The following is a 144,179-nucleotide window of genomic DNA, read 5'->3' on the forward strand; positions in this document are numbered from 1 at the left end:
AGTTTGAGTAATTGATGAATATCATATGCTAATATTCTGAAGATCAATACTCTTGACATCGTATGCGATATTAATGATGAAAAACTTCTCAGATATTACCAATGGTGTAATATTTGTCTTGTGTTTATCCTCCCTTGCTAAGAGGGAGTGTTAATGTTTGGTAGCTTATGTTGGATAACTTTATGGTTATTCATATAATTATATATGAGATATAATATTATGTGAGATATAAGCTTATTATTTTATATATATATATATATATATATATATATAACATAATTAAGTTTTTATTATTAATTATTTGTTTATTGAATAGACATGTCTATTCATTCACCCATTCTCAATATAAATGAGAGGATGTTGCATATGGAAAACATATACCTTATTACAAGGCAATGTCATTACATTTACAGCAAATCCTTCAAACTTAACAATATTAAGGACATCATACATTGTGTCTCAACCCTAGATGCAAAGTTCAAAACCATTTGATTTTATTAAGCTAATTACGTACAATCAAGTCATGATGACCCTAAGTCCATTAAGGTCACACCTATATATATGACATAACTTTCAAACTCTCAAACCCTAACAAATGCTAATATTAAAGGTCATTAGAATTTGGTTTTCTTCCACCCCCCTTGTGGATGTTGTATCATTGATTTGTCTCTTTTGATTCATGATGACGACTAGAATTGAACATTCAACCCACATGTTAGGGATTATTTCAATTAGTATGTTGCAACCTTATAAACCTAATTGTGGGGTATCTGAAAACCCTAGTCATTCATTAACCAAGTCAACAATGTATAGTTCCTAATGTGAGATCCTAAAGGTGACCTTCAAAAAAAAATTTAGTTGTATTTTTGCCCTATAATTTTTGTGCATGACACTACATACTTGGTTCTTGCCTTTTTCATTTTCAAACCCTTTAGGTTTCTCAATATACACTTCTTCTAGAATTTCATTCAGGAATGGAGACTTCACAATCATCTAATACATTTTGAAATTCTTGTAATCTGCAAATACTAGGAGTATCATGACTCCTTCCAATCTAGCCACTAGTGCAAAGGTTTCTCCATAGTCTATGCCTTCCTCTTGTGCATAGCCTTTGCAAACAAGTTTGGCCTTGTTTCTAACTACCTCTCCATCTTCATTCATCTTGTTTCAAAACACCCATTTTGTACCAATAGCATTCTTGTCATATGCTTAGGCGACCACGGTCAAGTATCATTCTTCACTATTTGATCAGTGTCTTCATCCATGGCTTTTCTCTAGTCTTCATCTTTCAGAGCCTCTCTTGTTTCCTCAATCTCCATGTGTGAGAGTGGACACGTCTCTTTCATCTTTCTCCTTATTATCGCTCTAGCATCCTTGTCACCAATGACTTGGCTTGTTGAGTAGTGTCTCCTCACATAATTTGCTAGCACCAATTCCCCATCAAGTGCTTCTACTCTTTGTTCTCCATGTAGAGCTTCCTCTACTTAAGCCAGTACAACTTCTTGTATAGGTTCCACCTCTACTGGTACTCTCTACTACATTACTTAGTGGGATGTACTCAAACTTCTTGTAATCTTCCAATTCTTTCGTGTTGACTTCCTCATTCTTCTTTGAGAATTCATCCACTCTCACATTGGAAGATTCCATAATCTTATTTGTGTAGAGATTCAGACATTGGTATTCTCTTCTCTTGGTAAATTATCCCAGAAAGATACCCTCTTCACTTTTAGGTTCAAAATTTCCTTGGTATTCATCTCTCTTGACGTAGCATTTTCTTCTGAATACCTTGAAGTAACTAACGGATGGTGTGTGACCAAACCACAGTTCACAGGGAGTCTTCTTTGTCTCCTTCGCTTGTACCCTATTCAAGGTGTACATAGTTGTGCTTACAACCTCTCTCCAGTAGATCTGCATAACATTATTTTGGATCATCAATGTTCTAGTACAAGTTGTGATGGTTTTATTTCTTCTCTCTGCAACATCATTCTGCTAAGGTATCCTATGAGCTCACATTTTTCTTTGGATTCCATGCTCCTCACAATAGCTTTCAAATTCTTGTGAGGTTATCTCACCTCCTCGATCTGATATCAAGCATTTCAATGCTCTTCTAGTCTCCCTTTCCACTTTTTCTTTGTAGGCTTTTAACATGTGGAAGGCTTCTAACTTTTCTTTCAAATAAACACTCCACATCATTCTAGAAAAATTAGCAATAAACAATATAAAGTATTTGTCACCAAATACACTCTCCGTCCTCATGAACCACACAACTCAGTATGAACTAGATCTAGTACATGTTTAGAAGTAAGTGACTTGCTAGAGAAACTTGAACTTGCCAAATTTCCTAGTTGATAATCTTTACACGTAACATTGTCAAGTTTAGTAATAGGGGGTAAACCCCTTACACATTTCTTCCTTCCTACTTTGACAATGCTTTCAAAATTTACGACATAACCTCATATGCCATAACCAACTATTATCAGTTTTAGCTACCTTACAAGTATTACCAAAAACGTTGAGGTAGAAAACATTGACTCTTCTTTGTTCTCAAGTAGCTAAGAGTTTGCGTGTCTTGTCAAATATTTTGTAAGACCCTTTGTTAAACTCAAACTTATAACCTTTGTTCATCAGTTGATCCACACTCAATAGGTTACATTTTAATCCTTCCACTAGATATACATCTTCACAAGTAGAGGATTCATTTAGGGATACAATACACTTACCTATCACTATGCATGGTGATTTTTTGTCAAAATTTATCATCCCTCCATTGTAGGTCGACCTCATGGAACTTGTTCCTATCACCAGACATGTGGTGTGAGAAATTGTTAGCTATTGTCTAGCTCTTGTCGATACTAGTACTGGTTATTAGGGCTCTCTTCACCTTTTCTTATGTGATAGAAACAAAAGACACATAATCCTCATCCCTATCATCATCACTGGTTGACTCTTCATAAGTTACACCTTTCTCAGCAATATGGTATCACCTCTTCTCCTTTGGTTTGGAATTTGAGCACTTCTTAATGGTTTCCTTCTAGTTTTTGTTCTCCTTCCTTACAGGTTTTGGACATCTAGCAATATAATTTCTACCTTCTTCTAGTTAAACATTTGAAAGGAAGCTTACATCTGTTCTTCCCTTTTCCTCTAACCATTCTTTTTGTAAACAAAGCCTCTAGCTCTTCTTGTTCAGCTTCTTCAGCATATAGGCTTTCCAATTATCTCCTATATCTGGATGTGCTTTCCTCTCCTCTTTCTCTTTGTGTTGCATTTGGTGCAATAGAGGCTTTGAATGCAGTTTCAACCTTGGGTGGTTGACTCTTGTCAAATTTGTTAAGCTCAAATGCAATGAGCTTTCCTATCAAGGCATCAAGTGATACCTCCATCTTGTCTATTGTTCTCAACTCTTGAATGGATAACACCTTTATGGAATATTTGGGTAGCAGGGTTCTCAATACCATACTTGCACACTCTTCTTCTTGTATCACTCCTCTCCATGCTCTAATGGATGGCATGACATCCTTCACCCACTAGCCATAGGCTTCAATCTCTTTGACTTCATGCATCCTCTTGTCGTCAAACTTTCCTCTCAAGATTTTAGCTTTAGCCCTCATGACATGCTTGTTACCACCATAGATGGCTTTCAACTTCTCCCACATCTCATATGCTATCTCCAATTCCTCCACATCTTTGTACTCAAAGTAGGATAGGGTGCTTGCTAGAGCATCCATTGTGGTTGTGTGTATCTCCTTCTCCTTCAACTGGTCTAGATTGAGTTGACCAGTTGGTTTGACATATTTGACCTCTACATGGGTCCAATAAGCATCGCCAAGAGTATTTAGATGTAAACGAATCTTCCTACACCATGAGTTGTAGTTTTCCCTAGAAAACTTTGGTGCATCTCTTTTAAGCATCTTGATCTTTTCCTCAAGTTGTTAAACTTGTCTTCTGAGGACCTAGGCTCTAATACCAATTGTTGGTCCTACCACAGGTCAGTATACTAAGAGGGGGGGTGAATCAATATACTCACTAGTTTCAACTTTTTACTCTAAATCACACTTCACGCTTCTCTATGGGTTTGTACTGGCTATAACTTCACTAGTTAGGATTATTAAAAAATAAAGAACTTTTTAATAAAAACACATAACATAGTATTTATCTAATGTAAACTCATCTAGGGTAAAAACAACAATGTGTGTCAATCCTCACAAAGCTTGCACTCTTCTAGAATATGCTCGGTCAAGAGCTTATCCATGTTAGAAGATTACAAAGAAAGTGTTAGGTGTCACTCAGTTAAGGGATTTTAATAAGACCTATTAAAGTCTTTCCCTTTTAGGAGTAGCCTGGTTAAAGGACTTTAGAACACAAGTTAAAGTGTCACCCTATTAGGGGATTTTTACAAAGAACCTATTAGGGTTCACCCTCAATGGGATTTATTGTTGCAAAGATTAATAAATAGCAAGGAATGGATCCTTCTTCAGCTCTCTTGACCTGTTTGGAACTATGCTCTTCCTTCTCTTAGCTCTGCAACTTCAGACCTTGATCACTTGTGTGCTTGGCTCTCCTTTCTCTTCCACACGATATCCTTGTGATGTTCAAGATTACTCGCTTCTCCTCAACACGACAACTCTTTGAATGTGACTTCACTCTTGTCACTCTCCTCCACACCTTGAGATTCCTCTTACCTTAGCTTTTCTAGCTCTTTGGCTAATCACTTAGCAATCTACCCTTTGCTCTTTCAACTCTACCTCCTTTTATACTTTCTTCCAATGTCACTTGGAAGCTCTAATCTATGAATTCAAAATTTGAATTCTCACCCCTAATACTAGCTCATCTTCTCATTGCAGTAGTGCACCACTCTTGTTAGATGTAGTGTGTTCATACAGAAGTCACAGATGTCATGTGTCCTTGATGTCTTGCTCTGGTTGGAAAGAATTCAAATTTAAATTATTTTGACTGCTCCTCGATCTATTCTCTCATCACCATTAAATGTGACGTTGAGTGCACTCCTACCCTCTACATGACTAGGTAGTCACATGTATCTTGCTCCACACCTTGTTGACATGGCTAAACCAACTCACTGGTCTATCTTCTTTCCCTTCTACTTGGCATCCTTCTGCATACATAGACTTCATTTAGCATGCTTTGTCTAAGTGGATCACCTTTATCATCAAGACCGTTGGGCCCACACTTCTTCTTTTCTCTAATCACCCTTGTGAACTAGAGTCACGCATAAATGTGTTTTGTAATTTTTTCCTCTCTACTGGTCTTGGTTTCTTTGTATGTGTTGACATCAATGACAACATCTTTGATAACTAAGTTTATTGGTCTATCTATCGATTAGTATTCAAGACACTTATGCAAACACCTTTACGAGGTAAAATTTTATCTAATCTTTCCATAAAATTTAGTTTGATTGATCAAACATGGGGATATTCAATTTGTGAACCATCAAACCTGCCTCAAGACATTAATCTCAACATTGAGGAACCAAGGTTGAATGCCAATTGTTGAATAGGTCAAATAAATGAGTGATGAATGAGCTATTGCCACACATTTATAAAACTTTTGATCTAGTAATCAATACTTAACAATACACAACCATCACTTGAGATCTATCAGTTAATACTTAACAATCTACAACAATCACTTAAGATTTTCCAGTTATAGTATAGTAAAATATCATAGAAAAGATGAGCATGAAAGAACAGAGACATCACCATGATCAACACCAAGATTTATGTGGAAAACCCAAAAACTAATTCTCGTGAAATGAAAAACACATGTTAGTGTGACACCGGTTATAATGACTTTGTATAAAAAAGGATAAATTTCTAAAACGATTGTTGCAATAAGAAGGGTGTATTATCAGTAGGCTTCACTACCAAAGTAGCTACATCCCATAAATGCAATAAGGATTTTGTTGATGAGGAAAGGCCCACTACCAACAGGCTTATAGCCGGTATATGATTGATAAAGTAGAAACCACCACATAATATACAATTAGTGTACTATTGTCTACAGCTCCTCAAATCAACTAAGTTCACACTTGCATCACATATAGCTCACATCACATAAACCTTTAATAAGAATTGGGTCCAAAATTAGCACTGGAAATCTAATGTCATGCTTAAAAGGCTACTCCATAATGCTAGACAAAAATTGTTTATGACATTTGTTGTAACTTAATGATAGTCATCAATGTGCCATGTCATATGGGATCAATAATTTTTAATAAAATAATTTCAAAGATTTTATAAATATTCAAATGCCCCTGCTAAGTAGGCCATAGTAAAATATCAATTGAACTTAATATTTATCTTCCCAAAGATTGTAAATTGAAGTACAACTATATAAATATTAAATAAATCATATTTCCCAATGTGTCCCATTACCTTAGACTTATTATTTCTAGATAGTGATAATATTTTTTGGAAAATTGAATGGCAACTAGTAGGAAAATATTGTCCTTGAATGCATCCATAAAAAAAAAAATACTAGACGGTAATTCTTGACACTTCAAAAAAGCATTTGCAATGACAAGAATAATAAAGCAATCGAGCATAAATTTAGGATGTCCCAACTCCTGATTATGGTTCATAAACAAACAAGGGAATGTATTGTGTGCAACTCTTATTGAAAAGCCAAGCCTCCTCATTTAATGTTAGCATTTGAACTCTCTATCTATTATACTAGAAAAATATCCACTCTAAATAGGTATTATTCTAGTATTGACAACAAAGAATTTTTACCTCTTCTAGAATAAGATCAAGATAAATACTTTAAGTAATCATGTGCTTGCCACTATTATAATTGAAATTGCAAAATCTTCCCTATAACATCAAGTGCTTTTAGAGTTGCCATAGAATGTGGATCAATGCAACACTCCATTGGAGTGCATGAAGATACCTTGATATCATTTTGATGATCAACACAAATATTTAGACATTGAACAAGCATAGCACAACAAGTTTCCATCCCATCCTTCATTCGTCATTTGGAAACCAATATACTCTTCAAATGTCTAGAGGAAATGCAAGCCTCAAATGCATCATGTGTGTAAGTCATTAAAACAAACAATTTGAGACAATAACACAATAGTGATAGTATTGGTAGTAGGAAATTAGCATACAATGATGTGATGATTGTAACTTTTGCATCCATTGCAACTATATTAATAAATTAAAATTAAGAAACTATTTACCATTATAGTTAAAGCTCTCAAACATGATTACCTGTACACTTTACCAACATTGTATTTTGATAGCTTCTAAAACTATCTACCATTATAGTTAAATCTCTCAAACATGATTACAACCCCATTTAGATGTCATTATCTCCTTTGTGTTAGTTATAAAAAAGATAATAAAGAGATTTTCAAATGTAGAAGTGTGGCTATGAAGTACACAATACTACAAAAATGTATGTCATGACTAAGAATTTACATAAATTATTCAAATTGTACTTAGAAATCTTTTGCTTGCAACAATTGCTCCATATGCTACATCAAATAAGTTTCCTATTAAGATGAAATCTTAAACATAAAATTTTATGGCATACCTGTAACACTAACATGACATTAGCATGGAGAGATATATGTTCATTGATGAATAGTTCTTGAAGCGATTACTGAAAACACTTTGAATCATTAAGATAAAAGCATGTCATATAGTGAATATCAAAAGAGGTTTTATAAAAAAGAGGTTTCTTACATTTCTCATAGATCTTCTAATCAAATTTTTACACAAATATGTACATTCTCCTTATAGAAGAGTGGCTATTTTCATTTCAATTAGACGATTGCCACTTGTCAACTTTTTTACAATGAGAGATGTTATGCAATCAGCAATTCTAAAAGTATTTTTTGGATCCAATCTTCCCAGTCAGCATCAATTAGTTACCTAAGAAAGAATAAGCTTAAGGACACAGCCTAGAAAAAGGCGATATTCATCATTATTTTCATTAACACCAAAGCAAATTTGAATCTTGAATAACGAGGTAAACTAAAAGGACAAAACTTACACTTTACCAACATTGCTAACAAGAAATGTATTGAAGTTGTTTCTATAGTACTATCAATGTAAAGAGATGAGAAGTTGCATTGAATTGGAATCTATCTTTTATACTTTGAGGATGTATTAATTTAGATCACCTCCCCATTCAACTCATTCATCTTCATGATATAAAATGAATTTTTCTAGTACCTCTGAGTGAGGTTTGAAAGCTTCACATGCCCAGACCATAATTATGATCACTTATAACCAAACATGTTGCTATAGAAAAGAATCAAATCATTCACACCATCATATAAAGTATTATTTCATACTAGTAACATTTGCACCCCTTATAAACTTAAATATTACCATGCATAAATCACAAATAACTCTAATACCCTTCCATTGTATGCCACTAGTAATTCTTCTAAGGAAATTCATCAAAAGAAATGATGTATTTTGAATGAACAAGTTTCTTCTCCTTATATAGGATGAGCACTTAGTCATTAACTTAATGACTACCTACTTAACAATAGAACTCATTTCTAAATATTAGAAGTGACATCAAACTATATTGTTCCCCTCCCATGTGATATCGCAGTTTATTAGTACTCAAATGTATCCCAATATTCCTATCAATCCTTGCCAATGTATAAACTACTCGAATATATCCCTATGTTCTTGACATGTACCAATGTTTTCACTTGTACGATTATCCATTTCTACAATGACTATATTGATAAAAACTCATTTCTAAATATTAGATATGCCATCAAACTATATTGTTCCCCTCTCATGTGATATCGTAGTTTATTAGTACTCAAATGTATCCCAATATTCCTATCAATCCTCGCCAACGCATAAACTACTCAAATATATCCCAATGTTCTTGACATGTATCAATGTTTTCACTTGTACGATTATCCATTTCTACAATGCTATATTGGTAGGTTTATAGTTTACTCATTCTATAGGACTTATTTGTCAGTCAAAATATATTTGTCATTAATTGAAAGTAATAACATTCTGTGAAGACAAATTTAATTAAAATAGCTCATCATTTGATACAAATCATAAAAATAATACTAAAAATAGTTTGTATTTTCATATATATTTCTTTACTCATTCTTCATAATTTTCCTTCACGAGCCATACCTAGCATCTTCCTCCACCCTTACATCTTTCACAAAACTACCCCCTATTTAAGAACTTCATAAAATTCCATGTTACAAAAAGAGGAATCAACCTTACTCTTCAAGGAAAGTTTAATAAAACATGAAAATATTGAGTTGACCTGACTTTTCCAAATCCAAAGGTGGCAACTGTCCTTTGAGATGGTGCAAGAATTTGATGATCCTGTTGCTCAGGATCGAGCTCCTTGTTGAGCTCTCCTTGTTGTATTCCTTTCTGTCTTAATAAATTTTTACCCCTCTTTTTGCAAATCCAAAGGTGCTTATTTTATAATTTGAATCTAATAGAGAGGATACACTCGGAAATTTCATTTTCTATATGAAGATTTATTATGCAGCTCATTTAATAGAGACATTAGGCCTCAAAAAAATTAAAGAAATCCAAATAGGGTTATCTAGTTCATATTGGAGGCTCCTAGAAATTAATTTTACAATTAGGATCCTTGAAAACTATTTATTATGCACCTTTGACTAACCAAGTCTTCTATCTATATTCTGGGATTCCCATTCATCTTTGTCAACCCTTGACAATTTTAAACTCTCTTTGAAACATGTTATTTATTTTTAAATATCAACCTTTGTATATCATAAATGTCTCTTTGGATTGATTTCCAAGACCACTAAAGCTGCTCTTCTAATTCATTAGTCTTTCGAAAATGCATCTTCATTTTTTGGAATATCAGGAACCCACAAATTAAAACCTGACTTTTTCTAAAGGTGGTTATTTCCCTTCTAAACTCATTCACAAGCTTTGCATTTTCTTCCTATTTCTAAAGGTGGTTATTTCCCTTCTAAACTCATTCACAAGCTTTGCATTTTCTTCCTATAACTTCAGTCGACATGGTTGTGTTGATAAAAGAGTGGCTAGTTTTTCAATATAGATGTCTTCTACCGCTCTTATAATCAATTATCCTCCTAGCTCCAAGCTCCAACGTGTTTTGATATACTTTAGGCTTGCTATTCTTAAGAATAATATCCGTATTTTATGGTTTCAAACTTTGGATGAGAACTGAAACAAAAACGGCTTGCTTTGCACTGTCAAATATACTCCAAAATTTAGTGCCCTACTTAGTGTGTGAAGGGATATAGTACATGCAATATACTACGTAGGCAGTAAAAGATAACCTCTATCATGTAATATGCCTACCTTCATTTTATCAAACCGCCAAATCAAGTTCCTTTACCATACTTTGGGCGTCACTTAGTTCCTTCGCAGGGAGATTAAATGTTTCTGCTTGTTTCTCAATTACCTTAGCAGGGAGATTAAATGTTTCTGCTTGTTTCTCAATTACATATAAATGAAAGATTTTAATGATGTCTGCAAGGCCAAAGCAGCCTATGGGACCCCTAAAGTGGGAGTCACATGTAAAATCATCATGCTATGGGGAGCAAGGCTTTTGTCTTGATGGGGCCTTGTCAATGGGAAGAATAGGTGCAATGCAATAAGTAGATTCTGCATGTTTGAAACTACGCTGAGATATGGCAGGACCAGCAAGTTCATAATAAGGCATACTGAACACTCTTGACTAAGCCATGTGCACATGTTTTTAACCACAGGCAAAGGGGTCAGAAACCTGACCAATGACGTACCGACATTGTATCACAAATAGGAAATAATCAGGCATGGACATATCAGTAGTGCACCAATGACAAGTGGGATAGTCATCAACTAATGGGACTCACTGATTCAAAGAAGCACTGTAATGGGGCCAAATAACCAGAGGCGATGAACACATGAAGTGGGCACTTTAAGAGTTAGAGATTTGGAACAAGTAAAAATACATGAGCATAATACAACATAAGGGTTTAGCCAGTGAGGTCGACACCACAAATTATTTAGGTTTATACCATAGCTTTGCTGCTGGGAAAATGTTTCTGTCAATATCCAAGTATTACTGCTAAATCAGTTCAATCCTCAGCTCAAGGATGCAAAGCAGAAATTGTCACATGCAAGAGAAATAAATCTTGGCCAAAGGTTAACTGACAGTAGAAATAAACATGTGTAACAATAATAGTTCACAACTATAAACTGATTCAGATGCAAAACCTCCAACAGCATGGAAAGCGACTCAAACCAACCCATACTAACATCTGTCTATCATCACATCATACAGAGTCAGGGTACAGGGTCAAATCTATGTTCCATGGTATTTCCAGGACAAGGATCGTGAGATGGCAGGGGATGCATTTTGGGGATAGAATGTCTGAGAAAATATTTTGATGACGACAGGGATGGCAATATCGAGAGAGAGAGAGAGAGAGAGAGAGAGAGAGAGAGAGAGAGAGAGAGAGAGAGAGATTTCTACAAGTTATACAGCAGCAACATAACATGACAATGTTAGACTGATGTCGGATAATGTCTGCAGAAGCCTGGATGCCAAAAGGAAGTTGTTTATTCAGTTGTTTATTCATTCTTGTCAACTATCCCACACTGCACCAGACCATGGCAAATGCACCTTTACTGTCTTTAGCAACTGACAATAATAACCAACTCTAATACCATATGAATAATTTTGAAGTTTGAGATTCTTTTGAACAATTAAATTAGATATCCAAATTATTAATGTACTGCTAACAATCAACTGTTATATAACTTATATGCTATAAATCTGAGTCATGATAAATTTATTGCTGTCACACAACAGTTGTTGCTGTCACTACTTTCATCATTAAGTTAATTGTGGTTATACAACTAATTAATTTTTCTGGATTTGACTGCAGATCTTTCATGCCAATATTTCAGGTCAAACTCTATGATCCATCATTAGGGAATGAAAGCATGAGAAGAGAGAAACTGTGATATGTTAATTGCTTCTGTTATAATGTAGTCAGAAACCGTGATATGTTAATTGCTTCTGTTATAATGTAGTCATCATATATTAAGAGTTTTTTTAATGTTTCAAGTGAAATTTTTGAAACATAATGAAAAATTGTTCTTTTGCAAGAATTGCCTGGCCATCCCCTGGACAGTTGAGGGACATCTGAGGCATCCCAGCTGCCTCCCAGCTACCTTAGGGACAGCTAGGCATCCTCTATGCATTTCCTGCCATCCCCAATTTTAGGGACGTATTTTTGGGGACATTTATGCAATTTCTAAACTTTGGGGTGGGGGAGGGGGGTTGGGGGGCTAGGGGACATCCTCTAACGTCCCTTAGTCCCAGAAACACCTCAGCGGTCAGGAATGAGGATTTAAGGGAGTTGGGATGCATTCCTGTGTACAACAGCAAAATCCATGTGGATGTTACAAAAATGGTGAGCTCCATATAAAAACACAATTGCAGCCAACTCGGACACATCATTTATGAAATAAAGGATTAAGCATACTTGCAATTCATGTTTTTTCTTCAAGAGGAACTTCAATCGTTCTTGAGGTACAGAGGAAATTAATTGTTTTTCATTCATTTCCCCCTTTTGACTTGAATTTTATAACAGATGCCCTTGCAATCCAGATTCATCTGTATTTTGAAATGTAAAAGTGAACAATACATTATTAGAAATATATATATAGGTCGCTCATGCAAAAATCATGAACCACTGAAAGTCATTAACTGATCACAGGAGTCTGCTTGTTTTCCTGCATCAATTGTACAAACTCGAAAAATGCTGTAAAAACATACAAAGAATTAGTTTCAACTGTGAAAAGGCATCAAACAAAATAAAACTGCTTTTTATCTACCCTTGTCAGATAAGCTAACAATATTCAAACCATATTGATATTCATAAGATAATGAAAGCATCTCTTACAAGGATCAGAGTCATGAGGACCAGGAGATGATTCCGGGTGGTACTGGAGAGACATTGCTTTCAATGCAGGGAATGCTAGACCAGCACAAGTTCCATCATTTAGATTAATGTGTGTCACTTCTACACCTTCTGGAAGTGTAGCAGGATCAACTGCATAGTTGTGATTCTGCCAGAAGAACAGTGATATTCTGTCAGTCACTATAGCCGGGTATCATGTTTAGACTTGAGTAAGATGTTATATCTCATAAGCCATAAGTGAAAGAATTCACCAGTTAATTTTATTTTACATGTCAAGAGATTTTCTTCATATAAGCTAGTGATTGATGTGTTTAAAGGGTTACTTGAGCACTGATAACAACACTTTCACTCCGCAGATCTCGCACGGGATGATTGCCTCCATGATGGCCAAATTTCATCTTGAAAGTTTTACCCCCTAATGCTTGGCCAAGAAGCTGATGTCCCATGCAAATTCCAAATACTGGAACTTTACCGAGCACATTTTTAACATTTTCTACGGCATAAGGTACTGCAGAAGGGTCGCCTGGACCATTACTGAACAATACACCATCAGGCTTCAGCTTCAGGACTTCTGAAGATGGCCATTTACAAGGCACAACAGTGATCTTGCAACCATATGAAGCTAACCGTCTAAGGATATTATGTTTTATCCCAAAGTCATATGCAACAACCTGGGTAAAAGGACATAAACATCCCATCAAGACACAATAACTATAAGAATAAAATATGGAATAATTATGTCAATTTGAAGTGGTAACACTCACATGCAATTTGTCAGAAACCTTTCCATCTGTGTTAAAATTCCATTCTTCACCTGTTGTATCTTTCCACTCATATGGCTGTGTACATGTGACATCTTGAATCAAATCCTTGCCTGCACATCATAGCATTTAAGTTCAACAGATATGGACAACTAGTTTCTACCCTCAATAGCATAGAAAATACATACAGAACAAAAAAGTAGTAAAATATAATTTTCTTTCCATACCTATAATGTCCCATTGGTGAGCCATTATCAAAAGTTCATCGTCAGATTTTGAAGAATCAGTGCTCAGAACTCCTATAAGACTTCCTACCTCCCTTAATCTTCGAGTGATTGCACGAGTGTCCACGTCATCTAATAAATCACATTTAATTTAAGAATGAAATAGGATCAACCATTGTTGCATGTGACTGTTAGAAAAAAACCTCTGAAAATTCAAAACAGCAAATGCTGCCGTAACATACATATGCCCATGACATTCCTCTTTGTTAAATACTCTGGCAGGGACTCTGTTGATCTCCAGTTTGAGACACTGGAAATACACATATAGGGATTGTATAATATATATCAGAAAAGGTATAATGCACTAAAATACATTTATTGAGTTTCATGTATCATTTATAAAACTACCACTTAGATAAACAGTATATGCATTAATAAATACAACAATTCTTTATAATGGGATAAGATGATGTACTTGGGTTTTGCTTCTTGAATGAGATGCATAAATTAAAGTTCATGCAATATCACTTACCAATTGCTCAGGTTACGAATCACCAATCCAGCTAGAAAACATTCCTGTGATTCTTCATCAGCTGCATTTCAGACATCATTTAACAGTATAATATAAATACACAAGTTCACGCAGTAAATTCCTGATTTTAAGATATCATATAAACATGGTGCAAGGCTTTGTATAAGATAGCTAACATACCTATATTGACACCTGTGTTGCCAATATGTGGATTAGTCATCAGCACAAATTGGCCAGCATAGCTTGGATCTGTGAGTATCTCTTGATATCTACAATCACAAATGTCATGTAAATTTTCATTTCATCAAATAAATGAACGATTCTTCAATAAAATGACAAGTTTAAATGCTACACATGCTAAAGCTAGCACTTTCACAAGATCACTCGACTTCTGCATCGTAGTTCCCAATCACTGTATACCTAGTTAGTGTTCCAAAATATTGACAAACAAGACAACAATCATTTAAAATGTTAAAAGATGAATAAACATGTCCTTGGAATTAAAGTCCATGGGCAGTTGAAATTCTCAAATAATAACGTATGTTATATACATTTTCTTTGAATTTACAACACTTCTCGTTGAGCAAGTTCTGAGTAGCAAGAAACTAGCTCCAATAGCTCAGCTGTAAATGCCAAGGTATGAGGTATAACAAGAACCTTCCAGTCTGAATACCATATTATAATGTTGATACAGTGTGTGTCTATATATATATATATATATATATATATATATATATATATATATATATATATATATATATATATATATATATATATATATATATATAAGCATTTTTACTGACTGGAGAAATTCCAGTAAAAGCAGTGAGAATCTGAAAATCAACAATTGACTTCCTGTGTTTAGTGACAAGGAATTGAGCAGAAAAGGGCCATAAGTTGCACTATTCTACTTCCTGTTTTTTTTTATGACTGATATGTTTCTCTGGAATAGAATACAACAGTATCGGTTTATCTATCCGCTGGGTTTAAGTTCATATAGGTGGTTTATTTCCAGCAATAATCAAATACACTAAAGTTAAAATTAAGGAATCAAATTTACTATCAGATGAAAAAAGTCTTGTGTCATTCTCTGTCATAACAGTTGTTCAATGCTTTGAATGAATTAAGGAAATCGGGATTTATTAAAGGATCCATTGTATTTTTTTTACAAACCATTGATCAGATAAAAAAGGGAGTAACTTCTTGCAGTGCATAGCAACTGTTTGTCATTGTCTAACATTGAATTGTGATAAGAGAGTGCAATTGTATATCTGTTATGCTGTCCTTTTTGCATGTAAGTCATATTTCTGCTTGTACATTCAAGCATCAAAATATATATATATCAGTTGCAAAACTGATACACTGTTACAATTCACAGCAAGCAAACTGATTGACAGAATGTCAGGAAGTTGAATTGGTGAAACAATAAGTGCAGAAATTCCAGTGGCAAACAGGGGTTGCTTTAGTTATGAGTGAGAGTCCTACTGGAAATCCTCCACATTACTGCTGGGAGTAAAATGTTGATTCTGATGTGGAAATAGTTTGTTACAATGCTTCTTAGGGTTGTTGATCTCAATGTTGTAACATGCAATGGAAGAGTCAAACATTGAAATCTAAAAACTAATCCTATCAGGGATTGTCTTTCATTACATGGTAACACTTAAGTTGGGAAACAAATTTTCCAGAAAGAATAAAAATCAGTACAGGGATGCCCACTACGGTGTTAGCCTGTTTGGGAAATTCGAAGCATAATTATCAGATTTTAAAATGACATCAGTTTGACAACTTGGCATCTTTACTTTGTGAGCTATGCAACAAACTTAATCTGGAATCACAATCAAGGAAGAAGATCTCATCACTTTAAACCATTTGGAGGGATGTTTAAGAATTGTAGAAAAATAATCTCTTGTTCTGTTGAAGATTGCATTTGCTCCAATAGTGACTTCTTATGTAATACCACTTACCAATAGTGACTTGTTCTATATATATGTGTATAGTTGCAATGTGTATATGTAAAATCTGCTTAAGCATAAAGATGTGAAAGAGATTAACAGCAACCTTGCTTTGATCTCAAAAGTGTAATGCATATGATTCTCATTTATAGAGGTAACGAGATATTTTCTTGTGATACATCAAAGCAACTTATTGTGCTTTATGGATGGTGGAATAAAGAACAAGCTGAAAGATCAGAAATAATATTGTCCAATGCATTCAATGAGGTTCTTGTGTTCCCTGTTGAAGCGAAAATAAGTCTGCATAGTGCCTTGCATATAGATGAGCAGGAACCTCACATGTTGCAACATATTTCATATGGGGTGTTTACCTCTCCAGTTCAGCATTATATCGGTGACAGTGTTGACCTTCCTGATGCTGACTAGAGTTATGACAATGACATCTTGAGGCATGATGAGTTGGTATCCTTGCATAGGGGCAGTGCATTGGGTATCTATTTGTTCAGTCGGCTGATTCAGGAGGTTGGAGGTTCATCGATCATTAATTGCTACACCCAAGATCGTATTGATAGGTTGGTTCGGGATCCAAGTGTTAAGAAGATATATGCCTTGCATCTTGTGGATTATGTTGTGATGTTACAGAGTCAGAGATTTATGATCAGAATTGTGCAGCCTACAGACACATCGGAGTTTCAGATATTGATTTGGGATCCTAGTATCGATTGCTTGAGGACAAGCAATCTGGAGGGAGGACTTTTAATGTCCCCTTTTTGGGGCATTAGGAATTCCCAAGTTAAATTCATATAATACTAAATTTGACTTCTGAGAGTTTAAAACACATTTATAAAATAGGTCAGTTTAATATTATAGAGGGAGTCAAAAGAGGACAAAGAAGGAAAAACAGGAAAGACACTTGGGGAGTTGAAGAGTCACTGTTTGAGCAATAAAAGAGGAAGTCTCATTCATTTTCGGTATGCTTGAATTTGAGATTCATTTTCTGGTTTCTCTTTAGAGAACATTAGGAAGCTTCAACTTCTATTCAAGATCTAAGGACACAAACCCTCAGGTTTTTCTTTGGTGGATTGGACGTAGCCCCAATTCATCATCTACGGTGGATTCACATCTGAGATTAAACATGCATTTATAGTTTCTCTCCAATCTGACTGTGTAGCTGTATTGAAGATTGGATTTTGATATCTGGTTATTGGGTTGCTGATGTATAATGCAATAATGTACTTGGGGTATTTTAATGAACATTTATTGGTTTATTTGCTGGTTTATATTACTGGTGTGTTTTGCATGAGTTATCTATTATGTGTTGAAATCTGTTTATGAGAAAAATCGGTAGAATAGCAATTCAAGATAGTACAGATATAATGGCAGATCCTAAGCTGAAACAACAACCTGAGGTAGGTTTTCCATCAACAACACTGTCAGCCCAATCTGTAGTTGAAATATCCATGTAGACATATATCTACATGATCATATTTTAATCCTAGTCCAATAGTTCCACATAGATACCTTATGATATGTTTTGCTACTACAAGATGTATTTTCCTGGGTTCACACATGAACTGACTGAGACTTGTAGCATAACAATGTCTAGCTTCATATTCACCAAATACATCAAGGATCAAATTATATGCCGATAGAGAGTAGGATCGGCTAATTCTGACTTAGAGGTTGTATCTTTTAGTTTATGTAGATTTGTTGTCCATTACTCCAAATCTGTTTAGAATATCAATAGTGTATTTACCTTGATTTAGAATGATACAATTTTCTTCTTGCCATACTTCTAGTCCCAAAAAGTAATATAGGAGACCCAGGTCCTTCATATCAAATTTAGAAGCACGATCTTGTTTGCATTTCATGATGAGATGATATTCACCGGTGATTAGTAAATCGTCATCATAAATAACAAGGATCAACGTATCACCATTTGTTACCTTAAAGTAGAGGTTAGGATCTGCTTCGTTTTTGGAGAACCCTAACTTGGTCAAGTAACTATTGATTCTTTCATACCAAGCTCTAGGGGCATGTTTGAGGCCATAGAGAGCCTTCTTCAACCTGCAAACATGAGAAGTACTCTTATGAGTAATAAACCTTCAGGTTGCTCTTGGTATACTTCCTCTTCAATGATGCCATTCCTAAATGCATTCTTTACATCCATCTTGTGTATTTTCCATCCTTTTGAGGTGGCGATAGCAATTATGGTCCTTACTAAAGTGTATTGAGCAATCAGGGAAAATGTTTCTTCGTAATCAATTCCTACCTTTCGAAGAAACCTCTAGCAACATCTCTAGCTTTGTGTTTTTCAATAGTTTCGTTTGTTGTATGTTTGATTTTAAATTGCCATCTAGATGAGACATCTGATTTTCCTTTAGGTCTAGGTATAATGTCCCAAACATTGATCTTCAAAATGGATTGATACTCTTCAATCATGGCATCCTTCCAAACTTGATGTTTTAGTGCTTCCTCAACGTGTGAAGGCTCAGACTTAATGAGTTCACTCATAAAGGCGACATAATTTGAGTAACCTCTTGGTTTCTTGCTTTCTCTAAATGTGTGCAGCATAATTTCTTGCTTCTTCAATTATTTTCCTTGCCCACAGTGGTCTTATTTTATTATTAGCAGGTTCAAGATATTCAAGAGTAGTATTCATAGGTTCATTGTTCTACAAGTATCTCACTCTAAAGTTCAATACCAAGTTCGGCTTCCATGTCTTGAGGAGACTCATCATCTATCTCATTAATGTTTTTAGATGTTTTGAACGTGATGTCTTCTTCAAAAGTTACATATTTGCTAAATCCAATTATTTTCTGACTGGGAACATATATTCTGTAGGCATTAGATGATTCACTATACCCAACAAATATCCCTATCTTTCTCGATGGCTCTACTTTGGATCTGTTCTCCTTAGGAATGTTAATATAGACTGGGCACCCAAACATTCTTAAGTGACTTAAGTCAGGCTTGTTTCCAATAAAAGCTTCTTCAGGAGTTAAATTGTCAAGACTAAAGTGAGGACATATGGTTTGTATATAAACTATCGTATTAGAGGCCTCTTCCCAAAATGAGGTATGAAGGTTCCGATCATGCATCATAGCTTTAGCAACTTCTGTTATGGTCATGTTCTTCCTTTTTTCTATCACATTTTGTTGAGGGTTATACAGAACATTATACTCCTTAATCCCAATAGTATTACAAAATTCTTTAAAGTTTTCATACATATACTCTCCCCATTATTTAACCTTAGAGTTTTGATTCTCTTCCCAATCATGTTTTCAACTAAGGCTTTAAATTCTTTGAATTTTCGTAGTACTTCATTTGATTCTTTAAGTTTTGGAAAATAAATCTAGGTTTTCTTGAAGTAGTCATCAATAAAATAATATAGTACAAGAATCTCCCTAAGGAGGGTATTGTCATTGGTCCACATAAATCAATGTCAAATTTGTCAATAAGTTCAAGTAAATTTTTGGATTCATGCTCACTACAATGAAAAGTCCCTTTGGAGTTCTTACCTAAGGCACAACCTTTACATATTCCATCATGTTCTGGGTTTAATTTGGGTAATCCTATAACAAATTTCTTTTCTCTATGGAAGGTAGGGCACAGAAGTGAAGATGTCCTAACCTTCTATGTCATATTTCCTTTGTAATGGAAACATCATCGGTAAAGGCTTGGGTTTGAACACTACAAAGTTTGTACAAACATCCATCATGAACTCCTATTGTATATGCATTCTTGATGTTTGAGATCTTAGGCCAGGAAAGAACTTTCCCATCCAAGAAGGTGATTCGACACCCTTTGTCTTCTAGAGATGAGATGAATACTAGATTTCTTTTGATGTCTAGTACAAATAGCACTCCAATTAGTTGTAGGGAGACTCTGGATTTTAATTAAATTGTGCAGTGCCCAATTCTTTTCACAAGATCGGTGGAGTTACCTCCAATAGTGACTTCTTCATTTGAATTCTCTTCGAGACTATTCAATTGTTCTTTGAATCCAGTTATATGATAGGATGCTCCACCATCAATGACCCAAATATTTCTACTAGTTATTAATTCACTTGATAATGCTTAATGGAATACCATTCTTTTTGTATCCTTGACTTCTACTAGTGAGGTTGGATTCTTGAGTCTTTATGGGCACTTACGACAAGATGTCCATACTTGTCACATCTATAGCACTACACCTTAGACATGTCCTTTCTTTTGAATGAGTGTTTATTGTTGTCTTTTCCCTTCCTTCGTTTAAAGTTTCCTTTCTTCCCTTTCTTGTGTGAATTTGTATTCAATACTTGAATCTCTCCACCAGATTATTTATTCTGATCTTCCTGATGATTAGTCTTGATTCTTCTTGAATTAGTCAATTGAATTTTTGAAGTTTGGATCAGGCACTTATCCCTTGTATGAACGATTCCCAAGATGTGGGAATTCTGTTGAGAGCCCACATTGTTAATTCTTCGTTGTCAATTATATGTTCAGGTGTAGATAATTGGTCCCTCAGCTATTCTTATAAAATATGATGTAATGCATTCATCCTTGTTCATTTTTACATGGTGCAGTTGTTTTTGTGCGAGAGCTCAACTGGTATTGTTTATCTCATACATGTTTCCTAAGAAGGTAAATATGGCATGTGCAGTGTCCAACTTCGATATTATATGAGCTATATGATCTTTTACTGCATCCACAAGGATCTTCATGGTTTTGTTGTTATTCTTTTTCCATTGAACTTTCTCATTCTTGTCATCTGGTATAGGTACAGTGGTTTTCACAAATGAGTCTAAATCTTGTTCTCTAAGTGTCATCATTAATCTGAGTTTCCATGAGACGAAATTTGTAGCACCTGCAAGTCTAACTTCAAATCTAATTTCATTCACCATGATCGTTAATTTCCTTTTGATGGTGTTTTAGATTTTTTGTGGTTATATTAGCTCTTGGTATTATTTTCACCGAGACTCAAATACCATGTTAAGGAATTAGGATTAGAATATAATACCTTTTCTTTATTATTGTATGCTTGATATGATAGATCAATCTCACTGATACTGATTTAATTTCTCTTGCACATTTGTACACTTAGATGTGGCTGCCAACCTGCAAGTATATTTTAATCTTACTTGAATATGAAATGCTCACATATATAAATGAGATCTCTGCAACTTGTAATAATAATGTTGTTATATTTGTATGTTCCAAGTGCTGCAGATTTGAATGTGTATATATATATATATATGAATAGAAGAGTCATGTCCCATGTAGAGACATGTCTCTACGTGGCCCAAGCCATGTAGGGACAAGTCCCTACATGGGTAATGCCCAATAATCCAATGCAGCAGTTCTTAACAATAATAATATGCACCGTTTCATTACCACCAATAATCTTGATTGATAAGTGACCATCAAAACAGGGAATACAATATATGGTAATTATGCTATGAAGTTCATAAATATATTTATCGATCTCAAAAAAATCAACAGAAGCATTTGATACCCAATTCAATCAGATTGATTATTCAAATAATATAGTATTGATCAATGTTTTGACATCGATTAATAATTATTAGATATAAATAATATTACACAACATTTATATATATGTGTGTATGTATATCTGTGTCTGTGTGTGTGTGAGCACGTGTCTATATGTATATATGTATGTCTATATGTATATGTATACATGCATATGTATGTATGTATGTATATGTTTGTGTATGTGTGTGTGTGTGTGTATATTCTCAAGTATATATTTACAGATATATGTGTGTGTGTGAATTATCTAATAATTATTAATCAGTGATAATAATGTTTAAGTGGTAAACATAGTGACTGATTAGAACAGTTTATCTCTTGATCAAACTAATCTGCCCGAAGCTACAAAACAGAGAATAGAGTAGGAGGAAACTTGCTGAAATTGTTGCTATAATACTATCAAAGTAATTGTTGATTCATTGTTGGTATTCGTGGTGGATTACTCACGTTGCTTTGCGATATTGCATGGTTTCTTCAATTCCTAATTAGGATTTTATTTCATGTTAAGTAGAAGTAGATGAATGAAACATATTGTTGAATGGTGATTAGTGGTGAAGCTAGTTTCCATACCTTTTGGTACTTGTTGATTGTAAGTAACAGTGCAAGGTCAATCTGGACCTAAATTGCAAGTGTTTAACTTCTATTGGAGATGCTCAGTTAGATAGTGCTTTCGTAGGGTATTTGGATGAATATTGACAATGTGAAAATTATTCTCGCATCCTTAGAAACTAGCACCCTCCTACGCCTAGTTCACACAGAGAAGCAATAACTAGTTAGGGGATCACCCCATCATCAACACAGTCTTACATTCTTAGATTAGATTCTCTAAACCCTTAACCCTTTACAAGTCGTTTGTTTGGTGAGAAGAATTAAAGTCAAGTTGATATCCATTAAATAAATGGTGGAAGTCCCATTGTGATAACCAGCATATCACATCATAAACTGAGTGAAGTCCACATTAAGAAGGAGCCTTGACACAATCTATATACACTGTTTAGCATATGAGCATCCTTATTCAAGGAAGAGTTGGAAATTTGGTATTTCATTTTGGAATGTTAAGTATTCAATTTTGTATGTTGTAGTGGAACAAAACTCCATCAACAGGACCCCTCTTTCTGCTTGGTCAAGTAAGTGGTTTGTTTGCTTAGTCTAGATATGGTAGTGGAAGAAAATTGACTAAGCTTAAGGGGCAAGCCATGATCTTGATTGCAAATATGAACCATGAAGGAACTAAAGTTGTCAAGCCTTGACCTAGCACTCAGCAAAATCTTGAGATGGAAGCCAAGCAATTGAGATGGAAATATTCTCAGTCTAAATGATTTCTCTAAAGTGAAATTTCAAATAGGTATTAAATGCCATTCAATCTTTAGGTAACTCTATGAACAAATGATGAATTCCTTAATTGCATCGTGCTGCAAGATTTGAGAAGTGGTAAAAGCTTCAGCAAATGATAAACACCAGACAAATTGTGGGTGTACCTCTTTACAAAATTCCAATAAAGGGTCGGAATTCAACCTCTCCTTGGAATCTATTTCTGAGGCAGCCTCAAATTCTGCCCAACTTCCAAGAGCATTGTTCAAACACAAAAAATCAAGATTGCAAAATCAAACCTTCAGACAAGAGAAGGCTCATAATTTCTTTAGCAATGAAGTCTTATTTTAAGTAGGAGGAAAATCTGGATAGAGTAGATTTTGGTTGACCTGTTGGAAAATTCAAAGGGTAAATCGGGATCCAATCTGCCCTTGGAACAAAATTCCAATGATATGTCAGAATCTGACCTATAATGAGGGCATGAACAAAAATAATTCATGGAATTATCAACATTTTTTTTTTCACGAACTGAATGAAGCCCTCTAATTTTGTTTTGCAAGGCAAAAGATGGAGATGATGTAAAAGTTGAGCTTGAGACTTCAAGAGGAGAACCGAGTAGATGCTACAAGACGATGGCTCAAGTCCAAGGACTCAAGTGAGAAGGAAAGATCCATGTTCAAGTTATCAACCCGCAGATTCAGATTGAAATCAAGAAGAATTCAGGAAAGCACAAAGCATCCAACAACATGAGGACATATTCAAGGAAAATCAAGAAAGATAAAATTCACAAGTTCACGAAGGTGCAAGTGATTCAAGTTAATTCCTAAGGAAATTTCAAAGGATGGAGAAAATCTCAAACATTGAGAGTTGTTTTCTAACAATCGAGCAAGAAATATTTGCAATTTTAACAAACACCTTTTACAAGCTAGGACTCCAAGCACAGGATAAGGATGATGAGGTGGCAATTGTTTGTCTCCTCCAATTAGAAAAATTCAATTTCAAGCAAAGTCAATCAAATTGTGCCAAGTGTCCCATTTTCTCGATGGTTGGAAAAATCATTGTAATTTCCTTATTGGCCAAAGAATTCATGTCTTCATGTAATTGGTTGTAAATTCGGCAACCCTGATTAGGGTTTGTGGGAAGAAATCTTGGCCCTTTGTTGTAATGGAGCTACTATAAAAGGCCAAGGCCTTCTTATTTGTAATTCATTAGCTTAGAGATTAAGGGTAGTAGAGAGCTAGGAGATTGGAGCAAACTAGCTAAGGGAGAGACTTGGTGAAGTTGTTACTATAATGCTTGTCAAATTAATTGATAATTCATTGTTGGTTCTTCATGGTGCATTAATTAATATTGCTTTGTAGTATTGCATGGTTTCCTCAAACTTTCACTTGGAGCAAAGTTGAATGGAAGTTGTTGTGGATGTTTATTTGTTTGACTTGAACAACTCTGGGCTACTAGCCTCTTTCTATTGGTAGGAGTGTCTTGCATGGTAAGCCAATGGTTGAATGCTTTTAACTTCAATTGATGTTGAATCTTTAGTTTGCATCCATTTGATGGGATTGAAGAGGAGATATTGATTTGAAAACCATTTGACTGTTCCTTTGAAGCTTGCACTAGGTGGGTGGAGCCGCTGGCAAGATTACATCTAGTAGAGTCCAAGTCATCCATGATTACTTGCATTCACAGTTAGGACTAGATGTTAGCCAATTTACGTTTGAGTTGAAGTGGAAGTTTAAAGATCAAAACTATATTTTCTTTGCACATTGTGAAGCAAGATCTTCAAAAGTGCAAGAGTTGATATCCATTGAATGAATAACATAAATCCCTTTGTGATAACCAGCATATCACATCATAAAACTGAGTGAACTCCATAGTTAAGAAGGAACCTTGAAGTCATCTAATGATCTAACTTTGCAAGCTTAGCATGAGAGATGACCTTATATCAAGAGAGGATTAACCGTTTGGTGTTTCTCCTCGAAACATTAAGTATTTGGTTCTACATGTTGTAGTACAACAACACTCACATCAACAAGCAGTTGGATACGTTAATAAAAGAGTGTTATTGTTGGCATCGTGGTGAAATTAGTGCTCATACCTTTTGATGTTTGTTGATTGCAAGCAATAGTGTAAGGTTGGTCTAAATCTCATTGCAAGTAATTCACTTCAATTACTTGATGTCAGTAATTAGCATAGTGTAGGTTTTGATAAGAAAGGTAGTTTGAAAATCATACTAGCATCCATAGAAGATTGCACCTTTCCTGGTTTAGTTGATTTGTCAAAGCAAACACTGGTTTGGTCTCACCGCATCAAAATTATCTTGCATTAGTAGAGTTAGAAGTAAAAGTAGCTTAGACTTCTAAAACCTCGTCTATCTGCACTTTATTTCAAATCATTGTTAGGAGTAGTTGAAGAGCTCATATCACCATATAATTCACATTTAGAAGTTGATAGATATACCACAAAAAAGCTAAAAGTCCTCAAGTGATTACCAACGAATCACATCACAACAATGAGTTGTGTCCAACATAAGAAGGAACTTTAGTGTTGTCTTATTTGATCACACATTGTCACATGTCTAGCATTTAAGCATCCTTGTTCCAGATGTTGGAGTTTGTAGCTGCGGTAGAGATCTTTATCTCTAGGTGTTAATTCTGTTATAGTCACCTTCAATTGAAAAGGATGCTTATGATAATTGTGATATTATATGTAAAGACATGTGTCATTCATCATTCATTAAGGCATGGAAATACGAAGAGTTGTAATATTGGGAATTTCAAGAGACCTTCTGTTGTAAAGTGAAGAGTCTCTCTTGTGTTAAAAATAGCGCATTCAACGTAAGGCATTGGACACTTGAACGTTTATGATCAATAAAACGATATTTTTGTTGTATGGGTGGGTTTTTCCATTCATTCTAGAAGGGTTTTCCCATGGTATTTCTAGTGCTTATTGTTTCAGTTTTGGCTCTTTCTTATTGTTGTTTATCATCTTATTTCTTGGGCTGAAAATCTAACATGGTATTAGAGCCAAGTTTGGATAATAGAAAGTTTTATGAGCTCTTATTACTTATGCTATTTGATTATCTTTGGTTGTCTCACAGACCTCTGTAAACATGAGGTTATGTGCATCAATGTTTCTTAATGAATGGCATGATTATTTCTTCATTTTCTTCCTGTTGGTCGAATGCATGATCTTTGATAATAGCAGATTGAGGATTTCAGTCTCTTCATGCAGAACATGCAATGGTGGTCTTAAAGTGGTTGCTAAGGGAATCAGTCAGATTATTTCTTACATCTAGAGCATTCAATCATTTATGGATTATATTACTTTGTTTCCTATCATCGTCGATCCCTACAACAGTGCTTGCATTACTGCAATTGAGATGTATGTTGATATTTTTGTTAGTGAACAGATTTGTCTTTTACAAAAACAATCGTAAAATGACTCTCGAATGCCCAAACCAAGAAGACAAATATTTGCAACTAACAGTTGGGTCGCTTTGCAATTGAAAGACATAAGCGCCCTCTAAATTATCCTGGGTACAGCTCCCTGTATGAGATTTTCAATGAATCTACTAGGTTACAAACATGAATGCTTTTAGCCAGAAAGCACGAAAGGCATACAAACATCTACCCATAAACACGAAATAGATGCGAAAGAAAACAAACAACTAATCACAACAAATAAATGGTACAAAGTCCATTTATCCAAACCTTACATGACAGAGAATAGATAGGAGAAAAGATTATCATTCTTTCAAAATACATGAATAATCAAGATTCAAAGATCCAACGATAAACAAATACACAACTAAATGAGACACGATTCATTTCAAAGAAAGCTGAAATAATTCAAAGATTAATTCCAACTAGGAGACATGCGTACAAATTCAAAGTCTTAGTACACATATATCTCCCCTCTCAGAATAGACAAAAGACATCAAAGATCTTATTGCTCCTAATCCCCAATCCCTGTTTGAAAATCCTCTATTCTTTTTCCCTACATTACAATCAAAAACAAAATGAAAACCCCCCTTTCCCAGTAGCACAAAGACACCCAGAAAAAGAAACTGAACCCTTTCATCTCAAGTATTTTACAATATAAAGCATTTCCAGACTATCATTCAGTTATTGCAACTAATTCTTGGAGATGAGTATCCTTGTTATAAGAGTCTTATAAAGGCTAATTTATACATTTATAAAGATTGATGTAATGTTTTGTTCCTTTGAACCAAACATTATTATAATACTCATAGCCTCGTATGTGAGGTGCGATGCCACGTCATAAGTCGAGAATGTGGGTATTTAACATGTGGAGGTCTTCACCTTTTTGAATTATCTGCCATGTGCCCACCATGAGGACCTTCTGCAATACGTGGCATATTCATTTAGTTACATGAGATTGGTCTAAAACCAATAACATCTCTTACATATCACTCCATACCTTCAACCAAATCCGGATGATTCTATATCTTTCAACACGGCATTGGGTTCAAGATCAAATCTCACTACAAATTTTCTCATTTCGGTGATTGAAGCTTTGCTCTATACTTCAATCTACACAATACTGTCATTCTATCGAACAATTCACTGTCATTCTACATGCTCTACTAGACAACAGGGATCAGCTTTGATGCTAGAGACTTCAACCTTCCATGTTCGTGCATGTGCTTTGTGGGTCATGATATGTTTGACCTTGCATAGGTCCTCCTCAATGCATTTGATACCAACATGATGTATACGTGTTGAGTCTCCCTCTCATTATCTCTTCCTCGAGCTTGAATGGAGAACAGCATAGAGCCTTGCTCTTTTCAACTATGTCAACTGGGCTTGTGGCTTTCACACAATCAGCAATGAGAATAGCTTCAAGCGATCGGATTCATCCATCATCAAGCAATCAAATTCATCCTTGATGATGGATCCTACAACCACTTTGAGTCTCCATGGATGCACCATTCGATGAGTCAAATGTAGGGCCTTTATAGTGAGAGTCCTTGACACAGTCCAGCGTATCCAAGCATGGGGCGCAATGTATCTCACAATAGTTGTGTCATAGCTCACATATGCATAACTGCCACCTTGAACACTTTGCTATGCTTTGACTAATTTGTCAAATAGTTTGTGGAACTCCACATATTCGCACATTTTGATGATGAAAAGTGGCTCAGGTATTCTATCAAATAATTCGCATTTATCTAACTTGAGAAAAGGCAGGTTGATTATCATAGAGGACGGTCATTTGGGATTTGTTCCACCAGTACTGGTTGTAGAACCAAACCGAATTTGTTGCCATAGATGTTCCATCCTCAATGTGATTCCAATAATAGAAGGCATGGGTGCGGCTCTTAATCTCTAGCATAGGATGTCCAAAACTAGCCTCAAAGAAAGTTGAATATGCAAGTTGTGATTTTGTAAATTATCTAGCAAGCCCTTCTATGTTCCTACCATCACCAATGGTTATATAGATAGGTGTCAACATGTCTTCAATGAGCGAACAACTTACATTTGTAATATTGTATGCTATATTTGAAACCTATGAGAACACTCATAGGCATGAACATGGCCTACAAACACAAGCTCTACTTTGTATTTGACAAACCATGGCTCAAATACAATACGCGTAGTTTCTCCCTCTGTGTAGTAATATGCATTAGTGTTGTAGATAGAAGAATGCATAAGAACTAAAAGCCAAAGTGTCTTCTTCCTATCAACGCACTTGAGCTCTTTTTTTAACCAAATTCCTTGTGGAGTGTATTTTGCAAAGAGAAGTATTGCTAGATGCTTTGAAAGGTACATAGTAGCAATGCAGAAAAGGTTTGAGGAATGCAACAATTTCTCCCAAGTTTTGCCTGAATTCTATTTCATGATTTCTTGATGTCCATATCCATGGCCGATAAGGGGTGCTTGGCTTCACAAAGCACCCCCATGTATCCCAATGAATACCATTATCAAACTTATGATCATCAATATAGGAGAGATCTCCAACATAGAGAGTTGCCTACCCATTACTTTGTAAATAATGCTCAAAAGTTGAAACAGATCCAAAAGTTTCCCTAGGTCACCTATTACTCTAAATGTGTAAGCAGAATCTGGATCAATAATTGGAGGTGTAAAAAAACTAAAATTCATAAGTTGAACTTCCATTTCCAATTTTGTGGTACTTTGTACCAAGCTCAAGATCATCAATAAGACAATGATGAGTGAAACCAGATGTATAGTTGTAAAATACGTAGTTTGTTGCTAAACCTTTTGCATGATGATCATAAGTATGCTCGAATATGCCATAAAACACCTCATTGGATCCAACCTTTGATGGGGTCACCCAAGACACGATAATTGTCTTTCCTTCATAATCACCTTGAGTGATATGGACCTACTATACTTTTGTACACCTCGATCTGTATTTTGGGATCACTTGATTTTAGGTTTGCAATTTTCTCCTCGTCTGATAAAGTCTCTTCCTTCATAAGTTCCACGACTATGCTCGAAGTCCAATTCTCCCGAGCTCTCAATGAGCCCTCGAAGCAAGGACCGAGTTAAGTATCATTCTATGACTTCCAGGCACATACTCCTTTATTATTAAATATTGATTTTTTAGGGTCTTGGAAATAATAATGATGTTTAGCAATACAATGACAACTTCTGCAACTAAATTTATCTTTTCTCTGACATGCCTAATACTTGACATGTAGGATTCTAGCCACAATAAATATAGCTGGTTTAGAAGCCACCATTGCTCATACAATTTATTTAATAATATTTGTAATTCCATCTTACTCGCAGGTCCTACAAAGATCAACTTGAGCTTGATATGCTTTTCTCTAATGGAAACTTTAGCAAATTACTCTTCTGTGGGCTTTGGGTACACAACCAAAAGGTTCTTGCAAATACCAATTCAAACACTTGACTCTAAGCATTTTTGAAATTGAAGTCTTCATGTTGAACTTGGGCTTTTAAATCTGCCTAAATTGGGTGAATTATTTCTTCCACCTGTTATGCTCTATTGAATTGCATTGAACCACTATGAATTGCCTTTCACCTAAATGAATCTGGAACATCTGCACAAACCAACTTGAACCATATTGTTCTGCTTTCAACCAAGAGCCTTCTAAAAATTGAAAACACTAGACCACCTACAACATGATATTACGAAGTAATTGGTAAAATACTTGCTTATTATTAATGGAGACCAAGAGGTCAATATATACAAAAGAATGAAACGATGTTTCCTTAGGAAACGATCATAAAGAATAGAAACATTCTATTCTAGCTAATAGAAAACTAATAGTTATCTACAAGCTAACTAAATATTAGAAACATTCTAATATTTACAATAGATTACAAATAGATAACCATTAGATAATAATAGACACTATCTATTATTGTAATACCCTCCCTTAATGGTTAATCTATCTACAACACCAAGTTGTCCTCTAAATTTGACAAACTTATCAAGACCAAGAGGCTTGGTGAGAATGTTTGCAGTCTGATCCGTTGTATGAATATACTGTAAGTCTATTGTTCAATCTTCAACCAGCTATCGTATGTAGTCACAATGAACATCCACATGCTTAGTTTGTTCATGGAAGACTGGATTCAGAGCTAATTTGATAACGCCTTCATTATCAACAAACAAAGTGGTCGGCCCTGCTAGCGACATCTACATATCCCCAAGCATTTGAGAAGTTAAACAGCTTCACAACCTGCCTTAACTGTCCCTTTGTATTCAAACTCTATGGAGGAGAAAGAAACGACCTTCTGCTTCTTATTGGTCTATGTTACGATACTGGATCACAAACTGAACACATATCCAAAAGTTGACTTTTTATAGTCAATAGAGTCTACCCAATCTAAATTTATGAACCCACTGAGTCTAGGATTAGAACTCCGAGAGTAAAGAAGTTCATAAGCTGTAGTGCCCTTCACATAACGAAGCACACACTTTGTTGCCATCCAATGATCAGCCTTGGGAGCTGTCATAAAGCGTGAGATGTAACTAACTGCGAAGCTGATATCAAACTTGTAGCAAAGAGGTAGATGAGGCTGCCTACTAGTTGCCTATATGCAGTATCTTCAACGAGAGTAGAATCATTTTTTGCTGATAACTTGAGACCTTTCTCCATAGATGTAGATGCAGGCTTGCAATCTTGCATGCAGAATTTGTCTAACAGAGCCCTAGCATATTTAGACTAAGAGATGAAAATACCAGAAGACTGTTGCCAAACCTCAACCCCTCGAGAATAATGCATGAGCCCAAGGTCACTCCTATCAAAAGACTGGCATAAATTCTGTTTGATTCCCTAAATCAAAAATGTTGAGCTGCCACTGATGATCAAATCATCCACATAAATAACCAGAAGGATGATGTCACTGTCAGTAGTCCTGATATGCAAATTTGAGGCTGAAGAACTCCTCCGGAAGCCTTGATCACTAAGATACTTATCAATTTTCATGTACCATGCCCAAGGGGCCTACTTCAAGCCATAGAGAGCTTTCACTAATCCGAAAACCTGATGTTCTTTACTGGCAACCTTGAAACTAGGAGGTTGTGTCAAGTAGAACTCCTCTTGGTCACCATTCAGGAAAGCATTCTTGATGCCCATCTGATGGACCTTCCAACCAAACTGTGCTACCATGGCTAGGACTAATCTGATTGTGCTCATCTTTGCAATAGGGGAAAAGGTCTCCTCATAATCAATGCCTTGACGCAAAGCCCTTTGCAACTAAATGAACTTTGTACTTATCCAAAGTACCATCAGATTTGTATTGAATTTTGTAGACCCATTTGCAGCCAATGGATTTCTTCCCTGGTGGAAGCTCGGAAAGGACCCAGGTGTTATTCTTCAGCAAGCGTTGGTGTTCAGTTGTCATGGCTTGTTCCCACTCTGGAATTCCTTTAGCCTCGGAATATGTTTGACATCAAAACACATTGTGAATGTTGTCCATGAGAGAAAAGTTAACGAACTCTATCAGTTTGCTCTTTTTCCGAGTTGTTCTCCCATCAACGAGCTCATCATCACGAAGATCAGCAAGTGTCTTAGCCCACCACTTAGGTCGAAAAGGACAATAACCAACATTAGTATCAGAAGATGCTCTATGATCAAGTTCCTCATCAGAAGAATCTAGATCAAACTTAGGTGAAGCATCTACAAATCTGGGTGATCCTTCAGGAGAAGCTGGAGGTGTCTGTACAGGGATCACTGGTATAACTAGAGCTGCAGGAGCTACTAGAGCCCTCCCATCAGGTGGACCTTGATGAAGCTCTAATTTTTAGGCCTCCATTTGTACACATTGTCTAATCTTTTCAAACTATGGGACAAACCATTCAAATCGGGACTTTTAATTTCAGCATAATATAAGGATATGATCCTAGAATCAAGCACAAACAAAAGATGCCATTATGAAAAGCTTGTTCCTGTTGTTGGTTGCTTTGATGAGATTAGGATAAAGCAACAAAGATCTACTGTGCAGGGTTGTGTGTTTAATATGTTGCATCCAAATCGAATTTTATAAAACAGGAGTTCTCATTTGTTACACTCCTTTTGGGAAGATGATTAAGAAGTGTTTAGAAAGCTTTCCTTGTATCCATTTAACTGCTAATATCAGATGGATCACATGAAGTGTTTCATAGATTGAACTAACAATAATAACTCTAGATTTTACAAGAAATTGTGTTGTTATGTGGAGCCTAATCAAACTCGGAGGTTTGTTCAATGCAATTTACCCCCAGATTATTTCTACGGGGGTTCCCCCCAAAACGGGGTCAACAGCCAAAAATGACTCTGCCATTGTAAAAGGCGTTGGCTGCTATTTTTCTATTGGACGACTTATTCTAACCCTAATTTTGTAAGCGGCAAAAGCTTGTATAAAATGGCTTAGGGTTAGAGATTTCATAATGTATGATAAGATTGTAGCTTCTTGCGGCGATATTGAGCTGTAAAGGGTTGTGGATTGTAATCATTGGATAATAATAATATTGGACTTCTTGTTGGTGGACATAGCCTAGGGATTAGGTGAACCACATTAAATCCTTGTGTCTTGTGCTCTCTTCTGTGTGATTTATTATTCTCTGATATTGGTTATATTTGCATATAACTGTTATTATGTCTATGGTTAATCCTAACAAGTGGTATCAGAGCTAGACTGTCGTCGTTTTTTCGTTTTTTTAGCCACACGTTTTTTTAGTTATCCTCTACAAGAAGGTCTCACGGTTGAGTGGGAGTGATGGCAAACGAGGGTAAGCTGAAGGTTAAAAGTTTAATGGGCAAAACTTTCAATTATGGAAAATGCAAATGGACTATCCTTATCAAAAGGATTTATGGTGGCTATTGGAAGGAAAAGCCAAGAAATAGAGAACTTTGACAGATAAGGAGTGGGAAATATTGGATAGAAAGGCACTAGGAAGTATTCAATAATCGGTGACATTTAATTGTACAAAAGCGAAGACGATGGAAGAGTTGATGCAAACCTTAGCGAAACTGTGTGAAAAAACCTCTTCTTCAAACAAGGTATTTCTCATGAAGCGTTCATTTAATATGAAAATGACAGAAGGTGGATCTGTTGCAAATCATTTAAATGAGTTTAATACAGTTACTACTCAGTTATCTTCTATAAATGTTAATTTCGATGATGAAATTAGGGCTCTCTTGATTTTGTGTTCTATGCCTGGAAGTTAGAATGGCTTGGTGATGGCTGTGAGTAATTTTGTTTTTGGATCTAATACCCTAAAATTTGATGATGTATCGATGTTATTCTAAGTGAGGAAATCGTAGGAAAACCTCAGGTGGCTCCACATCAAGAAGTGCTTTGAATGCACAAAGCAGAGGCAAAACGACTATGAGGCAGTAATTCTGGAGATCATGGGAAATCAAGAGGAAAATTAAAGGGGAAGAGCTCTCAATCCAGAGGACCAAGAGATTGCTAGTATTGTGGGAAACCAGGGCATAAAAGAAAGATTGTTACACTCGGAAGAACAATGAAAGAGATAAACCAGAAGGGAGAAAAGAGGCAAATGTGGTAAGTAACAAATCAAAAGAGGATGCTTTGCTTCTTTCTTTAGAAAGTGTTGATGATCCTTGGGTTTTAGATGTTGGGGCTTCATTTCATACTACACCCCATAGAAGTTATTTTATTGATTATGTCCAAGGGGATTTTGGACTTGTTTATTTTGGGGATGATGAATTATGTCAGATTGTTGGAAAGGGAAAAGTTAAGATTTAAGTTGCAGAATGGGAATCATTGGCTACTACACAAGGTAAGACATGTCCCAAGGCTGAGTAGGAATTTAATTTCAACAGGGCAACTCAGTGATGAGTGTTGCATAGTTATCTTTAATGATAAAAATTGGAAGGTTTCAAAAAGTTCCCTTGTAGTAGCAAAAGGTGTGAAAGTAGGCACCTTATATCTTTGTACATGTCATATTGTTCCTTCTACTTTAATTGTTTCAAAAAAACAAAAAATGTTCACGAACAGTTGCTGCAATTGAGCAAGAAGAACAAATTACTATAGATTTTGATACAACGCTGTGGCACAACATACTTGGGCACATGAGTGAGAAAGGTATGAAATTACTTCATTCAAAGAAAGTTTTATGAGGTCTAAAATGTGTCAATATGGATTTCAATGAAAGTTGTGTATGGAAAACAAAAGAGACTGAGTTTTGAGAAGAGTGGGAAAGATAAGAAAAATTTAATTGTTTTGGAGAAAAATGAATGTTTAGGAATAGTTGCTACAATTGAGCAAAGAGAACAAATAGTTGTTGTAGATCTTGATACAGCACTATGGCACAATAGACTAGGGCACATAATGAGAAAGGTATGAGATTACTTCATTCAAAAAAACTTTTATTGGGTCTAAAATGTGTCAATATGGATTTCTATGAAAGTTGTAGTATGGAAAACAAAAGAGAGTGAGTTTTAAGAAAAGTGAGAAGGAAAAGAAAAATGAGAAATTAGAGCCTGTGCATATAGATGTATGGGAACCAGCTCAAGTATCTTCCCTTGGTGGCTCTCATTATTATGTTACATTTATTGATGATGCAACTAGAAAAGTATGGCTCTCATTATTATGTTACATTTATTGATGATGCAACTAGAAAAGTATGGGTTTATTTCCTTAGACAGAAATATGATGTGTTTCAAGCTTTTAAGAAATGGAAATGCTTGGTTGAAAATGAGACTGGTAAGAGATTAAAATGTCTCATATCTGATTATGGTGGTGAGTATTGTAGTTATGAATTTGAAGATTATTGCTCCACTAATGGTATTCGCAAACAAAAAACTGTTCCAAGGACTCCACAAAAAAATGGAGTGGTTGAAAATATGAATGGGACAGTAATGGAGCGTGCAAGGTGCATGAGGTTGTGTGTTGGGCTGCCATTAAACATGTAGGCGGAGGCTGTCAATATTATTGTATATTTGATTAATAGAGGTCCCTCTACTCCTTTGGGTTGTCATATTTCAGAGGAAGCATGGATTAGTAAGAAGATGAGTTTTTTTTTTCTCAGAACCTTTGGTTGTAAAGTATTGCACATATTGATTCTGAAAATAGAACCATGCTGGAAGCTAAGTCAAAAAAATGTGTATTTGTTGGACATGGAGTTGATAAATTTGGTTATAGGCTATGGGATTTTGAAAATCATAAAATTGTAAGAAACAAGGATGTCATATTCAATGAGAAAGCATTGTACAAAGATCTGTTACAAACATGAGAAGAAAGAAAATGATTATGTAGTGTTGGATGATACTCAAAAAGATGTTGCAGCAGTACGCCATGCTCTACAACAACTGCAACAACAAATACCACACACCCCAGTGAATGTTAGATGGTCAACAAGGCTAGGTAGACCTCTAGAACTCTTTGTACTCTATTTTACTAACTGATGCTAGTGAACCTGAATGTTATGATGACGTTGTGCAGGTGGATACAAAGATTTAGTGTGAGTCTACAATTAAAGAAGAAATGGACTCCTTGCTGAAAAATCAGACATGAGACTTCTGCAAGTTGCCTGCAAGTAAAAAAGCTTTACAGAATAAATGGGTTTACAGGTTGAAAGAAGAGGATGGAGACAAGAAAAGATTTAAAGTCAAGTTAGTTGGAAAAGGATTTGCACAGAAAAAGGGAATTGATTTTGATTAGATATTTTCTCATGTTAAAATGACTTTTATTCGTACTATTTTAAGTATTGTGGCTACTGAAGATTTGCATTTGGAGCAACTTGATGTTAAACTTTTCTTCATGGATTTGGATGAAGAGATATATATGGCATAGCCACAAGGATTTGAGATCAAAGGTGAGGAGAACTTAGTGTGCAGATTGCAGAAAAGTTTATATGGCTGAAAGCAAGCACCTCGACAATGGTATTTAAAATTTGACAGTTTTATGCATGAGCATAGTTAAATTAGGTGTCATTCAAATCATTGTGTTTATTTTAAGAGGTTGGATAATGATAGCTACATTATTTTATGTTTATATGTTGATGATATGCTTGTAGTTGGGTCTAACATGGATCACATTAAGGGGTTAAAACAACAATTAGCACATCCATTTGTTATTAAGGATTTGGGGGCAGCAAAACAAATCCTTGGTATGAAGATTTGCAGAGATAAAAAAAATAGATAATTAACTTTATCTCAGGCTGATTATATTGCGAAGGTGTTACAACATTTCTCTATGGAGAATGTTCAAGTTGTCAACACACTTTTACCTGGTCATTTAAAATTGACTAAGGAGATGTATCCCAAGACACAAGAAGAGGAGGACAAAATGTCCAAAGAAGTTTGATGTATGTCATGGTATGTAGTAGGCCCAATATTGTACATCCAATGGGAGTTGTTAGCAGGTATATGAGTCAACTTGGAATTGAGCGATGGAATGCAGTCAAATGGATTCTCAGATATATGAGAGGAACATCCAGTAAGTGTTTACATTTTGAGGACTCTACTACTGAATTACAGGGCTATGTTGACTCAGATTTGGTAGGGGATATTGATACCAGGCAGAGTACTATAGGTTACGTATTTACTATTAGTGCGGTAGTAGTGAGTTGGGTTTCTCAGTTACAAAAGATGAATGCTTTATCCACTACAAAGGTAGAGTATGTTGCTGCTACAAAGGCAACCAAGGAGATGATATGGCTTCAATTCTTCATGGAAGAATTGGGACACCCACAAAGGGATAATTATTTGTTCACAGATAGTCAGAGTGTCATTCATCTTGCAAATAATTTTTCTCTACATTCAAAGACAAAATACATACAGTTGCAGTACCATTTCATTCGATCAACTTTGGATAATGGACAGTTAAAGCTGCAGAAGATACATATAGATGATAATCCAGCAGATATGTTTACCAAGGCAGTAACAAGGGAGAAACTAAACTCCTCTTTAACTCCAGTTGATCTTCTAGACTGAACAAAATAAAAGAACAGCAAAGTCCAGGGTGGTTTGATATTCCATTGGGAGCTACAGGTTTAGCGGTACTATGATCAGTCTCCAAGTGGGAGGTCATTATTGTGGAGTTTGATCAGTCTCCAAGTGGGAGATTGTTGTGATGTGGAACCTAATCAGACTCGGAGGTTTATTCGATGCGGTTTCCCCTTAGATTATTTCTACAAGGGTTTGAAGGCAGTGCCCCCAAGACATGGTCAAGGGGCAGCGCCCCTTGTAGGGTCCTGGAGTAGATTATTTCTATAGGGGTTCCCCCTAAAACGATGTCAAGAGCCAAAAATGACTCTGCTATTGTAAAAGGTGTCAACTGTCATTTTTCTATTGGACGACTTATTATAACCCTAATTTTGTAAGCAGCAAAAGCTTGTATAAAATGGCTTAGGGTTAGCGATTTCATAATGTATGATGAGATTGTAGCTTCTTGCGGCAATATTGATCTGTAAAGGATTGCGGATTGTAATCACTGGACAATAATAATATATTGATCTGTAAGGGTTAGCGATTTCATAATGTATGATGAGATTGTAGCTTCTAGCGGCAATATTGATCTGTAAAGGATTGCGGATTGTAATCACTGGACAATAATAATATTGGACTTGTTGTTGGTGGATGTAGCCCAGGGATTGGGTGAGCCACGTTAAATCCTTGTGACTTGTGTTCTCTTCTGTGCGATTTATTATTTTCTGATATTGGTTATATTTGCATGTAACTGTTATTTCAGTCCATGGTTAATCCTAACAAATTGTTCAGCACTGGCTGATCTTGGTTGAGAATTAGGACAGTGTTCACATCTATTGTTCATTTTGTCAGTAAGATGTCAAGGGCTGAAGCTTACATTCACAGTACCTATATTTGAGGCTTGTCTTCTACATTATTACATATGGGGAATCTAAGACAGCGGGCTAAAGGCAGATATCTCTTATATTGTCTTCCTTCAAGAATGTGAACACCAACTAGAAGTAAGAGGACATTATCTACAAAACTGATATGCTTGAATTTTTCAATTTTTAACCAGACATGAAGGTTATTTATATCACACCAATGAAGACCATAAAGGAATCATGTGAGCAGATATTGGGTATGAAGCTTAGAGAGAATGAATCATTATAAAGATTTGGAATAAGCTTGTTTGTTTCATCATATGGGAATAATTATTGGATTCTTCCAGGCAATGTGACAAAGTAAAAGACAACAGAAAAATTGTAATCACAGGCAAATTGCAGCAGCATTGTGAGAGCGGATCAGCGCATAATTTTTAGTGATATAAGCAGTGGCCCAAACAATGCAGCAACTAAGATGGAGGAATAGATATTTGGAAGGTGTATATGTATCAGGAAGTAGCGGTTAGGAGTGTCAAAGTTGTCATATCACTATTATGCTTGCAGAGCATAAACTTGTTGATGTTGGATATTTATAATATAGCAGACAGCAGAGGATTGTGCAAATATAAATCTGGTATATGCAGTAAATCCTAAGGAGAGTTTGATTGACTCATGTGGTTAGATACACATCCCAGGGAGTGCAAGTCCTTCTAACATTCAGATAAAGCCCATGATAGACGCTTGCCTGGAAGATGGTAAAATATGCTGACTGTGAAAACTACAGAGATATGAAAAAATATGGAGGTGATCGTAATGTCGTTGAGTATACTCACGGGAACACACTCAACCTCCAAGAAGAATGAATCAACATTTCTTATCCATGATTTATCAGAACATAGTACCGGCATAAGAATATGATCACCAGTGTGTCTGAGGCATGGTTGGAAGTTCTTGAGAAGGGGAGATATCTGGGACTGGACAGTTGAGGAGCTGCAAATCTAAGACCCGATTCAGACCATGCACCACCTGTGGCCAAGTCTCACACATCAACGAGGACGGACTTATTACAATTCGATATCAATCATACCTTTTCAAAAGTTGATGATATTGATTGAATTTACGCACAGCAATGTTTTACTTTATTGGTCACAATTAATAACTGAACAATCGATACAATTCATATTCATGGACAAATTTCTAAAAAAATTACATACTCAAGTTATACGCACATTTGATAGATTAGTATATTACATTCTTTCATTGGCAAAGAAACGGACGTTTTGAACTAAGCCTTTGGATGTTGGATTATTGAATAAAAAATTTATGCAATTCTAGAGTCAAACTGCATTGAATGGATCATCTGTAAGGAGTGTCTCTAGTGCACTTTTACTTCCAACATATTTTGTAAAAGCATAATTATTTATTTTAAATGCTAGAGTTGAAATATTATTAAGTTCTGTCCTTTATAATTATTTTTAAATTCTATAAATGATTTATATGATAGATAAGTGGATAGGGTCAATTATAGCATTTTAAACTTGATTATCGCAGATATTGTGAAATATTTAATTGTTTATGAATCTGTATCTAGTTTGTCTCTTTAGGGGTTAAAGTGCATTCTAGACTAGTTTAAAATTGTGACTTTATATTTGATCCATCACGTCTTGATGACTAAATTGTCTATGGTTAAAGTGCATAGAACTCTATAAAGTTGTGTGTTATAACTTAAATATTGACTCTATTCACCCCTTAAAATTTTGGCACTGGTCTTTATATTATTCGTGATTCATAATCCATACACTAGTAGTTATTTCATACTTTTCCTTTGAAGAATTAATATATTGATTTGTTGCAATAATCGATAATAATTATTCTTTATTTAAAATACTATCACATTTATATAATCATTTACTTTTGTTCTTAATTTGTAATTTGCAAGTTTAAAGTTTTTTGTAATCCTTTTCATTTGGGAAACTTTCGTTGCATTCTCAATTTAACCAATCTGCTATAAGTATTTTAGATTTAAGTGATTTGTTCAGGATCCGGTGCACCCGCCTTGGCCTTGTAGAGCCAAAAGTGCAAAAGAACAAACCGGTTGATCTTGTCAAGTTGGCCATAGTCGGTTGGATATCCCAGCATCGAGTTGGCAAGACTCGTAGGATTCAAATCTATGGTTTTTGGAACCAACAGACCTAATGAAAGCCTAACTCCCAAATCATGAGCCTTTGTAGACTGGTATGCCGGATCAAGAACAAGAGAAACAAGCATGAATGATTCTCATTGCTCATCAAAGACTAAATCACGACTATACAAGAGACGAGATGTCTCAATGTTGATCAAGCGGTAGGCTTTGTGAAGACTATTGAATCCAGCAAGCATGAGTTTCTAACTCTTGACATCCAACTTGGTGTGTGACGCATCAAGGATACAAACCAAAGCAAGAGAGCCAAAAACCTTCAAGTGACTAATTTTGGGCTTGCGACCTGATTAGGCCTCTTTCGAGGTCTTACCTTTGACCGCCACTGTGGCTGACCGGTTGAAAAGATAAATTGCAGTGTTAACTGCTTCTGACCAAAACTTCTTCAGAACATGTCTATGTCGAGCATAGATCGAGCCATTTCGGCGATTATTCTATTCTGACATTCAACTACATTGTTTTGTTGTGGTGTGTGGGTGTGCTTAACTGGCATTTGATGTCATGAGTATCCAAGAAGCGAGAGAATTCATTAGAACAAAATTCCCCCCACATTGTATGACCTAAGAGTGATAACAGATTTCCCAGACTCTTTTTCAACTTAAGGTTTAAACTTCTGAAAAACAAGAAATGCATCAAACAAGAAATGCATCAAATTTCTTTTTAAGAAAATATACCCACATTTTTCTATTGAAATCATCAACAAACAACAAAAAATACCTGGACCCAAGAACAAAAGGAGTACCATAGGGTCGCAGATATTGGCATGAACAAGCTGAAGTACCTGAGAAGCTCACCATGAATCACTACTGGTGAAAGGTGTGTGATGTTACTTCCTAGCTTGACATGCATCACAAACTCCAAGTTATCGAGTCTCAATATCTAGCAAACCGAGAACACGCTCTTCCCAAGCAAGCTAAGAGAGATAATGCACATTTAAGTACACATACCACTAATGCCAAAGTGTGCTGATAGAAAACCATCGAGCAGCCATAGCTGAGTCTTGAGAATCACCAGAATCAGTTAAGTCGGAAAAGACCGTGATCTTCAAGACCCATTGCAACAATAGACTGAGTTGTCATACCAGTAATGGTACACTAATGTGAACTGAAGGTGACATCCAACTGTGGAGAGTGTCGCAGCAACTGACTGACTAAGAGTATATTTAGTTCCATCTCTGGAACGTAGTACACATCGAGGAAAATGAGATTCCTCCCAGTAGACTAAATCTGAATGTTGCCTTTACCGACAACAGTTTACTCTTCTCCGCCACCAAAAATAACAGAATCTGAATAAGGTTGGTAGTTAGTGAACCAGTCTCTGTAGTGAGTGAAATGACGAGAGGCACCTAAATCATATACTAGGCAGACGACTTCACATGATTTGCAGATCTTAAGCATAAAGGCATAAAAGGTAAATTCGTTCTACTCAGTGTGCTCTGCACTATTTGCTTCGGGTTGCGAACCAGATTGCTTGGATTGGGGAGTTAAGCGTTTCCAACATTCAACCTTAATGTGACCATACTTGTGGCAATAGTTGCATTGAATGTTCTTTTTCCTGGAGCCTTCTGAAGCTGGAGCAGAAGACTTACTGTTAGACTTGCCTTTATTCTTCTGAAAGGATTTAGCAACAAAGGCTTGCTCTATGGAGTTGCAGCTGGAATTGCTACCAAACTGTTGTTTCCACTACTCTTGTTGAAGCAGAAGTGTGCAAAGATCTATGAACTTCAGATCAACACCAGTAGAAGTGATGTTGAGAGTCTCGATAAAATGCTCGTAGGACTTGGGAAAACTTTTGAGGGTTATGACCACAATGTCCTCTTCCTCCATCTTGCATCCAATGGCAAGCAATAGACCACGGATTTCCTTAATCCTATCTGAGTATTCCTAGAGCGATTTTCGCTCATCCATGATAATAGAAAACAAAGTGTTCTTGAGAAAGAAAGCTTTTCTTTTATTTGAAGTCTCATGAAGTTTCTTGAGATGCTCCCCTATCTCAGCAGTTTTCTTGTTGGATGGAATTCGAGGGAGCTAATCATCAGCTACTCATTATTTGAGAAGCATCACCGTCTCCCAATTATTTAGATCTCATGTATTTCGATCAGTACCAATTGCAATTGAACACTGTGTAACACCCATAACAATCTGATCAATATTCCGATATTCAAAGATTGCTAGTATCCACTACTTCCATAAGCTATAATGTCGATTGTTGAATTTTGAATTACCCTCGAGCAAAATATTAGTCAGAGATGCCATTGCACGTTTTCCAGTGAAAAAGCATGAAAAATTATGAAGGCACGTATTTCAAGGAAAAAATTGTAAGACCCAAAAAAAATAGAGGTATCTAGAAGAGCTTAAAAAACCCAAAACGAATATGTTGTTAGATTCTAGATCCACTATCTCGAAAATCCAGACACAAAAATGGAGGCAGCCAGAAAAAACAGAAGACAGCCCAGTTGAGATCTCGAAAAATCCACCAAGAATCAGTAAAAAATACTTTGATCTAGTACAAAAAAAGGGTTTCAACCAAAAATGGCCATGGCTGCAAAAAACCCCAAAAATGACGGAAATGTGTAGAGAACGCACAATTTTTGGGCATAAATCTGTTACTAAGAGTTTGATAAATCATAGACGTCACTAAATAGAGAAAAAACGACCATAAAACAAGCAAAAATGACCATTGTTTTTGTAAGAAAAAAAAGACCACGAACAGGCTGCAAAAACACATGAAAACATGGCACGATTTTACCAAAAAATTATAGACGGCAATTGCAAAAAAAGGGCCAAAGTTGTAGACAAAAAAAGCCTTTAGACGAAGCGGATAGCAAAGAAAATAATTTCGAAAATAAAAGACAGATAATTTGAACTGAGAAATTATAATTATTTTGGAAAAAATTTAGAGTATTGGCTCTGATACCCCATTACGAAGTAATTGGTAAAATACATACTTAATATTAACAGAGACTGAGAGGTCAATATATACAAAAGAATGAAACAATGTTTCCTTAGGAAACGATCGTAAAGAATAGAAACATTTTATTTTAGCTAATAGAAAACTAACTGTTATGTACAGGCTAACTAAATACTAGAAACATTTTAATATTTACAATAGATTACAAATAGATAACCATTAGATAATAATAGACGCTATCTATTATCGCAATAATGAACTTGTTGAACCAATTGAACTGCTTTGAATCAATTGAGCCATTTTGCACTTAGTTCAATGAGGTTCAAATCCCAAATAGAACCGAGATATAAAGCTCAAGTGAGGGTTGAGATGAAGAAGGTTCGCATTTTGAGAAAATTTAAATGGGGCAGCCATATGAGGGCTAATATTGGCTCTACAGGGGGCTATCAGAGAACTCCATGATGCTCTGGTCAACAAACAATACCAAAGAACCATTAGGCAATAGGGTCACAAAGAAAGGAGTACAAGGTGCTGCTTGCAAATGGATAAAGAGGAGCAGGGTATAGCTACAAGCTAACACAACCTAGACTAACAACACAACCAAAAACAATTGGACCAAAGCAAGCTACAACTATCAAGCCAAAAACGTATTTACAAATTTATACAAGCAAAAAAATCTACCTTATGAGAATCACTTCAAAGTAGTCTGAACTCGGTCAGCACTGGTGACTCAGTGAACACTACGGAACTCGGCATATAAACTGAATCACTTGGTTGATGCTCCATGGCTCGGTCAACACTAAGACTGCGAGCTCGGTATAAACTAAATCACTTGATTGACCCTCCTTGGCTCAGTCAACACTAGATTCACATCACTAACACTGTGAGCTCGATAGACACTGGAGACCATGGTTGACACTGTAGAACTTGGTTAATATTGTGAAGCTCGGTAGCAATCGTCACTGATCAACTCGGTAGATATTGCTCGACGTGAACTGAATGCAGATTTTGAAACTTGGTAGCAATTGTAGAACTCAGTAACAACTATATTACTCGGCAGTAACTGTAGCACTCAGTTAACACTGCAAACTGAAAGATGAGCTCGGTTCAACTTAACCAATTGACTAAGTGTGAGTCACTAATAAACAAACTTGACCTTAATGTCAACAATCTCCCCCTTTGGCATTAGTGACAAAAACACTTATCAATCCAAAACTGAATACTCAAAATTTCAAGTCCAAAACATTCTTTTATCTCTATCCTGTGTCTTCAACTCGGTAACATACTTTGTTTTTGAGATTTTTCAAAAATTGTATTTGTAAAAGATGTTTTCTAATTATTTGTACATGTAATTGTATAATATTACATTGCTCCCTCATACATATATCACATATTATACATCTCAATATATATAATATTTCTCCTCGATATATATATATATATATATATATATATATATATATATATATATATATATATATATATCATCTTATACTTTACTTCTCCCCCTTTTTGACATAAATGCCAAAGGTGTATGCTACATGGTAATGTCAAAATGTGACAAGAAGTCAAAATGTACCTTCAAAATCAATGTCATAGTCTTGTTCCAATTTTCCTGCAACACCTTGCTTGCATGACATGCAATCTATACTTCTGCTGGTAACTCCATCAAGTGATCAGCTATGGAAAAGTTATTATCATGGAAGAGAGTTTTCACATGTGCAATGTGTTTCTGCAATGCATCCATGTTCGGAAGAATCGTGCCTTGGATGTCTACAAGTGTGGCCCTAATCCTGGCTTCTTCCCTTAATAATTTTTCTTGCAAATTAGTCAAAAATCTGATCTTTGAGTAGTGAGCAGAACTGTAGCTCGAATCAAGTGACAACTGGTGTGCACTTGCCTTCAAGTCTTAATCTATCTTGGATAATTTATCTTTGATTCCCTGGGTGAAGATAGATGTATCACACAACTTACTAAATAGTGAAGTTACATTATTTGCAGAGGTTTCCAATGAACTGAGAGTAGTAGACAATTCTACTTGATTGATTGCAATTTTCTGTGCTACTTGCTCCAATAATTTGTTCTCAAATTTCCTCTCTGCTCTTTGTAACAACTTTTCTTGTCCATTCAAATCTTCATTGAATTTCTGGACAACTTCTGCTAATTGAACCAAAATAGGTTGTGTACTATCAACCTCAAGACTTAGTGCATCTATAAATATGTTATTTACATCTTCAAGCACGTGGTTTTCTCTGCTCTTTTCTTCTCTAAGATTCTGTTGCTTAGCTCTCTTTTGCAATAGTTCACCTATAATGTTCATTTGATCAAGATTCAAAGTAGAGATATCCCAATTCGGGATAACTATATCCTCATCGAGATCAATGTCTTCTTTACCTTTAACCTTATTTGAAACTTTAGTACTCGGTTAAGACTTGTTCTCAACTGTCCTTGTACTTGTTACTAACACATTTGGAATTGTAACAACAGTAGAAACAGAAGGGCTAGCAACAAAAGTAGATATTGCACTAACAGTAGAAATACCTTGTTGTTGCATTGCCAAATTTGATGACGGTGGAGGCACAAGCTGCTCAATAAATGAAGTGCTGATCACTTCAGTCAATATGGTACTCAGTTGAACAGGTGTAGAGATTGGTTGGGTGCATGGTGTTGCAATGGTTGCCACAACCAACCTGGCAGAAGCTTTCTCTGAGCTTGATGGCATTAAATCTTTGCTCAGAGAATGAGGAAATGAGGCCATTATTGTTGCTACAATCTTCTTTGGGTCAGTTTCCTCAATACTCTAAATCTCAAGGAGATTCTCTTCTGTAGTTTCATGTTCTTACTCCTCATCATCCCAATTTACATCATCTATTTCTATATCTTCTTCATCATTATTGTCATTATCTTCCTTGTCATCTTCATCATCCTTGTCACTAACATGAACAAAAAAATCACCCGGTTGATGAAGTTTGTAAACATTCTTCCATGTAGTTGTAGCTATCTTCACCACATGTTCAATGTCATTTACCAATATCATGCATGTGTTGAATTTTAGAGTGAGTTTTTCCTCATTTTTCTTCATGGATTCTTTCACCTCTTTGTCACTAAGACTCGGTATGAGCTGCCTCAGAGTTTGTTCAAATATATCTTTTGCAGTTTTCTTAGCATTTTCCCATTTTGGCTTGATTGCTTGCATAAGCTCATTGGGAATTTGTTGTACAAGTTGATCAAGAGAGTATTTTCATTTACCTAATTTTGACATCATTATGTCTTCAACTTGCTTCTTCTCATCTACACTCTTGGTTTCATATCTGAGAGATTTGAAATTTGTCATTCCAGCTCCTCCTTCAATTTCCTTCAATTTTTCTTAAAATGTAGGTGGAGGCCTTTTGAAAAAGATTTTCCTCAGCATCCTCCTTACCTAATTTCAATTTCTTCCTTGATCTTGATGCTCTTCTTGTGTATAATGCAGTAGATGACTTAGTAGGTCTGGTTATGATAACTTTAGCTTTCTTCCTTATAGGCTCTTCTTCCTCAAACTTTGTTTCTTCTACTTCATCCTCTGCTTCATCTTCTTCCACATCATCTCCTTTTCTTTCAGTCAATAAGAGAGTAGAACTTGCTTGCCTCAGTTTTGCTATCCTCTTCTTTCCTCTATTAACTGCTTGAGGAAGCTTAATTTCAAGTTCTATTCTTGCTTTGGCTTCTTCATAAGTACCAAAATATATGGCCTTGGCATCCGCAAGTTCATTCAGCAGTGCTTCAATAATATCTTGGTGTCATCAATGTTAACCTCATAGCTTAGAGGCTTTACCCACACCACTCTAGGTTTGACTGCTTGAATGTACACTTTGTCACAGTCTACCATGAAGCAAATATCATCCTTGTAGTCTTCTACAAGTTTCTTAGGTATTCTACATTTGTTATTCATCTTTTCCTTGAATGAATCAAAATAGTTGTCCATGATACTGACAAAGTTCTCACCCATCTCTGCCATATATTTATTTGAGTTACTGGGTTTGGACCCTGGAGCTTGGGTTCGGGTCCAAATTTGAGCCCAAGTCCAAGCAAGGTCCCTGTTTGGGATTGTGGGTCCGCCCAAGTCTGCGGCCCGGACCCTATTTGGAACTGTGGGTCCGCTCGGATCCCTGCCTGGACACACCACAGACCCAAGCAAATTCAGGAGGACCCGCAGCATGTGAGGCCATAAAGTGGTCCAAAAAGCATTTAAAAATGTGTTTTTAAAGTTTTTTTTTCTCTTCAAACCCTAAAGGAAGGCATATTAGATACTTTTCATTCATCTAATCTCTCATTTGCTTTCTCATTTTTCTCTCTCATTTTGGTGTGGCCATTTTGCAAGTTTAAAGAGAAGGTTGTAGAGATTGTTTGTGGAGTCGCAAATCCTTCAAATAATCAGTGTTGAGTGTGCCAGGTATGCATTTGATCCTTCCTTTTGCTTCTTTCATCATTTGTTTTTAGTTTTTTTATTGTTATAATTTTTTTATCAAGTTTTGTGTAAGTTCTGAAATTTATTTTTTTTATTTTTTTTATAGATTGCAAGAATCATAGAATGAGTAGTCAGAGTTTAGTGGGTGGGGAGGGATCCCAAAGATTTAAAATTGATAAAAGCTCTCCTTTGTGGAAGTATGCAACAAGAATTTAGCAATGTGTTGGAGGGGGGGCGTATATATGGAGATGCAATTTTTGTCAAAGCCAATATAAAAGCTCATATTACCAGATTAATCATCATTTGATAGGCCTGGCAAATCAAGGGATTAGCATGTTTGAGGGGTCCCTAGAGGTAGGTAAAAAGGGGTTGTCGGCTTCTCAAATAGCATGCATGTTAAAAGAACAACAAAAGGCTGATAGACTAGTGTCAAAGGGGAAAAAAGATAGATCAAAGCAAAAACCACCAACACCACCCTCTCAAACAACCACTAGACTGCATCCCTTCCTACCTACCCCATCTACGGAGGCTACCTTGTACAATAAGGTGAAGAAAGTTGTTCATCGCTAGAACAAGAGGACTACACCTTTACACCTCCTGGCATATGCACTTTCTCCCAAGTATTATAGCGGTGAAATACTTTCTAAGCCTGGTAGAGTGGCACCATACAGAGATCCTGAGGTTGCTATTGGGTATAAGAGGGCATTTAGCAGGCTCTTTAGTGATCCTAATGTGGCATCGAATGTTAGGAGAGAGTTTGTAGATTTTGTCTCAAGCAAAAATACAGACCCTAATGCAATCAATGACCAAAGTAGAATGGATGCCATTGGATGGTGGTACTTACATGGGCAAAGTTACATGTACCTCCAACCTCTTGCCATTAAGATCTTGTCACAAGTATGTTTTTAAGTTTTTTTTTTCCTTTTCTTATGGCCACTTAGCTTGTTGAAAAAGCACTCTTAAATTCCTATTGTATTGTAAAATTACACTTTCTAATTATTTTAAATCGTGTTGGTTGTCTGTCTAGGTTGCGAGCTCTTCTGCTACTGAGCAGAAATGGAATACATACTCCTTTAACCCCTCAATGAAGAGTAACCGGAAGGGGTTCGAAGAAAACAAAGGACTTGGTATTTATTCACAACAATTGGCGCCTCCAATCACGCAAGGATCCAGGATATAAGAAGGGGCCAGAGAAGTTGTGTGATGTACTACTTGAGAATTTTGACTTGGATATGACCGTCCAGGATATATCTAGAATTGCCTTGCTAGATGTTAAGGAGGACGAGGACAAGGATGTGGTTGCATCTGGGGCTAGTGGAACCGGTTTCAATTGCAATGATGAGGAAAATGATATAGATGAGGATGAAGCCATTAATCACTCATATTTTGATGACCCATTCGGCCCTTGAAGGGCATTTGCATCTTTGATACTATGAGTCTATGATCATCGACAAACCATTAAACAATTGTCATTGACTAATTTATCACCATGTTTCAAACTTTATTAAACTAAATTATCATCTATCAATCTGATGAAGTAGTCTATGTTTTGAAATTCCATTTTGCATTTTAGTAATTCAATGTATGATTTTATTTACAACATTAACATAGATTAAGATTAATGAGTGAGTATTTAATGTTTATCTTTGACATTTGGCATTGATCAATTCATGTAACATTGATATATTCATACTATGAAACGACTTACTTAGTTTTACAGCTATGCGAGTTTCTCTTTTTTTTGCATATATATATGTATATATATATATACACACATACACACACACTCACAAACCCACCCACGAACCCAAATAGAGAAAAAAAATTGCCTGAATCCATGAACCCAAACCTCGGACCCGAATCCGTCCCCAAACCCGAATCGGCAACTTAGATATTCATTAATCTGATATAACACTGGTACATCTTTTCTCCATACGACTGAACCTTTAGAAGGGAAGAATTTTTGCACATAGAAGAATAAACAAGTTAAGAGTGAACCAAACTTACACGATTTGTTCTTTGAAGTCCTAATGCTGTCCATGTTCTTGTTGAATTGTTTTAGCATTAACTCAGCAAGGTCGAAGGACAGGTTGTTCTTCACTACCTTGAGAACACCTCACACAACACACTATTGAGACAACTGGAGTTGTAGATCTTATGAGCGATCACATGAATTCCAAATTTTAGCTCCAGGTCAGTCACATTGCTGATCTTCATTCCTCTTCCATCCCACTCGGCAAGAGTCTTGGTTTCTAGTTCTACCCAACTTAGGGTTTTGGTAGTCTTTGCTTTGTTAAACATTGGGAGCCTTGTGATTCGATGAATCATTTTCTATGTGATATGAATAGGCTGCTCCAACTATAATTGCCCATTGTGTACACAACTGAGGATAAACCTTATCCATTTTATTTGAAAATCTCAGGGCATATGTGGAATGTGTGTTAAACTCTTGGTCTCCAAATGTTGATGCTTGAGTTTCAACACACCATTCACACATAACTTTTCTAGAGTCTCATCCATCTCTAGGGTTCCAATTTTTTGTATCGAACAATGAAAATGTGAACGGATATCGCTAATGAGTAATACCTTGGGTGGAATCTTTGATTGAGCTCCAGTTGGGTCAAGTGCTTCTACAATTGCCCGACTCAATTTGAAGTCTAGTGCCTTCCAATCGACTCAAACCAACATCTCAGATCCTTTCCTAGTTTTGCTGCTAGAAGCCATGCTTGGTAGGGTTTATGAAAACACAAAAATCTTCAACAACAAACACACAGATCACTTGGAAGCACAGAAATCGCCCTTTGCAAATAGCTCTCGAAAATTCACGGTGAAAAATGAATTTGATTTCCTTTCTTTCAACAAATTTTCACTTTTCAATCGCCATAAATGCTTGGTACATTCGTTCATTCGGTGACAGACTGTCTTCCACTCGGTTCAACCTTTATGCTCCGTAGATTCATTCATAACTCAATGTCCATACAATGTTTCAATATATCCCGACCTTGCTCGGCAAGGTCTTGGAACCCGACCTTGCTCGGCAGGGTCTTGCAACCCGACCTAGCTCAGTAAGGTCTTGAATTTCTGCAATTACTCGGTCATCCCTTTGCATCTTAAATGTTAATACGGATCTTTCCTTCTTACTAACTAGAACTAATGTGAGATGTCTGCTTTAGAGTCTCAGTTCCAGTTGTCTTGTAGGAGATCAAGTTGAAATGCTTGAGTCACCCAATTCTTGAGTGACATCTACTTCATGACTCGGACTTGTATTCTCAGAAGATTTTAGAATCCATTACTGCTTCATCTGCTTTCTGGTATTATCAGCTTTGGCTTTCTTTTCATCTTCAATTCTTCCAGTGTTCATACAGTTCTTGGCAAGATGTCCAAGTTCTGTACAAATGAAACATCTAGTGATGTCTCTTTTTCTCATGTGATGTTTTATACAATTTGCTCCAATGTGCCCAAGTTCTCCACGGTAGTGGCATCTACACCATGTGTTGTAGTCTCATCCGAATATAGCTTTCACAATCTGTTATGTTGGGTTCAATGTCTTGGTTTTGCATTTAGCAGATGTGTCCTTGTTTCTTGCACTTGTGACATTTACCTTCAAACTTAGGTTTCTCCTTGCATTCACTTGCTCTATGACCATGCTTATTGCAATTGTAACACTTTCCATTGAATTTTGCTTTACCACTACTCCAACATTTATTTGATGTATGACCTAAATTACCATAGTGATTACAAGTAGGCCTTTGATTCTTTTGAGCTCCTTCCTTGGATGATTCACTTTCTTCTGTGTATCCTATTCCTACTTTGCCTTTCTATCTGTACTAACTTTGCTCATTCAATTGATTCATGTTTGTTTGAGATTTTAACATTCTCTCATTGGTTTGATTTTCAATGTTTAGATCATTCTGCAATCTTTCATTCTCTGATCTTAGATTCCTAATTTCTTCATTTGCATTAGTAAGTTGATCAATGAAGTTTGCTTGTTGAAGGGATAGATTTTGAATTTCATTGTTCTTTTCTTCTATCTCTTCTTTGGATTTGCCTTTTCCTTTCATGACTTCACATAGTCTTACAGACTAAATTTCTTGTTCTCTTTTCAGCTTTTTGATTTCTTCTTGAAGATTGGAATTCTTTTTCTAATAAATCTTTGATTACTTCATCAGCTTCATCTAAGTTTCTTTCTGGGTGGATGTCTTCAATTCTTTCTTCAGTGTAGAGATTGTCATTTATTTGTACTGCAAGATCTTTTCTTCTTTTCAATGATTGAGAGAGTTGCTCCTTCGCTTTCTTTAGTTGCCCAATAGCCAATTTCAAATCCATCTTTTCATTGTCAATAGTCTTATCTAGCCTATATACCACCATTGCCTCTGATCTTTACTCACGTTGTTAAACTTCTTTTCTGAGAACCACAAAAGCTCTAATAACAACTGTTGGAAATATAGGATAGGGTAAGTTACTGAGAGGGGATGGGTGAATCAGAACCAATAAAACTTAATCTTATTTTACCAATTAATCCTTCATATATATTCTGATCTAATTGCATGCATGAAAGACTGGAAGCAGTAAAACATTCATAACACTTTGACACAAAATATGGTGACCCAAAAACCTTCCAAATAGAAAGTAAAATTGGGGTGGGGATGATACCCACAAGCTTTACTACTGCAGTATAAAGTTGACCGGTTAAAGCTTACAATTTATCACTTCTGATGATCTACCATATTAGGAGCAATAAGGACTGTGAAGTCCACCTTGTTAAAAGATTTACAAAACATAAAATGAAGTATGCACTCAGTAAAAAGATTTGCAAAAAACTGTTAAGTCTACCCAGTTAAAGGGTTTAGTTGACACACCTGTTAGGATGAACCAATGGCTGATCTCTGATCTGTAACTCAGATTTGTTGGTTGAGATTCCTTTGAAATGTGAAGATCACCTTGTTGTGATAGATAAATTTTTGTTGCTCCTTATACTGTTTGTAGCCTTTTCACTTCGCACTTTTGCTCTTTATATTCGCATCATTTTCATTTCATACTCATACTTGGATGTGATATAATGCATTATATATATATCAATCCAAATCATAATACATCAAAGTCTGCTACAACATAGATTTCCAAAAAGATCACCATTGTCAACACTCGGCATCATGCACTCGGTAGACGTAGAAGCTCAGTTCTTACTAATCACTTCAAAGTAGTCTGAACTCGGTGAGCACTGGTGACTCAGTGAACACTGTGGAACTCAACATATAAACTGAATCACTTGGTTGACACTCCATGGCTCGGTCAATAGTAACACTGCAAGCTCGGTATAAACTAAATCAATTGATTGACCCTCCTTGGTGCGGTCAACACTAGACTCAAATCACTGACACTGCAAGCTTGGTAGACATTGGAGACCACGGTTGACACTGTGCAACTTGGTTAATACTGTGAAGCCCGATAGCAATTGTCACTAATCAACTCGGTAGATACTGCTCGGCATGAAGTGAATGTAGATTCTGAAACTCGATAGCAACTATAGAACTCTGTAACAACTATATTGCTCGGTAGTAACTGTAGCACTCGGTTAACACTACAAACTGAAAGATAAGCTCGGTAGCAGCTTAACCAATTAACCAAGTGTGAGTCACTAATAAACAAACTTAACCTTAATGTCAACACCCATAAACATAGAAAAGATGCGAAAGAAAACAAACAACTAAGTGCAACAAATAAATGGTACAAAGTCCATCTATCCAAACCTTACATTACAGAGAAGACAAATAGGAGAAAAGATTATCATTCTTTCAAAATACATGAATAATCAAGATTCAAAGATCAAGAAATAAACAGCTATGCAGCTAAATGAGACAAGATTTCATTTCAAAGAAAGTTGAAATAATTCAAAGATTAATTCCAACCATGAGACATGCGTACAAATTCAAAGTCTTAGTACACACATATCTCCCCTCTCAGAACAGACAAAAGACATCTAAGATCTTATGGAATTTCATGTATGTATCAGGAATTTTCTTCTTTTCAATGATTAAGAGAGTTGCTCCTTTGCTTTCTTTAGTTGCCCAATAGCCAATTCCAAATCCATTTCTTCATTGTCAATAGTCTTATCTAGCCTATATACCACCATTGTCTCTGATCTTTGCTCAAGTTGTTGAACTTCTTCTCTGAGAGAGGAGGGGTGAATTAGAAACCAATAAAACTTAATCTTATTTTACCAATTAATCCTTCATATATATTCTAATCTAATTGCATGCATGAAAGACTGGAAGCAATAAAACATTCATAACACTTTGACACAAGATAATGGTGACCCAGAAACCTTCCAAATAGAAAGTAAAATAGGGGTGAGGATGATACCCACAAGCTTTAGTACTGCAATATAATGTTGGTCGGTTAAGGCTTACAATTGATCACTTCTGATGATCTACCCTATTAGGAGCAATAAGAACTACCAGGATTTACAAAACATACAATGAAGTATGCACTCGGTAAAGAGATTTGCAAAAGATTGTTAAGTCTACCCGGTTAAAGGGTTTAGTTGATACACCTGTTAGGATGAACCAGTGGCTGATCTCTGATCTGAAACTCTAATTTGCTGGTTGAGATTCCTTTGAAATGTGAAGATCACCTTGCTGTGATAGATAAATCTTTGCTGCTGCTTATACTGCTTGTAGCCTCTTCACTTCACACTTCTGCTCTTTATATTCGCATCATTTTCATTTCATGCTCATACTTTGGATGTGATATAATACATTACATATATCAATCCAAAACATAATACATCAAGGTCTACTACAACATAGATTTCCAATAAGATCACCATTGTCAACACTCGGCATCGTCATGCACAGTAGACGTAGAAGCTCCGTTCATACTAATCACTTCAAAGTATTCTAAACTCGGTCAGCACTGGTGACTCGGTGAACACTGCGGAACTCGACATATAAATTGAATCACTTGGTTGACACTCCATGGCTCAGTCAATACTAACACTAGAAGGTCGGTATAAACTGAATCGCTTGATTGACCCTCCTTGGCGCGGTCAATACTAGATTCACATCACTGACACTACGAGCTCAGTAGACACTGGAGACCACAATTGACACTGTGCAACTCGATTAATACTGTGAAGCTCGGTAGCATTTGCCACTAATCAACTTGGTAGATACTGCTCGACGTGAAGTGAATGTAGATTCTGAAACTTGGTAGCAACTATAGAACTCGGTAACAACTATATTGCTCAGTAGTAACTATAGCACTCAGTTAACACTGCAAACTGAAAGATAGGCTCAATAGCAGCTTAACCAATTAACTTGTTGGAAATAATCAAGACTAGCTAGGTTACTGAGACGGGAGGGGTGAATCAGTAACCTCAAAAACTTTAAATCAATTCAGTAATTAATCCATTCATCATTCATTCATCTAATCTACTGTATGCATGAGAAAGATAAACATTTATAACACATGAACACAAAATTTTGGTGACCCAGAAACCTTCCAAATAGAAAGCAAAACTGGGGTGGGGATGATACCCACAAAACTTCACTACTGCAGTATAAAGTTGGCCTGTTAGGGCTCACATTGATCACTTCTGATGATCTCTCCTGTTGAGAGCAATTTGGACTGCTAGATCCACCTTGTTAGAGGATTTACAAACATACAATAAAGTATGCACTCTGTTAGGAGATTTATACAGAGACTATTAAGTCTACCCTGTTAAAGGATTTAAAAAACTAATTCACCTGTTAGGGTGAAATAGTGGATCTACTTACAACTTGATTGCTGATTAGATCCTTGAAGTACATATCACCTCTTGTGACTGATGAATCTTTACTGCTCCTTGTAGACCTTGCTAAATACTTTGCTCTGCTGCTGATTCGCATTTACTCTTCTCAAAGCATTACATGTCCATTCCTTGTTATACACATATTGCAAATGATATAATACATTACATATATACCATTCCAATAATTACAATTGCAAGGTCGGCCGAAACACAAGCGAACAAAATATTACTGAGTCGGCCAAACAGTAGAAAACTCGAGTTCTTCAAGCTAACTTGGTGACCTTCTGATACTCGGCATCCACTGCATTACTCGACATCGTCATGCACTCGGTAGAAGTAGAAGCTCGGTCCATACTAATCACACAATGTACCTTGGAACTCGGTAACCATTGGAGACTCGATAGATATAGTGTCACTCGGTAAAAACTGAATCCTTCGTTTACCTTGCTTTCACTCGGTAAACACTACACATCCATCACTAGGTAAACAATGGCTTCCATCACACAAACTGATGACTCGGTAGACACTGTGAAGCTTGGTGAACACTGTAGGCTCGGTAGACACTACTGGACTGTACACTCACTCCGTAGCTTCAGGAATGCTCGGTGTGAACTGCTTAAGTGATGAACCTACAAGGTAACCACTGAATGCTCAGTATACATTGTAGACTGAGTGATGAGCTCGATAATCATTCAGAATCGAATAAGTGTTGTCACTAAAGACAAATACAATATAATGCCAACAATCTCCCCCTTTGGCATTAGTTACAAAAAAAAACACTTATGAGCCAAACTTTGTGTACACTGACATACTGGATTTGATTTTTCAAAATTGATCTTTGTAAACCTGTTGTATATACATTTCTTACATGTCTTTACATATCTCCCCTATACATATGGCATGGTATATACATAGCTTATCACTAAACATATATCAATCTATTATATTCTCCCTTATTTTCTCCATTGTCTCTTGCTCCCCTTGACTTTTACTATCTCTTACTCCCCCTTTTTTGACAATAATGCCAAAGGTAATCATACTTATACAGAGACACCAGAATGTTAGAGAAACTCAGAATGTACCTTAAGAATAAGAGCTAATGTCTTATCCCAATTCTCTTGCAAAATTTTGCAAATATGAAGTGCAACCTGGACTTCTACTGATAGTTCCATCATATGATCTACAACTGAAAAATTGTTATCACGGATCAATGTTTTTGAATAAGCAATGTGCTTCTGCATTGTGTCCATGATAGGAAGGATCATGTTCTGGATGTCTATTAGTGTAGACCGGATCCTTGCTTCCTCTCTCAATAGTTCTACCTGCATGTCTGACAGGAATTTGATCTTTATGTGATGTGCGGAGCTTGAACTGGGGTCAAGCTGCTACTTTTGAGCACTGGCCTTCAAATCCTCATCAATTTTATTCAATTTTACCTTTATTTCTTTTGTGTACTCAGTAACATCACATAGCTTGGCAAAAAGGGATGTTACATTTGTAAAAGAATTTTCAAGATTAGCCAAAATTGTAGAAAGTTTTGTCTACTCAATGACTATTTGCTGAGCAATATGCTCAAGCACTTTATTGTCAAACTTTTCCTCTGCCTTTTCTATAAGCTTCTCTTGGCCAGAAGTGTCCTCATTGAACTTGTGTACAGCCTCTTCTAATTGTAACAAAATGTGTTGAGATGAATCCACATCAACACCTATTGCCTCAGTAATTATATTTTTAGCACTTTCAATTATAGTGAATTCTCTATCTCTCTCATCCCTAAGTTGTTTCTGCCTTGCTCTTTGCTCTAAAAGTTGACTGACCAGTCTCATTTCATCAATTGTGGCAGTGTCCAAATCTATCTTAGGTATAATAATTTCCTTGTCCAAGTCTATATCCTCATCAATTGCCTTGCCAGTAAGCAGAAGTTTTAGTGGAGTCTTTGGTTTTACTTCAGTGCTTACTTCCTTGGATTTAGAAATAGAAACAATAGTTGATGAAGTTGGACTAGCAAAAAAAACTTGAATTGATCCAACTAGAGGAAAACTGAGAGTTGCTAACTGTATCCAAAATTGATGTGCTTCCCAAAAATGAAGTATCAATAGGTAATGTACCAACTGGAATATTTACAACTGATGAACTAACTGGAACAAAAATTGGTGCAGTTGAAGCTATGGATGACAAAACTGTAGAGAAAACTGGCAAACTTACTGTACATGCTACAGTAGATGACTCAGGAGCTGATGAAGAGGGTTGCAGCTCAGTAGATTAAGTGCTTGACACTTTCATTGAAGATACTTGTAGCTGGGAGGTGACAGGTGATGATTGAGCTATTGATGTGGCAATTGTGCTCACAGTCTCACTTGCAGAAGCTATCTCCATAGTAGATGTAACAGTCTTTGGTGGAGAGTGAGGAAGGGATGCAATAACTTCTGTTGCAATTTTTACTAGATCTTCTTCATCCTTGTCTTCCTTTTCAGCTTCATCATCATCCTTTAGTGCCTAATAGTCCTTAACATCAAAAGTGACACGTGGAGCATTATCTTCTTCATCATTGTCACTGCCATCATCATCATCTTTGATTTCTACGAGATTATTACTGGGCTTATGCAGATGATAGATGTTCTTCTACATTTCTGTAGCATCCTTAACTATACGCTCAATATCTTTTATCAAAATTAAACAAGTATGAAACCTGATTGTCATCTTGTCTTCATTCTTCTTCATTGCTTCCTTTACCTCTGCATTGGTAAGGCTCGGTAGCAACTATCTCAAAGATTGTTCATATATATCCTTTGCAGTTTGCATAGCTGATTCCCATCTAGGCTGTAATCTTGCTAGTAACTCATTAGAAATTTGAGAGGCAATTTGATCAGGAGAATATTTCCATTTTCCCATCTTGGAGAGTACTAGCTCCTCAATTTGCATTTTCTCAGCATCTGTTCTAGTTTCATATTTTAAAGCTTTGAAGTTTGAGATGCCTGCACCTTCTTCCATTTGTTTCAATCTTTCTTGGAAGGTGAGAGGGGGCTTACTGAATACAACTTCACTGCCTCCTTTCTTCTTTGATCTTCTAGTAAATACAGCTGTGGAGGCTTTGGGTGGCTTGGTAATGATTACCTTGCCCTTCTTTTTGACTAGCTCTGCCTCTTTCTTAGATTCATCTTCATCTTATGATTCTTCTTCATCTTCTCCTTTTCCTTGGGTAAGCATGAGAGGGCCAATTGCAGTTTTCAATTTGGCTATCTTCCTCTTGCCTTTGTTGATAGCATGGGGTAGCTTGATTTCAAGCTCAATTCTAGCCTTTGCCTCATCATAAGTTCCAAAAGTGGATTGCTTTGGATCTACTGGCTCATTCACCAGTGCTTCAATAATATCCCTGGTTTCATCAATATTGACCTCATAAGGAAGAGGTTTCACCCATGCAACTCGGGGCCTGACTGCCTGAATGTATACTCTATCACAATCAACCATAAAGCATACATCATCTTTGTAGTCTTCAACCAATTTTGGTGGAATTCGAAACTTGTTATTCATCCTTTCCTTGAAATCTATTATCCATGATGCTATCAAAGTTTACACCCATTTCTGCTACAAACTCATTTATCTGATATAGAATAGGAATATCTTTTCTCCACACAACAGATCCTTTGGATGGAAAGAATTTTTGTACATAGAAGAAAAGACATGTCAACAAAGAACCAAATTTGCAAGGGTTGTTCTTTGAAGTCCTAATGCTGTCCATATTCTTGTTCAGTTGTATTAGTAATAATTTTGATAGATCAAATTCCAGATTTTTCTTCACAACCTTGAATGCCAAATCCACGGCCTCACAGGGCACACTATTCAAACAACTAGAGCTATAAATCGTGTGAGCAATGACGTGAATGCCAAACCTTAATTCAACGTCAGAAACAGTGCTAACCTTCAAACCTCTACCGTCCCATTCGGCTAGGGTTTTCTTCTGAAGCTCATCCCAACCTAGGGTTTTGTTAGTTTTTTCTTTACTTAGCATGGGGAGACCAGTAATCTTATGAATCATCTTCTTGGTGATTAATACTGGCTGCTCTAACCATAGTTGACCATTATGCACACGACTGAGGATGTACCTAATCCACTTAATCCAGAAATTCCTCGACATATGCGAGATATGGGTTAATCCTTTGGTCTCTAGATGCTTATGCTCGGGTTTCAGCGAACCATCAACACACATTTCTCCCAGGGCATTGTCCATCTCTAGGGTTCCAATCTCTTGAACAAAACATTTGAAATGTGTACGAATATCATTGATAAAGAGTACCTTTGGTGGAATTTGTGATTGAGCTCCATTGGGATCGAGTGACTCTGCAATTGCTGAAACTAGCTTGAAATTTGGCGCTTTCCACTCCACACCCTTAACCAGCATTTCTGAACCTCTTTTTGCCTTGCTACTGCTGCTACTCCCGGATGCCATTGATGCTCGATAAAAGATAGAAATCTTTCGAAAAAAAGCTTTCCACTCCACACCCTTAACCAGCATTTATGAACCTCTTTTTGCCTTGCTACTGCTGCTACTCCCGGATGCCATTGATGTTCGGTAAAAGATAGAAATCTTTTGAACAAATCCTTCGCTCTAAAATTGCTTGAAATAGCCTAAATGCACCTAAAATCGCTTAGCTCTGAGAATTTTGAAAACGCGGTGAGAAATGAAATCGAATTCTACCTTTTTGATGAAAAATCTGCCATTAATGCTCGGTACGAAAGTTGTTGTGATGACATAGTGCTTGACAGGGTGTCATTCACTCACTTGCTCGGTAGAAACTTGCAACTCGGTGATCGAACAAAACTTTTGTTATACCTGATCTAGCTCAGTTGAGTCTGTGACTGACCTTGCTCGGTATGACCTGATTTCTTGTGACTCTTTGTATCTGAAATACTGATTGGATCTTTTGCTTTCTTTCATTTGGAACTGCTCTAGATATAGCTTGATGATACAGTTCCAGATCCTCCTTCATGAATCTAATTGGAAATGGTGGAGTCACCCACTTCTTGAGTGACGTGACCATCATTTGAACTATTCTGCTTGGTAGATTTAGGAATCCACTATTACCTCATCTATTTCCGAATGTTATCAGCTTTAGCTTTCTTTTCATCTTCAATTCTTTCTATATTCATGCAATTCTTGGCTATATGACCGAGTTCAATGCATGTATAACATCTTACTGTTGTATCTCTTTTTCTCAAGTGATGCCTTGAGCCGTCTTTGCCAATGTGTCCATATTCTCCACAATAATGACATCTGCACCATGTATTGTAATCCCATCCAAATATTGCCTTAACAAGTTGTTCAGTTGGATTGAATGATTTTGATCTGCATTGGAATGCCTTGTGAACATGCTTCTTGCATTTGTGACATTTACCTTCAAATTTTGGTTTTCCCTTGCATTCATTAGCTTTTTGACCATGTTGATTGCAGTTGTAGCATTTTCCATTGAAATTTGCTTTTCCATTACTCCAACATTTGTTTGATGTATGACCTAACTTACCACAGTGATTGCAAGTAGGCCTTTGATTCCTTTGAGCACCTTGTTTGGAAGATTCACCTTCTTCATTATATCCAAGTCCTGGTTTACCTTTTTGTCTATGAAGATTTTGCTCATTTTGTTGATTTAATTGATTCATATCTTCTTGAGACATCATCATTCTCTCATTGATTTGTTTTTCAGCATTTAGGTCATTTTCCAAACTTTCACTGATTTGTCCTTCAGTGATTAAATCAATCCTTAGGCTTTCATTTTAATATCTCAGATTCATGATTTCTTCATTTACATCGGATAGTTGATTGATAAGACTTTGATTTGCATTGATCCTTTCATTTGCCTCATTTTCCAATTTGTTTCTTTGTTCCAAGATTTCACATAACCTTGCTGACTGAATTTCTTGTTCTCTTCTTAGCATTCTTACTTCATTTTGCAGAGATCTATTCTTTTCTAGGAGTTCTTTGATTGCATTGTTTGCTTCATCCGAGCTGCTTGAGGGAAAAAAGTCTTCAATATTTCCTTCAACATACTCGAGATCATTCATCTGATTTGCAAGTTTCTTTCTTCTTTTTAGGGATTGTGAAAAGTGTTCCTTTGCTTCCTTGAGTTGAACTATGGCTATCTCCAGATCTAGCTTTTCATTTTCAATTGCTTTGTCAAGTTTGAATATCTCCATTTGTCCTTTAAATCTTTGCTCAAGCTGTCAAACTTTATCCTGAGAACCACAATGCTCTGATACCAATTGTTGGAAATAATCAAGACTAGCTAGGTTACTGAGAGGGGAGGGGTGAATCAGTAACCTCAAAAACTTTAAATCAATTCAGTACTTAATCCATTCATCATTCATTCATCTAATCTACTGTATGCATGAGAAAGATAAACATTTATAACACATGAACACAGAATTTTGGTGATCCAAAAACCTTCCAAATAGAAAGCAAAACTGGGGTGGGGATGATACCCACAAAACTTCACTACTGCAGTATAAAGTTGGCCTGTTAGGGCTCACATTGATCACCTCTGATGATCTGCCCTGTTAAGAGCAATTTAGATTGCTAGATCCACCTTGTTAGAGGATTTACAAACATACAATGAAGTATGCACTCTATTAGGAGATTTACACAGAGACTGTTAAGTCTACCCTATTAAAGGATTTACAAAACTGATTCACCTGTTAGGGTGAAACAGTGGATCTACTTACAACTTGATTGCTGATTAGATCCTTGAAGTACAGATCACCTCTTGTGACTAATGAATCTTTATTGCTCCTTGTAGACCTTGCTGAATACTCTGCTCTGCTGCTGATTCGCATTTACTCTTCTCAAAGCATTACATGTCCATTCCTTGATATACACATATTGCAAATGATATAATACATTACATATATACCATTCCAATAATTACAATTGCAAGGTCGGCCGAAACACAAGCGAACAAAATATTACTAAGTCGGCCAAACAGTAGAAAACTCGAGTTCTTCAAGCTGACTTGGTGACCTTCTGATACTCGGCATCCACTGCATTACTCGGCATCGTCATGCACTCGGTAGAAGTAGAAGCTCGGTCCATACTAATCACACAACATACCTTGGAACTCGGTAACCATTGGAGACTCAGTAGATATAGTGTCACTCGGTAAAAACTGAATCCTTCGTTTACCTTGCTTTCACTCGGTAAACACTGCACATCCATCACTTGGTAAACACTGGCTTCCATCACACAAACTAATGACTCGGTAGACACTGTGAAGTTCGGTGAACACTGTAGGCTCGGTAGACACTACTGGACTGCACACTCACTCAGTAGCTTCAAGAATGCTCGATGTGAACTGTTGGACTGCACACTCACTCGGTAGCTTCAAGAATGCTCGGTGCGAACTGCTTAAGTGATGAACCTACAAGGTAACCACTGAATGCTCGGTATACACTGTAGACTGAGTGATGAGCTCGGTAATCATTCAAAATCGAATAAGTGTTGTCACTAATGACAAATACAATATAATGCCAACATAACTAAATGTGAGTCACTAATAAACAAACTTGACCTTAATGTCAACACCCAAAAACACGGAAAAGATGCGAAAGAAAACAAACAACTAAGCACAACAAATAAATGGTACAAAGTCCATCAATCCAGACCTTACATTACAAAGAAGACAAATAGGAGAAAAGATTATCATTCTTTCAAAATATATGAATAATCAAGATTCAACGATCAAGAAATAAACAGATACGCAGCTAAATGAGACAAGATTCATTTCAAAGAAAGCTGAAATAATTCAAATATTAATTCCAACCACGAGACGCGTACAAATTCGAAGTCTTAATACACACATCTCCCCTCTCAGAACAAACAAAAGACATCAAAGATCTTATGGAATTTCGTGTATGTATCAGGAATTTTCTTCTTTTCAATGATTAAGAGAGTTGCTCCTTTGCTTTCTTTAGTTGGCCAATAGCCAATTCCAAATCCATCTTTTCACTGTCAATAGTCTTATCTAGCCTATATACCACCATTGCCTCTGATCTTTGCTCAAGTTGTTAAACTTCTTTTTTGAGAACCACAAAAGCTCTGATAACAACTGTTGGAAATATAGGATAGGCTAGGTTACTAAGAGGGGAGGGGTGAATCAGGAACCAATAAAACTTAATCTTATTTTACCAATTAATCCTTCATATATATTCTGATCTAATTGCATGCATGAAAGATTGGAAGCAGTAAAACATTCATAACACTTTGACACAAGATATGGTGACCTAGAAACCTTCCAAATAGAAAGTAAAACCGGGGTGGGGATGATACCCACAAGCTTTAGTACTGCAGTATAAAGTTGGCCAGTTAAGGCTTACAATTGATCACTTCTGATGATCTACCCTGTTAGGAGCAATAAGAACTACTAGGTCCACCTTGTTAAAGGATTTACAAAACATACAATGAAGTATGCACTCGGTAAAGAGATTTGAAAAAGATTGTTAAGTCTACCAGGTTAAAGGGTTTAGATGATACACCTGTCAGGATGAACCAATGGTTGATCTCTAATCTACAACTCTGATTTGCTGGTTGAGATTCCTTTAAAATGTAAAGATCACCTTGCTGTGCTAGATAAATCTTTGTTGCTGCTTATACTGCTTGTAGCCTTTTCACTTCACACTTCTGCTCTTTATATTCGCATTAGTTTCATTTCATGCTCATACTCTGGATGTGATATAATACATTACATATATATCAATCCAAATCATAATACATCAAAGCCTGCTACAACATAGATTGCCAATAAGATCACCATTGTCAACACTCGCCATCGTCATGCAATCGGTAGACATAGAAGCTCGGTTCATACTAATCACTTCAAAGTATTCTGAACTTGGTCAGCACTCATGACTCGGTGAACACTGCGGAACTCGACATATAAACTGAATCACTTGGTTGACGCTCCATGGCTCGGTCAATACTAACACTAGGAGCTCGATATAAACTAAATCACTTGATTGACCCTCCTTGAAGCGGTCAACACTAGATTCACATCACTGACACTTCGAGCTCAATAGACACTGGAGACCACGGTTGACACTGTGCAACTCGATTAATATTGTGAAGCTCGATAGCAACTGTCACTGATCAACTCAGTAGATACTACTCGGCATGAAGTGAATGTAGGTTCTAAAACTCGGTAGCAACTATAGAACTCGCTAACAACTATATTGCTCGGTAGTAACTGTAGCACTCGGTTAACACTGCAAACTAAAAGATAAGCTCAGTAGCAGCTTAACCAATTAACTAAGTGTGAGTCACTAATTAACAAACTTGACCTTAAATGTCAACACCCATAAACACAGAAAAGATGCAAAAGAAAACAAACAACTAAGCACAACAAATAAATGGTACAAAGTCCATCTATCCAGACCTTACATTACAGAGAAGACAAATAGGAGAAAAGATTATCATTCTTTCAAAATATATGAATAATCAAGATTCAAAGATCAAGAAATAAACAGATACGCAACTAAATGAGACAAGATTCATTTCAAAGAAAGTTGAAATAATTCAAAGATTAATTCCAACCACGAGACATGCCTACAAATTCGAAGTCTTAGTACACACATATCTCCCCTCTCAGAATAGACAAAAGACATCAAAGATCTTATGGAATTTCATGTATGTATCGGGAATTTTCTTCTTTTCAATGATTAAAAGAGTTGCTCCTTTGCTTTCTTTAGTTGCCCAATAGCCAATTCCAAATCCATCTTTTCATTGTCAATAGTCTTATCTAGCCTATATACCACCATTGCCTCTGATCTTTGCTCAAGTTGTTAAACTTCTTTTTTGAGAACCACAAAAGCTCTAATAACAACTGTTGGAAATATAGGATAGGCTAGGTTACTAAGAGGGGAGGGGTGAATCAGGAACCAATAAAACTTAATCTTATTTTACCAATTAATCCTTCATATATATTCTGATCTAATTACCTGCATGAAAGACTGGAAGCAGTAAAACATTCATAACACTTTGACACAAGATATGGTGACCTAGAAACCTTCCAAATAGAAAGTAAAATTGGGGTGGGGATGATACCTACAAGCTTTAGTACTGTAGTATAAAGTTGGCCGGTTAAGGCTTACAATTGATCACTTCTGATGATCTACCCTGTTAGGAGCAATAAAAACTGCTAGGTCCACCTTGTTAAAGGATTTACAAAACATATAATGAAGTATGCACTCGGTAAAGAGATTTGCAAAAGACTGCTAAGTCTACCCGGTTAAAGGGTTTCGCTGATACACCTGTTAGGATGAACTAGTGGCTGATCTCTAATCTACAACTCTAATTTGCTGGTTGAGATTCCTTTGGAATGTGAAGATCACCTTGCTGTGATAGATAAATCTTTCTTGCTGCTGATACTGCTTGTAGCCTTTTCACTTTGCACTTCTGCTCTTTATATTCGCATCATTTTCATTTCATGCTCATACTACGATGTGATATAGTACATTACATATATATCAATCCAAATCATAATACATCAAAGTCTGCTACAACATAGATTTCCAACAAGATCACAATTGTCAACACTCACCGTCGTCATGCACTTGGTAGACGTAGAAGCTCAGTTCATACTAATCACTTCAAAGTAGTCTAAACTCGGTCAGCATTGGTGAATCAGTGAACACTGTGGAACTCGACATATAAAATGAATCACTTGGTTGACGCTCCATGGCTCGGTCAGTACTAACACTGCGAGCTTGATATAAATTGAATCACTTGATTGACCCTCCTTGTTGCAGTCAACACTAGATTCAAATCACTAACACTGTGAGCTTAGTAGACACTGGAGACCATGGTTGACACTGTGAAACTTGGTTAATACTGTGAAGCTTGGTAGCAATTGTCACTGATCAACAAGGTAGATACTGCTCGGCGTGAACTAAAAGTAGATTCTGAAACTCGGTAGCAACTGTAGAACTCAATAACAACTATATTGCTCGGTAGTAATTGTTGCACTCGGTTAACACTACAAACTGAAAGATAATCTCGATAGCAGCTTAACCAATTAACTAAGTGTGAATCACTAATAGACAAACTTGACCTTAATGTCAACACCCATAAACACGAAAAAGATGCGAAAGAAAACAAACTAAGCACAACAAATAAATGGTACAAAGTCCATCTATCCAGACCTTACATTACAAAGAAGACAAATAGGAGAAAAGATTATCATTCTTTCAAAATACATGAATAATCAAGATTCAAAGATCAAGAAATAAACAGATACACAGCTAAATGAGACAAGATTCATTTCAAAGAAAGTTGAAATAATTCAAAAATTAATTCCAACCAGGAGACATGCGTACAAATTCAAAGTCTTAGTACACACATATCTCTCCTCTCAGAACAGACAAAAGACATCAAAGATCTTATTGCTCCTTATCCCCAATCCCTGTTTGAAAATCCCCTATTCTTTTTCCCTACATTACAATTAAAAACAAAATGAAAAACCCCCCTTTCCCTGTAGCACAAAGACTCCCAGAAAAAGAAACCAAACCCCCTTCATCTCGAATCTTTTACAATATAAAGCATTTCCAAATTATCATTCGGTTATTGCAGCCGATTCTTGGGGATGAGTATCCCTGTTATAAAAGTCTTATAAAGACTAATTTATACCTTTATAAAGATTCATGTAATGTTTTATTCCTTTAAACCAAACATTATTATAATGCTCGTAGCCTCATATGTGAGGTATGATTCCACATCAAAAGTGGAGAATGTGGGTATTTAACATGTGGAGGCTTTCACCTTTCTGAATTCTTAACGTTTTGTAGCTTTAGTCGAATAAACCTATGAATAGTTATATGACATATAATTTATTCATTATATACAAAGTTAGTATATACATTTGTTATTATATTAACTAAATAATTAATGAATAGACATGTCCCTTGGGTCGCTTCATAACTTATTCCCAATATAAATGTGAGAGAGATTGCTGCATTTGAAATATACAGAAATCACAAGCAGTATTATTTTATTTGCAGCAATCCTCTGATTTTAACATGGTATCAGAGCAAGTTCAGTCTTAAGGATCTTCTCAGAATTCAAGAAGATAACCACTGGAAATGTCTCTGATTTTATAGTGCCAATAGACATCAAATCTCGATAAATGCAAAATAGAGAACAGTAAGATGGAAGGGATTTTGTCACAATGGCACACCGTACAAAAGCCACGAAGAGGCGAGATAGAAGGTTGGAGATTTATAATACAGATGTCAGTCCTTGGGGATTACATATAGAAATAAATCATGACCTTAATATATGTACAAGAACAGGGAGTTCTCCAGAGACATTGATATCTGACCCATCCACATAAGAATTGTAAGACACGTGGTAAGGTACCAGGCCATATGTGAGTGTACGTAACTAGAGGCCCCCCACATAATCATATTATGTGAGTGTGAGCAGAGGAAGCGGCTGTGCAATAATGAAGAGTGAACAAAATTGTTTGTTTTGCAGTGAGTGTGAAGGATTTGTTCGACCTAACATGCCTCCACCCTCCCATTATTTGGACATCTTTAAAGGTGTAATTAATCCATGGCATGATTCACAAATATGAAGAAACACTTTGAATTCGGAAGGAAACAACTAATATGTGAATGTGAAAGAACGTATCTATATTATGGGTGTACGTAACTAGAGGCCCCCTACAAATAACCCATTTTTATATACATATATTTTGTATAGTGACACCAAACAAAGAGAAGGTACATTCAACATGTGATAATGATAACGGACAGCATGAAGTTGATGACAAGAGTGGGCTTGGACTGCATAGTAGCTATAAAATAAGATAGATTGATCACCAACATGGGAGATGATTGAGTCATCTTGAGCAGGAAATTATGTGCCAAATAAGAAAGAGAAGACCACTTGTGAAGTCATCAGGTCTTCCAAAGGCTCACGTGAAATAATGACACCATTAAAATACACACAGCCCGACCATATAGCAGGTGATTTTATTTGATATACTGATCCCCGTGTACTGTGAAGAATAAGCGATCAGGCATCGAGATAAGGAAGGCATAGATTGAATGCAAGAAACATATGGGGAGGAATCATAAGATTTTAGGTACTGATCCCATTAAGTTCAATCCAGAATCTATAAATCTATCCCCTATGAAGTACATGTAGACACATCACTATTGAGTCCCTTTGCATTTCAATAGATATTTTTTGGATGTAGAACATATAAGCTAAGAAGAGGCACAAAATATGATAGTCATATATGCAGAAATATAAGGCATGATTAGCTTGCATTGGAACTTTGCGATCATAGTGTATTAAAAGAAACTAGTTATTATATATAACTGTTCGGCGATAAAAGGGAGTTTTATTATTGTGTGATTAGATTATATATATATATATATATATATATATTTTTTTTTTTTTTTTTTTTTTTTTTTTCCCCTATACTTAAAATAAGTTTCAAATATGTGCATATGGAATCTTTGTGAATGCTTTGGTGGAGATGAAGAGGGAGTCTGATATCCTTTAGAGGATTCTTTGACTATAAGAGGTCGGAAGGTTGACATGAGTGAGTATTTTACATTGTGGGGGGAATAATAACCAATGTTTCATTCCCATTGTTTGACAAATACTTATATGGAGGCATTTTCCGATATGATGCATATGGACCCTCATTCGAGCAACTTGTATCGAAGATGTTCAGATAAGTATTCATTAGCTTTTAAGTATTACAATTATCTAATCACTATATTCTCTCTAAATTGTATTTTCATATATACAATAAAAGTTACTTGACCTTTTTTTTCCTCATCTCTGAAGATGTTCTTGCAGGGAAAAGAATGGTACATTAGGCATGCTACTTAATATGAGTACCCTTTTATAACAAGAGGGAGTCATTTGTCAGATAGGGGGGTAGATAATATGTTTCAATTTGCTTGCAAGAATCTTGGTCATATTTGGTTCATAAGGAGTAGACTATACTAAGATGGTCTCTCTACCAATCAGAAAATTATACCAGTTAAAGGGACTATGATTCATGGGATGAAGTTCCCTGTGAACTAAGAATGTCTAGACTATAACATTCCTAGATAGATGGATACGTGTTGAACCAGGAGGCATGATAGTTCATTAGAAGCAACTTTGGACAAAGAGAGGGAGGTGATAGAGGATATGTTTCAGATTCAGAGGGAGTTTTGACACCTTGTTGGAAATAACCTTGACATGGAGGTCAAAAGGTTAGTGTTTCTTTGTGAAAAAGAAGTTCCAAGTGAAATCCCTCATAATATGTTCTTTTCTATGAGATAAGTTGAGGTGAAAACATTATTCTCTGATATGATACATGGTATATGTCATGACAACAACACATGATAATATCCATGCTAACTTCATGGGTGTATGGGCCTCCTCCTGTGTACATCATGAGGAAGTGACGACTTACAAAAGATTATCACTTGTAGAAGTTATTGAAAGATGACGATCTTACAATAACTTAAATCATGATATACATTTTATGTAAATGTTGAAATAGATCATAAAAGGCTTTATCTTATAAATCAACAACGAAGTGTTAGATGTCATTAAATTGACGGTCTATAAGTTGTTTGCATAGATATATGATAGGTATTTGGAGAATATCTTGCCTTGATATTCTGAAAGACCATTTCCATATTGAGTACTTGGTGGATATCACTAATTTGATGTTCTGGTAGGCCATTACTCAAAGTCATTGGTGGATATCATTAAATTGATTATTGATAGGCCAATGCTCATGCTACCTAATATGATATCAAATTAGTACTTGGTGAATATCCTATGTTGCTATTCTGATAGGGTAATACTTATATGATATCATATATTAGAAGTCTTCTGAAAGACTTCCTTTGTTGTATTATTTCTAAATATTACCAATGGTGTTCTATTTATCCAGTGTTTATCCTCCCTAGCTAAGAGGGAGTTTTAATGTTTTGTAGCTTTAGTTGGATAAACCTAAAAATAATTATATGAGATAAAACTTATTCATCATATACAAAGTTATTATATATGTGTGTGTGTATGTATATGTATATATATGTATATGTATGTATTTGTTATTATATTAATTAAGTAATTAATGAATAGACATGTCACTTGAAGGGACATGTCTCTTCATAACCTTATTCCCAATATAATCATGAGAGAGATTGCTGCATTTGAAATATACAAAAATCACAAGCAGTATTATTTTATTTGCAACAATCCTCTAATTTTAACATGAATTTTTTCCCATGTGCCCACCGTGAGGACCTATTGCAATACGTGGCATATTCATTTAGTTACATGAGATTGGTCTAAAACCAATAACATCTCTCACATATCACTCCATACCTACAAACAAATCCGGATGATTCTATGTCCTTTCAACATGGCATTGGGTTCAGGATTTGGTCAGACCACAACTTCTCTCCTTTCAGTGACTAAAGCTCTGCTCTGGACTTCAGTCTACACAATAGTGGCATTCTATCGAACAATTCACTATCATTCTTCATGCTCTACTAGACAACAAGGATCGACTTTGATGCTCGAGACTTCAACATTTCATGTCCGTACATGAGCTTCACGAGTCATGATATGTTTGACCCTGCATGCATCCTCCTCAATGCATTTGATACCAACATGAGGTATATGCGTTGAGTCTCCCGCTCGTTATCTCTTCCTCGAGCTTGAATGGAGAACACCACAGAGCCTTGCCCTTTCCAATTGTGTCAACCAGGCTTGTGGCTTTCGCACAATCAAAAATGAGAATAGCTTCAAGCAATTGGGTTCATCCTTAATGATGGATCCTATAACCGCTTTGAGTCTCCATCGATGCACCATTCGATGAGTCAAATGTAGGGCCTCTATATGAGAATCTTTGACACAGTCCAGTGTATCCAAGCATGGGGTGCGATGTATCTCACAACAGTCGTATCGTGACTCACATATGCATAACTGTCGCCTTCAAATCTTTGCTATGCTTTAACCAATTTGTCAAACATTTTGCGGAACTCCCCATATTCGCACATTTCGATGATGAAAAGCTACTCAGGTATTATGTCAAATAATTTGCACGCTTCTAACTTGAGAAAAGACTAGTCGATTATCATAAAGGATGGCCACTTGGGATTTGTTCCACCAGTACTAGTTGTAGAACCAAACTGAATCTGTTGCCACAGATGTTCCATCCTGATTGCGATTCCAATAATAAAACGCATGGGTGTGGTTCTTAATCTCCAACATAGCATGGTCAAAACTGACCTCACAAAAAGTTGAATATGCAAGTTGTGGTTTTGTAAATTCTCCAACAAGCCCTTTTATGTTCCCACCATCACCAATGGTTATATAGACAGGTGCAGACATGTCTTTAATGGGCGAACAACCTCCATTTGTAATATTGTATGCTATTTTTGAAAACCTATGAGAATGCTCATAGGCATGAACATGGCCTGCAAATACAAGATCTACTTTGTATTCAACAAGCCATGGCTCAAATACAACACACATAGTTTGTCCCTCTATGTAGTGTTAAGAATTATTGTTGTAGATAGGAGAATGCATAAGAACTAAAAGCCAAAGTGTCTTCTTCCTATCAACGTGCTTGAGCTCTTTCTTTAGCCAAATCGCTTGTGGAGTGTATTTCGCAAAGAGAAGTACTACTAGATTCTTTGAAAGGTACATAGTATTGATACAGAAAAGGTTTGAGAAAAGCAACAATTTTTCTGAAATTTTTCCTAAATTCTATTTCAAGATTTCCTGATGCCCATGTCCATGTCCGATAAGCAGTGCTTGGCTCCACAAAGCGCCCCCATGTATCCTAACGAATACCATTGTCAAACTTATGATCATCAACATAGGAGAGATCTCCAACATAGAGAGTCGCCTACCCATTTCTTTGTAAATGATGCTCAAAAGTTGAAAGAGATTCAAAAGTTTTCCCTAGGTCACCTATTACTCCAAATGTGTAAGCAGAATCAGGATCAATAATCAGGTGTAAAAAAACAAATTCATGTGATGAACTTCCATTTCCTATTTTATTGTAGTACTTTGTACCATACTCAAGATCAATAAGACAATGATGAGTGAAACCCGATTTATAGTTGTAAAATGTGTAGTTTCTTGCTAAGCCTTTTGCATGATGATCATAGGTGTGCGTTGTGCCATAAAACACCTCGTTGGATCCAAGCTCTGATGGGATCACCCAAGACATGATAACTATCGCTCCTTCATAATCACCTTGAGTGATATGGACCTGCTATAGTTTTGTACACCTTAACCTATATTTTGGGATCACTCGATTTTAAGTTTGTGATTTCCTCCTCGTCTGATAAAGTTTGTTCCTTCATAAGAAGTATCATTCTATGGCTTCCAAGCACATACTCCATTATTATTATTAAATATAGATATTCAAGATCGTGGAAATAATAATGAATGTTTAGCCATACAATAACAACTTTTGCAACTAAATTTATCTCTGCTCTGACATGCCCAATCCTTGTAACATAGGATTCTTGCCACAATAAATACTGTTTAGCAACCACCATTGCTCATACAATTTATTTAATAATATATGTAGTTCCATCTTGCCTGCGGGTCCTACAAAGATCAACTTGAGCTTGATATGCTATGCTATAATGGAAACTTAAACAAATTACTTTTATGTGGGCTTTGGGCACACAATCCAAAAAGTTCTTGCAAATATCAATTCAAACACTTGACTCTAAGCATTCTAGACATTGAACTCTTCATGTTGAACTTGGTCTTTTAAATTTGCCTAAACTAGGTAAATTATTTCTTCCACCCATTATGCTCTATTGAACTGCATTGAACCACTATGAATTACATTTCACCTAGATGAATCTGGAACATCTGCACAAACTAACTTGAACCATATTGTTCTACTTTGAAACAAGAGCTTTTCGAACTTTAAAAACACCAGACTGTCTGCAACATGAACTTGTCGAACCAATTGAACTACTTTGAACCGTTTGAACCATTTTGAACTTCATTCAATAAGGTTCAAAGCCAAAATAGAACCGAGATATAAAGCTCAAGTGAGGGTTGAGATGAAGAAGGTTCGCATTTTGAAAAAAATTAAATTGGGGGTCCATATGAGGGCTAACAATATTGTATTCATGCAAAACCTTATCGAAGACTCTGTCTAGCAGTTGGAGGATGTCATGCAACTCTGCTGAATGAACAATTTGTGAGTCTTAGAAGCATTGTTGAATTGCAGGAGCATATGAGATATCTCAACCATTCTATCAAATCCTTGTTTTCTATCAAGTAATAGTGTCAAATTAAGTGGTATAGATCCGGATGGTTTCTCCGAAGCAAGAAAAAAGTCCTCTTATCATGATTCGTTGGATACAGGCTCTGTTGATATCACCAAGATCGATCTTGGGCTTAGTTATTTGGGAAAGAATCTTCTTTCCTTGAAATCGAGCACTCCACCATTTGCATTTTTTGGAGCATGCCTTGCCATAGTGTCTTTATTGTGCATGGCTCTGTTTTCGATTAACATCATGCTTTCTTGACATCAGATTATCTGGCACTGTCGTCATTGTCTTTCATCTTCATGATTGTCGTTCAAATATCATGTCAAGATGGTTTACCACTTTATCATCACCATCGGTTTTGTTATCTTTACCGTTTCATGAATTTCTTATTTTTGAATAAATGAATTTTATCACTAACAATTTCAATTGTGTAGAACTCTTGGTTTTAGTTCAGTATTGTCTCAACAGGTGCAAGTATTATTCACACAATCTAAAGCAACCTTCAATGTTGTCGTGTTGACACAATCTCCAACCTGTTATTTGTAAACATATAATAACGTAACATTTCAAGTCACATCATGTAACTATCCTCGAGTGTATTTTGTATCCACCAGATAAGTAACGTTACATTTGGATGTCTAACGGGCTTACGGCATTGAAGGATCTCCGATTTCATTCTTCACATTGTTCAACTTTGGAATCATAGCTAATGTGGCATCAGTTACAAATCACAAAAAGGATCATGTGAGAAAGTTTTTGGTTGAACAACGTTTTTCTTCTTGGCTCGAGATATGGATTAAGTACATCTGTCTTGCATGGGAAATATTCGAAGTGTTCTATTGCATTCATTTTTGGTTGGAGTTAACATATTCCTCTGGCTAGAGAATTATGGCATATACATTGGCTGTCTTATTCTAATCATTTTGGTGTCGTCTACAGAATATTGAGAGAGTTTTCTGTGTATATATTCGATCTCTATGCACTTGTTTTGCAGTACTTAAATTTGATCATTATCAATCAAATTCTTGTAGGCTTCATCCTTCTAGACGTGTTCGTTTGATATACCTTCGGGCATGCAGATATATTTCATGTGTAGAGTTGTTTGAGAACTTATAGTACTGAGCTATGATTTTAGTCTGCATATGCGATCATTGCAGGAACATACAAAGTTGGAATATTGGGCAATGGCATAGTATCCTGCCATTTTATGAAGATCAATATATGCAAAAAAAATCATGAGATAAGCCTTCTTTTAATTGGTCACTGTCATAATGTATATATTTAGTATATTTCTTTATGATAAATTGATTTTATTAATCTCTCTTGGTTGCTTACAGGATGCAACAAGATAAGGATTACATATTTAGAGGGAGATGTTGAGATGAGGAAGTTGCTTATTGAATTGAATTAATATTTGCATATGAGATTCAAAGGGAGATGTTCAGCTTCAGAGGGAGTTGTTCTTGGTTGAGAGTGAGTCTTTATATTATCCCCTCCTTTTTTATATATGTTTTTGAGAATCTTGTCAGAAACAAGTTTCCGCTAGGTATGGTTAACTTTAAGACTTCAATAAAAATAAGTCTTATTTTTCGTTGTGCCTATTTTTACTCTTGTGTGAATAAATAAGATTGTAAGAATCAGCTACGATAACTCTTTCAATCTAGGAAGTGAACATCATGTTGAGAGAGTCCATGATGACATCACGTTGAGAGATTCCGGATGGGAGTTGGATGTCATGTTGACAGATTCCATGACAATTTACGTTGAGAGAGTTTGTGACTAAAGGCTTAGCTGTGATTCTTATAACTCTATCATGTTGAGTGATTTCATGATTATTAACAATGAGAATTGTACTCTTGGTGTCATGTTGAGAGAGATTCCACGACAACATCATGAAAATTGTTTGTATTTTCTTCATGGTTTTCATGTTGAGTGATTCCATCAAATTTTACAGGATCTATATGATTAAATATTATCGTTGACATTTTGGTTGCTGCCTTGTGTGACTATTCAGGTAAAGATTTCTCTCTCACCAAGAAAGAGTGTTGGAGTTTGTAGCTGTGATAGAAATCTTTATCTCTAGACATTAATTCCATTATAGTCACCTTCAACTAAAAAATACGTTATGATAATTGTAGCATTATATATAAATACATGTCATTCATCATGCATTAAGGCATGGAAATACGAAGAATTGTATTATTGGGGATTTCAAGAGACCTTCCATTATAAAGTGAAGAGTCTCTCCTGTGTTATACATATCGCATCTAGCGAAAGGCATTGGACAATTGAACATTTATGATCAATAAAATGATATTTTTGTTGGGCGGCTGGGTTTTCCCCTTCATTCTAGAAGGGTTTTCCTAGGCTATTTCTGGTGTTTATTGTTTCAGTTTGGGCTCTTTATTATTCATGTTTATCAGCTTATTTTATGGGCTGAAAATCTAACACTAGAGAGGATCATATACTTGGTGTTCTATCCTAGGATACTTAGTATTTCATCCTGCATGTTGGAGTGGTCACAAAACACACATCAACAACCCCCCCTCCAACAGCTTATTTCCTCAATGGTGGTGATCGTTTGTGTAGTTAGATGTGACATTTACCAGAACCATATCCAATTCATTTGGATCTCTCCTCCTCGCCCTTCTATGTCATACATTTCTCATAAGTCACAAAAGGCATCATAATTCAGCTGAACTACATTTTGCACCTTTGTCCACACATACCAGGATTCCCTCTTAGCCAATTACAAGTTTGCTCCCACTAGCTTTTGAATGAAGTAGTCCTTCACATGTACATGATGAAAGAATTTGCCTATTCTGGCTCCTTGGTAAAGCAACGACAAAGAAGACCTTAATTTTAAGACGTTCAATTTACTATGAGATAAGGAGGATATACCATTCATTGTACAGACTTTGGCAGCTTAATTTCTACTTACTTCCACAACCTAGATGAATGGTACTTCGCTCTTTTTCAAGGGAAGGTTGCCACCTTCAGGGACAAAAACTTGCAAGGAATTTCTAGAACCGCCCATTTAGATCACCTTGTTCATCCATCCTATTACTAGTACTGAAGGAATCAGAGGCCCTCAAGATACCATTTATTTTCACACTGTTGATGAGAAATCAGCAAGAAAATGAAATTCTTCATACAATTGAACAAGGGCACCACACCTCTCTCATGCAAGATAACATGCTCTTGTCGTTTCTCGGTCCCAATAGAGTTTCTATTTTGATCTACCTCACCAAAGTCTTTGCCACTTCCAACTATATATTCAGTGGTGGTGGGTTTTCAACCATGAATGTTTTAAGAGATTTTAACTGAGTTCCAAGATAACACTCTTCACATGCCCCCAAAGCCATCCAAAAGGATCTCTTAGCCCAGGGCCTTCAACAAAAGATACCATCGATTCTAGTAAAATGCCTTCATAATTTCCAATAATGTGACTCCCCTTCTAGTGATACAACATAGACCCAACTTAACTATGCTAAGATTCTAGAATCCTTCACTCTTTACTATGGCAAGACTATTTTTAGTAATCTTGGCAAGCTCACTAGTTCTTTCTTTTCCAATAGGGCTTGGATTCCTCACTTTGGGTTACCCTCACTTTCTTCTTATTAGAATGCCTTTAGGCTTTGATTCTACCATTGTCTTCTACCCTATAGCTTCCTTGGAGCCTCTTTTTAGCTTCCTCTAGTTGGTGCCTCTAGTTGTACTTCCAAGTCTCATTGACCCAATTTGGTCAAATTTGGAGATCAATTTTTTCTTTCTTTGTTTCTCAAGGTTGTCGGTTCCAATTTGAGCTCAAGTTTAGGTTCAAGGATTTAATTAGTGGGTTCTGCAAAAAAAAAATTGGGGCTATTGGGTTCATTTTGGGTTAAAATAATATATATAACATATGAAATATAAAAATTACAAATGGGTTGGCCACTTAGTGTATTGGTTAAGTGGTGATGATGCTGTTGTGCAAGTTCAAACCCCCACTGGGCCATTGTGATCTCAAGCTTATACCTGTGCTGATCCAATGTGCTTGCAGGTTTGAGCCTCAACTTTGTAATAAGCACATGATGTCCGCCATTTGTGGCCTTACTAGGTCATGGCTCCAAGTCAAAAGCATTTCAAATGAAGCCAAAGAGCATATCGTGCTAGTGTCATTGGTCATGTTAAAAAGTGTACCAAACACTTACATTGATATATATAAGTTATTAATATAAATATAATGTGAAATATAAAAAATTTAAATTATTAAGATAGATATATAATATTTATAATTAATTTTATTACTCACAATTTTAATGAAATGATTGGGTAGTCAAATGAGACACTATAAACTCAAAGCTGATTGATGGAATGTTCCACGATTTCAAATGTGGTTGATAGTATGACCAAATCAATGGCATACTACCCTGAAACCCGGACCCTGTTTGAATCTAAGCACATCCTAGGGGGTCAAGGGGGAGGACCCAATAACACTATTGTTTCTTTCTATCTTGTTAACCCTTCCTTGATAGGAGCTTATCTGTTGCTCAACCTAATTATAGCTAGATATATGAGTAGTAGTTCACTTGTAAGACATAATTATTAAGTCGTTGATGAATTTTAAGAACATGCCTGTTCAAAGTGTTTCTACTATGACAATTGTTTATTTTCTTCATCAAGCTTTTGTCCAACAAACTTCTATTTTTGCTATGATTATTCTACGGTCTCACTGAAAGCTTTGTTTTTCATGTCATCTTTGCTACTCCTTACTCTAACCGAACATAAATACCATTCTACTGTCATTCAGCCTGACACAAATAGTATTTTTTCAAAGAAAATGTCACTCAAATAGCCATTTGCATTCTTCACTAATCTCATTTTCACCATACATTATTTTCTTGTTCAGCCATGATTCTTCCATCCTTGCATCAAAACCTTTCAAGTTGACCAAGTTTTCTCTTTTTAATGGTTTATATACAGAAATCATTGCATTTTTTTAGCCTTGACACAACTAGCACATTTTATGTAGATTTGCATAAACCCTCATTCGCACAGGTCATGAGTTAAAAAACCATAAATTTCTTTACACCCCCCAAGCAACAAGAATCATTGTTCTAATGTTCTAATTTTATTCTTTTCAACTAATAGTTCATAAGGTGCGCATATGAAGAATGAATATATAGATAACTAATTAACGATATAGTTCAAAGATGACACTATTGAAACGAAAAATACTGAAGGCAGAGCACATACCCAGTTAAGGATGTATTGAACACAACTTCACCAACTTGTGTTCCTGAAGCACCAAATGACTTAGCCCTCCATACAGAACCATCTTTGAGCACAAGCCTAGCGTCTGCAGTCTTCCAAGGTTTTTTTACTGTAGCAGAAAACAAACTAGATAATTATGGCAAAGAAAGTTTTTCTGGAATATAGAATGATACATACTACTTTCACATTAACTTCTTTGGTCACACTAGCCATGTTAATTATAAGTTAAGGGCTGCATTAGTTTATCCCAAGTTCATTAAAACAACAGAAAGACAACAGTCTTGTTTAGCAAAACAAAAATACAGTTGCCTAGAAAGGATTTCATGGGGGATGAAAAAATAATTCAATCAATAATACTAACACACCTATAAAATGCCCAGACTCGGAAAAACTAATATAGAGAAAGCAGCATTATTTTGAAATTTTCTTACCTATGGAACCTGATCAAAGGCCTCAACCAGTGACACCATGGAATTCATAGCTCAAACCCCCTGATGGTTCATGGCATACAGAAGAAAAGGCCATGCTGCTAACATTAAAATCAGCTTCTCCCAATAAATATTACCAGTTCTCTTGAACTCAGACCTCTAACATTTCTTTGGATTAAGAAATATAACTGTAAGCATCAAAATTTGCAAGCAATATGCAGTTGATAGATAAGGTGTGATGTCCCCTTTTTCAAATGGGATTTAATAATAAATAATAATAATATTAAAATAGCATAATTAGATTAAGCTAATGAAGGGTGAAAAGGCATGAAATGAAATGTTGCAACTCCCTCAAACATGAGATATAAAAGGGGGAAGAAAACCTTATTTGAAAGGGGGAAACAAAGGAGGTGTGAAGCAAGGAAGAATTAATAGACGATAAAAAGGAAAATGAGAAGAAAATAAGTGAGTGTTTCCTTCGAAAAGCAAAAATTATGACAGGTTGTGACTCTTCAAAAGGGTGGTGATTGTGGAAGGTTGTTACCTTTGCAAAGGACAGTCAGGATAAAGAGGTATGACACTCCCCCACATTGGAATATATAAAAGGGAGAATGTTTCCTTTAAGAAGGACAACCAAGAGAGAGCAATTTGGGCAATAATATATCATTCTCTTAAGGCAACAATGAAAGTGGTAATGTATTCAAATGCAAATATTATTATATGTGCTAGCCAACCAGATTTGATAAGTTGTATTGTTTGATGAAGAGCTTCCTGTTGGAAGGTATACAGAGACACATTTTGAGACACATTTGAGCATCCATTCAATGCAATATCATTCTATTTAGGCGCAGACTTATAAAGCAGATCTAAGGTTATAAAAAAATCAGACTTTGTGGTATTAAGAAGGCTTGTGATCAAATCTGAAGGGTATGAAAAGACCTAAAAAGTGAATTGTAGCAGACCTATAAGTTAAATTGAGAGAAATCTAATAGGTTAGGTTTATAAAAGATTCAAGGCAGACTTAAGGCAATGTCTGGAAGGACTTATTTCAAGACGACCATAGAAGAGCAACAAACACCTATACAGCAGAGGCAATCAAACTTATGAATTGATTACCCCAAAAGATGGTTCTGGGCCTGGTTGGATGTTCCTGCCTCTTGTGGGCTAAGTGATAAATTGACCCCAAGAGATCGATCTGCTCCTGGTTGAGCATTTGTGCCTCTTGTGGAGTAATCAATTAGGCAATTAATACAGAGAAGGCAATCAAACCTATGAATTGATTACCCCAAGATGGATCTGGTCCTGGTTTGATTTTCCTGCCTCTTGTGGACTAAGTGATGAATTGACTATCCCAAGAGTTGGACCTACTCTTGGTTGCACGTTCATGCCTCTTACGGACTAAATGATGATTTGATTATCCCAAGAGAAGAATTGGATCCTGGTTGGACATTCCAGCCTCTTTTCGACCGAACGATGGATTGATTAACCCAAGAAATGGATCCGGTCTTGGCTAGACATTCATGCCTCTCATGGACCGAGTGAAGGAATCAATTACCTCAAGGAATGGATCTGGTCCCGATTGGACATTCCTACCTCTTTTGGGCCAGGTGATGAATTAATTACGCCAAGGGATGGATCTGATTTTGGTTGGAAGTTCTTGCCTCTTGTGGACCAAGTGATGAATTGATTACCGCAGGAGATGAACCTGGTTCTGGTTGGACGTTCCTGCCTCTTGTGAGCTAAGTCATGAACTGATTATCCCAAGAGATCGATCTGGTCCTAGTTGGACATTCCTACCTCTTGTGGGCTAAGTGGTCAATTGATTTCCCCGAGAGATGGATCCAATCCGAGCTGGATGTTTCTGCTTCTTGTGGGAAAAGTGATGAAGCTATTACCTCAAGCGATGGATCCGGTCTTGGTTGGATGTTCTTGCCTGTTGTGGGCTAAGTGATGAATTGGTTACCCCAAGTGATGGATCTAGTCCTGGTTGAATGTGATGGAGCCTGGATTTTCACAAAATTTAGAGTCTCCAATTGTGAAGAGATGTTGGAGATCGATGTCCCAGCTTCAGATCATAACAAGGATCACTCACCTCAAACAAGAGCTTGTTTACGGATTCTATGCAGATGTGAAATTTGCATGTGGCATTGACATATACGGAGAGTTAATATGTTGAAAAGACATAAAAAGTCATGAAGAGATGACAGCATGCATTCTCATGGCAGACTTTATGAGATATTGTGTGCTTCTAAATCTATTAGGTCTGATCTATCACAAAGGATATCTTGAAGTCTGATATTAATTATAAAAGACATGATGGTCTCAAGAAGATATGACGACTAATAATGAACACTTGACAAAGATGTCCTTGCAGTCCCAATGAGTAGTCGACTTCACCAATAACAATTACATAACATCATCTTTGTCTTGAGATGGTCATCAGTTATACAAAAGTGATATAATCCTCATGGAAAGACACACCAGGCAACACGAATTCAGAGATGAATGTGTTTAGAGACACAGCCATGAAAGAAAAGCCTTCAGCAGCAAAAGACACAATTAAACATTAGTGATAGTTTTGATGCCAGATATCAGTCAGGATCAGTCTCATGAGAGCAGAAGAAAGGAAGTATTAAATGTTATCTTTGGTCAAGATTATCATAGATGAGGAAGATCAGAAACTGAGCAAACCCTTATCACCAGAGTTGATATACCAGCCTCAGGAGAATGTTTGAAGGTTGCCTCTATCTGGAGTGGGCAAACTGTGGTGCCCAGGTTTCTGCCAAGATATAGCAGATAAAGATAAGGCATAGATAAAAGAAAAGAAAAAGCCACTAAGATTCAACTTGTCATTGTTCAGGCTTGTTAATAATCTGCAGCATGCACAAGAAAATGTTAACAATGTATCATACAGGCAATCCTGCCCTGCAGAATGAAGCATAGGTAGCAGTTAGAATGATCTCTTTATCATCCAATTCAAGGGATGGTAATTGTAGAAGGAAAAGTGATGGTGCAAATGATTTTCTGAACTGGGCTATTTGGCAATGAAAGTAATAAGAGCGCTGCCAATTGTATACAGATTCCATGCTCCAGTAACAGCACACAAAGTGACATATATCAAACACATGTCAGATTTGTGGCAAAAAAAGGAGTCTTCAGATATTATGAGTACAATAACACTAAAGTGCAACAGAGCATAATTATTATCTAAGACCAAACCTGATACAAGAAATGAACAAGCAAAGAGTTATAGCGATGAACAACATGAATACATTTCTATTATTGATAGCTAGTAAGCATGATAACCCATGTCATATATGAGGAGCGTCCAATAGAATGAAACACTGCAGTCCCAGTCAGAGTAACAAGACATTGATATGTGAGAGTATGGTCAAATCGATTGGTGGAGAAAAGATACGCCAAATGTAGACAGCAGCAAAGCACAAGTGCAATGAATAATTCGGTTTTCCATCCAATACAAAGGCGTTGTATGAACTGACAAGAAGGAATGAAACCCCTACATCAAAATCGGAAATCATCTTTTCATTCACAACAATTATATATAGCGGAAATCTCAGTTGAAGGAGCCCTCTCGTTGCTGTGAAATTCTTCCATGTGCTGTGAGATCTTAGTTTCTATGTCCTCCCGAACCGCCAAAGAAAAGGATTTGGAATTGTATTATTATTCATTAATTATCTAACAATGCTCTGTGTTATTGCAGATGAACGTGTGTGCGGCAGAACCATGGCAGAATCTCTGGATTTCTCAGTACAACAAAAATTATCAACAGGATAGCAGAAGAGGATGTTCGCAAGAGGCAAATAAAATAAATTGGTTCGTGGAATATGCGTCAGGAGTCATCATCACATTTTGACAAATTGGATAATCTTAGAGGAATCCCATGATAGGAAGATGCGCTCAATTTTATCATGGCGGACAGCTCTATATGATGGAAAGGGTCAAATGATGCAGCACCCGAATATTAAAAGCACCCATGATAGTTATTCTATGAAAAGTTGTTATACATTCTAAACCATCTGGTTGCAATAAGCATTCCGAGAACGCTAACAAATAGCTACCAGTTGAACTATCATTCGCAAAATATTAAAACATATGCATATGAACCCGATTAGTTATTTGTTATGAAGGGTCAAGTTGTTATAAGGAGAATTTAGTACCCTTTCATGGTTTATAAACATAGATGTAAAATCAAACAACAATTCATATTCATATTAAACTTTTACATATCTTATGCACTTTGATATATTGTATTCCTTCATTGGTAAAGGAATGAATTTTTGAACTAAGCTCGTGGATTCTGGATTACTGAACAAATTTATATGCGATTCCGGAATTGAAATGCATTGGATGGATCATCTGCAAAGAGTGTCCCTAGTGCAATTTTTATTTCCTGCATTATCTGTAAGCGTATCTATTTTATTTATTTGCATTAGAGTTTTAGATTATTATTAAGTTGTGTCCTTTATAAATATTTTTATTAATCTCTATAAATATTTTAAAATTTGGATAAGTGGACTGGGTCATTATTGCATTTTAAACTTGATAAACATGGCTATTGTGAAATATTTAATTGTTTCCATATTTATGTCTAGTTTGTCTCCATATCACAGGAGTTAAAGTGCATACTAGACTAGTTTAAAATTACGTTCATATAATTGATCCATCGCATCTGAATTGTTAAAATTGCTTATAGTTTAACTACATTGAACTTTATAAAGTTGTACATTTCAACTTATAATATTGACTCTAATTGCCCATTTAATTAAGCACTGGTCTTTATATTACTCTTGATTCATAATCCATATGCTGGCAATTGTTTCATTTCTTTCCTTTGAGGAATTAATATATTCATTTGTCGCATTAATCTATAATTATTCTTTATTTAAAACATTATGACATTTATACAATCATTCATTTATTATTCTTAATTCATAAGTTGCAAGTTTGAAGTTTTCTATAATCCTTGCCATTTGGGAAACTCTCAATACATTCGCATTCTAATCAATCTGTTATAAGTGTTTTGGATCTAAGTGTTTTGTCCAAGATTAGGTACACCTGCCTTGATTTTGCAGAGCCAGAAGTGCAGGGAACTCGGACCACACTGTTCAGTCCCGTCAAGTTGGCCATAACCGGTTGGATATCCCAGCATTGAGTTGGCAAGACTCGTAGGATTCCAATCTACAGTTTTGGGAACCAACAGAATGCTCTTGCCTTTTATTGGATGTAAGGCAAAAGGCCATGATGAATTTATACCCCAATTTGGGGACATTACAAAAGGAACTCCAATTAGATTACTTATATCATATGTTTGAGATAATGTTCCTAATCCTAGTAGGTGAAAAGGTATGTTTTGTTGATTATGTTGGAAATTTTAGGAAAAAGCTAGGGCATTGGTAAAGAGGACATTGCATAGGGGAACTAAATCTCTACTTTTCATTGGTTGGGGGTATTCAATAGTCATTTAAAAACCACAGTTTTGTGATGGTATTGGAACTTAGTTATACTAGTGCAAGTGGCCAACATGGGTTCCCTAAAAAATAAACTCAATACACTGCCATTGAACATTGGAGTAAAACAGAATATATTAGAAAGAAAACTTTGTGCAAAGGATGTGACACTGGCACATCCTTAGAATACAGTAACAAAGAGCTTCAATTGGCCATAAATAGAAGCATCTATTATCTCTCTCAACGTCCCGCACATATTATGTCATTGCAATATAAGGATGCAATGGAACCAACATTATATCCGATGTTACTATCCTACAATTTACTATCTGCAGAAACTGATTGCAAAGCACAACCAATGCTTGGAAAAATCATTGAAAACTATTTGCTTGGCTGCTAGGATGACAACTCCTAAGCCTTCCTATTCTCATACAATGTACAGAAAATAAGGAAGAATGCCAAGTGGGAAACAAACTACAGTGAGAAATGCTAGGGAAGAAGGATCTCTACCATATAGTCTACTCAAGTGCCTTTATGATCAGAGTTTTGGCTGATTGGTTTTACAGACCTAGGTAACAAAAACTAGTTACAACAAGCACTATAATGTTGTTAGTGTTAAACGTTCCAAACAAAAGAGCCTTGGCCATATTTCTGGATTGTAAGCATTCCGGCTAGTTGTGGATTGGGATTATAATTGGCTTCCCAAAACCTTTTGTTTGTGGTCACTAAAGATTAATTCTGTCTGGAAATCCTTGGTTTTGTAGGCAGTCTATGTTGATAAGTTGGTAAGTGATCCAATTTTGTGTTTGCTATATCCTTTGGAAGGTGAGATGTCAAGTTACTTTTGATGGTTACGAAAAGGAGTTTATTAACAATAAAAAATTTTATTTTTTAACAGGCAGGTAAACTCATTTTTTATCACTAAAATTAACTCAGGCACAATCAAATAAATCTCAATGCATGGGCAGGAAGAGCAATATCTATAATACCCTACACTGCATGTAATTTGTGCAATAAGATGACACCTTTGAATAATAACAAGTTTTCCCAAAATCAATAAGATCTCAAAGCAGAATTTATCCTCTTGGATACTACATAAAAAATCAATTTTATCAAAAAAATATGCTGGTGCAGGCAAAGGTAACTGGGGCTGCTCGGAGAGGGTGTAATGTTTTACTCATCTTCTAATGTTAACCGGGCTTCATTTTTCTTTGTTAATTTCTTGATTAGATTTATTTATATGCACTAGCTTATATATATATATATATATATATATATATGAATATGAAAGGTTCTCAATCCTTTCAACAAAATTATAATTTGACATAAAACTCTTATAAATATTTAAGCTTTGTGAAACACTTGTAAATATTATATATATAACGATGGTGACTCGAGTCTATATCCCAGACTTAATCGGGATCCTTCTTCAAATATGTTATAATACAAAGTAGGGGTCTTACCATTATAAATATGATTCCAAACGAAGGAAACGTGACCTTGCATAAAATCTGCTTAACTAACACATCGATCAAAGGTAACGTAATATAACTAATCACAATGATTATAATCTCCGATCAACGTGGGCATGATAAACATTGGAATGTGCACCAAAATCCTAAGCAAGAAGAACGTAAATATTATGGTGGGTCACATCAACTTTAACACAATGACAGACGTGACTAAGAAGATTACAAAATGCCTGACGCAAACATTGAACCGCGTGACTATAAAGCCCATATTACCATTGCATACGTGGCAGCACAAACACGTGCATCATGCTTGTTCACATGGAAATGTTAATATTAATATTAGATGGACATGAATGAAAGACCTTTGCTTTATAATTATAGTAGATATATAAATACTGACATACACAATAATATATATATATATATATATATATATATATATATATAATGTTTAATCAACAAATTGTTCTTATGTTTTATCTGACAAAAGCTATAGAACATTAACACTCCCTCTTAGCTAGGGAGGATAAACACAATAACAAAATATTACTTTAACGTAATATCAAAAATAATAATATTAAGGATATTTCATTTGATATCTCAAAATATTTCTATTACTTGATATTGCATTTGATACCAAAGTATTGGCCTTCCGGAATATCAACACATAATATTCGTCAAGTATTCAAATAAGGTTTGATATCACATCTGATATCAAGAGTATTGGCCCCCCCAGAATATCAAGCTTCAATATTCACCAAGTACTCAAAGATTTTGATATCACACCTCATATCAAGAGTATTGGTCACCCAGAATATCGATATTCAATATTCACCAAGTACATATCACACCTGATATTCGATATTCACCAAGTACTCAAAAGGTTTTGATATGACATTTGATATCAAGTGTATTGGTCTCCCAAAATACATGATATTCACCAATTACTCAAAAATATTTGATATCACATCTGATATCATGAGTATTGGTCTCCCAAAATATCAATGATATTCACCAAATACTCTGATTAATGGCCTCCCAGAATGTTGAGATGCAAGACATTCACCATATACTCAATTTGTTTTATCTCATTATAAAAGTTATTGTAAGATCATCACCTTACAATAACTTCTACAAATACAAGTGGCATCATTTGGAAGTCGTCACTTCATCATGATATACACTGGGGGTAGGCCCATCATAGTCACACACAAGGACGTTTTTAACTCCCTCTGAATATCAATCATCAAAGCTCCTCATTTAACTCCCTCTTCCTGCAATATCATTCTCAAAAAGGAAGATCAATGCACATAACTCTTATGATTTGAAAATACAAACAAATAAATGTGATTTTGCACTTAGATTTTTTATTTTATTTTTATCGGTAATGGTATAATATATTAGATAAAAGATAAAGCAGTTACATACAAGTCATTCAAATATCAGTGAAACATCATTAACAAAAAAGCCCCTAAAGGCTTGAGCACACAACCCGACTACCAATCCTACTTTCAATACAATCCACAGCCATACATATCCAAAAACCACCCACCCATTACAAGCCTTAGCTCCCTACCACTAACATATCAGCCAACTAAAAAACATAGCATTCGCCTGCACAAAAACTTTATACACCGTTAACTTTCCAGCATACCCTAGCCCATAACATTGCCAAGTGAAAACACCATCCCTGCGTCTCCAAAGCAGCACGCCAACCTTGAGGACTGCGCCTTTGATGTAAAAAGGTGGCCCATTCATTCACCGGCTAAACATCCCCGCCTTCCACCCTGTTAAGCTCCTCCCACAGCTTTCCCCATGCATCTTTTGCTGCCTTATATAAAGAAAGCATGTCTGCCTTCGCTCTCCACCGCAAAAAAAGAATGTAGCTGTAGCGTCTACCTTCATCCTCATCCTCAAAACACTCAGAAAGGTCTGAGCCAATGCCTGGTACAAACCACTCAAGAATGGAGTCTAACCCCCCCAGCATATCCTCAACAAACAAAGCTCTAGCCACATATCCAACCTCCTCTGTGGGATTGTTTAACTCCAATCCCCACGCTACCACCATTGCAATAACATCCAAGTTGGAGCGCCGCTTAACCGCCTGTTCCTGGAACTAAGTACCCACCACACCCAACACCGATTCTATCATTGCATCAGTCTTAATCTTCAAAAGGCCTTTCATTCCCTCCTTACTAACCGGCCCTTTAAAAGCCTTCATCTCCTTGTTCGAATCCAAAGCAAAGTAGGCCTCCATTACATACAATATCTCCCTATACTGCAAATAAACTAGAGCCCTAATTCAACCAACACCGCATTTCGTAAATGAGTTGCCCTGCATGCTAACCTATAAAAGCACCCACCTCACACACAAAATCTTCCAATCAAAATCAAAACTTATTAGCTGCCGCCACTTATAAGATACAACCACTGACAAGAACTTATAAAGCCAGTTTGGGTAATCTGAAGCCATCTCCTAGCCACTCATCACACACGCCCCTCTATCAACTCCCACAAAAATCCACCAACCAACAATAAATAACTGACACCAGTGATGAATCCCAACACTGCTGCCACCTCAAGAGTCCAGTTGTATCGTACGTAGATCATTAACTTCAACAGAATTAATTTGGGAAAAAGTTGTGGCCCAGTTCACCAACTTGTCCGCTTCCACGTTGCCCTCCTTGTACACGTGACTCACCTTAAAATCTATAAATGTATCCAATGACTCTCTAATCATTTGAATCATGTTCTGATAGAACCATGTTTGCATTGAGCCTCTGACAATGCCATCAACCGCCACTTTTGAATCCCCTTCCAAGTGAAGATGCGTAACGTCTAATTTTTTGGCTAATAAAACTGCCAACAATGCAGCCTCAATCTCGGCCGCATTATTGGTGCCATCCACCAACCTTTTAGCCACAAACCCAATGATTTCCCCTTTATCATTTCTAGCCACTGCCCTTGCACCCGATACTCCTTTATTCCCTTTTGACGCGCCATCAAAGTTGATTTTAATCCATTCCTTTTTTGGCAGGCACCACCTGATTTCTTTCCTATCAATTTTCAGCTTCCCTTCAAAATCTCCATCATTTGCCCATTTGATTCTAATCCTTGTCCAAAAATTTTGCACTTTGCTATCCCAGTAATTGAAACATTTCTTAGGTTGCTGAAGTACTCCATTGGCATTCATACATTCTTCAATAGCACGGTGAATTCTATCCCAAACTCCATCCACACTTTCCGCTTTATCCTGAAAAATACGCTGATTCCTCTCCTTTCATATTTCCCATATAACTAAAGTTGGACTTACAACCCAAATATTTGAGTACAAGGATTTTTTAAAATCCACTAGCCAACATTGAAAGATGTCTTTTAACCGAATCCGATAGAGGAGCAGTCCAACATAAATGCGTCTTCAACCGCATCCAACACTGTTGAGCGAAGTCACAATGGACTAAAAGGTGATTCGTAGACTCCGTTGTCTTCATATAGAGGGACGGGCCCACAAACCCATACTTATACCTTCTATCATCTGTAAGAATCCTGCCTTGCAAAGCAAGCCAAGCAAATGCTCCTGCCTTGGGCATGCATAATTTATTCCAATACAACTTATGTGGCCACCCCTCAGGAGTTGTCACATTTCCACTGAGCTGATATCCCAACTTAGCAGAATAGCATCCACTCTTGGATGCACACCAAATCCTATCCTCCTTATTGCTCAAAATAATCTGTCTATCCTTAAAAATGCCTTCTAGCCTTGATTTATGCTCATCTGACAGCTGCAAATTAGAAAAGTCCCTCCAAACCCAACATGGGCCCAACTCTATATGTTTTTCCTCCACATAACAGTCCATTGTGGTACCCCAAGCAGACTCCAATATAGGAATAAGATTCTCCATACCTTCCGACTTAGCCAATTTGCCCATCCCGTTCCAGGAATCATGCCAGAAGGAGGCTTTTTCCCCCATTTCCAATGCGCCAAGAGATATGTTCAATTATAATAGGCCTACATTCCAACATAAAATTCCAAACAACTGAACCTTTCGAAAGATTCCTCACTGTCAAAATCCACAATGGATCCCTTGAATCTAAATATTTAGCTTGTAGTATTTAAACCCATAATTGATCTGAATGCTCATACATCTCCTATATCAACTTGGCTCCCAAAGCCTTATTGACAACTTGCCACCTCCTAAGGCCCACTCCCCCCTGTTTCTTCGACTTGCACAAGGATTCCCATGCTACCAGCAGAATTTTTTCTTCGACTTGCACAAGGATTCCCATTCCACAAGAATTTTCTCATCCTCTGTTCAATATACCTTAATACCTCCACTGGTATCTTCAAACAGCTCATAGAGAAGGTTGGAATCGGTGAAATAACTATTTGAAGGAGCAAGATTCTTCCCTCAAAAGACAACCACCTCCCTTTCCAAGCATCCAAACACTTGATGCAACTATCAATTAGTTCTTTCCATAGATTAGCATTATTCCTGCCTTGAAACAGAGGTATACCTAAGTACTTATTAGGTAGCAATCCCTGCCTTACCCCCAAAATTCGGCATATCTTGGCCTGAATCTTACTTGCAGCATTAAAAAAGAAAATTTTTTATTTTCTCCAGTGAATACACTGCCCAAACACTTTACCATATTCCTCTAGCACATTTTTAATACATTGAGCCTCCCTAATACTAGCTTCTCCCATAAGAAAGTTTTCATCCACAAATTGTAAGTGTGTTACCAGATCAACACCTCTAGCAACCTGTAGTCCATTCCACCTTCCATCCTTCCTTGCTTTAGAAATTGCTCTACCCAGTACTTCTACTAGAATAATAAAAAGAAAGGGAGATAAGGGGTCACCTTGACGTATACCCCTTTCCATATCAAAAAAACCTTGGGTGCTGCCATTCACTAAAACCGAAATACGGGGAGAATCGATGCAAGAAAGAATCCACTTACACCAGCAATAACTAAAACCAAACTTATCAAAACTTTCATCAAAAACAGCCTATTCACATTGTCATAAGCCTTACGAATATCCATTTTTATTATCATACCTGCATCCTTATTCATTCTCAACGAATGTATGGCTTCATGGGCTATAATGACACCTTCAAAGATAGACTTTCCAAGAGCAAAACAACTCTGTTCTAAGGATATGATTGTAGGTGAAACCGACTTAAGCCTATTTGCAATTACCTTCGAAATCACCTTGTATACAGTATTACACAAGGAAATAGGCCTAAAATCACTGAAAGTCTACTTATCCCCCTTTTTGGGTATGAGTGCAATAAAAGTATTATTTAGGTCTTTAAACACAAATTTCTTCCTTCTAGATTCCTCCACCGCCTCCCAGAGCTCCTGCCCAACAAAATCCCATGCTTTCTAAAAGAAGAGAGCCAGGAACCCATCTGGGCCAAGCGACTTATCCCTTCCCAAACTAAAAAGAGCAAATTTCACTTCCTCCAAGGAGACTGAGCTAGTTAACATGTTATTCCAGGAATCTGAAATCAGCTTAGGAACACCATCTAGCAATCCTAGACAATCCTCCTCTGAGGCATTATTATGTGGAGTTCCTATTAGATTCTTAAAAAACCTAACTGCTTCCCCATTTATTTGAGCTTGATCCTTGAGTGTAACCCACATTCTTAATAGAGAAAATCTTATTGACTGTTCTCCTTTCCTTAACTGAATTATGAAAATATTTAGCATTACGATCACCCTCTTTGAGCCATAATTCTCGAGACTTCTGTCGCCAAAAAATTTCCTCCTTATGTAAAACTGCCTCATATTCTTTCTTCAACTGCAATTCTTTCTGATATAAAACCTCATCCAAACCCCCTACCATCACCACCTTATTCACTTCCATTAGTTGTTTCTTCAGCTTAAACTTCTCATCAAAACTATTTTTGAACACTAGCCTGTTCCATACCTTCAACTATTCCTTCACATGCTACAATTTCTTGAAAAACTTAAAAGCAAAAGATCCCTTACGTTTAGGAGTCATATTCCACCATCCTTTAACCAAGTCAAAAAAACCTTCTTCCCGCATCCACATCTTTTCAAATCTAAAAGGAGCACGCTTCGAAGTTGAATCATTCCTAACATTTAGACAAATAGGAAAGTGATCAAAACCTGTAAGGGGCAAGATATCATCTTGGCACAACCATTTCGTGTTGCTCCAATCCCCATCCAACAAAGAACAATTAATCTTCTCTGCAATATTAGTGAAACCTTTCCTCTGATTAGTCCATATGAAATCTCCATTCGAAAAAGGTACATCCTGTAGATTATTTCTTAAAACGAAGTTAGCAAACTCCTAATGGCCTCTATTCAATTTAACCAACCCCCCAAGTTTCTCACTTGGAGATAAAATTGCATTGAAATCTCCACCAAGGACCACCAGCCTATCTTTCCACTGTATCAATTTATCTATCAAAAGAGACCACAACTGTGATTTCATGGTCTGTTGACACAACCCATATATATTAAAAGCCATAAAACTCAAATGAAGTTGAAAAGAAGAGATATTCAATAATTGCCAACAAGAGCCAGATTCAATCAGAGAGACACTAACTGAAGCCTCTTTCCAAAAAACCCCCCAAGCCTCCAAACGCACCATCAACAAACATTGCCAAGAAGAGAATTTCTTAGAGAGAAAAACACTACCTTCACCACTTAACTTCGTTTCTTGTAAAAAACCACATCAGCATTTGCTTGATCAACCACACGTTTGATCAAGCGCAATTTGTCAAGGGCATTGCAGCCCCTGACATTCCACGAAAGGAGCTTCATGGCTTCCGAGAAGAGGTATATCCCCTTCCGATCTCAACAATTTGCCCTGGTCTGTTGTATGACCAGCCATGGCGAGTTTGACTCTCACCGATTTAGGGCCCCTTTTTTTCTTCTCAGAGACCTTCAGTTTACTGATAACTGATGGTGTCATACTTATTGACCGCTCCTCTTCCATAACCAACGAATCCATAACCCCACACTCATCAACTCCAATATCCTCATCATCAAAAAACTCCGATTTAGAAGCCAAAGTATCTCTTCTTCATGCCTTCTCACTATCCAAAAAAGAATCCAGAGTTCTAATCGAAGAAATTTGGATATCTTTGAAAGTTTCCTCCACCCAGTCCTTGCCTCCCGGAGATAAAGTCTCCCCCACCACCTGATTGACACACTCCTCCTGTGGTTTCAGCTCTCTCAACCATATCTTGTAATTTTCCTTCCCCCATATACTTGTCGCAAGTATCTAGGGCATACAAAGTCTGACCCTGAGGAGTGGAAACATGCCCAATCCCTTGGATATTACACAATTGAGAGAAGGGGGTTTCGGTCACCACTTGTGCTGACTGGGCAACATTCCCGCAAAACTCATCTTCATGCAAACCGAACTACCATCACTAGGATCATTCTCCAATTCATTGATCGGATCTGCCAGAGTTTGCTCTCTGCAAATTATTTCCTCTTCAAAGGAAATGGACCATGGGGGAATGATTTCTCTCTGTTTCTCAAAAAGCTTCATCAGATCCAGGCAATAATTCTCCACCTGTCCTTTCCCTTTACCAATATCCTCCTAGAGCGTAACATGGTTAGCATAATCAGCATCCACACCGACTACAAATTCCCCTTCTAGAGTACGAATAGCAATGCGATCCGGAACCGAGTAACAATCTTGCATTTTACCCAAGATTCAAGAATACTACTACAGGCGATTCTTACCTAACGATTCTTAAGATTTAATAAAAACTCGTAAACTATCTCCAATCATCTTCAGGGTTTCCTCATCCTTATACTCCCAAGGTAGGTTTTTTAAATTAACCCAGATCAAGACCTCTTTCACTTTTTCAGTTTCCGGATTGAAGTTTGGCCTCCAATCACATACATAACCTTTCCCATCCAACATATACAGGCCAACATTTAAAATGCTCCTCTTATCATCCGGTGTCGGGCAAATGGCCAAAAAAAATTCATTAGCTAAGGGTTTGAGCACAATATTCTCTCCCCAATTTGCATTCAACCACTCCTGAATCTTCCTTATAGAGGGCCAAGGTCCTAGCCATTTTAGAAAAAGAGCACTACATTGCAAATGTTTTACAGATTCACTCCAGGAAGGATTTTGCATTGGGAGAGTGGAAACCCTACAAATGTTTTGGTTATAGGCTTCAGATAACATACCCGCTGCCGCCATGTTCTCCTGGTGAGCTTGTTTTGGTCGCCAAAACTTTCGCTCGGTCTTCTTAAAATCGAAGGGTTGAGGGATCGATAGATTGCCATTAGATCGCAGAAAAGCCCCATTCCCCTTCCTCCCAAGCCTCTAAGAACTAGGACCATCCAGATCCAAGTGTTTACCATTCCATCGTGGAGGAACTCTGTCATTAATTTGTGGTGCTCAGGGAATATTAAAGGATCGTCTTGAGACCCCGTTGCCCTTCCTTCCAAACCCTCCACCAACAAAACTAGTCTGCTCTTGCTCCCGCAACTAGTAAGACAATTTCCCTCTCCTTCTGCCATCCCTACGAAGCCAAGGCACCATGAAACTGTCATTACCAACGCCTGATTTCCATCGCAACGGCCTCCATTCCCGCTTGTACACCATTATGTTTTTTTTTTTTCAAATCTTAGATTTATTAATATATTACAATAATTTGAATTCTGAGACTCTATCTCAGAAATTATACTTGAGCTAAGCATTCCACATTTATTTTCACTTTGATGAATATAATAAAGAACTCCTTAATCCAATATTTCATGCATGTTATGAAATTCTAAAGTTCTTAAAGAATGGACATTTCTCTGGATCTATATCAGAATTACTGACTTTGGCGAAGGTTACTTGATGTTTCAATCTATCAGAACATTGGAATACTAAGTGACCATAGTTGTCACATCAAAAGTATTGCATTTTAGAGTAATCTACGTGTCTTCTTTTCCTTTTGAATTTGGGTTTCTTCCTTTTATCGGCTTGGGTTGTGAGAGCTTGAACATCACCTCCAGTAGAAGTATCTCCTTGAGATATTACATGCACTCTTGTATGCAAACAACCTTTAATAAAACAAGTTTAGGAAGCTTGGATCGAGCACATACCCCTTGTCTAAAGGTTATCCATGATGGTCTACCCCTTTAGAGCTATCATGGATAATTCTTTCTCATCGTGGATGTGACCATTTTAGAGAGTTGGTTCCTTAGTTTTGTTATCCTTATGAAAAATGAAGAAATGGATTCTCCTTTGTTCATTTTAATATTGGAGAGATTGTCTTTCAGAGTTGGAATTCTCGTGGTATTGTTTATCTCAAACATTTCTTCAAGTGCTTCAAGCATTTCATGTGTTGTATCTAATTTTGAAATAATGGGAAGTAGATGATCCTTAACATCGTCCACAATTAATTCCATGGCTCTAGTGTTATCTTTTTCCTATTTGTTCAATTCTTCACTCCCCTTTGGCAGTTGGTCTGATTTTTCAAAGAATTGATATAGGTCGTTCTCTTTTAAGGTTAACTTCACTTGTACTTTCCACCTTGTATAATTTGAGTCACCGTCAAGTCTATCCTCTACCTTTATACCACTCACCATTTTGATAGATAAGGAAATCGAGAGTATTTAGTGCACTGAATAAATAAATCTAATCAGGATTGTCTCCTAGACCTGCTCTGATACCATGTTAATTTCTTGATTAGATTAATTTATATTCACTAGTTTATATATATATGAAAGATTCTCAGTCCTTTCAACAAAATCATAATTTGATTTTGTTAACTCTTATAAATATTTAAGCTATGTGAAATACTTGTAAATATATATATATATACACACACACACACAATGGTGAAGTCTATATCCCAAACTTAATCGGGATCCTTCTTCAAATATGTTATAATACAAAGTGGGGGTCTTACATTATAAATATGATTCCAAACGAAGGGTACGTGACCCTACATAAAAACTGCTCAACCGACAAAACGATAAAAGGTAATGTAATGGAACAAATCACAATGATTATAATCTCCAATCAACGTGGGCATTATAAACATTGGAATGTGCACCGAAATCCTAAGCAAGAAGAACGTAAATATTATGGTGGGTCACGTCGGGTTTAACACAATGACCGACGTGACTAAGGAGATTACAAAATGTCTGACTCAGACATGGCACAAGCACGTGCATCATGCTTGGTCACATGGAAATATTAATATTAATATTAATACTAGATGGACATGAATGAAAGACCTTTGATTTATAATTATAGTACATATATAAATATTGACATACACAATTATACAATTATATATATAAACGAATTGCTCTTATGTTTTATCCGACAGAAGCTATAAAACATTAACATTCTTAGGTTCTAAAACTAGGATTTAAGCAAAAGCTGTCTCTACAGTAAAGTTCAAAATGAATGTTGAGTATCAGTTTAAAAATTTCATGGTTGAAAGGGAATCTCTTGTCAAGAACAATGGCTTGAAGAACCAATTAAATTATTGAAGATTGAACAGCATCTTAGCTGAAGCCCAGGTCTTGAGCAAGATTTAGAGTAGCTAGTTTCAGTCATTTCTATTAGGAATGCAACATGGTTCCTGATACATTGGCTAATTTGTGGATACACCAATCTCCCTTTGCAGCCAAGTTTAACGATGATCCAAGTGAATGGAATTTCATGTATGTATCAGGATAAAAATTGTTTGTGGCAAAAAAATCATATTTTATTATTTTCCAACGTTTGCTCACCTCCAGGATTCGAGCATTACCAGATTAAATATGCTTTGCAATAGATTACAGATTGGAATAAATGCCTTGATTTTCTCAAGTCTTCCACACATGATATCTTGTGCACAAACCTCTCTTCACTTGTGTGCCTGTTCACATTAAATCTCAACTCCTTTCCCTTTTTTCAAAGCATTCTCGATTGTCTCTTTTCATAGGTAATTTTTGTGGTGACTTTGTTTTGTTTTTTGTGCATGTTCTGTTGGTTGCTCATGTCACGACAAAGAAAGTGTTTTCATCAAGGGGTTTTAATAATAGCAGCTCAATCTCTACCACCACTGAAGGAAGATTCTTAGATTTATAAATATTTAAGAATCATGACCTTGAATTTTGTGAAGAGGTGCTGGGGAAGATGGGATTAATTAATAGATTGCTAGTTTCACAAGGAGGCCTGTAGCTGAGGATTTCATCCAAATATTGCAGGCCTTGGTGCCTTATTTGATGGCTAGCAAATGGATTCTCAGCATTTCTCCAAAATAGTGATCTCAATTTGTTGGGAGACAATCTTAAGGATGATGTCCTTGGCTCAGTCTATTATGACAACTTGCCTGCAGCGGGATATGAAGCAGTTGCATGTTTTAACAAAGGCCCTCTTGAATAAGGATACAGATTTGGAATTGTAAAGTCAAAACTTAGCATTATGTTTGGATTAATTGTACATTATGGTGATGAGATAGAAAGTCTGGGAAATTGTTGTACCTACCACCTTCCCACTATTTCAAAAAGTGGATGTCAAGAAATGTCTGTCGCTTTTCTTGGAACCAGGTCTCTTGGGCATTCTTAAGGATGATGTGGCTCTAGGACACTTTACCTCAGCTGATCCATGGGGCAGGTGGGACAACCAGGGTGGCGGGAATTGTTGGTTAGTTTGTGAAACTATTTTGCATTTTTTGTTAATTCGGTTTCTAGCAAACCAGATGGTTTGCTTATTTATGCTTTTAAACATCTCATACTCTTCTGGTTTCTTCAGTCGTTACTGTGTATTTTTTCCTTCCTAGGAGAGAGTGCATACAGAACCCTTATTTAACTTATCACAAGGAAACTAATTAGAAATATAATGTGTAAAACAAAGCCATTCTTTAAACAAAATCACTCCTCAAAGATTGTGAATGTATTTTCAACTTTTGTTAGTTTCTACCAAACCCTATAGTTTGTTTACGTAACCTGTAATATATCTCAATCTCTTCCAGTTTATTCGGTCATTACTCTGTGTAATAATTAATTTGTTTACGTAACCTGTTATATATCTCAATATCTTCCAGTTTATTTGGTCATTACTCTCTATTTTCTCACCTGGGAGAGAGCCCCTATAGAACCCTCATTTAATTTATCACAAAAAACCAAACAAAACGATTAAATGTCTAAGAAAGGCATTCTTTAAACATGATCATTCATAAAAAGCCTTATACAGCAAGATCAACCATTCATAGTTTATGAAATTATGTTTTTAAGTTCTCTTTCTAGCAAACCAGATGTTTTGTTTATGCAACCTTTTAAATATCTTGGACTTTTTCAGTTTACTCAATTGCTCTTATATGTAGTTTTTCTTTCCTGGGAAAAAGTCCCTGTAGAACCCAATGGTCAAACCCAAGCTGAATTTGGTCTTAAAACAATTTTTTTGGCTTTTTTAGAGTGTTTTTGCCTGATTTGGTCTACTTAATGGTTGAACCCTATAAGTGACTGCTAATATCAGTCATTTGTACATTTGTGAATGACAAATAAAATTTGCTTATATTGGAAATCCAAATTTGGTAATAGGTGAACTCCAAGTTGACGATTATAGAAGAATTTCTTTTAGAAAGCTACGATATAGAGCTTGAAACTTAACTTTTAATCTGGCTTGGTTAGAAATCCTCTAACAAATACAAAATAAAAATTCAGATAACTAATCTTCTAATGGTCCCTTTCATTCTCAAACTGTACCCTTGATCTGGAAATATGTTCCATGCATGTGACCAAGCAAAGTGTATCATGTTGTATGTATGGCTAAATGATGCAATTAATATCCTATTGAACTGAAACATAGATATGACAATACATTTTGCTATGTTGCTTTACTATTAGCGTAGTGGTATATGGACGGACTTATTGTTGCATTATGCACGCACACACACAAACACACACATATTTATTTATTTATTTATTTGTACAGACGAATCCAAAACAAACCCGAACCCACCCCAAAAAAAAATTGAACGATTATCAAACTTGAACTCGACTCTAAACCTGATTACGCATACCCAAGGGAAAAAATTGTTGGACCCATGTACCCAATTTTGTATCATGTACCCGAGATGGCAACTTGTGGTAGTCATTTTCTCCTTTTTCCTATCATTTTCCACCCATTATTTTTACTATGGCTCTATTTTTCCAACTACTTTATTCTTACTATCTACTTTATTAAACTATAGTACATATATATACTTTTAGCTTAACTTTAAATCGGATTATGTTTATATTTTTGTCCCATGCCACAATGGATTTTGCTAAGGTTAGTTTGTGGGATTATTATTTTGTTTTTAAGTCAACTAAAACCCTCTAGTACTATAGCCTTGCAGAATAATGATTATAGGATCTTCCCTTTGTGATTGTGATTGGCCTTTTCCCATTCTTATGCTTTATCTTGAGTTTTAGCGGCTTCATTAATATTTTAGTTTTCATATTTCCACATTAGTATTTTCTAATTTGTAACCAAAAGACAAAGTACTTGGGTGATAATTTAAAATTGTTTTCCTTAGTTTGCAGTATGCTATAATGTTTTGTATTGTTTTGCAAAGATCTAAAGGCTCTTATGTGTATAAATAATGTCGTCTAGAACCCATGGGCTTTCTAGAATATTAACTCTTGTTATCCTTACATCCTATTTGACCAGGTTCAGAATTCAGCAAACCTAAAAAATAAATAAAAAATTTGTATAAATTCGGCTCAAATCCGTCTTACGTCGCAGGTCATTGTTTGTACTATAGATCGTAGGTTGTCGTGTTTGTGCAGGTCGCAGGTGAGTGCGGGTTGCAGTTCGTGGTCGTGTTCCTGGGTTACAAATCTCAAGTCGTGGTCATGGTCGTGGGTTGCAAGTTGCAGTTCGTGGTCGCAGGTGAGTGCAAGTCACAGGTTGTGGTCATTCTTGCAACAAACGAAATCTATGAACTTGGCTTCTTTCGTTCTTCTCCATCGACAATGGCATCTAGCATTCACGTCCATTCCTCTCCCTCGACAATTTGGGCAAAATTATATAATTTTTCAATGTTCAAAGATTATTTAATTTTAGGTTTTGGTTCATAGTTTTAAATTTTTATTATAGTATGTTTAATGATTTACTTAATAATTATAATTTTTTATTATCAAATGTTTTGTTATTGTTATTAGTATTTCTATTATTAATTTTATATTATATAATCATAAATATCATATATTTATAATTAAATATGTCAATGCTTATATTATTTTATCAATTATTAAAATATATAATAATAAAAACTAGTATATATTTTTTTTTTTTTAAAATTACTTCAGGCGAATTTAATGTGGAATTTTTTTGGATTTTTTTGACTTGTCGAACTTCATCCGAATTTCATAGTCGTCGAACTCAAACCTTGTGACTTAGCCTACATCCAAGCCTCCAAAATTCATAGCTATACATGATTTCTTGGTCACTCTCAAGTTCAATTTCTTCAATACTATTGGGATTGTATTCTTCTTCTACATCCACAAGTTTGGATATGGAGTAAAGGTTTCTTAGATCTTCTCCTTTATCCTATGCTACTTCTTCCATATATATTCTATCTTCCAATTGCCCAAACGAAATGAAATCTATTCAGTTATCATCTACAAATGAGATTTCTTCTTTTAGGAAATCTACAATATCATTTGCATGCTCTAAAGGTATTGAATGATGTGTTCATCTATACTACTTCAAAATCCACAATTTGCTTTATTCCTTTAATGTTAACATTGAACAATCTACTATGTGCCCAATGTTTACGTATCAAAACCATAAGCTAAAAAAATTATGTTTATAGGAGTTTTTACAGTTTAGGCCTTCCTAGTTTCTCATGTGTAGTACCTAGTTTAATGTTCAAGTCCACATCCAACTTCATCATTACATGCTTAACTTTGTAATAGTTAAGATGCAAATTGATGAGAAAAGAGCCATTCTTCCAGTTTTGGTCCTTGAATAGTTGATTAACTTATTTTTGCTTTTGTTTATTCGAGTATTTTCAAAACTATTTCAACTAATAAGCCATTTTGTTGTGCTAAGGAGGCCTAATCCTTCAAGATCCTTACCTCTTCTTTAGTAAAACAACCTGTATTTTCTTCTTGTTATTGCATGATATTTTTTTTAGCTTTCTCATGCTAAATTATAGTAGATTACTACCAATCTTCTTTCATACTAGAGTCCACATATTCCTCTTCCGTCTCCTTGTGTTTATTCTTTTAGTGTTAATTGCTTGCCTTGTGAGGACTATAGCCTTCTTCTTGGGTCTTGAATCATTTTCCTTCTTTATTCCACCACTTATTCCTATCCAAAATACTTTAATAGACGTACCAAAGGACCAAACGTCCATCCTTTGGTAGTGTCTTACTCCCCGTGGTGGCATTTTCTGGAATGCTCTAGCTCCCATTTGTGAATTGTCACTCCTTCAAGGTGTTTCTAAATTTAGAGATAATTGTTTGACATGTTCGCATTTGAATAAATTGTGAATTTCATCTAAACAAAAGGGGCATTGATTTTTTATTCTAAGCCCCACATTCAAATTCAGATTGACCAACCTTTCCACAACTAGAGCATGCAACATCATTCCTCCTCTTGTTATTTTTTCCTAAACCTCTACCTCTTCTATAATTGGCTTGTCAATTGCCTTCAACATTGCGTTGTTGGGAGTTATTTTGCATAGCACAAGAATTTTTATTTTCTCTCCAAGGGGGTATCAATAACCTCTATCATTGTTGTCATCTGCAACAATTATGACTACGACACCCTTGGTGATAGTGATTTCCTCAATGTTAAACCAAGTTCCTAGGATGGGTACAGAAGAGGACATGGGAACGAGATTCTAAGATAGCAAATTTTTTTGCCAATTTTGGGGAAGGTTAGGGGACATCTATACAACAATAGGAAAATTTAAAATATATAGAGAAATTTAAAATTTTCATATGAAAACATGGATAAAGCATGCACTTATACATAACAGAACCTCAAAATATAAGAATTAGCAGAACTCATATGCCAAGTTTGTGTTACTTTGAGAGTCAACGTCAAATTTGTTCTAAAAGTCAAAGTCAAAGTCTCGTAGACGTCCCCAAGTCCCCAAAACATTTTCAGGACAGGGACAGCTGAAAATTACCAAGGGCAGTAACGCTGGATTTCCTCCATTCCAAATTAGAAGCTAGTAGTCCAAACAATCCTCTGTTACTGGGCATCTCATTCTTTACAAATAGTATAGTATGTTGAATTAGCCTTTATGTTTTTGAATTCTATGTATGGTGACAATAGTCCTTTCTACTTGTGCCATAGGATAATTGTTCCAGACACGACCCTCTCAAGAGCTACATGTACATCAAATCTCCTTTGCCTTCTTCAGTTCTCCTTTTGCAATGGTTTCACTTTGAATGGCTAATTTATGAGTGTTTATAAGTAGAGGTCCTTAAGAGCTTCTTTGGTTTCATGCTTTTCAGATTTTCTCCACATTTGTGCTTCAATCTAGTAAACCATTGTGATGACGTATGTATAAGAGTCAAATATTCTCCCATCCAAAGTGACTCTAATCTCTTTTTGTAATCCAGATGTAAAACATTCAAACTCTTGTCTTTTTGACAGTAGTTCTTCTTATTAGAATAATATTTATGTTTATTTTTAATGCTCTCTATTGTATCTTATTGTATCTCTATAAATATTAGAATGTTTCTAATATTTAGGTGTAGTCTAGAATAGAATGTTTCTATTCTATTCAACTCTCCTCTTTATATATATAGATCATTTGATCTTTGATTAATATGTCTAGTATTCTGCCATTTATGTTTGTAACATGGTATCAAAGCCATTATAAGGAATTTTTCAAAAACTCTTATAATTTCATGATTTAAATTTTCGAAATTCTTTGCGTCTATTTTCTTTCGAAATTTTTTGAAAATTTGTGCATAGTCTTTTCTGAGTGCAGTTTATGGTGTCTTTCTTGCACAAATAGTGTCATTTTTTACTTCACAATCCAAAAACGACTTCATTGGTGGAAGCCAACAGCATTTTGTTTAACAAATCCGCCAATTATCAAGAAATCTGAATTTTTTTTCAAGCTTTTTTCAGCCAGGGCCCTTTTTTTTGAAACCCTAATTTTTGGGCTCGAAAATTTTTCCTGATTACAAACTCGTGGTGGGTTTTTTGAGATCTCAAATGGGTTGTCGTCAGATTTTTCTGGGTGCCTCAATTTTCAAGCCAATGGATCCAGATTCCATTAGCATATTATTTTTGGGTTTTCCGAGCTCTCTTCTAGGTGCTTCTCTAAATTTTCTAGGTCTTTCATTTTCTCACCTCGAAGTTTGTGCCATTTGAGATATTCACATATTATGAGCATCTGTATCAGCAGCATCAAAAGTCAAACTCAATTAAAAAGCAAGCCAATGCTGCTCAACACTCAGAGCAGAAAGAATCTATCTACCATGCCTTTATGACCAGCATACCGACAAATCATGTGAAATCTTTTGCCTGGTACATAGATTTCGGTGCCTCCTAACATTTCACTCACAAGTGTGATTGGTTTGTTGAATTCATTCCTTATTCTAACTCAGTAATCTTTGGAGGCGGTGAGGAATACAATATTGTCAGCAAGGGCCATGTTTAGATTCAGTCCGGAGGAAGAAGACTCATGTTCCTCAGTGTATGTTATGTTCTTCGCATGAAACATAATCTTCTATCTATTAGTCAGATTATGGAGCACTCCCCTCAGTTGGATGTCGTTTTCAGTGGAAATAAGTGTTCGACTATTGGTCATGTTTCTCGCACTACACTTGTTGTCGATCTTGAGGATCATGGTGTTTATAGGCTTGTAGATTCAGGTGATTCCCTTGAGTGTGCCTTCATCGCCAAATCATCCACTCTCAGCAGCCTCTGGCATTAGCGATACGGTCACCTGAACATTCAATATCTAGCACAACTTGCTCGGGATGATTTAGTCCATGGCCTACCTAATATCCAGACCCAAAACCATTGCATTTGCGGAGCTTGCCAAGCAAGGAAGCAACATAGGACACCATTTAAGGACGGTGAAGCATGGCGGGCATCTAAAGTACTCCAGCTGGTCCACGTTGATGTATGTGGTCCTATGAATACTCCTTCTGTTACTGGGAATAGGTACTTCTTACTCTTTGTGGATGATTTCAGTTGCAAAATGTGGGTATATTTTCTTAAGCAAAAATCAAATGCTTATCCTGTATTTCAGCAGTTTAAAGCCCTAGTAGAAAAAGAGTCTGGTTCCCCCATCCGTCCTCTTAGGACCGATAATGGGGGGAATTTTGTTCTTTCTCTTTCTCTACCTTATGTACTACTCATGGCATTAGACATTAGTTCACCACACCTCACACCCCTTAGCAGAACGGTATTGTAGAGCATCGAAACCGTACCATCACAGAAATGGCTAGGGCTATGCTAGAACATAGAAATGTTCCTAGAAAATATTGGGCAGAAGCAATATCCACAGCTGGCTACCTTCTTAATCAATCACCAACCCTTGCAGTTAAACATAAGACTCCTGATGAAGCCCAGTCTGGTCACAAACCTAGGATCAACCATTTGAAAGTTTTTGGCTCTATAGCATATGTATGGATCCCTGATGCCAAACACACTAAGATTCCAAAAGCCAAAAACTCATGCTTATAGGATACAGTCACACACATAAGGCCTACAAATTGATTGATGTAAACATTGATCATTTAATCTTCAGTCGTGATGTTGTTTTTGATGAGGAACTTGGACCATTTCAGCTCTTTGCCTCCCCGCCGCATTCCGAGATTCAGTCTTCAGCAATCTCTGACTTGGGTCCTATTTTTTTATGAGTCATCTGATGCTACTGATACACCACCTCAGCCACCTCCAAATAATACAACTCTTGCTACTACTCCAATTATTCCGACAGCATCTGATATTGGCTCCTCTACTCTTCGGCCAAAATGGTGGGCTCAAACAATTAGTGATCTTCATCCTAATGAACTCATTGAGGGTAGAACCTCCAGAAATAAGAGCATTCAGCACAACACAATTAATGTTGCTCTTATGGTCAACATCCACAGTATCCCTGAGCCCCAGACATATGCAGAGGCCAAAGGAATTCCAAAATGGGAACAGGCAATGGATGCTGAGCTTCAAAGTCTTCAAAAGAACCACACCTAGGTTCTTTCAAATCTCCCTCCTGGGAAGAAACCCATTAACTGTAAATGGGTCTATAAGGTCAAGTACCATGCAGATGGTACCTTGGACAAATACAAAGTCAAACTTGTTGCTCGAGGATTCACCTAGCGCGAAGGCATTGACTATGAGGAGACCTTTGCCCTAACAGCCAAGATGAGCACTATTCGCCTTCTTCTTGCCATTGCAGCTCAGTATGGTTGGAAAGTTCATCAGATGGATGTGAAGAGTGCTTTTCTCAATGGTGAATTACAGGAAGAAGTCTACATGACGCAGCCCCCATGTTTCAAGGTTGCCAGTTCAGAACCAAAAGTATGTAGACTCCAGAAGGCCCTCTATGATCTTAAACAGGCCCCTCGGGCTTGGTACATAAAGATTGATCAATATTTGGTTGCTCAAGGATTTCAGCGTAGCCCGTCAGACAGTAATTTGTATATTAAACACTTTGGTAATGATATTCTTTTCCTTGTTGTCTATGTGGATGATTTGATCATTACTAGGAGTTCAGAACATTTGATTCAGAAATCAAACAAGAACTATACAGAACTTTTGATATGACAAATCTCGGATTGCTTCATTATTGTTTAGGTATTGAGGTTTGGCAGACTGACAACAATATTTTTTTGTCTCAGTCCAAGTATGCCAGAAATTTGCTTGACAAGTTTCGAATGCAAGATTGCAAACCTGCCTCCACTCCTATGGAGACTGGTTTGAAATTGTCTGCACAATCTGATTCTCCTCCTGTAGATGAAACACTCTTCAGGCAACTAGTAGGTAGTCTCATCTACCTTACTACTACTAGACTTGACCTCAGTTTTGCAGTTAGCTACATCTCACGGTTCATGACAAACCCCAAGACTGATCATTGGATTACAGCGAAACGTGTGCTACGCTATGTACATGGTACTTCAGATTATGGTCTTCTTTACACAAGGAGTGCTACTCCTCAGCTCAGTGGATTCACCGATGCCTATTGGATCGACTCAATTGATGATAGGAAATCTACTTCTGGTTACGTGTTCAGTATCAAATCTGCAGCAGTTACCTGGACCAGTAAGAAGCAACAAGCACGAGCACTCTCCTCTATAGAAGCAGAATATAGAGGAGCTATCAAGGCAGCTTGTGAAGCAGTTTGGCTCCATCAACTACTTGCAGATATGCATATTCCTCAAGCAGGTCCGACTTCTTTGTTTTTAGACAATCAGGGAGTACTCAAACTTGCCAATAACCCAATGTTTCATGAATGAACCAAGCATATAGAGCTTCATTGCCATTACATCCGACAGTTAGTAGAAGATGGATCTATTCAGTTACTCTATGTCCCTACCTCAGAGCAACCAGCAGATATTTTCACAAAACCCCTTGGTCCTAACAAGTTTGTTAAATTCAGGGGATCTATTGGTGTAGTAAATAGATTGAGCATTAAGGGGGGGTATTAGAATAATATTTATGTTTCTTTTTAATGCTCTCTATTGTATCTTATTAAATCTCTGTAAATATTAGAATGTTTCTAATATTTAAGTGTCGTCTAGAATAGAATGTTTCTATTCTATTCGACTCTCCTCTTTGTATATATAGATCATTTAATCTCTGATTAATATGTCAAGTATTCTGCCATTTATGTTTGTAACACTTCCAACTTGCTACAAACTTCTTTTGACCTTTTATCATATGCCTTAACTCATTCTACCTTTGTACCAATTCTATCATTCTAGTACCTTCAATAAGAATGGCTGAAGTATCAAAATTTACAAAGAAATCATCCTTAAACTTGTGCCAACTACTACTACGTTGAAGATAGGTCTTCATGTACCGATCTAGTTGATCTTTTCACAGAGAGGACATAAAATTCAGCAATCTCTACCTATTTGCTTGTACACATTTTCTCTCCCATAGAGATTCCAATAGGAACACATTCTACAGCTTTAGTGGTGCCTTGAACAATACTTGGTATCTTGATTAAGGCTATCATCTTTTGTGATTTCTTCTCCAAATTAGGTTTCAGAACTTTGGGGCTTCCTTTTTCTCCTGAATACTTTTAACTATGTGGGGCTTCGTTTCTCTATTTTCATCTCTTTTTAATTTAATATATAAAAAAAAAACTCGTTACCCAGTATCTCTTTCCAACAAACATCTTGCTCTACTTCTCCTTCTTTCCTTTCTTTTTCTCTCCTTTGCAGTATCTCTTCCACCAAAATTTTACTCCTCTTATATTGTTGAGGATGGATCTTGGACAAAGGGTTGTGACTCCTCAAAACAATGTTTCATCATTTTATATGTAAATGATATTTGATTATTTAATGATCTGAACTCTTCAACTATATCAAAACTTAACTTCCCCTTCTTTGTCCTTTCTCTCTCTTCTTAATTTCCTTATATGCATTGACAAATTCTTCCAAATATGCTCCGTTAAAGTGTAAGACCTTCTCTGAAGTTTGTACAATTTTAATAAACCTATTATCCAATTTGATCGTGATAATGGATAGGACTGGTTTGCACTTATTGTGGAAGTTTATGGTATGGTAGGAGCCTCTATGCTACTACATTCACCTAACATCAATCTCCAAGATATTTCATATTCTTTAAAGATCATCTCAAAACTATTTAATAATTGTCTTGCCCTATTCCCTATGAATTTGATATTTCCAAGTTTTTCCAAACCCTTCCCTATTGTCTTTCTTCTTCTTCTTGCCAGCACACACATCGGTGTGCTCAATGGCACCCCCCTTAGCACATTCTAACCTCATTTTGCAGAGATTTGCATCATCTTGTGGTCTCATTCCTCTTTCTCCATCATTTATCTTTGTCTGCTTTCCTCTCAATTTAAGCTTGCCATTGTCACTTCCTTTTTGTATTCAATTTGCTCTTTGATTTCTCTTGTATTCTGTCTGCCTCCTCTTGCCATGGGAGTTCTTGTTTTGGGCTTACATTACTCCTTTATTATCCCCCATGACGGCTTTTCTTATTGGTCGTATCTTCTTATGGGTCAATTCTAGACCTCTTCCCCCTTTCCATTCTCCATCCCCTCGGCACTTAACCTCCTCTCGCAGGGCAGACATAAAGAGGGCAATATTAGATTTCATATCCTTCTTATCATCTCCATATCTCCCCTATCCGGTATACATTTTTGTATTTCTGTCCTCAACAAGAACTAATCAAGGTCTCAACAACAATACCAATGTTAGCAAGAATATGGGGACACATACCATAGTTTTGACGGTTCTAGGCTATGTCACAAGGTTCGTCGAATTTTCGGCTCCAGGTTCGGAATTCGGCAAACCTAAAAAATAAATAAAAAATTCGTATAAATTCAGCTCAAATCCGTCTTACGTTGCAGGTCATTGTTTGTACTGTAGGTCGTAGGTTGTCGTGTTTGTGCAGGTCGCAAGTGAGTGCGGTTTGCAATTCGTGGTCGTGGTCATGGTCGTGGGTTGCAGGTTGCAGTTCATGGTCGCAGGTGAGTGCAGGTCACAGGTTGTGGTCATTCTTGCAACAAGCGAAATCTGTGAACTTGGCTTCTTTCGTTCTTCTCCATCGACAATGGCGTCTAGCATTTGCATCCATACCTCTCCCTCGACAATTTGGGCAAGATTATATAATTTTTCAATGTTCAAAGATTATTTAATTTTAGGTTTTGGTTCATAGTTTTAAATTTTTATCATAGTATGTTTAATGATTTACTTAATAATTATAATTTTTTATTATCAAATGTTTTGTTATTGTTATTAGTATTTCTGTTATTAATTTTATATTATATAATCATAAATATCATATATTTATAATTAAATATGTCAATGCTTATATTATTTTATCAATTATTAAAATATATAATAATAAAAACTAGTATTTTTTTTTTTTTTTGAAAATTACTTTAGGCGAATTTAATGTCGAATTTTTTTGGATTTTTTTGACTTGTCGAACTTCATCCGAATTTCATACTCGTCGAACTTGAACTCGAACTCGAGCCTTGTGACTTAGGTTCTAGGTAGCAGTTAAAGATTTGTAAAGCATATACAATCGCGGAGTACTTGTAAAACTAGAACTCTTTTAGCAATAGCTAAAGATCTATACATAAGTTAATTCCTTCAATTGACATGCTAGTGCATTAAAATTCTTAACAAACTTTCTTCTCACTGAAAAAATAGTCTTTATTATCACATCAAAAAATAAATTTAATTCACACGTAAGAGAATAATCTTTCTGCTGCTCACGAAGAGGTGTGTACGCATCTGAGATTAGCACTTTGCTACAAAACATTCTTTTCAACAAATGATTTTAAACATCTATATGCTTAATACCATTCAATTGTTGATAGCATTTCAAATTCCAGTTCATCATCCTTACACAATTTGTTGGCCACGGCAAAAGAATAACATGTTGAACTTATCCATGTGTTGATTACCTCATTAATCTTATCCATTTGTCATTGCCAATCATCCCCCAATGTTGGTTTTGTCCTCTTGATTTTCTTTCCTTCTTTGGGAGGAGTGAAAAAACTACCACTGGCAGTTCTGGTGATTAACTCACAATTATGTCCTGCAAATTGGCATTTCCATTCCAAATCCTAGAAAATGAAATCATATGTGAGGGGAGAGGAAGTGAGCAGTCTTGACACGTAGGATGTCTTTTCACAGTTCTTCACCTATCAGAAAGTTACAGCTAAGAATGTGTTCCTTCTGTATATAAATAGATATATTAGCAGTCATGAATGGACAAACAATTGATTACAATAAGCGTCAACAATCGCAAACATATTATCTAACTTTTGCTATCATATCAATTTGTCTGTGTACTCTTAGCTATCCTATTAATTACATTATAGCTTATTAGTATTCATTAACCTTCCAGGAACTTTCCACAGCAACAGTTTATGCATCACTGCCCTTATAGAGATAAGTTTTTGGGAGCATTCCCGCTTCTGCACCTTCACACGCTCTGTCCTGATCTGCTTCTTATCTGTCCAAAATGGATTTAGCAAGTCAAACGTGCTTTTATTGATTTGATTGCATTTTAGTTCATTTTTTTTTCACTTGTTCATACTTGTCGTATGCATGTAGTTGTCTTTTATTTGATTTAAGTTTCACTGGCTTTAGCTATGCACCTCAAAATGTCTGTGCGTGCATTTAGAAGTTAGACGATTCTTGAAAATCGATTCTCCATTATATGTTCAATTTAAGGAGTTTATATAGCTTGTTTACATCAATGCTTGCTATGTGACGAGATCATTGTAGAGCAAGTCGATGGACTTGAGATTAGTTCTAGTGTCAATTAGAACTGGTTCTTTCTTTCTATGCAAAGAATAGTCTTAGCTGTTAAGCAACAAACTGATCAGTGATCACATATTATCTGCACACTGCTCAGTTTCACACCATGCATCATCTCAGCATATTATATACTAATTAATATTGCAGAAATAGTCTTAGCTGTCAAGCAAAAAATTGATCACAAATCCTCTGCGTGCTGTTCACTCTCACACTATGGATCATCTCGGCATATTATTTTTAAAATCATTTGCTGTGCTGCGGTATTTTTAGGTCTAGTAGTTTGAGTCTGAAAAGCTATTTCGAAGTATCAAAATGATCATATATCTTTCTTACATCATCTAGTTTGCATTTCACCTAATTCCAACGTATTGTTTAGAGAAATGTTTGGTGTTTCCCGGCCATAAAAGCCACTCGTTACCACAGCTTATGAAGATTTTTAGCATGGCCAAAAAAAAATTGTATAAATGAATGAAAAACGTTACTGATTCAGTACATCTCTTCAATACCCCTCAATGAATATTAAACAAATTACAATAAGGTAAACGGAGATGGTTTTTGGATCACCTGGCCAGAACAAAAATGGTGCACAGAATTTTATTCGTGAAATCCTGTAGGTAGATCATTTTTTCATATAATCTTGCCTATTATTCAACCTAGCGTACATTAATCACACCCACCATAAACAGCATACATCCATCGTTATTTCAAACGTTGCCTATATGCAACACACAGTACTTCAATGTCAAGCCCATTCTTGCTATACTATGCAATATCATGTAAAAATATATGTATGGAGAGCAACTCTGCCCTTTTATACCGCTTTATTTAAGATTACTATCTTACCGGTGATAGAAGCATTATCCCGTGCAAATTCAGAAGGCGTGGACACGGAGCAAACGATCTGGAGAGAACCAAGTTTACTGTGTGTTGAAATTCTCCTCCCTCCAATAGAAATATCCACAATCTTAAGCGAATTAGAAGGAACAAAACAAAGGGCAGGTCCGCCATTAACAACATGAAAGTTGCTGAATGTTGGCAGGAGAGACTTGGAGGCCATTTGCTTCTTACTCTTAAAATTATTTACAACATAATACAACCTGACAAGTCCAGATACTCGCGTTTAGCTTTAAGCCCTTAGGGTTTAATGGCTCGAGCTCACTAGCTTACGAATTTCCACTTACTGGGACAGATGGTGACAAATGAAGTGGATCCCAATTATCTTAGTGATCTGGAAGTGCGCGAACATTTGAATGGAAATCGTGTCAACCATCGTTTTATTTCTGTAGTGATTTGATTGAACAGGAGGCAAGTGCAATATAATTAAATTCAGATGGTGCGAATCCTTTTCATAGCCCACTAAGCTGTTTTGGTTTTTCCTGGAGGCATTCAGATTAGTGCATTAAAATGGTGGGGCAGATTTTTCAATTTTAAATTAAATTAGTGTATATATATGTGTGTGTTGAGTATTTGTATATATAAGAGATTGAAGGGATTAGTCTATATTTAATTATTAAAAATTACAAGTAGCTTATATATATTATATTTATATAATAAGTTGAAAGATATTTATGAAAAAGCTACTTTAAAAGGAGCAAATGGTGACATAAACATATTAGATATTTAGTATTATAGTTAATTTATATTGATAAATGATGTATAGAGTCAAGCTAGGATATGAGATCTTAAGTAACACTCTATTTGATAAGAAAATTTATGATCCCCTCAATTTTTGTTGGGACTCAGCTTGTCTCCCAAAAGAAAGTATTTTTCTCTAGGCTGCTATCCAAAATAGAATACTATGAAGGTCCAACCAGGTGCATATTATACAAATCTCATTCAGAAGATTCAGAAAACCTATTATTTCGTTGTCCCTTTTCTACACAATGTTAGGAATGGCTCAAGCAGAGATTGAATTGATTAGCTCCCTTTCCTAATAATTTAGAGGACCGTCTTAAAAGTTGATGCAGGCAGGTTTGAGTAACTAAGGCCAATTGGCACATTCAGCTACCCAAACCACCATGCAAGAGTTAACACAACGGAAGCAAACACAAAAGAGAACAACACCAGAGAGAGAGAGAGAGAGAGAGAGAGAGAGAGAGAGAGAGAGAGAGAGAGAGAGAACAATATTCTTTATTGATTCATGAAAATATCATCATACATGCCCAGCTATAAGGCCTTTTGGGTTATGACTAGATACAAAATACATTCAAATCCAAGATCTAGCTTCAAGTTTGGATTTCTAGACACATGCTTTCAATTTCCTATCCTCCTTCTATCATCTTTGTTCCTTCAAGATGGATCAGTAATCCTTACTAAGGACTTCACCACAACCCCTACTTATACCAATCTAAGCCACAAGTTGGCCCAGAATGCTAAGAACTGAATAAACCTAACATTAAATACTTCAAGAGCCACAAGTCAGCCTCCAACAGAAATTAAATGTCCAAAAATCAATACCTGAGCAAAATCATGATATCTCCTAGCTTTGATTGAATTAGAACTTAAACTTCAAACTGAAGCTAGTAATTTAGGTCCTATACAACCCCTTAAGGGAGCAAAGCCTGATTCATTAAGGATATATGTGCATCCATCCTGAAAGTCACGCACAAAAACCAGTCACACAAACTGCCAGAAATTGATACTCCAAGAGAATTGCCATATCTCCAAACTTATAATGAATTAGGACTTGCACCTTTGATAGAAGGGAGTACTCTGGGCCCTCTTCAATACCTAAAATTTTCAGCCTCTGACTCATTACACAAAATTAGTTACACAGCCCACAACAGGCACCCAGAAACTAGAAAAACACAGCTCCATCAGCAAGGTAAAAATGACTCAAACCTTAACATGATAACTCCAATCTCTTTGCGCACATAGGACAAGGTTCCCCAATGTGTCTCCAACACTCAAAAACTACTAAAAGCTCAGAAATGCAAAACATTGCAACTTGGCAAAACTAGGAAAAATGAAAACATGCAGGACAGTAGTGCAACCCAAGATGCTCCTACATCAAAAGTTGGCCTAATAGTAATAATGAAATATCCCAAATGGATATTGGCCCGATTTTATCTCAAGATAATTTTCTGAGCATAAACATATGAAAATGTAGTATAAACCAACAATATAAACTAGTGTATTCTCATAAAATACCTTAAAATATGTTATTGCATTATACATCAACAATACAATAACTAGAATTCAAAATCCAATCTTAAACACAATTTTATAGTCAGATTGGAATATGAAGAAAAGAACCTATAAGCACATGTGAGACACCTAGTGTGACGTCTCGATGGACAATGGGTTTGTGTCTACTGTCTACCGAAATGAGGGTTTACGTCCTAAAGTTGGATGAAAGTTGAAGCTTTCTAAATAACTCTCTCAAGAGAGAAACTGAAATCTGAATCATAAAACCAAGCATATGAAAATGAGCTTCTCCTCCCCCTTTAAAAGACCCAACCTGTGACTCTTTAGCTTCTATATTCTTGTCCATGTCCCTGAAGCCAACTCATCTCTTATTCACTCTCCTTTAATTAAAATTGACTTAATAATTCTGTATTAAGTCCTTAAAGGTCATATATGGGATTGGCCTATCAATTTTTAATGTCCCAGAAAAAGGGGACATTATAGTTCTCCCCTCTTGAGATTGTTTGCCCTCAAACAACTATAAGCATGTGACCACGATACTAGGGTCTCATATCAACATCATGAAGAGTGCTTTGGCGATCTGTTGCACTAGTGTGATATGAACGAAGGATCGAGAACTGCAAAGCCATTCATCGTCTTCCCATAATAACAATACATCAAATGTGCTAATGACACGATCCCAAACCATGTTGTCATGAGCATCAGATATAATGAGATAGAAATGTATCAAGGAGTTATGTAAATCATAGTAGATGGTGACGACTCAACCTAAATTGTTGATGTAGGAAACAACCTGCTCAATAGTTGAAATCAACACCATGGGCACATCAAATACCATATTGTCATCATCAGTTTGGAGAACCCCTAAGTACATAGGTGCTATGAGAAAGAATGAGGCTGAAAAGTTATCCCCTATGATCAAAACATAACTCTCATCAATCCTCCACCAATATCTATTCAATGGTTGATGTATGAAATCCATCCAACTCATATATATGGGTTGGATCAAAGGATGAGTGTGTTAGAATTCTTTAGAATAACTGAGAGGGGGGGTGAATCAGTTATTCAAGGTCCAAATGCCCCAATAATACTTTTTCTACACTTTTCATCGATCCAAACTTAAATCAACCATATTAGTAAGTTACAGTAAATCAACATGCAGAGATTAAACATGCAAGATCAACACATGACACAATGATTTATGTGGAAACCCAATTTGGAAAAAACCACTAGTAACATGCTACTTGATTCTCACTCTTCTAAAGTGATGCCCTGTTAAAAGCCTGCCCTGTTAAAGGCTTACAACACACTGTTAAATGTGACCTTGTTAGAGGATTTCACCAAACTGTTAGGAATGGGCCTAGTTAAAGGACTTTAGAACATTCACTTGGAATGTCACCCTGTTAAAGGATTTATCTCATGGCTATCAAACCAACCTAAGTCCATAGGATTTAAACTAACTGTTACAATTGCTAGAAAGTAACGATAATGGCCTTTTGATCTGATATAACTTACAACATACTTTGCAGATTTCATATCACACTTTCAGTTCAATCCTTATGCTTGGCTTTAATCACTTCAACTCTGATTGCTTGTCTTCTTATCAAGCTTTGTCTCCTTGAGTCTTCTTACTCATCATGCCAATGCATCCATATCTGGGGTCTTCTTATTGAAACAGAGTAACTATGCTCTCTTTCCTCCTTAGCACCTCCTTCAGCATTTTATGCTTTCATGCTTGATCGCCTCTCTCTCTCTTTTCTTCATGAACTTATGACTCCTTAAGTAGAAATCTGATTTTGCCTTTACCACTCAATTCTCCTTCTCCAATTTTAGGGTTTCAAAATGGATTAGGTAGGATACAATGCATCTACCTCATATCTTGTTCTCATCTAGAAACTTCGTCAGTTGTATCCTTAAAAAAATTTTACATGGTGTTCTATGCCACCAGCTCATCATTCTTATCTTCCATTTAATTGACAAACTTCTAGATAACAACCTTGTCGGCTTAGATCTGGCGAATCTTCGATTTTCAAAATAATGCAACAACTTGACATTATTGTTTTTACTAGTGCTCGGCATCTCTGTGTTACTCGGCACTATTGGTTTTACTGGTGCTCGGCATCTCTATGTTACTCGGCACCTATATCTGCTCGGCACTTGTATCACTTGGCACTTGAAGTTTACTCGGCACTTGATATCACTTGACACTTGAAGTTTACTCGGCACTTGATATCACTCGGCACTTGAAGTTTACTCGACTTCAACTAGGAATCTGCACAACACCTACTAGCTTGCTCGGCTCCCTCTCTCTAATGAACTTTAGTTAGGCTTTACAGATATTTTAGCTAAAAACCTTACATCTTTGATATGTTTCAGTGTGCCCATTCTCTGTGTCTTATAATATGTCATCAACACACTTTTTCATCAATGGCTTAGCTGATCCTTGTACTTCATTACAACATCATAACTTTAACCTTTCTCTTGGTGTACTAGTTACATCTTATTGATTGCCTCCTCCTTGTCAATCAATTAATTGATAGTATTTGGATCACTAAATCAATTGTCATTCCTACAAGTAGCAAGTTTGACATCAATGAAAAAACAATGATTGAGAACATTCTTTACCATTTCTATATATCATTCCAACAACTTTCCTCATGATCTTTTCAATCATTTCCAACAATCTCCCTCTTTGGCATTGATGGCAAACCAAACTGATCAATTGATCAACTTAATTACCGCCAAGATTGTATATGTTATCTGCTACTTTTCTTTGCTGGCTTCATCTTTACTAGCTGATCTCATATATCTCCCTCTTTCATATATATTTCCCTCTTACTTTATCAGGTTTCACATTTCTCCCTCTTTTGACATAAATGCTAAAGATGTAGCCTCTTTATTATGCAAAATATGAGCTTTGGCTTCTTGTTGTTTTCTCCCTCTGTCACCATGCTTGTGACTGATTTGGAGTTTCTACTCCTGCTGTTATCCTCTACATCATTCTTTTGATATTTCAATGATTCATTGCTGGTGATGCAGAGCAGCTTCCTTGTTGCTTTAAACTGCTTGAGTTAGGGGTATTACCCCCAACTTGCCTCTAAGATATTCATAAGCATCCTTTGGCAATGGTTTGGTGAAGATATCTGTAGTTTGTTCCTTTGTGTGAATGTATTCCAACTTCACTTGTTTGTCTTCTACCAGTTCTCTAACATAATGATACTTGATTGCGATGTGCTTGATTTTTGCATGCATTACTGGATTTTTGGATATGTTTATAGCACTTGTGTTATCACAGGTTTTGTTACCTCTTCTTTCATTCCTTCCAATAGATGTTTGAGCCACACAATGTTTGTGCAATTGACTGCTGCTTCTACATATTCTAACTCTGCAGTGGACTGAGATGTGCATGTTTGTTTCTTGCTAGTCCAGATAACTAGCCTTTTGCCTAGAAATAATGCACGTCCACTTGTGCTTTTTCTATCATCAATGTTGCCTCCTCAATCTGCATCTGTATATGCATTGAGCTCAAATTTTCCATTCTTTTTGTAGTATAGACCAAAGTTATCAGTTCCTTTAAGATATCTCATTATTCTTTTTACTGCTATGAGATGGTTTTCTTTAGGATTAGCAAAGAATCTAGCCACTATTCCAATTGCTAATGCTATGTCTGGTCTACTATGTACAACATATTTTAGTTTTCCAATCATGGATCTGTACATTGTTTGATTGACTTCAGTTGATTCATCATTTTTGGACAGCTTATTTCCTGTTGCCATTGGTGTGCTGACCGGTTTGGACTCCTCTAATCCAAATGTTTTGAGAATTTCTTTGATGTACTTTGATTGTGTCACAAATATACCATGTTTGAGTTGATGTACTTGCAATCCAACAAAGAATTTGATTTCTCCAAACATAGACATCTAAATTCATGTTTCATTTTGTTAGCAAAGCCTTTGCAAAGCACTTCCTTTCCACCAAACACTATGTCATCCACAAAGATTTCAGATACAATAATGTCTTTACCTTCTTCTGCTTTGATGTACATGTTGTTGTTATCATCAATTCTTTCAAATCCTATTTGTATTAGATACTTGTGAAGTCTCTCATACCATGCTCTAGGTGCTTGTTTCAAACCATAGAGTGCTTTATGTAGCTTACAAACTATATCCCTGTTGTTTTCGTCAACAAATCCTTCCGGTTGTTCAATGTAGACTTCTTCTTCTAGTATGCCATTTTAAAAAGTAGATTTTACATCCATCTGATAGACTTTAAAATCTTTATATGCAGCATATGCAAGTAAAGTTCTTACTCCTTTCATTCTAGCAACAGGGGCAAATGTTTCCCCATAGTCTATTCCTTCTTCTGGAGCATAACCCTTGCATACTAGTCTAGCTTTATTTCTGGTAATCTCACCATTCTCATCTATCTTGTTTCTGAATACCCACTTGGTGCCAATCACATTCTGGTCAACTGGTCTGGGAACCAAACTCCAGGTTTTGTTCTTCTTTATTTGATCAATCTCTTCTTCCATAGCTTTGTACCAGTCATCATCTTGTAATGCACCATATACTGTCTTAGGTTTAGATTTGTTGATTAAACATGATTCATGTCTTAGTCTGTTCCTTGTCATTGGTATTGCATCTTTGTCACCAATTATCTATTCAACAGGGCGATGTCTTTTTACATATTTGGATAATCTTGGTTCTGTCCTTGTTTCCATATTTGATATTTCTGATTCAGGGTCACTATGTACTGAGTTTTCAGGTTGCTCTACATCTCTTTCATATGTACTGACTTCAGAATTAGATTGTGCATTTTCTTCACTCTGCAACTCGGCTTCTGAATGTAGCTCGACATTCACTTGTTGTGAGTCGGCTAAAACTGAAACTTGTTGTTGAGTTTCAATTTGATTGACATCATCCTCATCAGTCATTCCTTCATAAGAATATACAAAGGTTCTGTATTCATCCATTCTTTTTGGTTCTTTAGCTTGGACTTATGTATGTTCATCAAAGTTTACATTTGCACTTTCCACAATTTTATTAGTGTTAGTATTCAAACACTTGTATGCCTTACTTCTAGTGAAATAACCAAGGAATATGCCTTCATCGCTTTTTGCATCAAATTTTTCATTTCTAGCATCTTTAAAGATAAAACATTTGCAACCAAATACTTTGAAATGTTTTACATTGGGTGAGTGACCATACCATAATTCAAAAGGTGTTGTATTTGTACCTTTCTTGACTTGTACTTAGTTCAGTGTATGAACAACTACACTTACAGCTTCTCTCCAGTATTTTAGAGCAACAGACTTTTTCATCATTAATGTTCTGGCACAATCAATCACAGATCTATTTCTTCTTTCAGCAATTCCATTCTATGAGGGAGTTCTAGGAGCTGACGTTTGTCTTTTGATTCTTTTATCATTACAAAATATCTCGAATTCATTTGATGTGAATTCACCACCTCTGTCTGATCTTAGGCATTTCAAGCTTTTTCCTGTTTCCTTTTCAACTCTAGCCACATACCACTTAAACATTTGAAAAGCATCAGATTTTTGTTTTAAGAACATAACAGTCATCATCCTGGAATAGTCATTAACAAACAACATTATGTATTTATCTCCTCTATAGCTTTGTACTTCCATTAGACCACATAAGTCAGTATGAACTAGTTCAAGTACTTCTTTGGATGTATACTTTTTGCTTTTGAAACTTGACTTTATCATCTTTCCTAGCTAACATTGTTTGCACATGATATTATCAGGCTTCTTCAATTTTGGTAAACCTCTGACTTTCTTCATTTTACTGATCTTGACCAGATTGTCAAAGTTGACATGACATAATCTTCTATGCCACAACCATTCATCATCAAATTTTGCAATAAAACAAGAAACATCATCCATATCAAGGTAAAACAGATTACTCCTTGTTTGATCTCCTTTTCCTATCAGTTTACCATCAGTATCATAGATTTTTGCAGTTTTGTTTCCAAATTCTACTTTGCATCCTATATTTCCTAACTGTGAGACACTCAGCAAATTGTAGTTTAATCCTTCAACATAGTATGCATTATCACATGAAATTCATTATGTGAGCTTAATGGAACCTTTTCCTTTGATTTGACATGGAGCATCATTACCAAGTCTAACACTATTTCCATCATACTGAGTAAAGTTAACAAACTTACTTTTGTCTCCTGTCATGTGATGTGAGCATCCACTGTCTATGATCCACCTGTCATTCTTGTTCGTACATGTTACCAGTGTTGTGGGATCTTCTTCATCAGATTGATCCTTCATGGCTACATAAACAACTTCATCATCATTGTCATCAGAATTTTCTTCAATAATATAACACTTCTTACCTTTTTCTTTGTAATCTCTCTTGTCATCATCTCTTCTAAATTTGTTTTTGTTGCCTTCCTTGTAGTCCTTTTTCTGTGTACACCTGGCAGTGATATGACCTACTTCATTGCAATTGAAACAAATGATAGGCATCGTACCTTTGAATTTTCCTTTACCTCTGTGAAATCTTCTAGCAAGCAATGCTTCCAATTGTTCCACATCTTCCTCGTCAGTGCTACTGTCATTGGATACATACTTCATTTTTCTTCCTTTCTTTGATTTCACCACTTCAGCATCTTTTAGTGATAACTTGGCCTTAAAGGCAGATTCAACATTCTCTGGTTTGTAGTTGTCAAAATTAGATAACTCAAATGCAGTGAGTCTACCTATTATACCTTCAAAACTTAGATTGTTTCCTGGTATACATCTTAGTTCTTGTATTGCTAATACTCTAATAGCATAGATAGGGAGCAAGGTTCTTAAGAAATTACTATTAACAGTATCTTCATCCAGTTGACCACTTAAGCATCTTATTGCACTTACCACTTCTTTTATTCTTGCACCATACTGAGCAGCATTCTCATTTTCCTCCATTTTCATATCATCAAACTTTCCTCTAAGACTTTCTATTTTTGCTCTTTGTACATTCTGATCTCCTCCATAGATGTTTGATAGGGCTTTCCACATTTTGAATGCAGTGTCACATCCTTTGATATCATCAAATTCAGCATAGTTGAGTGCAGAGGCAATCTCTAGCATTGTCTGATTGTGTTCCTGCTTGTTTTTCATGTCTTCTACAGTAAGAGTACCAGTTGGATCTACATGTTCAGTGATAATTGAATTTTGGGCATAATCTCCTATGGATCCAAGATGTAGCTTCATCAAACTTTGCCATGCAACAAAGTTGTCTTTGTTGAGCTTGGGAACTTCTCTCTTAGGCATTTTGATCTTTTATACTTATAGTTCCTTTAAACTGAATTAGCAGTTCAGCTCTGATACCAATTGTTAGAATTCTTTAGAATAACTGAGAGGGGGGGGGGGGGGGGGGGGGGGGGTGAATCAGTTATTCAAGGTCCAAATGCCCTAATAATACTTTTTCTACACTTTTCATCCATCCAAACTTAAATCAACCATATTAGTAAGTTACAGTAAATCAACATGCAGAGATAAAACATGCAAGATCAACACATGACACAACAATTTACGTGGAAACTCAATTTGGGAAAAACCACCAATAACATGCTACTTTATTCTCACTCTTCTAAAGTGATGCCCTGTTAAAGGCTTACAACACACTGTTAAATGTGACCTTGTTAGAGGATTTCATCAAACTGTTAGGAATGGGCCTGGTTAAAGGACTTTAGAACATTCACTTGGAATGTCACCCTGTTAAAGGATTTATCTCATGGCTATCAAACCAACCTAAGTCCATAGGATTTAAACTAACTGTTACAATTGCTAGAAAGTAATGATAATGGCCTTTTGATCTGATATAACTTACAACATACTTTGCAAATTTCATATCACACTTTTAGTTCAATCCTTATGCTTGGCTTCAATCACTTCAGCTCTGATTGCTTGTCTTCTTATCAAGCTTCGTCTCCTTGAGTCTTCTTACTCATCATGCCAATGCATCCATATTTGGGGTCTTCTTATTGAAACAAAGTAACTATGCTCTCTTTCCTCCTTAGCACCTCCTTCAGCATTTTATGCTTTCATGCTTGACTGCCTCTCTCTCTCTTTTCTTCATGAACTTATGACTCCTTAAGTAGAAACCTGATTTTGCCTTTGCCGCTCAATTCTCCTTCTCCAATTTTAGGGTTTCAAAATGGATTAGGTAGGATACAATGTATCTACCTCATATCTTGTTCTCATCTAGAAACTTCGTCAGTTGTATCCTTAAAAATGTTTTACATGGTGTTATGTGCCACCAGCTCATCATTCTTATCTTCCATTTAATTGACAAACTTCTAGATAACAACCTTGTCGCCTTAGATCTGGCAAATCTTCAATTTTCAAAATAATGCAGCAACTCGGCATTATTGTTTTTACTGGTGCTCGACATCTTTGTGTTACTCAGCACTATTGGTTTTACTGGTGCTCGACATCTCTGTGTTACTCGGCACCTATATCTGCTCGACACTTGTATCACTCGGCACTTGATATCACTCGACACTTGAAGTTTACTCGACACTTGAAGTTTACTTGGCACTTGATATCACTCGGCACTTGAAGTTTACTCGGCTTCAACTAAAAATCTGCACGACACCTACTAGCTTGCTCGACTCCCTCTCTCTAATGAACTTTAGTTAGGCTTTACAGATGTCTTAGCTAAAAATCTTACATCTTTGATATGTTTCAGTGTGCCCATTCTCTGTGTCTTATAGTATGTCATCAACACACTTTTTCATCAATGGCTTAGCTGATCCTTGTACTTCATTACAACATCATAACTTCAACCTTTCTCTTAGTGTACTAGTTACATCTTATTGATTGCCTCCTCCTTGTTAATCAATTAATTGATAGTCTTTCGATCACTAAAGCAATTGTCATTCCTGCAAGTAGCAAGTTTGACATCAATGCCAAAACAATGATTGAGAACATTCTTTACCATTTCCATATATCATTCCAACAACTTTCCTCATGATCTTTTCAATCATTTCCAACAGAGTGATCATAGTCAATTCACCATACCAATCCTATGACCTAGATTCTCCACTAGGAATTATATCTAGATCCAAAATTATGAAATCAAGATCATCCACTTCATGACAATCAAAAAAAGATACCTCGTTTGTCCCAAAAAGGGGATTATCAAACGTCCAATCAATATCTACTTCAAACAAGGGGTTTCCTACAAGCTGAATGTGATATAAATTTTTGGTATTTGGTCTTTTGGGACAACTATCCAAGTCATAAGTCTATTGAATGCTATCAAGTTCATTAATTACTTCTTGGAAAAACTCCTGCCTCTCTTTACTCTCATGCTCCCTAGTATGATTTGTGACCCTAACCTTATTTTATGCTTCACGAAGAGCAATCTATGTATCAACCAATGCCTCACGAGCATACTTAAGCTCCCTGATGAGCTCCATAATCTTATTATTTCCTTTACTCGATTGATCAACATATATTCTAGCAACCTTAATAATATAGTCCATGTCGGTAAGCAAACATAAATAATATAATTTCATAGATTCAAGGGTTGTTTTGACTATCTGCAAATCAATAACAAGCAAATCTCCTTCTACTCCCTTTTGAGCCTTCCTACAGAGATCCTCAACCATCATGTGAGTCTTGTCATAATGTACCAGACATGCCACAACCATGTCTTCACTAACCTTCAGCTGGTTCTTTAAGGCATGCATCTCATTATTATCATGTTGATACAACTCATCGTCTTGTAGTGTCATCTTGGATTATTCCTCAAAGTTAATATCATGCGTACAAGAAACACATGGTTCATCACACCTCTCAAAAATATATTTAAAGGCCTCAATTTCCTTGTTCCTTTTTTTAGCATGCAAAGGCAAAAGTGTTGTTATGTTATCATTTTCACGCAAAGGCTCATCATACAAAGACTCCAACATGCTATTACTTCGAGTACAACCAGCCTAATCAACATGTTCCCCAAGGCTAACCTCCAAATCACCAACGTAGAAATGTGTAAGTTCCTTATCCACAACTGAAATCATCTTATCTACATTTTTCCCAATGCTAGTACAAATTTCTTTAGCCTCCTCTTTGTTATTATGATTCCCACAAACATGATCGCATGTACGAGTGTCCTCACATGTCAAGTAAATTTGTTCTTGTATCATAGGGGTTCCTTTAACTTGTAAACCCATGGAGATCAACTCACTATCCATCATGTGATCTTGAAATCTATTGATTCTATGCTTAATTACTTCCTCCATGAGCTCAAAGGCTACAAATGAGATCATCGACTTAAATAGGCCTTTGCAATATCTATGTTCCCCCCTCCAAAAAGCTAAGAAGGTTGACTACAACCTCTTGCAAATTTCAACATATACATGAAGAATTGAAGATATAATAGTGTGCATGCAAGTCTTTACACTTCCTGAATGATAGCTCCTAATTTTGAACAAGAAGCATTCCAACAGCTAAAGAATTAAATCATTGCATTCAAGGTCAATCATAATATAAAATAATCTCATCTCTGCCATAATATTCGAAATTTGATCCCTCTTGTCAAAAGTAGGGTCTTTGTCATCATGTAATCCCTCCAAGTTCTTCACTATTAGCTGAAAAAAATTCTTCAACACCACATCATTGTAGGATATTGTATGTTATTTTATTCGCATAATCTCATTGAGACAAGAGGTAAATGCAAGACTCACATATTTATGTGGATATTCCATAAACTTGGGTTGGACCAAGGTAATCATTGAAGGTTGTAAAGCCTAATTCATGAACCTATAATTTGCCTACTCTACATTGGTCAAATATGTTTCTATCTCTTCCAATTTGGAGAGAACATCATTTGAGGATTCCATGTGTTCTAGTTGCAACCCAAGTATGTATAACCAATCCAATTCTTTTTCTCTCTACGAGTTTCTTATTTGTTCACCATTAAAGGTGTCATTAGTGAGAATGAGCAGCATGTTACCGGTGGTTTTTCCCAAATTGGGTTTCCACGTTAAATTATTGTATCAAATGTGTTATTGAATCTGTGATGTTTCATGTTTACATTTTTGCAAAATTGATTTGACAGTAACCTACAAGTTCAAGTGATTGTATGACCTAATATATGCATGCATGGTGAAAAAGTTTTATGGATATGGGTTCACTAAATTTTGAAAGTTTTATTTGTACATCTAGACCTTGGATAACTAATTCACCGCCCTCTCAATTATTCTAAAGAATTCCAACAATTCCTTTCATTTTAATGATTGGTGGTTGGATTGAAGATCAATCAAGTAACTTCTCTATTTAGTGCTAGGGATTTGACCAACATACTATAATCATCAGTCAATTCTGGTATTTCAAAACTTAATTAACATACTCTTTTCTCAAGTTGCATTTTCATCACAATATGGGAAGGTTAATTTTTTCCCGAATATATTTTCCATTGATCTCATATCTTTTGCGATTAGGCTTGGTTCACATCGTCTCAAACCTAAAAATTTAACAATTGGGATTACTTTCACCTTATAAAGACCAAGATTATTACTTTAGAAACTGTAAGATATTAAAAAACTTGAGCGAAACTTAACAAAAGGGCTTAGTATCGATCTTTCACCATTTTTTTGGTGAAACCATTTAAATATATACACTATCACATACAGGCTTTATAACATTAATGAAGGGTATTGAAAGTATAAAACAAAAGGAAATTCTTCGGTCCTTTCTAAATCAATCATACAAATTCAGGATTTTGTATTTTTACACTTGATGAGTCTCCTTTAACCCAACTATGTTTATTCATATGGAGGAAGGTTATCGGCATTTTGAAAATGTATAAAAAATTATTAACACCCACATAGGAAGATTTCAATCTCATAGTGTATGGAAAATACTTTCCCATAGATAAATGATATAACTATTTTAATGCTAACATAATGCTAACCATTTCCTGGAGTAGTGGTTGTTTATGAACCTACAAATTGGTAATGGGTAACAAGAATATCCAAAAATATGTCCAAACTACACTTTCAAGCCATCATTTGCAACACGAGGGAAATAATTACTTCTTTAAAGAATCAACTCGGAAGTATTGTCAAATATAGCTTTTTACAATAAGCTCTGACAAAGGGAGCCAATTAACACACTTTATGTAATAGACTTATTTGATTGTAAAGTTGAAACTTGTTAACTGGGGTATGCCCCTTTCATTTATGTAACAACAATTGGACTTTTGTCTCGGGCAAGACTGGAGGTTTTCTTCTACATTCTTTCCTGCTAGTGCCCATTTGGACAGAGAAAATTTTGTATTTTAGTTTCATATATAAAATATAGGACTCTGACCTTTTACCGATCCAAAAAAAATTATATCGATAAATTTAAATTATTAAATATCTAATATTTTTATAATATATTTTACATTTTATATATTCACTTGAAAAATGTGTTTAGCACAATATATTCATTTCTATTTAAATAAATTTGTATCTTACAAAAATGGTAATTAATGTCATAAAAAAATATATATTTAATTTAAGTAATTAGAATTAAATTTATGATTGAAATTAGAGTTTTGGTTTGTAGTACTGTATATATAAGCTTGATGTTAAGGTTAAAATAAAAAATAGGTCAAAGGTCATAGATAGGATTATGGTCATTGTAATATTTAATATATCTTTACCACATATAGGATATCTTAAATACTTTATGTATTATCTTTATGAATAAGTGTAGTGTAACATATTCTCTTTGAAAATATAAAGATTTGTATCACCACATAAATGACAACTAATACAATCAAAATATATATTTTTTATTTGAGTTATTCGGAAACATCCCAACAGTTCACAATTTTGATCAAAAATCATAAAAAGGGTTTGGAGCTAGAGCCGCTCAAACAACATCAATATATAAAGCTTTATAAATGGTAAGTATAGAAAATATGTTTTAGACTTCATAATATCAAAGTTAAAAAAAACAACACTTCATTGTAATGATGCAAACACATGCAATATTCATCACTGATGGGAATGATATTACAGCATTCATTTTCAATGTGGTCTACATACTTCTTTCATAAAAATTGGAAATGCAGTCACTCTTGTATATGTCACTGTAACTTTTCAACAACATTTTCCATTCTCAATATTTCCATTTCTTCAAATCAGTTTGGTTGTGTTTTCTAGCTCTTAGAGGATTTTGTGGCAGTATTCTAAAATAGATATTTCACAATTGTCAATATGTGTTTCAAAAAATTTACACAGAGCCATTTGGGCTTGCAATTGTGATTTCTGATTAGAAAATTACTTGTTGAACAAGAAAAAATTAAGGCCACTATCTATAAAACAAAGAAAGTAAATCAAACTAAAATTGGAAATGTAATTAAAAATATGCATGAAAGAAAAAATTAATAGTCATTTTCAAATACAATTTTAAAATCATATAGGCAATTATTTGATTTAATTTTACAGTAATTAAAGAAATACTATACATTATATTACCAAGCAATTATTACACATTAAAGCAAAAGTGAAGAAAATTTGCAAACATCATCTAATAATTGAAGACTTAATAACTATTCTAATAAGTTTTGACATAGTGCATCACAACAATTAATTGTGTAATAGTTAATGGTTATTCCAAAATTGGGTACAATTTAAAATGCTATTGTTCAAAAGATTGGCAATACATTGTCAAATAATATGTAAAATACTTTCATTTTTTCAATTATGGATGGACTTATAATAACTCTACATTTCTAGGAAGAACTTTTTGAACTTCAATTGATAGAACAAGCTTGACACGAAATAATGTAGGCACCCCATAATTTGTGTGCAACAACCTTAAAGATGGAATGATTTGGTGTGTTGTTAACATGAAACTGCAATCAAACTTAAGAATAACAATCAACAATTCCTCGAGTGGGCCCTTGTGATAGCTAATTTTAGATTCTCCTTTAAGAAACTTCATGTAACGCCTCGCCATGTGACCCAAAAGAAGTTAACCTAAAGTTTCACTAAGTTTGACAAAAATTTTTTTTTAAAGTTAAAGATAATAACTTAACAACAACAATTATAACATAGCGGAAGTAATTAACATTCACATAAATACATACCATAAAACAGATTACAACTCTTATGAGTTCCATGATGTTAAATCACATTTAATTTTAATTAATACTAAGTAAAATAAATAACATATCCACATGAAAGAATAACATACCAGTATGAAACCATTTAAATAATGTACAATTATATATGATGCCACTTGGCAATAAATAGAATGCACAATCATCCACTGTATAGGTCACAGGGTATGAAAGGCCGAAACAATATACATCATGAAATAAATTACATCATCTTGTAAGATCTATGAAATTAAATACAATACGCTAAGTATAACCATCCATCATAAGAAATCCAAAAATAGATAGAAAGGAACATCCGCACAAACACATCTAGCAGCGGCATTTGACAGTCGGATCTCAATGGTATAAGAAAAATAACTACCGCCCAACCTTGTGGAACCTAAATGGCCCACTCCCACTCCACTGAGGAGATAGTCTCAAGTCCCAAATAGGGTGACAAACTCAAAAGTCAAAAACCAACATCTAGGTTCAAGGAATCACTTGAAAGAAAACTATCTCAAAATGTACCAAGACACAAGTATCAACTAATCCTAGAGGTAACAATGACACATAGGAAATCTACTATGCAAGTGGGCAAGTGTCATCGCACAAATCAATGCTAGAGTTACCCTAGCAGTCTAACTTGACCTTGACCCCCTAGTGACTCTATGGGTCACTAGTATCCTTTCGTACTGACAAGGCATACTAACGATGCATGGTCACAACCAAGCATTCTCTCTACTCCCATCCTAGCCTATACTAGCACTCAAGGCATGGGCAAGAACATATAAAGATTCTTATTAGGTTCATTTTATTCCCATTTAGTGTAGTCTTTTCACTTGTTAAACAACTTACAATGGGTTACCTTGGCAACCACTTTAGGCCCCGACTTCCATTACAAGCCACTTCCCAACATTACATATAGATAGCCTACCCTAAGCTCAATAAAATCAAAAGATCACAAAAGACCACATATCATACATCGGTTCTTAAACAAGAAACTAACGAGTACTAAAAATTATTGATCATAATCATAGATTCCACCAAAATGATCATGCTAATAGGACTGATCCCAAAATCAAGTATACATAAACTAATCCATGTCATAACATGACATCACCAAGAACAAATCATACAAACACCTCAATCCTATACAAGCGACAAGAAAGCAATCCAAAAACAACTGATCGAAGACTCAAAGGTTATATCAAATGGGTCACACCATTCACCTCAGTTTTACACAAGAACACTAGAAAACAATAACAATCAATAGATCAAAATACCTCATAGAGCATACAAGACACATTACCATGGTTGAGTATAAAAGATCGTATACAAACATCATCATGACATCATAGAACAAACCCCCAAGCCTTTGGTAAACGTCCTGACTAGACAAAGCTAAGACAAACCCAAAAACCCCAACACCAGTAAATCACACGTCACACAAAGCACATACAAAAGTGAATTCCATAATTCATTAGGTTTTGAAAACCCTAAAGTTCAATATTTACTAAAAGTTTTTAGATTAAATGACAGACAATTCTATAATGGAAATCAATTTTCTCAAACAAGGGTTTCAACTTAGAGAAATTTTAAAAATATAAACACAATAGACACGAAGAAGACATGAATTCAAAGAATGAGCAACTACTGCACAAACCCATAAGATCCTACCTAAATCTGATGCTAAAACAATGAACACACAAACACATAAGAATCTTCCCTTTCCTTCGAAAACCTTTTCGGAAATTGGCTCCTCCAAACCTATGTATCTAGAAATGGACTCTAATTTCCTTAATAAAGAGTTTTCCCCCAAATCAAGGCTTTGATCATGCAATAATGCGAAAACCCTTTGTCTTTAATTACTATATTTTAATTTTTATGCATAGACTTTATACAATTTAATTAAAATAAACTTTATTAAATTACAACTTTCTCTCCCTTATTAAATAATGCAACATTTTTAATATAATATTTATTAATTAACTAATAATATTATTTAGAGTTTATTAAAAATAAAAATCCTAAATAAATTATTATTAAACTAAACAAAAATAAATATGCCTAAATTATAACTTTAATCAAATCTTTTAAATTTAATTCTTTCATGCACATTTAAAGAACTTTTTAATTAAAATATTCTTTTATATTTTATTTTCCTCCACTTATTAATTAGTGTAAGCACTATTTAAAACATAGTTTATTATTTAAACTAATAAGAATAATTCAAGGTCATTATTTAAATGCTACTCTAATTTAATATTTATTAATTAAATAATCATAATTAAACAATATTAAATATTTAATCTTTTAATATTTAAATTCTATTTTTATCCAATTTCTTAAATTAGACTTTTAAAATAAATATTTTAAACTGAAGTACATATTTAATTAATTTCTAATTAATTAACAAACATCATATTCTAATATTTCTTTAACCAATTTTCTAAATTTAGACTTTTTATTTAAAGTATAAATTTAATTAGTTTTTAATTAATCAAATATTCACATATTTTAATATTTTCTTTTTAATCAAATAATATTTATTTCTTAACTAATAATATTATTTAGAGTTTATTATTAAAAAAAACGCTTAAGCAATTATTATTAAATAAAATAAATATAAATATGCTAAAATTAGAACTTTGATTTAATCTTTTAAAATTTAATTCTTTTATTTAATTAATTTTTTCAATTAATTAAATATTGAATTTTCTATATATAATTTTCATGCAACTTTAAGTAATTTAAATTGAAATATCTTTATTAAATTAATTTTTTTCTCACTTTAATTAATCATGAGGTATTTTTAATATCATATTTATTAATTTAACTAATAATATTATTTAGAGTTTATTAATTAAATTAAAACTCCTAAATAAATTATTACTAAATTAAATAATTATAAATATACCAAAATTAGAACTATAATTTTATCTTTAAATTCTATTCTTTTATTCAATTAATTTACGAGACATTTTTAATAATATCTTCATTAACTTAATTAATAACATTATAAATATGTCAAAAATAGAACTTTAATAAAATCTTTAAATTTAATTTTTTTATCTAATTAATTTCTTAATTAATTAAATATCAAATTTCTTATTAAATTTTCATTAAATTATATTTTAATTTGATTTAATTATAATAGAAAATCACAACAGACTCACAAAACCAAATACGACAACTCAACTAACAACATAGGACAAAAATCAAATTTCAGAGTTAAAATCATGAATTCACATTACTTGACAAATTTGAACAAGTAAACTAACTCAGATACTTGTACTACTTTCTAGGACAATTGGCTTAGGGTTTAGGATTTGGACTCAAGAGCTATCTTCCCACTTATACCATTGAAATACTGCGATAGGGTACGCCCATCCTGGCAATTCAAGAAAGTCGATACCAAGTACCTGTAATTTGCATAAAATCCACACATGTCAAACATGATATTCTAAACTAAACAAGGAATGGCAGGAAGTGGTTCATCGTGTAGATCCCGACTAATAGGTGACTACGACTCCCTTCCTTAACCACATTAGAAACGTCAAACATAAAGAAAACATACACACACACCATACACATGCAAGTATGGGGTATGTATCCATAGAAATTGCATAAAAAACATTCATCTAATTAACATCATCTAATAATTGAAATAACTAGCACTAAATACTTCAACACACACACACACACACACACACACACCAATTGAATATGAAATACAACTAATCAATTCTGGTAATCCAACACTGGCAATCATAAAACATAATAATAGAACAGACCTAAAAGAATTTAATCAAAACAAATCAGAAAAGTCAAGTAGGGGTAGGCATTACACTTCATAAACTTTAGAGTGACCTCATTAGAGAGTGTGTGTTTCCTAACATTTATTGTTGGCTTGATGATGATTTAAAAAATGCATCTTACAAGATAAAGATCACGAGTTGCATGGTACAAAGCATTTGATCATCCACATAAATCTACAATCTAAATCTGAAGGTGGCAAAATTTGGCATCTAAGTTCATCGTCACTTTTGTTTCATATTAGAAGTTGAAGTATAGAGCAAAACAAAGTGAGAGAAAAGAACATAAAAGTAATACAATAAAAGTTAAGGTGAGAATATTTATTTAGAGTTAGTATTACATGAAATTAGTAGTTCAATGTTATATTATCAATTTATAGATTTTGAATCTAAACTAAGATACTAAGTAAGTTAAAATAAAATACTCAAACTAAAATAAAATAATATTAGAAATGTTGATGCTAAATTTTAATTAAAATTTTTATCAATAAAATCAAATTTTAAAAGTTAAAAATAAAATATAATATATTAAAAGTATGAAAATATTTTGTATTCTTTTGTATTTGTCAATCTTTTAATTTTTATTGTATTACATAAATAAATAAAACAAGAGCTACACACAATTGAAGTCCCTATCTTTGCTGGAGGAATATGAGAAAATATCTGGTTAGATGCAATGAATCTATGGTTACAAAGGTGTAAGGTTGATCTTGTTTGGGAAGATTGATTTCTTGGTGATTTGTTGTAGAGGGTTTGCAAAGATCTTAGAAGATGGCTCCAAGAGGATTGGACTATGGGATGATTGCAAATCTTTGTGATGTGGTGGATAGAAGGATTAATGAGACAATAGCTTGGGTGGATGCTATTGTGGATGCTACTTTTTTTTTGTCTAAAAGAGTTGATAAACAAAAGAAGTTGTATGCTACTAGAGTTGGAGTCTAAAGATCTGAAAGAGAGTTGTCTGGCTGGTTAGAAGACTTATTTGAGAGAGAAGATGGCATAGCAAGGTCAAGGTGAAAGAGGTTGGTTTTGTTGATAAATTTGTGTAGTATGATATAAAACTTGTATAGCAACTAGAGGTTGTTGCCGAGGATATTCCTAACCTTGTTGATGTTGGGATGAAGATTGGTTTTCATGATCAATTGGCTGAGTTTGACATGGAGATTGCAGAGAACTCAGTTGTGGATGATTTGGTTTCTATTGGTGGTGACTTATATGTTGCAGAGGATCTTGTTGTGAGCAGTGAGACCATTGGTGTTGAGAGTTGGCATTACATATCACTATTGATATGGAGTTCAATGTTGTTGGTGTGGATTCACTAGTTGTTGATATGAATGAGGTTTTGTTGATGAAGCATTATGTTCAGTTTGTTCCTGGGAGTGAGCATGTTGATTAGATGGTTGAGATTCTGGTGTTTGATAGATGGATGTAGATGTGGATGATGTGCGAATTGGTTTTCTTGTCCCTAATGAATTGGAAACCATTGGTGAAGATAAAGATGATTGTAGATCTTTCTTTTGGTGTCAAAGTGTGGGACACACTTTTCTATCTACTTGGGGAGTCTGATGCAGGAGCATCTTGCATCAGAAAATAAAGAGAGAAGAAAAAAATTGGAGAGAGAAAGTGACAAAAATTAGAGGAAAAATAAAAAAAATAAAAAAAGGAGAAAAGAGGAATGTCTATTTTCAAGGTGCATAGGTGGTGTAAATAGACAAATAAATAAAAATAGTTGTCATTCCATTTATCGAGGTGTGTAGGTGGAATTCTAGAAGTTTGTGGATATTTCCTTAAATCATGCATTTAATATTTGTCGAGCCACATGGTGGTGCTTAGTTGTATTTGGGTGGGAATTAAATATTTTTTTGTAAGGTAGTTGCATTTACCTTTTATCCCATATTGGTTGTGTTTGTAACATCTTGGGTGGTAAGTGACTATTTAAGCAAGACATATGACCATTTGTAATCAAGCTTCAAGGTGTGATCTCTTCTTAGTAGAATCTTGGAGAGAAGAAGTAGAGGAGCGAAGTTTCTAGAGTGTATGGACAAAGTACCAAATGTAAGGCAGTTTACACTTGGATCGTGGATAAAATTTGAGAAGGGCTAGTTGTTGAGGCTTGGGAAATAGGGAGATTGCTTGGTGGGCTTGCGAGTACTAGTTGGATCTTCCTTGGAGGTTTCTACCAGAGTGTGGATTTGGACTAGCTAGTGTTTGGGTTGGACCTTAAGGGATCTTGCAAAACTGTTATTGTAATTTCTATTATGTTTGGCCATAATTAGGAAGGACTTATAGCCTGACACATTGCATGTAATCAGTTATTTTATGAGTAAAGAGTTTAATTTGGTATTAGATTGTGTATCTTGTGTTGTGTTTCCATTGTGAGTTTATTTGTTGGGGGCTAGGACATCTCCTTTGGGGATTTTCCTACCTTGTATTGCATCGATTTCCATATTGTTAAGGTGTGAAAAATCAACTTAGTATACCAAACACAAGTTTCTTTTTTTCTCTTCCAAGTAGGTCCTACAATTTTCTCCCTAAGGTTTTGGTAATGATAGACTATTGTGTTGAATTTGTGAAGTGCATTAGATGAAATAGTTAAATTTGAGGATACATGTGAGGGTTTCAAAAGGTAGGAATTGGAACTAGTTAGATGGGTTGTCACAAATAGTGGACTGGCAAGAAATGAAACACAAAATTTTGAGCTTGTTCTTTCCAACTTTTCCATTTAAAAGATGAAAGAATCTCTTGTTGAGGGTGAGTATTCCAATTCTAAGGATCCAAAAAATGTTGGGAGAGGAATAAGAAGTATAGACCATTGTAGAGTAATTGAAGGTAAAGAAACTACTACCTTGGAGGTGAAGAAGCCCTTGGATAACAAAATATTGATTGTAATTCTACATAATTTCTCCAGAGGACTTTAGAATGAATGTAAATTGACCCATTGTTGAATCCTAGATAATTATAACATTTGATCAGAATGAAAAAATAGAAGAGATAGCCATCAAGAACATGAAAACAAAATTGTTTAGAATTAGCAAATTTATTCAAACAAATGTGAATGTCGTAAGTTTTAAGGTGTGTAGGCCCCTATTTACCTGTAAAGTGTAAGTAGAGCAATGATCCAAAAACATAGTCAATAAAACCAATTCTTGTTTCCCAACTATTATGGATGAATAAGAATATTATTTTAAGGACATTCTAGGTAAAGGAAGATAGTTTTGAATATTTCTCAACTAACTTCAATTAATGAGAAATCTCTGAAGTTATGTTTTTGATTTTAGAATGAAACAACAGGTAATTGATACAAATGAACACAAAAGTCATGGAGATAGTAGAAATATCTCTAGTTGTAATTATAGTCTTCTATCTTGGCCCTTTAGATAGAAACTTTCCTAGGCCTTCTCTACTTCAGACATCATCCAAAATCACTAGAGTTGATTTTTCTACCTTCAAAAGCTATTGTCCAAGGTGTCTATGCACATCTTCTACATTCTAAAAGTTCAATTTCTTCTTTCCAAATATTATGTCCCACGAGTTTTTTGAAGTGCTCTTTCAAATTTGGAGACTATGAAATGATGAAGATAAATATATCACCTGAAAAATGATCTATAATAATCACAACAGATCAAGTTTGTTTAGTTGCTAATTTCTTTAATACACAAAGAACAATAAACACAACCTCAAGTTGAAGTGAATTTAAATTTAAAAATAGAATGAAAACAAGACATATATCTTTGAGCTACTACATGAAATCCTAAAATATAGAAAACTATATTTATATTCTACCATATGATATTTAAATGACAAGTCAAGACAACTAGGTTAAATTTAAGGAACTTCTTTCAAAACTTTCATCACTGAAAACTAGACAAAGGTTTGGCTTCCCAAATTTCTTTGTTTGCACTAATAAAGGAAGATTGAAATAATTTATGGACATTGATAGGAACTTAAAAGGAATGATGGATTTTTTTGAATGTCATATTTGTAGTTATGTGCATGGATATGTTTGCCAAATGTAGATTCAAATAGGAGTAGAATAAATGTAGGCATGCAAGAAAACTATAGAAGCACACATAATCTCACTCTAGCCAACTGTGAAATCACAAACTAGGCACACAAATTGGAATTCAGAATGCCACATTTCAAGGAACCTTGTTTTCATTCAATTTTTTGGGAAGACAATAAAAAAAACCATTGAAAAAGGAAGACAATTAATAACAAAACAAAAAAACAAAATGCATAAATATCCTTTAATGAGAAAATTTGGATAGACCATGGTTTAAGAAATACATTTAGGAATGTGTGTTATACATGAGTGAGGGGTTAATAGAATAGGAGACTGAGAACATTAGTGCTCATTATAGAAGGTAGGACCTAATAATTGTAAAATTGCTTATAGCTTGTATGTTTGGAATAAATATACAAATGTTAAAAGTTAAAATGTCTTTAAAAGTAAAAAAATTAATAATTAAATTTATTTTAAAAATTAAAGAAAAATGTAAAGATAAGTGATATATATATTTTAAATTGTGATTAAAAAACTAAACATTTTATGTTCATTAAATTTCTAATATTAGTTTTGATAATAGTATAAAATATAATTTAACTATCAATTAATGAATTTTATGTAATAAAACTTAAAATAATAGTATTATGTACTTTTATTTGGACATGTTACAATTAGTATAAATTGAAGACTTTTGTACTCAAACAAGATAAGGACATAGAGCGTTGTCATTAATGCACAATAAATGTACAACTTTCCTTGTCTAAAATAATATTATTATTTTGTTTGGCAAAAGTAGCAAGCCACTTATTTATTAATAAATAACATTGGTTCAAGGTTCATGAGGGAAAGAGTAAGTGAGAAAACCCTCAATCCTAACCAAATACAAAAGATTACATAATTAGGAGGCCAATAAGAATACCCATAAGAATAGGTAGCAAGAATATGGAGCCTCATATCATTAATAGTAAAGGAGTAAAGCAGGATCATTGGAAACATCCTTATAACATGGGCTACAAATAAAGTATTAAAGAGCTCCCACCAACAACTACCTAGCCAAAAGGCAATCAAATTTGAACCTATTACAAATACCCCATAGTAAGTAGTTTATATAGAGGATATAAGGAGACATGTGAAGATCACCCCAAATCCAAAAGATTGTGCAATGAAAAAGACAGAGTACAACTAGAGTTTGAGGTGGGGATAAATCATAGGCCAATAGCCGATTACAAAAACATTAGTAGCCACAAGTAGTAATCTCAACACCAAATCGGAGTGCATAACCAAAGTTCATTTGGAGTGCAATGTCAAAGTCCAAGAAGTCAGTTGTAGTCCAAGAAGTCAGTTGTAAATGATTAGAAACCACAACCTATAGCCACAACACTGAACTATAGTGCAAAACCAGTGATCATATGGGGTGTGATGACAAAAGCAAAAAGACCCAGGCTCTGCCAACAAAATAGTGTACAAGTCTCACATATAACATCCCAACCATCATCCATGCTACCCATACTATGGGTGAAAATCATGGAAAAATAAAGACCATTATGGTAGTAAAATATGGTGGTAAAAAAAGAAGTACAAGCAACCATCTTGAGGGTAAAATTTAACTCACGAGTTGACTTACTCTTCCATGGGAACTGCATAGCAAGTGTCAGCAACATCAACTATTTTCAAATTGGCAAAAGCCATAGACAATTCAGAAATAACATTATGTTGAAGTGTTAACCCACTCACGAAGCCATAAATTGGGTAAACTAGAACTAGGGGCACCACTAAGCATGAGGACGGAGAAATTTGGCATCAAGAACACAAGAGTCCCAAGATAGAACCCTCGACCAAGCAAAAGACTGAAGGTAGAATTCATGATCGAGAATGGTTAGAATGGCCCAAAGCTTGGCAAAAATAATAGTGTGCATCTCAAAGGAAAGTACTTGACCCACATTTTGTATTGTAGACTAGAGAGGGTACATGTCGTGAATTAGGATGGCCCTTTTCATACTATCTAAAATGTGCTTAATTTCCCATTTATCTATCAGGGGTTCCTACAACAATGTGCTTAATGTGCTAACCAAATATTAGTATTACATATAAAATATATATATTTTTTGGAGAAAATTGTTTTTTATGCTTACTAGAATTAGTATTAACCAATAAAATTAAGGAAAAATAAGATTTATATAATCATCTAAAATGATAAATAAATTTAAAGTATAGAAATTGCATTAATTATGTGATATGATTGGTTAATTTAATTGTAAAATCAAATTGAATGATTGCAATAGTATCCTGCATTTGGAAAAACTAAAAATTGGATAGATATTATGTACTAATTTTGTATTCAATGATTCATAACTAGAAAAGTTATATGTTTGAGTAGGTTCTTTATTTTCTTTGTATGTTTCTCCTTAACTAGCTTTTTGTTCTTTTGAGGAGTTTGGCTCTTCTTCTAATTAACCTCTTTTTCTATTCTTATTTTTCATATCCCACAACTTTGTTCATTATTATTCCTTCTTTGTTCTCCTCCTCACCTTGCTTATTATTCTTTTCATCTATTTTGTTCTCTTCCCAATCTTACTTTTTGTTCTCTTCCTCCATTTGACTCTTCTTGTAGCTAACTTTCTTCTTGATTTTTTTAGTTATTTATTTTGAGTATCTCTCCTTAATGATGAATTATAAGGAGAAATATGAAAATAATTAAGGGCTGAATAAGAATTGTGGAGGCACACAACAAAGGAGTGGTGGACAATAATTTGTGTAGGCTCCTTGCCACTAGATCATAACCAATTGGGAGGAATGTATCTATATTGGGGTCACTTATACCATTGCAAGAAATGTGGATAAAGATTGATGGGTTTGTTATCTTCATAAAAACAAAAAATGACAACTATTGAAACAAAAGATTACACCCATGCTTGAGGTATGACCCTCAAGCAACCTTGTGTAACATGGAAATGGCCATCAAGTGTGGGACTTTTTCTTTGAGGCTAAATCTCCAGAGAAGGTCAGCTTCCTTACAATCAAGATGCACCTAACTAAAATTTTGAGGGAAAAGGGGAGAATGAGCACATGGAATTTAAAAGTTGAAAGGAATTGTGATGCACCAAGTTGAAATTTGGTTACTCTCATTGCCCAGGACTGTATTATACAACATTATAACCCTCAAAACATACACAACTCTCAACTCTATTCTTATTTCCTAAAACACATGTAGATTAGAGCTAATGAGATGCTACAAAGGAAAATGTATTCACTTAAATATAACATTCATAAATAAGATAGATACAACATACTAACTTTAGACAATAAGAAAGAAGCATTTGGCATAAGGCAACTAACATTTACAACATAAAAAATAGTTAGAGGAATAGTTTGAGCTTAAGGAGTGAGTCATAAAAGAAGGATACTCCCAATGGATCATCTAAAATTGAGAAGAAGAAGGCCACTATTGTGGTTAAAGATGAAAATGTTGAGCATGAGGGAAAGAGCAAGAGTAGGAGTGTGATTTATGGGCCTATTTATATAGATGAAGTTGAGGATGTGGGGTTGACCCCAATGACTAAGGAGAAGGACATTTTTATGACTAGTGACGAAAATAAGGATGAGGGCCCTGCTGCTGGTAGTGTTGTTTAGAGTGCCCTAGGGTTGATGGAGGACAAGGCTAGTTATGGCAAAGACAACATTTAAGGGCTAATGAAGGTCAGGAATCAAAATGTGAATCTAGTAGATGAGGTCGGTTGTCCTCCAAACTTTAGGGATGACATTATCATCCCTCTTGACATAAATAATCTGGAAGATCATGGTTTCGTGTTAAGAAGCTCAATGATAATCATCTTAAGGAGGATACTATGCAAGATGTGCAGGGTGGCCTAGACATGGTTACTCTAGATAACACTCTTGAATTTCTCAATAGGGCCAAGTTAAAAGTTGATACCTCTCTGGGAGTTGACATCCATATTTATAATGGGCTGAAGAAGTCGATTAGTGTATTGCATGATAAGCTAGATGTTGAGATTACTAAGAGGGAGGTCTTAGAGTCCAAAGTTGGTCACATTCCCATAGGGCTATTGGAGTATGATGAGAAGCTAAGTCAATTGGTCAAAGCCAACAAGAAAAATATTCAGGATGTCATCTCTAGTCTCCTTGTTGTTGCTACTAGTTTGTGTAAAGGTTCATTGGAGGAGGTAAAGACTTAAGACTCTCCAGCTACTGTTTCTTTTAGTGGGGTTCTGAGCAAACACATGAGGTTCAACACAAAGCAGGTTGAAGTGGTGTCCCCAACTATGCAGGTCAAAATTATGTCCTTGTAAAACCTAGTTTTGAGTTGGTACTTTAAAGTTTTATCTTTTTGTTGTAATTTTTTATGGTGTTTCGGGTCCCCTCAAAAATTGTTTTAACCTTAATCCAAAACATGCACAATATTAAAAATGGTGAGGATAGTAAAAAAAGAAGAAGAGAATTATACTATTACAAGGCATAAATAAATTACATATATATAGCACAGACGCTACGACAAAGAACTAGAGAAAACATCTTAGAGAAGAATCCAAACAATATATACAAGGTTGCCTATTAAAGAGATCAGACATAACTCAATTACGACAATGAAGTTCAAATTCCAACTACACTTAAGTTACAGACCTATAGTCAAGAAAAAATTAGAAGAAATTTGATTCTATAAATATAATTGATTTATGAAGTAACAACAAACAACTAAAAATGAAGACCTCTATAGAAAGAATACACGAAAAAAATAGCATAAAAATGATAAAAAATAATTTCATGCATTTCTAACCTATGAAATGACATGAAATGGGCCAATACCTATAATCAAGAAAATAATTCCCATACCCTCTACAAGTGGAAACATAGGAAGGACAAGAATTTGAGTCACATGAAAAAAGCCAAGAAATATAGTTCAACAATTAATATTTAACTAGCAGTTGACCAAAAAAATTTATGCAAGCAAAAAAACAAACATTTTTGGTCTGTGCACCATTACGCCAAGAATTCCCTTCCAAATTTTATTTTATCATGCAACAAGGTCTAAAACAACTACACTTTTGACTTTCACACCATCACACTAAGATTTTCTATTTCTTTAATTTGACTTGCAATCATGCAAAAATGTTGAAAATACACCACTATTTTAACTTGTTAAATGCCAAAGGAGAAATAAAGTCTTCTTTTGATAAGACAAACTCCTTCGATGTTGATGTAGTACAAGGCAAAGTGAACCCCCAATGGAGCTGACCAAGCCCCTAAAAAATAACCACACAATGAAGACACAATACTCAACATGAGATCTGCTAGAAAATCCACTCTTTATTCATCAAATAACTAATTACATGCAATGTGCTAGGCTATAAGGTCTTCCTGGTTATGGCCAAATACTAAGCAATGACGGTTGTAGAGATATGAAAACTAGAGTGCAAAGAACATTAAGCAATTGAAAAAACATTCACATACTAATCACATTCCAACATATAGATTAGATAATAAAAGAAAATAAGAGGGAGATGTAAGCTCAAGCATGGCCTCAAGCTTCAATGAATGAATTCAATAGATGCATGGAAATATGAGTATTGACAAATAAAACTTTGAAATTAATTGGCTCTCAAAATGGTATAATAATTCTACTTAGAAGGTGGATAATTTGTGAGGAGCAAAGAGTTCAATTTATAGGCATTTGGGTGAGGAGGAGATATGAAATATTGATGGATAGTTAACTTAGTGAGGTGTGAGATAGGCTTTAGTTAACAAAGATAGGTTTAGGAGATAAACTTTTGTGTTTAGAGATAGATGAGGGAGATGTAGCATATGAGTGGACTTGGGCTTGAGTCAGAGGGAATAAATCATGTCTTAATTTATGCAAGTGATCTGGAGAAGGATTTTAGACATAGAAGAGGAGGTTATGTGTTTCAGTTAAGATGGGTGAGGTGGATCAGTTAACTAAAGGATATGGGAGGTGGAGGATTTGTTAGAGAAAAGGTTGGTGGGTGAGCTTAATTAAATAAATAAATAATTTAATTAAAAGAGGAATTATTGGTGCATGAGATTTTAATTAAATAAATGAATTATTTAATTAAAAGAGGAATATTTGGTGCATGTGATTTAATTAATTAAATGAATTATTTAATTAAAAGAAGAATATCTGGTCCATGAGATTTGATTAATTAAATAAATTATTTAATTAAAAGAGGAATATTTGGTAATGAGTTGAGTTTGGGTAACTGTTGGAGTATAGGGTTAGTTTGTGGGTGGAGAGTATTAATTAATTAAATTAATTAAATAGAGAGGGGTTTTTGGAGATTAATTAGACTATTGGTTGTCTTTAATTTATTAATTGGGCTATAATTAATTAATTAAATTAATTAATTAGGGGATAGCACTAAAATAATTAAATTTTAAATTATTAATTAAAATATGCTTTCGAAAATGATTGTTGATTACAAATTTATGTGATCAAATTTAGATGTCTACATTTTGCCCCTCTGGATGTTTTTAAAATAATAGACGATACAAATAAGATGTTTAAAATAACTATGTTGCCACAGTCTTGATAAAAGATTGTAATGTATGATACCCCCTCCAAAAGGCAATGAGGAGAGAAAATGAGACTAGACGACATCTTGACAAGTAAGAAAATTGGGGTGAGATGGAGGATGTAGAGAGGATGAAAGAGGTTTAAAAGTGTTTCACACTCTCACCATGGGAGTACAAGACAAGGGAAGATCATTTGTATAAAATAGACAAATTTGTGAAATAGGATGGAGGATGTTAGGGTTTATGCTTTTTAAATTGAACCCTTAGGATGTGATGGATGAATTGGTGGGATTTTGGAAACTTTGTAGGATTTTTTTGGGGCTTTTGGATAGGTTTCAAGATAGGATACAGATGTAGCATTGATGTTGATAGAATAATGATAGGATTGATGTTGATAGGATAAAAATGAACTCTTTTTGGAGTTTCCTTTTTATGAATGGGGAGAGAAGATTTAATTCATTTGTAGCTTGAGTGAAGGATTATGCATAAAGAGAACCACCATTTAGTTGACCATTTTATTTAATATAGCAATCTTGGTGACTAGCCAATTTTACCAAGAACATTAAGGCCTAGTCATCATTTTTGCATAAGACTGACTCAAAACAAACATGTAAGGATTGCCCCAGCATCACACATGAAACCCAATAGGAGAGTGGAAACGAAATTGGGTAATCCACAAACAAGTGATATTTTCCAAGTGCACCATGTAATCATAAATGATCATATGTTTGGATATGCAAGGGTTATACTCGATTGACTCACAGGCAAAAAACAAAAAAAACAAAAGATAGATCAAGACCTTACTTGTTGATTGTCCCATTTGTAGCACACCATGATATGAATGATCATGGTGACCTTGAGGAGGGGATAGTCAGATTGCTCAAAAAAGATAACCAAGAACCAAAATTGAAATCCAACATAGAAAGAAAGAATAAATTGACAAAAAATAATGGTGTGCCAAAGAGATTGGTAGGACTTGACACTAACAGATCCAAGTCTGATGAGAGGAAAGATATATCATGCGAGGACTTATTAGTAGCACCTAACATCTAGATTCAATAGCAACTAGAAATTCTAAGGACAACACTTTAGTGACATGGGATCTCGCATAAGAACTTTTTGAAGTACGAAGTAGTGAGAACTAAAGGAATTGATCTGATGTGAACTAACATGAATTTTGGCTATGTACAATGGGACTAAATGAAGACCGATGAGCTAATGACTAAGGACTAACAATGAATGTGTTAATGATTAGCGACTAATATGGGGGGATAGTATGCATAATGAAAATGACTGAGATATCTACAAAGGTGAAATTGTATAGG

The 144,179-nt window shown here is 35.5% G+C and overlaps 1 protein-coding gene and 3 pseudogenes across 1 annotated transcript; all 4 read right to left on the reverse strand.

The window, feature by feature from the left end:
* LOC149552785 (endoplasmin homolog) overlaps positions 1-3,725 on the reverse strand; it is a 55,183-nt pseudogene extending 51,458 nt beyond the window's left edge.
* An 8,728-nt stretch (positions 3,726-12,453) lies between these two features.
* CARA (carbamoyl phosphate synthetase A) lies at positions 12,454-112,341 on the reverse strand. The gene is made up of 10 exons (XM_089788325.1): positions 112,070-112,341; positions 79,409-79,535; positions 14,638-14,726; positions 14,458-14,518; positions 14,168-14,235; positions 13,929-14,057; positions 13,705-13,814; positions 13,264-13,611; positions 12,923-13,088; positions 12,454-12,781 (listed from the first exon to the last, which is right to left on the reverse strand). Exons 1-10 carry the CDS (start codon positions 112,281-112,283, stop codon positions 12,723-12,725), a joined length of 1,371 nt encoding a protein of 456 aa, XP_089644451.1. The 5' UTR covers positions 112,284-112,341; the 3' UTR covers positions 12,454-12,722.
* LOC149552787 (purple acid phosphatase 5 pseudogene) lies at positions 28,442-47,823 on the reverse strand (annotated as a pseudogene).
* On the reverse strand, positions 72,039-73,438 carry LOC149552788 (phosphoenolpyruvate phosphatase pseudogene; annotated as a pseudogene).
* Positions 112,342-144,179: the final 31,838 nt, after the last annotated feature.

This window comes from Cupressus sempervirens, chromosome 6 (assembly GCF_028749045.1).
Source record: "Cupressus sempervirens isolate cs-2001-9-10 chromosome 6, ASM2874904v1, whole genome shotgun sequence".
In the NCBI taxonomy this organism is placed as follows: Eukaryota; Viridiplantae; Streptophyta; class Pinopsida; order Cupressales; family Cupressaceae; genus Cupressus; species Cupressus sempervirens.

Bases quoted from the DNA above. Each gene is read 5' to 3' on its own strand.
- CARA (XM_089788325.1), bottom strand. From the start codon at position 112,283: ATGGCCTCCAAGTCTCTCCTGCCAACATTCAGCAACTTTCATGTTGTT. The intron at 14,727-79,408 runs GTATGTGCTCTG...TTGTGATTGTAG, and splicing joins TTCAATACATCCTTAACTGG to ATATCAAGAGATACTCACAG. The intron at 13,089-13,263 runs GTAACCCTTTAA...TTCTTCTGGCAG, and splicing joins GTGTTGTTATCAGTGCTCAA to AATCACAACTATGCAGTTGA.